Genomic DNA, 144,179 nt, shown 5'->3' with positions numbered 1-144,179 from the left:
CAAGTTTCGATTCCCGGGTTAATTCAAGTCTCAGGTCAAGTCCCAAGTCTTAATCTTCGAGTGCTAAACAAGTCAGTACACATTCTTCAGCACATTTAATGCTATTTCAACACTGAGCACCAAAAATGCTGGTAACATTAATATGTTCATTTTAATAATAGCTCATTAATAGTGTATAGTGGTGTATTAATCAACAATGTTTTGTTTTCAAATTTATTAATTATGCTTACAAATAAATTACTAAAACCATGATACACGGATAACCATGACATAATTACACACAGCATATACACTGACTGGCCACTTCATTAAAAACCTCCTTGTTTCTACACTCATTGTCCATTTTATCAGCTCCACTTACTATATAGGTGCACTTTGTAGTTCTACAGTTACAGACTGTAGTCCATCTGTTTCTCTGATACTTTGTTAGCCCCCTTTTACCCTGTTCTTCAGTGGTCAGGACCCCCATGGACCCTCACAAAGCAGGTACTATTTGGGTGTTGGATCGTTCTCAGCACTGCAGTAACACTGACGTGGTGGTGAAGTGTTAGTCTGTGTTGTGCTGGTCTGAGTGGATCAGACACAGCAGCGCTGCTGGAGTTTTTAAACACTGTGTCCACTCACTGTCCACTTTTTTAGACACACTTACCTTGTTGCTCCACCTTGTAGATGTAAAGTCAGAGACCATAGCTCATCCTCTAGTCCAGGCAAGTCAAACTGGGGACATTCTGATAAAGTGGATGGCAAAGTGGTCCATATTAATTATTATTATTAAATATTACGAAATTGAACCAAGTGGAGATTTAAGTGCAAATGATCAGCTTCAATGAATGAAATCAAGTTATTGGCTACCAGCATCTCATTACACATCATTTGTATGAAACACACCTTAATTCATGCAGATGTTTCAGTAGGGAGACAATAAAACAACAACGTTCAGCAGCTCTAGAGCCAACGTTTGCACTCATAGGTGGAGTTTGAGGTCAAGCAGCGAGTACATTGCTCCCCCTACTGGCCAAACTTTATAGTGTTAAAATCATGACTACTAGAAAGAATAAAACATAAAATAAACAGAATGTCTTCATTATTAAGACGGTAGAATGATGTGATTGTGTAGTGTCATGTTTTCCTAAAATTTCCTTGGTGTTATAAGGTTATATCTGGGGTCCAATCACTACATAATTAATGTAAGAAGATCCAAATCAAAATATGTTTTTCAGCATGTCTCCAAGCTCAGCTTTTAGACTCTTAAAACAATTGAAGTACAAATGATGGTGGTAAAAGCTCAGTTACTGTTGACTGACAGCGTAATTTAAAATTTGGGCTGCCTTTCGAGTTAAAACTAGTCACGTAGTTAGTGATACTCAATGCTAATGTTGGCTAAAATGAATCGGCCTGGTAGCCAGCCAGCTAAATAATCATCTCTACAAAACATTGAAGGTTTAGAAACACAGTTCACTGATCAGATAATAGAATATTATAATAACAATCTTTAAACGTTTGTCTGCTAGAGTTTAAAACAGAAAAGTGAGCTAACTTGCTTATCTAGATGATGTTAGCCAATGAGATCCAACTTAATTAGCTAACCTTAATTAGCTGGCTAAGTAAAAAAAAGTCAGTCCACAACTGGAATAATCAGTATGTTGTCAGTCCTCCTCTATTCCCCTTTTCCTTGTGAGGAGAAAGTGGAAGAAAAGAGCTGCAGATTTAGTCGACTCTGAACTTTATATTTAAAGTAAACGTTTAGACCAGGGGTTCTTAACCTGACCGATGTTGTTCCATTGGGGTTCCAAGAGTGAGGCAGAGCGGTGAGGTGGTGGTCAGTGACTGTCAGTTTGAATGAGTGCTAAATTGAAACACTTTTTTCAGTGCAAGACTAAATGTTTGTGGTTTGTGGAGAAGTGCATGCTTAGGAATGCAGTCCCAGTCATCACAATAAGAAACGAGACCTGCTATTTGATTATACTGCAGTAATTTCTGTAATGTACATTATATTGCCAAAAGTATTCGCTCGTCTGCCTTCACACGCATACGAATTGAGTGACATCCCATTATTAATCCATAGGGTTTAATATGATGTCGGCCCACCCTTTGCAGCTATAACAGCTTCAACTCTTCTGGGAAGGCTTTCCACAAGGTTTAGGAGTGTTTATGGGAATTTCTGACCATTCTTCCAGAAGCGCATTTGTGAGGTCAGACACTGGTGTTGGACGAGAAGGCCTGGTTTGCAGTCTCCGCTCTAATTCATCCCAAAGGTGTTCTATCGGGTTGAGGTCAGGACCAGTCAAGTGCTTCCACACCAAACTCGCTCATCCATGTCTTTATGGACCTTGTTTTGTGCACTGGTGCTCAGTCATGTTGGAACAGGAAGGGGCCGTCCCCAAACTGTTCCCACAAAGTTGGGAGCATGAAATTGTCCAAAATCTCTTGGTGCTGAAGCTTTAAGAGTTCCTTTCACTGGAACTAAGGGGCCGAGCCCAACTCCTGAAAAACAGCCCCACACCATAATCCCCCCTCCACCAAACTTTACACTTGACACAATGCAGTCAGACAAGCACCGTTCTCCTGGCAACCACCAAACCCAGACTCGTCCATCGGATTGCCAGACAGAGAAGCGTGATTGGTCACTCTAGAGAACACGTCTCCACTGCTCCAGAGTCCAGTGGCGGCGCTTTACACCACTGCATTCGACGCTTTGCATTGCGCTTGGTGATGTAAGGCTTGGATGCAGCTGCTCGGCCATGGAAACCCATTCCATGAAGCTCTCTACGCTGTTCTTGAGCTGATCTGAAGGCCACATGAAGTTTGGAGGTCTGTAGCGATTGACTCTGCAGAAAGTTGGCAACCTCTGCGCACTATGCGCCTCAGCATCTGCTGACCCCGCTCTGTCATTTTACGTGTCCGACCACTTCGTGGCTGAGTTGCTGTTGTTCTCAATCACTTCCACTTTGTTATAACACCACTAACAGCTGACTGTGGAATATTTAGTAGTGAGGAAATTTCATGACTGGACTGGACTGTTGCACAGGTGGCCTCCGATCACAGTACCATGCTGGAACTCACTGAGCTCCTGAGAGCGACCCATTCTTTCACTAATGTCTGTAGAAGCAGTCTGCAGGCCTAGGTGCTTGGTTTTATACATGTGTGGCCATGGAAGTGATTGGAACACCTGAATTCAATGATTTGGATGGCTGAGTGAATACTTTTGGCAATATAGTGTATATACTCATTTGTGGGGGCAGAGGGCAAGAGAGGGGTTTGCAAAATGTTTTGAACCCTAAAAAAGAGGTACAGTGTGAAAGTAGTTAAGAACCCCTGGTTTAAACTAAACATTTGAAGTGTTTCGTGAAAAATTCAAGACAATGAATCTGATTTCAAGCCTCTTTATTTCGTGTCAGGTGTTTTAAATTAACAGAAACAATTTTCAATTAAGAGACACAGCTGTCATTACAGATGCAGTAATGTGAACTTACACAAAAGCAGTTGGTCAGTCAGGCATTATGATTACTAAAACATCTGTAATGTGCATAAGAGGAAAGGAACCGATTTTTTAAAGCTATGCTCACCAACTAGATTTGCAAAAAGCAACCCTAAACTAGAGAAGAGCACTGACAAAACAGGCAAATTTGGTGTTACACAAAGATGCCCCAATCCAGTCTGAAAGTTCAGTATCAGAGCCAATCAAAGCATTTTAGAAGGGGGTTGTAATGAACTTGAAGTGTGCAGCTGCTTTAGCAATGAAAAAAGCAATTCTAAATCAGACTCGTCGACAGATACTCTGTATTAAATGAATCAGGATTATTGGACAAACAAACTTAACTGGAACAAGCTTAATGTTAGAGCAGAGCAAAACTCAGAAATGGGAGGTGCAGAGTGTCCCTGGGACTAAAAACCAGTCTGTACTCTGAAAAAAGTGATGCACTGAATTAGGGACGAGTCAGAATTTTCAAATAGTCTTGAAGTAGTTTATAGTCATAGTTTAAATAATTGAATAATAAATCTGAATTTTTGTTAAGCAGTTTAGCTTCTCTCCAATGTTAGACTTTCTAATGTTTAAGAAACACGAGCTGTCTGAATTCTATGCTCCACCAGAGGGCAGTGAAGAGCCTCTGTCTCAGTATTGGTCAGAGGTTCTAACCTTGCAGGGCTACAGCACTGTGGCCTCAGCGTTCTGCAAGGCCTTTGTGAATTGAATTGAAGGAAAACGCTAATCTCTACAAAGCTGTGGTCCAGAAAGAACCCAGTTCGAGATGACTGTTCTGATCTGTTTAGTCCAGAGAAGGAAGCATTAAAATACGACTGCAGCTGTATAAAATTTGAAATATTTTTCAAACAATGTTTTACAAATTTGAATATCAAAATGGTCCGAAATGGCCATCCCTACTAATATATACTAAGATGTCACTGTTGTCAGGACAAAACCTCGTATCTCCATTTTTCAGTTTATGACATAATTTGTGTCTATTTACCTGTATATTGTGTATAAATTTCACGATGAATGGACCAAAAGAAATGACCAAAAATGACTTGGTAAAAATTCTGGTTCCATTGACTTACATTAAAAATAATGAAGGTTTTTTCCTTCTCCTGTAAAGTTACCATTTTGGTGATACAAGGTTTTGCTCCGACAACAGCAATATACTACTACTACTACTACTACTACTACTACTACTACTACTACTAATAATAATAATAATAATAATAATATATACTAATATGCATGACTCATATCTGTAAATCCTTTTCCCCATGAATAAAACGTAGTGCATCAGCAAAACGAGGGGCAAAATTAAGTAAACTAAAAAAAAACATGATTTAATTTCAGTGCATTACTTTTTTCAGTGTAGTCTTTTGGTTTTTACTTGTTTTTGCAGATGGCCTCTTGGTTACAGCCCAGTATCTGCTGATATTGTTTTTTAACATTCTCAAACAGAGGTGAGAGGTCATTGAGGCCCGGCACTTGCACTGGTTTCTCATTCACTCGCAACTGCAGCCTAAAGTCATTAGAGCACTTCCACAGCACTGCCATCAGGTTACCGAGGAAAGGCATGATCTTCCCGCCGCGGAAAGCTCGGTTGTTCTGAGAGAGGTAGTTGTCGGCGGTAAGAGGGATGTTGTCCTTAAAGAGGCCCAGCAGGGTCATAAGAGGCAGCAGTGTTTCGGCATGACCGATCTGCACTGTGGCCACCTCAGATACAGGCTGGCCAGGCCTGAGAGAGAGAGAGAGAGAGAGAGAGAGAGAGAGAGAGAGAGAGAGAGAGAGAGAGAGAGAGAGAGAGAGAGAGAGAGAGAGAGAGAGAGAATGTAAGGCAAAACAAACAATTTACAAGAACACTCAACTGGGGCAAACTGTGTTGGTTTGGTCAAAATAAAATGTCTTATTATTTTATGCAAAGGTCAATGTTTGTTTACCAGTTTATTGCAGTCATAGTTTGACTCCATATTGTCCAACTATCCATCCTTGCGTGTACATAACAGTTAACAAATCATCCGTCTGCCATCATGGCCCCGCTATAGTACTAAAATGCATTTTATTCAAAGACTTCAAGGGGTGGGTTTACATCCCACTGCCTTATTTAAGGAATATTCATGGCTAAAGTAGCCAAACTGGCTGATCAGCCACCTTGACTACTAACACTATTTGCACTGTTGAGTCAGTACACTCAGAGAAATGCCTACACACACACACACACACACACACACACACACACACACACACACACACACACACACACACAATCTTCTAAGCCACTGCTCCTTCTGGGCAGACACACAGACATATACATTCAATCAAATCAAATAATGTTTATTGTCACATCACATTTACAGAGGTGGTGAGTGAGTGAAAATTCTAAGTGCGTAGCCTCCTTATAGAATTTAAGTGCTAATATATATATATATATATATATATATATATATATATATAGGGGCAATTTAGCGTGTCGAATTGGCCTGACTGCGTTGGCCCCACAGTCCATGTACTTTGGACTATGGGAGGAACCCCACAGACACAGGGAGAGCATGTAAACTCCACACAGAGAGGCCTCTGGTCACCCGGCCAGGGAATCGAACCCAGGCCCTTCTTGCTGTGAGGCAACACACACTCATTTTGCCAACAGACATGCTAAAAACTTTAAAAGCAGCTACACAGCTAACCAATAAAGTAACCCGTTAGCTGTAACTACTTCTAATGTTTTTAACATGCTGGCAAAGTGTTTTTTGATAGAGCACCAAGTCAGAAGTTACTTTTTTTCCTCATAAGCCCCATGACGTCTCAATGAATGCATTTACTGCTTTCTCTTATTTACATTTATTTGCCTTGACCCAACAAACCCAATCTGCCATTTTTTCGTGGCAGCTTAATATGACTGACTGTGAAAACGTCTGCTGTCAGACTAAATAACTGCGATCATCTAAAGTAATTGCGAATAGGCGATTATGTAAAAAAACTGTGGAAAGCCTGACAACAAAAGTAAGCATCAACTGTTTCGTAGCTCTTACCTGAACTCGTTGGCTGCTTTCTCAAGGCGTTTGAACAGGTCCTGGAAGAGAACGCAGCTGGCCTGGCTGTTGATTTCATGGCCATAACCTCTCTTATAATACAGCTTAAGGTCGGAAGCATATTCTACAATCTGATACACACATTAGACTTAGAATACCTTAAAAACGAACAGCACACAAAACTGATTTACTTTCCATCTTTTAGATTTACAGTTTAAATATGACAATGATATATTACGTGTGTATTAACTGTTGTGTGTGTGTATTCATCACGGTTCTCGTAGTAAGACTGTCTGTGAAACTGAATTCATGGAACAAAGTTTGGCAAAAAAAAAAAAAAACTATGTTCTGACACAAAGCCTTAACCCTTGTGTGGTGTTCAGGTCTGTGGGACCCGTTTTCAATGTTTACCAAAGAAAAAATGATGTGATTTATTATTATTTCAACCTCAGATTCTTGTCTTTTGCTCATTTTCTGTGAAGAACATATAAAATAACCCATTATCAGTGTCTTCACTCTGTTCACCCCCCACACATTTATATTACACATGTGGTGTTGGGCTGAACCCACGGGGAGTAAAAGTGTGGAGGTGCTGTGTCCTTCACTCTGTTCTCCTCCTACATGGCCTGCTGTAAGAGTATATATATATATATATATATATGTGTGCTTGTATATATGTGTGTGTGTGTGTGTGTGTGTGTGTGTGTGTGTGTGTGTGTGTGTGTGGACAACATGTAGCCAGTCAGCAGCCTGTCCAGCTGCTAACGGAGAACCCTACGCTGGACGCTTGTGATATTTTAAACATCTGGTATTTTTACACAAATTGTTATGGCTGTATTGATTTATAATGTGGTGGGTCCACCAGACCACTACCAAACACATCAGCACCACACAAGGGTTAACTTTGTCTATGTATATACATTTTAGTGTGTGATTAGTCCATTAGCTCACCACGGTTTGAGGAGAGTATACTGAATTACATTACAGTTTCAAAAAGGTTAATTGGAATATATATTTTCATGACTTGTCAGCCACATTAACCTCATATATCCAGTGCATATTCTGTTAATACTCTGTAATTACTTTGTGAACTAATCGTTTTATCATGTGTATGTTAGACCGTGGCGATAGAGCGATGTAACTGGATGACCATCAGTCTGAATTCATTAAGATGTAAAATTCAGAAACTGACCACACATCAACGTTCTTAGTCTGACAAAAATCCATACAGCGATCCACTGTTTCTACATGACACACAAAGGACGTTATTAGCACCATACCTCTGCATTTGGTCTAACAAATAGCTGGCACCAGGGGGAGATCAGTCCATGGATGGTGAACTCATAGGCACACAGGTAGAATCCTGCATCCACTAAGTCTGTAGAGGAAGGAAACACCAGTAAGGTTTAATACAGTTTTTTTGCTGTATCTCTCTAAAGGCCGGGTCTTGGGTGAGAATACAGTTGTTGATTTGGTAGTTTTGAGTTCCTCTACAAAACCATCCAATAAATATAATCACAAATTAGGCCATTTCTAAATTTCTCCATCCATTTCTGCATCAGTTGTGTCACATTTAGGGCAACCTACATGTAGGGAACATGAGAATAATACACTGACCTGGGGTAATTTTGGTTTTAGGGATCTGTAGCAGGTCGGCCAATTCCCTCTGAACCCTCTTCATCTTCAGGCCGTTTTGGAAGAGATCGACCTCTTTCATAGCTTCTGGGCTGTTCCACACCGTTTTCAGGTGTTCACATGTGTCAAAAAAGCGCATCAGAACGTCGTTCTTTGTGTACTCCAATTCCTTACCTTGGAAAAATCAAGACAATAAAGATAAAGATTACACTTTTGCATAAGAAGCATTCTGTTATCATCTGGTAACATCAGTATTCACCCCTAATTACTAAGTAAATACCAAATACTATGAAAATATTCCATGCTGCAAATATATTGTTGCATGTTCTGCCTTATGATATACTTAAACCATGTTGGTGAACTATTAATTTAACATGGTTAGAGAATTATTTTGTCAAATTATTTGTATTTGTTGGATGATGCGAATACTGTTTCATCAAAACATCATAGAAACTAATTTGGGATGAGTGAACTGGTCAGAATAAACAACACATCCTAAAAACACTTCAAGGCTACATTTTCGTGCTCTTCAAAAGTCTTTACGATATCACTTTTGGCCATTACTTCTTAGAAGACTGTAGCCAGAATGCTGAGTCTGCAAGTTAATCCTTAAGAAAATTGTCCCAAAAGGCTGTTGCTATTGTAACTGAACTAGCTGTTTTAAAAGAATACAATGAGTATCTTAGTTCTTGAGAAGAAACTAAACAGTAAAAGAAGATACACACACACACACACACATATATATATATATATATATATATATATATATATATAGAGAGAGAGAGAGAGAGAGAGAGAGAGAGAGACACGTTCTCAACGTTCACTGAAGCCACTGAGTTAATGTTTAAACTGTTTTATAAAGCCTTGCTAGGCCTTTGTTACTTTATTCAAACACTTCAAACTGTCTTACATTGTTTTATTAAGTCTTACTGATATTAACGTTGGTTTATTTAAAATGTTCAAACTGTCCACCACTCTATCTTACAAAGAGTCGTAGCGGTTGAGCAGTTTTATCTTATAGGTCACACAAAGGTATCAGTGACTGAAGGCTCAAGCATGAGTCTTATTGAAGTTCAGGTTGATTTATTCAAACTGTCCACCACTCTATCTTACAAAGAGTCGTAGCGGTTCAGCAGTTTTATCTTATAGGTCACACAAAGTTGACTGTGACTGAAGGCTCAAGACATGAGTTCACTTTACTAAAAAGGTACAGAACTTTAAGAAAAGTACAGAAAAAAAGGATTTACCTTAGGAGCCCCAGGCTCCCAAGTTGTTTGGGGTCTTTATTTGGCCTTTTCCCCCTCTTTTTTCCCTTTTATTCCACAGCTTGAAAGAAAACAGTTACAATTGTAACAGTGTCAATTCCACAATATCTTAAACCATCTAGCCCCCTTCCACCTTCTGAATCCCTAAATCCCCCCAATCCCCTAACCCACCCTACTCACCCTTCCCACCTAACCCTGAATACCCCCCCACACCCCACAGTCTCTGCCTGCCTCCCCCAACTTAAGATAAAAGAATAAAATAAAATAAATTGAAAACGGTAAAATAAAAAAAACAAACGGAAAAACAAAGATGGACAAATTAGGGAGGAAAAAAAGGGGCAAATAAAAAGGATGAGGACGTCCTCTAATCTGTATTTACGTTAGATAGGCGATTAAAATAGGAGATGAATGGTTGCCAGATCCGGTCAAATAAGTCTGCAGTACCTCTCAGGCTAAACTGAATCTTTTCCAAGTCCAAGAAAAACATGACATCAGTTAGCCATAGAGCGTGTGAGGGTGGGGTGGTGGATTTCCACGGCAAAAGGATCCTTTTCTTAGCCAAGAGGAGGGCAAAGACAACTGAATCAGCTAAAAAAAAGTTTTATGGATTTTGAATTGTCGTTCTCAAAATCACCCTCAAACACAATATGATTCATAATTGACCTGTAACTCATAATTGATACATAATTGATAGTTTACCCATGTTTATTACATTTAAACAGTGCAGTTTGAAATATCTAGTAGGCAGCAAATGTGTTTAACAACATACACCAGTGACGCCACAAATTAGCTGAAATCGGGAGAGATAAGTATCACTACACTTACATATTTGAGATGATTCATCCAAGCTGTTTTGCCTCCATGGTATACAAATCTCTCAAATTTTGCGGTGGGTATTTTTCTTATCATTCCACAATTTGAAGTGCTCCCACGAACGTAGCTTCTTAGGCATCTTTGCTCTTTTAGCTTGGCGACGTAGAAAGCAGTGAAGTTTATTTATTTTCCTATTTTTTGACTATATTAACAGTCCCTGTCTTATCGAAAGGTCTTTGATGGAATGTGTTGTGGGCTAAGATGTCTGTGGCTTGTAAAAAAACAAACAAACAAATAAACAACAAAAAATACTAAATAAACAGGGAAACAAATACCATGGTAGCGAATGAATGCTTGAGGATTTAAAGTATTTTGGCCACACCTCTAAGCCACTTATCCTTCTGGGTCGCGCGGGGAGCTGGAGCCTATGCCAGCAGTCATTGGGTGGAAGGCAGGATACACCCTGGACAGGTCACCAGTCCATCGCAGGGCAGACAAACAGACACACTCACACATTTACGCAATTTAGCATGTCCAATCAGCCTGACTGCATGTATTATATGTACATTATATTGCCAAAAGTATTCGCTCGTCTGCCTTCACACGCATATGAAGTTGAGTGACATCCCATTCTTAATCCACAGGGTTTAATATGATGTCGGCCCACCCTTTGCAGCTATAACAGCTTCAACTCTTCTGGGAAGGCTTTCCACAAGGCTTAGGAGTGTTTATGGGAATTTCTGACCATTCTTCCAGAAGCGCTTTTGTGAGGTCAGACACTGATGTTGGATGAGAAGGCCTGGCTCACAGTCTCCGCTCTAATTCATCCCAAAGGTGCTCTATCGGGTTGAGGTCAGGACAAGAAGGAGCCGTCCCCAAACTGTTCCCACAAAGTTGGGAGCATGAAGTTGTCCGAAATCTCTTGGTGCTGAAGCATTAAGAGTTCCTTTCACTGGAACTAAGGGGCCGAGCCCAACTCCTGAAAAACACCCCCACACCATGATCCCCCCTCCACCAAACTTTACACTCGGCACAATGCAGTCAGACAAGTACCGTCTCCTGGCAACCGCCAAACCCAGACTCGTCCATCTGATTGCCAGACGGATAAGCATGTTTGGTCACTCCAGAGAACACGTCTCCACTGCTCCAGAGTCCAGTGGCGGCGCTTTACACCACTGCATTCGACGCTTTGCATTGCGCTTGGTGATGTAAGGCTTGGATGCAGCTGCTCAGCCATGGAAACCCATTCCATGAAGCTCTCTACGCTGTTCTTGAGCTAATCTGAAGCCCACATGAAGTTTGGAGGTCTGTAGCGATCGACTCTGCAGAAAGTTGGTGACCTCTGCGCACTATGCGCCTCAGCATCCGCTGACCCCGCTCTGTCATTTTACGTGGCCGACCACTTCGTGGCTGAGTTGCTGACGTTTATCATTAATGAAGAACTTGTCTCCATGCACCGAACCCGATTCATCAACTCCAGTCAAATCTCAGCTTGTTTTGGATGATCGTTTCACAAATCAGACATGGAGCAGTTCATACGATGTTGTGCACACTCTGATTTCTTTAATGAATTAGGACCATTATCACTTGTCGCCCACAATTCGGAAGAAAAAAGTACCTGACCTAACAAGCCAACATCAGCTGTTTGCCCTTCTTTTGAGCGATCCCTCCATTTCAGTACTGTTTAACAGGGAACCAGTGATGCTGCCAAATAGTCTTAAACGTCCAGCCCTCTAGACTAATCGGCCAGCCTGTTTCATCTCTGAACCAACAATGCCTTATTCCTACATCTCTCATTGTTCCTTGGTGCTGTTTTGGGTTTGTGGGGTCATGGGGTGTGGGCGCACCCCTTCCTTCACCTACCACCAGTCCCTAGTTTAGCGCTGCTACTTCGGTACGTAGCAGTGTTTCCTGAGACATATGTGTTTACTCTAAGTTAGTCAGTATGCCAGCGTGTCGTTGAAAGGTGTGTAGAACGTTAAGCAAGGGGTCACCTGCAGCCCAAGGGGAGGAGGGAGGGGACAACGTGGAACGGAATTTTCCAGTAGTAATGAACTTGCCCTTGGCTACGTTCTGTTAGCTTGAGTTAGTTGACTATTTACTATTTAGTCCTGCACATTTGGTCTTTCAAGTTTAGTTTTTCAAATTGTTCAGCATTTTTGAATTTAGCTTTTTCGTGTCGTCTCTTACTGTAGAGCATTTTGCTTAATTAAGCACTTTGTCAAATGGCTGCATTTAAACCTGTTACGAGGCGGCAGGGAGGCGGACCCAAGTGCAAAGATGAAAACCCGTGAAAAAGGGTGGTAAATAAATTCATTGAGGTAATGGGATGTGAATTTGGCACGTTGGGATTGAGGTGACAGAGCCAGGCTTGAACCGTCCGTGGTCCTTGGAGTTACCGTTGCGCCACTGGGAAGCACAGGCGACAACGGGTAAAACGCCTTAAGGAACGGGAAATAAAAAGGTGGGAAAAAGGCAAACAGAGGAAACGCTGAAAGCAGCTCAAAGAAAGGCTGAACTAGAAACGTGAAATAAAAGATAATGAGAACACAAGAGACTCTTCCCCTGTAATTATGAAGGGAAGGCAGACTTTATGTTGCACTTGTTTGCTCTTAGAGCCTAAACACCTTTTGTATGGCTTGGAGCCGTTTGTAGCTCAAGCCTTCTTGTGTCTTTTTTTTTTTTGAGTTTTTTTTATGGCGATTTCTCTCTTTTGTTTTTTCCAGCCCTCTTTTCTTTTCTTTTTTTTTTTTCTTTTCTTTTTGTTTAAATACCCACCTGGGCTGCGTACTGTACCGGTCACCTCTCTACAAAGGTGTGACAAAGGGCTGCTGTTTGCCACATCCTTAAGTAGAGGAGTCCACAGGTGGGTCAGGTTGGGCCTAATCAGCCCGAGGGCTTCTGGGAATTGGAGTTCCCTGGAGTTATGGCACTTCACCGCCACCGGCCGCCAGCAGAGGGCGATGGCGATGAAGTGCTATAACTACAGGCAGGCTGGACGCTTACAAAACCCAAAGGAAGGAATCTGATAAATAAGTTGCACACTTTATACTGTTTTTCAGATGCCAGCAAGGATAAGTCAGCCTGCTAGCTAGATGAACACATAGTAATCGCAGCAAATAACTTAAAGTAACCATCGCAGGTTTACAGAAAGTGAGTGCCAAGTCATATTTTATGGAGCGTTTGAAGTAATTTTATGAATATGTTATAGGTTAGCTAGCTAGCTGGCTACCTTAGCTGATGCTTCAAAACACAGAAAAAAATTCAGCCAACTTGAAACCTTTGTCACTTTTTATCAGAAGTAAATAAACTACTAGATGGCATCATCCACATATATCTGTTCTTTACTGCATTGCACGGCCAAACTTGCATGTCTCTCTGACTGACGGTAGGAAACTTATCAGCTTATCAACAATGAAACATCATGGATTCAGTTGTGGCGCAGTGGGTAGCGCTGTCGCCTCACAGCAAGAATGGCCTGGGTTCGATTCCCGGCCGGGTGACCAGGGTCATTTCTGTGTGGAGTTTGCCTGTTCTCCCTGTGTCTGCGTGGGTTTCCTCCCACAGTCCAAAAACATGCAGTCAGCCTGATTGGACATGCTGAAATTGCCCCTAGGTGTGAGTGTGTTTGTCTGTCTGTCTGCCCTGTGATGGACTGGCGACCTGTCCAGGGTGTATCCTGCCTTCCGCCCAGTGACAGCTGGGATAGGCTCCAGCACCCCACTGCGACCCAGAAGGATAAGCGGTTTAGATGATGGATGGATGGATGGATTCAGTTGTAACTATTTATGTGAGAAGTGTAAGATTTTAAATCACTGCCAGACCTGTTAACATTGCTTAAATAGAACCTGTCTGGCAACGTGAAGCAGCTAGAAGGTCTCAAAAAGCAGCACATGTTGCCACGTTCTAAAGGGATTCAAATACAGATGCGAAACAAAATCATTGAAATTGACCAGTTTAGAAAGGATGACAAAGCAATTGCTGAGGCTCTGGGACTCCAGCAAAACACAGTGAGAGCCATTATGAAACATAAGAAAAATTGGAACAGCGGTGAACCTTCCCAGGGGTGGCCAGCCTACCAAAATTTCACCAAGAGTGCATCGACGACTCATACAGGGGGGTCACAAAAGAACCCAGACGGACATCTAAAGTACTAAAACACAAAAAAGTTAATTGACTAATTGAAAGTTATTTAATTGCAGAAAATGTGTTTCAGTTGCGCAGTAATTTTTAACATTCCACACTGATTTCCGTCTTTGGGACACAAAACAAAGTGATCTAACTGCTCACCGTGTGGCCATGAGGGACAAGGATGCAGTCTCACTTCCTGCTCTGAAATGTAGGGGTGTGGCTGAAATTAGGCTCTATTTGTGTTTCCGTAGTGGTGTGAAAATGTGGTACAAATCTGGGATTTTCTGATTTTTTTTTTTTCAATTTAAAAATGAAGCTGCTCTAAATATTTCAACGTCTCTTCAAAAGAATATCAAAAAGATATTTTAGAAAACAACAAAACAATGCAAAAAAAAAGTAATTAATATTTTCACACATTGAAATTTAGGGCTTAGGGTTTGGGACAGACACCTCCCAAAAGAAAGTACCCTACAGATGATGATTGTTTGTATACAACAAAAAAAGTTTAAATCCTATGTTTAATTGAAAGCGTTACTAAGACAGCATATCAAATGTTGAAATTGTGAATTGTTTATGTAAGCGTCAATGTTTTCTCATTCTCGTTCTCTCATGATGTAGGATTTCAGCTGCTCAACAGTTCAGGGTCTCCTTCATTGTGTTTTTCATTTTATAATGCAGCAAATGTTATCAGTGATGACAGGTCTGGACTGCAGGCAGGTCAGTTTTGCACCCGGACTCTTTTAATATGAACCAATGCTGTTGTAATACATGCAGAATGTGGTTTGACATTGTCTTGCTGAAATAACCGAAGCCTTCCATGAAAAAGACGTCGTCTGGATGGCAGCATATGTTGCCAAAACATGTATATATCATTCAGCATTAATGGTGCCTTCACAGATGTGCACGTGCCATGTGCACTAATGCCCCCTATACCATCATGAATACTGGCTTTTGAACTGTGCACTGATAACAAGCTGAGTGGTCTTTAGCCTGGAGGACACAGTGTCCATGATTTCCAAAAAGACTTTCAAATGTTTATTCGTCGGACCACAGGACACTTTTCCACTTCCCCTCAGTTCATCTTAAATGGGCTCAGGCCCAGAGAAGGTAGCAGCATTTCTGGATCCTGTTTATGTATGGTTTCTTCTTTGCATTTTAGAGTCTTAACTTGCATTTGTGGATGCAGTGATGAACTGTTTTTCAGAAGTGTTTCTGAGCCCATGCAGTGATTTCCACTACAGAATCATGTCTGTTTTTAATGCAGTGCTGCCTGAGGGCCCAAAAATCACGGCCAGCAAATACTGAATACTTTTATTCTTGAATTGTTGCACTATTTGATGGTGCAGTCTTTCACAGAGTGGTGAACCCCTCCTCATCTTTACTTCTGAAAGACTCTCTGAGATGCTCTTTTTATACCGAATCATGTTACTGACCTGTTTCCCATTAACCACTTTTTTTTTAGCATTACACAACTCTACCAGCTTTCTATTGCTGAGGATAGTTACTGTTATGAAGCTGCATCACTGTGAATATTTCTAGTGAGAGGGAGATTAATAGTTGTTAAAATGTTTGTTTAAATATAATTATAGTAATTTGAAGAGTTTAATTTTTGCATATTGAATAACTATTTAATGTCTTTAATTAGCATAAAACACATCATGGGTGAGGTTACATGAGCAGTAAAGCTCAGCTTTTAGACTTTTAAAACAGTTGAGTATGAATGATGGTGGTAAAAGCTCAGTTATAGGTGCTGTAATACTGTTGACTGACAGTATAATTTAAAATATGGACTGCCTCTTAAGTTAGAACCAGTTACTTAGCTGGTGATACTCAATGCTAATGTTAGCTAAAATGAATCAGCCTGGCTGCCAGCTAGATAATAATCATCTCTACAAAACATTGAAGGTTTAGGAACACAGTTCACTGATCAGATAATAGAATATTATAATAATCTTTAGAAGTTAGTCTGCTAGAATTTAAGTGAGCTAACTTGCTTATCTAGATGATGTTAGCCAATGAGGTAATATCCAACTTAATTAGCTAAATTAAATTAGCTGGCTAACTGGAATAATGTGAAATGTTTTGAACCCTAAAAAAGGGGCGCGCTCTGAAAATGGTTAAGAACCCCTGGTTTAAACCAAACATGTGAAGTGTTTTGTGAAAAATTCAAGACAGTGAATCTGATTTCAAGCCTCTTTATTTTGTATCAGGTGTTGTAAAATATTGTATTTATGCAGAAATTGCAGATCATTTTTTGAATAAGAGACACAGCTGTCATTACAGATGCAGTAATGTGAACTTCCACAAAAGCATTTGGTCAGTTATTCACTATGATTACTAAAACATCTGTAATGTGCATAAGAAAAAAAAAGGTCCAGATTTTTCTGAGAAGCTAAGCTCACCAACTAGATTTGCAAAGGCAACCCTAAACTAGAGAAGAGCACTGAGACAACGGACAAATCCGGGTTGTCTTGACATCAAAATTCTAAATACGACTTAGACCAACATAGAACATCAACTCAACGCACTGCTGTCTGCTTCATAGTGGTATTTAGTGCTTCGTAGGTGTTTCCTTACTAACAGGCTTCGGTGATTTGCCCTCAGGTTCTTTGGTCTGTAGCCCTCGGTCAGTATGGTCGGCTTTCCTGCTCTTTGATGTTAGATTTTATGACAGTACCTTCACTTAGTTTAACTATTTAGCTCAGCTCCTGTTATATAGTGATTATTAAGCGATAAAAGTGGTCAGTGGTCAGTTGCTCTCACTGATCCAAGTCTTAGCCCTAGAGATTCAATGCACTGTCCATCTTTATGAATGCCCTGTTGTACCACATCTGATTCAACTTGTGGACCAATTACTAACCATCCAATGGGTTGAACCAGCTGTGTTACACAAAGATGCCCCAATCCAGTCTGAAAGTTCAGTATCAGAGCCAATCAAAGCATTTTAGAATGGGTTTATAATGTACTTGAAGTGTGCAATGAAAAAAACTATTCTAATCAGACTCGTTTATACTCAGTATCAAATGAATCAGGATTATTGGACAAATAAACTTGACTGGGACAAGCTTAATGTTAGAGCAGAGCAACACTCAGAAAGGGGAGGTGCAGAGTGTCCCTGGGACTAAAAACCAGCCTGTACACTGAAAAAAGTGATGCACTGAATTAAGGACGAGTCAGAATTTTCAAATAGTCATGAATGTTTAAATAATTGAATAATAAATCTGAATATTTGTTAAGCAGTTTAGCTTCTCTCCAGTGTTAGACTTTCTAAATTAAGAAACATAAGCTGTCTGAACTCTATGCTCCACCAGAGGGCAGTGAAGAGCCTCTGTCCCAGTTTTGGCCAGAGGTACTAATCCGAATCCAGTCACTACAGCACACAGACTTCAGTGTTCTGCAAGACCTTTGTGGATTGAATTGAAAGAAATGTTAATCTCTGTGGAGCTGTGGGCCTGAAAGAACACGGCTCAGGATGCCTCTCTTAATCTGTTGGTACAAAAAGACCGCAGCTGTCCATATTTTTGGAATATTTTTCAAGTAATTCTTTTCAAATTCGAAACACATCAGCACAACCAGGGGCGAAAAGAATTCATTTCATTACTTTTTTCAGTGTAGTTTTCTGGTTTTTACTTTACATTTTGCAGATGGCTTCTTGGTTACAGCCCAATATCTGATGATATTGTTCTTTAACATCCTTAAACAGAGGAGAGAATTCATTGAGGCCCGGCACTTCCACCGGTTTCTCGTTCACTCTCAACTGCACCCTATAGCCATCAGGGCAACTCCACAGTGCCGCCAGCAGGTTACCGATGTAGGGCGTGATGTGTCCGCCGTTGAAAGCACGGTTGAGCTGAGAGGCGTAGTTGTCGGCGGTAAGAGGGGTCTTGTCCTTAAAGAGGCCCAGCAAGGTCACAAGAGGCAGCAGCGTTTCAGCATGACCGATCTCCACTGTGACCACTTCAGATACAGACTGGCCAGCACTGAGGGAGAGAGAGAGAGAGAGAGAGAGAGAATGTAAGGCAAAGAAAAAAATTACAGGAGACTCAACTAGGGCTAAATGTATTGCTTGTTAAGTAATAGTTTAGTCAAAATAACATATTTCATTATTTTAAGCAAAGGTCAATGTTACATTATGGGTTCACCAGTTTATCACAGTCATGTTATGATTTTTATTCCATCCACATCGTCCAACAATCCATCCTTGTGTGTACATAATAGTTAACAAGTCATCCGTCTGCCATCATGAGCCCCACTACAGTACTGAAATGCATTTTACTCAAAGACCTAAAGGGGTGAGTTTACATGCCACTGCCTTATTGAAGGAGTCAGCTCCACTTACTATATAGGTGCACTTTGTAGTTCTACAGTTACAGACTGTAGTCCATCTGTTTCTCTGATACTTTGTTAGCCCCCTTTTACCCTGTTACTCAGTGGTCAGGACCCCCATGGACCCTCATAGAGCAGGTACTATTTGGGTGGTGGGTCATTCTCAGCACTGCAGTAACACTGATGTGGTGGTGGTGTGTTAGTGTGTGTTGTGCTGGTCTGAGTGGATCAGACACAGCAGTGCTGCTGGAGCTTTTAAACACCTCCGTGTCACTGCTGGACTGAGAATAGTCCACCAACCAAAAATATCCAGCCAACAGCGTCCTGTGGGCAGCGTCCTGTGACCACTGATGAAGGACTAGAGGATGACCAACACAAACTGTGCAGCAGCAGATGAGCTATCGTCTCTGACTTTACATCTACAAGGTGGACTGACGAGGTAGGAGTGTCTAATAGAGTGGACAGTGGGTGGACACAGTGTTTAAAAACTCCAGCAGCACTGCCGTGTCTGATCCACTCGTACCAGCACATTTATTTTAAATAAAATCCACTCTTTTGAACTGTGGTTTCAATCCTGCCTTTATGAGAAGACATGTCCAGTGACTTTCTGAATTTGCTTGTGTTTTATTTTCTATACTGTAACACATTTTGTCTGGAAATACTTGAACTTATATCTGTACTATGTAAAATATTTAAAATGTAATATTTAAAGATAAAATTGTCAGTTGAGGGAAAAAAATAAACCTAGTTTCCAGCAAACTGGAGACGTCACAATATCATTTTTTCTTTCCAATTCCAGTCCTGATACTGAAACGTTGAGCGTCGGCTGATCCCGATCTGATATCGGTTTATTTGAAAATGACTGAATATCCTCGTGTTGCGAGGCCTTCAGTGTCCGGCTTGAAGCGAAGGCATAAAATGTAAAACTTGAAAAACAGCTGTATCAAGTAGCTCCAAGCTGCTGAAGTAGCTGCCAGTGTCTTTCTAATTACTCATCACGAAGACTCCACACTGATATTGTGTTTTCTTTAACCTTAACAGAACTAAGGCTGTCATGATAATGACATTTTAGCGATTAGTTGTTATATGAATCACTGCAATTTAAGATTTAATTGTCTTTTTCTGTTTATTGTTTGCAAATCGCTGCTGTCGGAATAAAACCTCATATCTCCATTTTGTCGTTTTTCAGTTTTTGACATAATTTGAAAATACCTGTTGCCCTTTACATTGCATGTAAATTTCATGATAATTGGACTAAAAGAAACGGCCCAAAATGACATGGAAAAAATTCTGGTTCCATTGACTTACATTAAAAGTAAAGTATGTTTTTTCTTTCTCCTGTAAAGTTACCATTTTGGAGATACGAGGTTTTCTTCTGACAACAGCGAAATGTTAAAATACATGCCTAAAGTAGCCAAACTGACTGATCAGCCACTTTACCTGCTAACAGTGTTTACTTAGTAGCCAACATTATTTGCACTGTTGAGTCAGTACACTCAGAGTAATATCTACAGTTACACTGAATTATGTGTAGATTTAAGCGAAGCTACATGTTTTTTGTTAGAGTAAAAAAAAAATACTCATTTTGCCAGCAGACATGCTAAAAACCTTTGAAGTAGCTACACAGCTAACAAATTTACATTTATTTACCTTAATCAAACACACCCAACTCTATGTGACTGTGAAATCTAATGACTGTGAAAATGATGTGAGACTGAATAACTGCAGTGACTGTTTCGTAGCTCTCACCTGAACTCATTGGCTGCTTTTTCAAGGCGGTCAAACAAGTCGTTGAAGAGAACACAGCTGGCCATGCTGTCAATTTTGTGGCCATAGCCTCTCTTATAGTACAGGCCCAGGTCTGAAGCGTAGTCAACCACCTGATTCACACATTACAATTAGAATACATTAAAAACAGTAAAGAGAACACAAAGGTTATGAAAATGCCTGTTAGTTCTCTCTGCTAAGTACTGTAATACTAGCTGTATTATGTTTATATATATATATATATATATATATATATATAAATATATTTGGGTCATTCTACAGAAACGTCCATTTTTGTGTTCCTAGCATTTACAGATATATTACACTTAAAAAACATGTTAGTGTTACAATTTATTTATATTTTCAAATAAAACAATAAGTTATTTTAACAATTACACCTTCTTCAGCCATCAGTTTAGCAATATTGGTTTTTAAATCAATCATATAGAATTCCAAGCACCACAGAAGAGCTCGTCCACAGTCGTGTGTGAAGGCTGAGGCCATATTTTGAGGTAAAAAACATGTTTTTCTGCAATTTTAGCTACAATAATCTATACATGACTATGAATTTATAAATTAAATGACAAAGAAAACAAATGACGAATCAATATTATAAAATATAGAATGAAAGTTGTTGTCCCCAGGAGTCGTGTCACTGGTGTTACTGCATAACAAAAAATCTCTTATTTTGAAATAAAAGTCACACTGATGACATCACTCGACTTCCTTTTGCCTGTTTTCTGAGGATCTATGAAGAAAAGCACATGGTGAGTCCACTGTGTCTTTCAGTTATCAGAGATTTTCTCATTCAGCTCATGATTTCATATGAAGCTTTTAGCTGAAGTCACTGGTGTGACCGACTTTATTCTCAGGTAGTTGTGAAAAAATAGAATACAAATGGATTAAATTCCATATTTTAGTGGATATTCCATGATTGACAACATGTGGTTTGAAGTTCTGTAGCAGCCATTTTGTAAAATGCATTGTTCATTAAAAATGTCTCTGGTGTTCCTTTATTATGTGTAACACCAATGAGGACCAGTAACACCAGTGACTCCTATGGAGAGATAGAAAAGTGCACGTTTCTGTAGAATGACCCTTATACATAATGTTATGACAGGCCCTTTAAAAGGCTATGGTAAATTCCTCACCTGCTGCTGGGTGTGATTTATGGACTAAAATTTGCAGTATTTTCTGTACAGCTTAATTGTCGCCGTGGTTAACTGAATTATGTAAACGTTGCCATATCAATGGAAAATGCCTGTTTTTTTATGTATAGCACAGGAACCTGGCATTAGAAACCACTTGCAGCCTGAAGTTTCTCCAGCAGGGGCGCAATTAGCACACAAGTTGCCATACATTAAATTATTTAATATATGGATTTATTGAAGATTTTCCTTAAAACAGTTAATGTTAAAAAAAAGCAAGCTTTTGTATGAAACTCCAAGGCTACGATACCGAGGCTCCTAAGACTAATATCAGGAATCTAGGATGAGCTTTATGTGACCCTCTAGCTGAATTCAGTACGATATAAAAAGATATGAAATTCAGAAATACCTCTGCGTCTGATCTATCATACAGCCGGCACCAGGGGGAGTTCAGTCCACGGATGGTGAACTCATAGGCGCACAGGTAGAATCCTGTCTCCGCGAGCTCTGTAGAGGAAAGAAACACCAGTAAACTTTAATACAGGTTTGTTTTTTGCCATAGTTCTCTAAAATGTCAGTCCTGGAATGAAAGTAAAGTTGTTTATGGAAAAAATACTCAGAAAGTTACTGTATGTCGATATTCGCCTTACAGAAAGTAAGTTCAATGCTCAAGGTTTCACTAGATTTCAGTGACCCTTATTAAGTGACCCTTATTAGTCCCACAACGGGGAAATTTCACCTCCGCATTTAACCCACCTGTGCAGTGAAACACCACATACACACTAGTGAAGCTACCAGCCTTGTGACCGGAAGGTTGCCGACTTGAATCCCTGAGCCGATAGTACATGACTGAAGTGCCCTTGAGCAAGGCACCTGACCCCCAACTGCTCCCCAGGTGCTGTGGATAGGGCTGCCCACCGCTCTGGGCAAGTGTGCTCACTGCCCCCTAGTGTGTGTGTTCACTAGTGTGTATGTGGTGTTTCACTGCACAGATGGGTTTATTAATCCCACTGTGGGATTAATAAAGGGTAACTTAATTTAAGGTATCCAGCTAAAAGGTACTGACGATGGAAAAAGCAACAGCTTTAGGTATAATAATATAACAATATGATCAGAAATGAACTAAAGAAGTCGTTTATTATCTTATTGAATTATTTTTAAAAGTATGGTTACAAGGGAATTCAGGGAAACTCTCAAACACCATAAAAGGGGTAGCTGTCCACTTTGCACTTCTGACCACTGCCCTGCATAGTTTTGTAGTTTCCCTGCTCAGAAAGTCACAGCTATGGATTCTTAGAGAAAAAACAGAAGTATTGTCCGGTAAATTAGCAGCAACAATTGAAAAACGTAAATAATTGCAGTTCATATCAATATTACATTACATGTAACAACAACTTCTCTGTATGTTTTAAAGTCTGTCCTACAGTTGCTCAGTGGTTGCTGTGCCCAGTGAATAGCCAGTGATGTCACACATTGCCCAATAATTTAACCCTTTCAGACCTAAATTACAGTAGTGTTTAATGGTTTGGAATTACCTGCCATATTAACATAGAAACTTCATTCTGTACAGCTTTCTCAGTCGTTTTAGAATACTCTACGGCTTTGTTCATCATTCTGGACACACCTAACATATCTTAATTTGTATTTAGAGACTTTTAATGTCCTACTATTTGTGTGAAACCTGAATATACAGGACTAACACATTATGATCACGTTATTCCTCTGCAACCAAACTGGGAATATACAACTCAAATTTAAAATTTAAAATTTATACAACTCGATTTAAAACTTTTGAACTTTTAGTGATGTTCCAGGGACACGTACATGTGTATGTTTTTGTGGTACAACTATATTTTTTTCTATATTTATGCTAAACAGTATAAATAAAACCTGATAATATAATACTAGTGGTAGGTCAGTGAGAAACATTTTCCAAATCAATATTTAAAAAGAAACAAAACTAAAACTGAGCAAACACTTCCACCTAGTGTCGTATTCACACACTGTGTGTGACGTAACACAGTATACTGGAATGACACAGCTGATGAAGTAGAGCACTGGTAGTTTTGAGCTCCTCTACAAAACTTTCCAATAAATATAATCACAAATTAGGCCTTTTCTAAATTTCTCCATCCATTTCTGCATTTAGGGCAATTGCACACTTTCTGGGAATGACAAGCAGAGTATAAACCAATCAGGCGTAACTTTATGACCACCTCCTTGTTTCTACGCTCATTGTCCATTTTATCAGCTCCACTTACTATATATGTGCACTTTGTAGTTCTACAGTTACAGACCCTTTTACCCTGTTCTTCAGTGGTCAGGACCCCCATGGACCCTCACAGAGCAGGTACTATTTGGGTGGTGGATCATTCTCAGCACTGCAGTAACACTGACGTGGTGGTGGTGTGTTAGTGTGTGTTGTGCTGGTCTGAGTGGATCAGACACAACAGTGCTGCTGGAGTTTTTAAACACCTCAGTGTCACTGCTGGACTGAGAATAGTCGACGAACCAAAAATATCCAGCCAACAGCGTCCTGTGGGCAGCGTCCTGTGACCACTGATGAAGGACTAGAGGATGACCAACACAAACTGTGCAGCAGCAGATGAGCTATCGTCTCTGACTTTACATCTACAAGGTGGACCAACAAGGTAGGGGTGTCTAATAGAGTGGACAGTGAGTGGACACAGCGTTTAAAAAATCCTGAGCACACCGGCTTTGCTGGTGAATCATCTCAGTGGAAGCAAAGCTAAAAGTCCTTTAGCTGGAGGACCATGGAATGATTCAAACTTCTCTCTTCAGCTGACTGATTTGACAGTAAGATGTCAACTGAATTATCAAATATTACTCATTTCTCCAAGCTAATTAACAAAAGCCAACAGTTCTCTTCATGGCTTCAGGGTTTTTTGTGAATTCTCAAGCTAAAGTTTAGATTTTTGGATGCATTTTACATGTTTAAGTTCTTTAAGCATGAACTGCTTTGTGTCCATTTTACCAGCAGGTAAAGCTTAGTACTTAAAGCCCAGCTTAAAACATCAGAAATGACCACAATGGAGGTATCCGTTCATTAAAACAATCTATATAAATGGTGGTGCTTTGTCAGCAGGATTTTTGCCAATATTGAAATCCTAAAAACTGTGGAACCATATTAATCACAAAACTGCACATTATTTAGACAATATACAAATTTATATGAAGGGAAAATGAGAATAACTGACCTGCGGTGAACTTGTCGTAAGGGATCTGTAGCAGGTCGGCCACTTTCCTCTGAACTGTCTTCATCTCCGGGCCGTTTTTGAAGAGGGTGGCCTGTATCACAGATTCTGGGTTGTCCAACACCGTCTCCACGAATCGTTCACACGAGGCAAAAAAGCGCATCAGAGTGTCGTTCACTGTGTACGGGAATTCATCACCTTGGAAACATCAAAGAGTTCACACATGTAAACACTTGCATTCTGTTATCATCTCGTAACATCAGTATTCCCTTGTGAGTATTAAGTGAATACCAAATTTGGTGAACTATTAACGTAACATGGTTAATTACATTTGTTGGATGATGCCAATACCAATTAGCTTAACCAGTAGAACCCGAGAGGGAGTGTGTTATCACAAAATAACATCACGGCTGTGATTTGGTCGCCGTAGATCATCACAGCCGTGATGTTATTGGCGATAACACACTCCTCGAGTGTTCTATTGCTTTTATACAACAGTTAAATAAATAAAGTAATAAATTAATAAACTGGGCCGTGAACGCGGCGTTTAATATGTTTTAATGTTCGCAGTTCCTTCACCAAATTATAGTTCCTTAACGAGCAGCTTGTTGCTACGTCAGAGTAACAAGCTCCGCCCACTCGCTGCACAGCCGGCAGTTCGTTCTCCAGCTCCTCACACTAAATTCCCAAACTGTCATCACCACTGAGCAGCTTTTCAGAGCGCAGCTGTGACAGAAGAACAGCTAAACAACCTGGAATCGGCCAGAGATGAACCCAACACCATTCGCCAAACGTGGAGTCTGATCTTCAGAGTCTGACCAAATCAGACTGAGCCATAAAACTGACACAATATCAAGTTCAGCACAGTTTTGTCATTTTTTGCCAGATCAGTATTAATGTTGTTTTGTTCCAGCCAGTCTGTAAAGCATCTTACAGCCTGTTTAGTTTGGCGAATGGTGTTGGGTTCATTTCTGGCTGATTCCAGGTTGTTTAGCTGTTCTTCTGTCACAGCTGCCGACTGAAAAGCTGCTCAGTGGTGATGACAGTTTGGGAATTTAGTGTCGTCTCATCTTCAGAGTCTGACCAAATCGGCTGTCGGTCAAATGTGATCTTAAAAGTGTCCATTTTCTGTTTGTGGCAAAGTAAGAAGTAAAAACGTTCAAATGTCTTGAGCGTCTCCTACAGCTGTCAAAGTGGTTGCTTAGCAATGGCGTCTCATCAGAGTGACAAACCCGTGATGTTATAGTGAAATAACAGCGCAGTTAGAACGCCTCTCAACCAATCGGCTTGCATGGCCGGAACTAACTGTTGTATAACAAATAATATACTCTGCAGCTGTTCCAAATGACTTTAACTACGTTGAGGTATTATCATGTATTGATGTTCTATCTTAGCCGATGCCGTGGTGCCAAAAGGCTATTGCTATTGTAACCACACCAGCTATTCCTGAATACATTACCTTCAAGATGAAACCACTCCTTCAGGCCTAGTTGGAAAGAGAGGGTGCTGTTGATGCATCGAGGTACAGAACTCGTGATGAACTTGACCCGGCCGCCCAGAAGGTTCTCCTTGGTCAGGAGAGTGGGGAACGTCTCGACCATCCTCTGGGCCAGATGAATGTGGTCTTCCCTTCCTGTCTCTGTGAGGCGCCCAGCCATGTCCTCCTTGTACCACATCTTCCATGCCTTGAGTTCTGGCAGATAACTCAAGTCGCCATTCGCCTCAGTCTTGACGAGGTCGTCAAAGGCGCCAATCAATTTGATGTTCTCAGCGGTTGGGAATCTGGTGCCGTGTCTGGCAACGATCGTGAAGTGGACGGGGGTGCAGGTTGGAGCAGGAGGCTTCACCGCGGAGCTGTTTATGGCCAGAATATTTTCCCGCAAGTACGTGTCGACGTCTTGGTAACGGGTTTTGGTGTTGAAGTACTGGGCGTTGGCAGGGATGTCCGCGTCACTGGAAAGCGCAGCACCGTTGCAAAAGGAGAGAAAAGCTAAAAAAACCACAAAGCGGAGAACCGCATTGAACCGCAGGAGTTTCTCAACCATTTTGCCACTTCTAAGCCTCGTCAGGTCCCTGTTTGCTGTGGTGTTCGAGTGGTAGTTGGCCAGGCAGTCCCTCCGTATAAATACTGTTTTAATGCCCTCACTGACCTCAGCTGATTATGGACTTTCACCCCATTATTTCCTGTAATCAGGGTGGAGCAAAAATCAGATAATTATTGATGGTTCTTGTGCGATATGATTTTAGAGGCACACACAGTTTCATTCATTTTATCTTTACCATCAATCAGACACGCATTTCATTGAAGTGCTTGTGAGTTTGAATTTGAATTTAATAGTTTAACAATCTGAAAATGGTTTAGTGTCACATCAGATCATTAAAAATACTCCAAAATAATGGTAATTACACTTATAATTAATAATAAACATGGAAACCATTATATTAAATAGAATAAATAAACTGTATTAACTCATTTTATCTTTGCCATCAATGTGCAATCAGACTTTTATTGAAGTGCTTGTGAGTTTGAATTTGAATGTAATAGTTTAACAATCTGAAAATGGTTTAGTGTCACATCAGATCATTAAAAATATGACCAATACAAATATAAAGTAATGGTAATTACAGTTACAGTCAATAATAAACATGGAAATCATTATAGTAAATAGAATAAATGAACAGTGTTTAAGTTTTTTGTATTGTGAACTTCATAATTTGTAAATGTAAATGTGAAACAGTAACGTGTGGCCTGTTCCTCGGCTGCTTGGCCTGTTTCATTGATGGCAACAGCAGAGTTGCATGCTACATGGTTAAAATAAACTTTCTTTAAATATAAAAAAGTCTAATTTTAGCATTTTTAAGGGTAAAGTATTGTATTCTAGGGACTTATCTAAAATTAAAATTGAGTCTGTTGAGATGCCTCAAGTGTCAACTACAATTTTTTGGGGGAATTATTGTTGATGAGATGAGATGTTTGAGTTGGAGAGAACAAACAGACTGAGTTAGCAGAAAGATCAATAAATCTATTGCTATAATAAGGAGAGTTGGTCATGTAGTTAATACAGATTTACTCCTCACTCTTTATTACAGTCTAATTTACACATATCTTTCATATTGTAATAAAGTTTGGGTGAACACTTTTTCTACTACTCTCCAAACAGAAATTGGTCAGAATGCTTTTGATCAGATTTCAATGTCATCCTCCTTTATTTCAGAAACTTCAGATTCTTAATATTTATGATATTAATATTTTTGATGCATGTGTTTCTATTTATAAGACACTGTCAAGTGAAGGAAATATTCCAGAGCAGTTTAAGAATTATTTCACAGGTCCGTCCATATTCAGCTCGTCAATCTTCAGAACTACATCTTAAATTTCTCAGTTGCAGAGGTCAACTTTCAATATGACTGAATAATAAAGGCATTTTCATTTGGCAAAAACTGTTCTTCTTTAAAATATTACAAAAGTGGTTTAAAAGGCCATTTAACATCTGTATCATAGCTGTTTTCTCTATACATTGTTGTCTATATATCAATGTTATTTTTGTTTCACTTATTGTGACCTACATCATTCGTATTGCTCAGGAGTATGAGAGTATAAACCTACATCACCAACCTATGTAGCTTCCATATATATGTATATATATATATATATATATATATATATATATATATATATATATATATATGTATATATATATATATATATATATATACGCACAAACACCCACATTACACATTCACATGTTTTTGCTTTATGCATTATGCTGATATTTAGGATGTTTGGTGTCTGTTCTATGTCATTATTATGTTTTGTTATTTTGTGTTTTCCATAATCTCGTAAAATTGTAATATTATTTAGGTGGAGACTTTATATATATATACATACATATATATATATATATATATATATATATATATATATATATATATATATATATATATATATATATATAAAATATATATAACAAAATGGTAACTTTATAGGAGAAGGAAAAAACACACTTTACTTATAATGTAAGTCAATGGAACCAGACTTTTTTCCAAGTAATTCTGGGCCGTTTCTTTTGGTCCATTAAACATGAAACACAACGTAAAGGTCAACAGGCATTTTCAAATTATGCCAAAAACCGAAAAACGTCAAAAATGGAGATACGAGGTTTTGTTCCGACAGCAGCGATATATTGCTTCTCCCTGTACTGTATATTGTTATCCTTGTTTTTTGTGTGTATTTTAAATTGTGCAAAATAAACTAAACTAAACCAGAGTTTTACGTTGGAGTGCAACAAATGTATATTTCTATTTACAAGCATGCTGATACGAACAAATGCTGAGCTGTCATTTAATGTTTTAGGACATACTGCACTGTTCTTGTGTTTTGAGTAATGAGTAATACAACCCAAGCATCCACTGCGCAAAGGAACATAATCATACTGCATTCTATCTCTTTAAATAGAAATTAATTATACTGTTCACTCTTTTCTGTTATGTTATTTACACTCTACTGCTTTCCCACAAACACCACCCAGGAAACAACCACTGGCTCTGCTGATTGCTTCTCTTTTATTGGCTCACTTTCACAACATGCTTCATGTAAATTTAGGATTGGCCCAAAGAGCATTTTACAGGCTTTAAATACTCGTTTTGAAACATAAACAAGTATCAAAAACTCTCAAAATCAGTCTTAAAAACAATACTTCTTACTCATGATTAACAATACTTCTAAATATGTTCTTTAAATTTGAACATTGCAGTTTAAACTGGTCTAGCAGGCAGTAAAATGTAGTAATAATACACGCCAGTGAGATCAGCTGTGCTGTGAGACGAACCTACCAAGCAGCACTAAGTATAATAACACATTTGAGAAGATTCCTCAGACTTGTCACACCTCCATGGTATACAAACCTCTTATCGCACATTTCGCACAGAGCATTTTTCCTTATCGTCCGATAATTTAAAGTGCTCTATCAACAAAAAGCATTAGCTCCAAGGGCGTAGCCAGAGGTAGGCAGAGTTCTTCACAGGCTTAGCTAGGGATGCATCAGTACTAATGCTGGAACAAGGTATCAGCCGATACCGGGCTCATTTACTCATCCTCAGCCAAATACAGATGCACTGATACCAACATCCGATACCAGCTGATACAGTGTGATGTAAACTTAGTGTTCGCTGTTGGGCTAATGAGCAAACGACTCAAGCTGGCAGTGAATGAGGGTCTGATCACACAGGGATGCGTTTCTGACTCTGTGGCAGTTGGACACAAAGTCGCTGGTCACTTAAAACAATCCACAGTGTGTGATTTTAGCCTAGACATTTGTGGAACTAAAGTCTGTCTATGCTGACTCTATTCTGTTTTACCGAATAGAATTGTGAGGTATAAATGCTTACATGTCCATTTTTAAAGCTGTCTTTATAATGTAGGCTGTAGAGACCATTTAGCCATATTGTGTGCATCACAACCTGGTTAGGTTTCAATGCACAGTATTAGCAAAGCTGCTGTAACTCAGTGTGTTTGCTCAGTACTCGGGTGGGTAGTTATTTTGAATGAAACAGCTTTATTTATAATTGTTTGTAGACAGATCTGTAGGGGCTGTGTTTTGATGTAGAATAGACACACTGTTTTCGAATAGTGTGAATATATACACCGATGAGGCATAACATTCTGACCACCTCCTTGTTTCTACGCTCATTGTCCATTTTATCAGCTCCACTTACTATATAGGTGCACTTTGTAGTCCTACAGTTACAGACTGTAGTCCATCTGTTTCTCTGATACTTTGTTAGCCCCCTTTTACCCTGTTCTTCAGTGGTCAGGACCCCCATGGACCCTCACAGAGCAGGTACTATTTGGGTGGTGGATCATTCTCAGCACTGCAGTGACACTGATGTGGTGTTATGTGTTAGTGTGTGTTGTGCTGGTCTGGGTGGATCAGACACAGCAGTGCTTCTGGAGTTTTTAAACACTGTGTCCACTCACTGTCCACTCTATTAGACATTCCTACCTTGTCAGTCCACCTTGTAGATGTAAAGTCAGAGACGATAGCTCATCTGCTGCTGCACAGTTTGTGTTGGTCATCCTCTAGGCATCAGTGGTCACAGGACGCTGTTGCCTGGATATTTTTGGTTGGTGGACTATTCTCAGTCCAGCAGTGACACTGAGGTGTTTAAAAACTCCAGCAGCACTGCTGTGTCTGATCCACTCAGACCAGCACAACACACACTAACACACCACCACCACGTCAGTGTTACTGCAGTGCTGAGAATGATCCACCACCCAAATAGTACCTGCTCTGTGAGGGTCCATGGGGGTCCTGACCACTGAAGAACAGGGTAAAAGGGGGCTAACAAAGTATCAGAGAAACAGATGGACTACAGTCTGAAACTGTAGGACTACAAAGTGCACCTATATAGTAAGCGGAGCTGATAAAATGGACAATGAGCGCAGAAACAAGGAGGTGGTCAGAATGTTATGACTGATAGATTTCTAAAATCACACAATGTATGTCTGGCTTTAGAGGACATTCAGCTACAGATCAACCAGCCAAAAAGACCTCATTAAAACAAAGCATGAGCTCCTTGGATCAGCCTTGGATGTGATTCCTGCTATCACTGTGCTGCAGAGACTGAAAGATGAGGAGTGGGGATCAAAAGCTATACAGAAGTGCTTTTCCGACACGGAACAAAAGCCACTCTTCTCCACTGCAGCACGACAAGATTCCAGGTAACTAATGTACTACAGCACTTCATTCAAAATCAATTAGATTTCAATGATGTAACAGTTAAGATACACTAACAACTGCTCAATTTTAAGAAGGTTACTCAGTATGGTATCATAATCTGTATCAGCAATAACAAACATTTACTCATACTTGGTCTGCAAAAATGGTACTGATACATTCCGAGGCCTAACCAGTCAAATAAGGACATTTTTAAGACGAGGAAATTTGATTTGTTTTCTGTGAATGCAGTCGTTGTACTATGGCCTCTCAAATCATTGCGCTCTTCGCCAAGCTCTGCCTTATTTTGTAAGCCCTCCAGTCACTGCCTAGGAACCGTTGCGATTGCCCCAAGCCTTCAGTTTTAGAGGACACGCCAGTGTTTGAATGTGTAGCTTTAATTTGAAGCAGTTAAATGACGAACTTGGGTATGTTTAAAAGTGAAATGTCCAGTAGAATATGTCATTTTTCAGTTCATTCAAAGGCAAAAACAAATTTAAAAATGTTGCTGTTTGTTCTCTGCAAATTTGCTGCTTCCAATGCTGTTTTACTACAAAAGCTGACAACGGTTTTATGGAAAAGTCAAAGCAAACATCTAAAATCACTTTGATGCATCAAGTAACCACAGGTAACAAATAAATGGACAGTGCGCTTTTGCCTATGATGATTGGATTTTGTGTTTATTAAGTTTGCTGTGTTGTTAACATTGAACACTGCAGCTGTCTGATCTTATCTCAGTCATGTCGTAAATTCACTCTGCATTCACAGGCTGACCTCAACACCAACGAGTGTTTCCCTCTCATACTGCGAAGGGACTGGCTGTTTGTTTGTTTTGCTCTTTAAAGAACTTAATTTAAAAACTACGGTTTTATGACTGTTTCAAATTCAGAAGTACTCAACCTTCAAAATGTAGACTTGTCACTAAACTCAGACAGGGAAAAAAAACTCTAGTCAACTCCAAAGACTTCTATGGCTAGTTCTGTATTCCTGGTTGATGCGGCTGCTGGTTTTGTTGTAAATTTGGAGTGGATGGGCTCGTAGATGGGACTGGATCAACCACACACATCGCACCACACATGGTCGTTCTTGGGACCTCAATCTTCGCTCTGTTCGATAAAGTCGTTGCTTCAATTTTTCCTTGTTAAAAAAAGTTAATGACATTGCGTTCCCTCGCAAATGTTTTGCATTAAGATGCAAACGGTTTGCAATCGCTTGCAAAAGCTGTGCTTTGCTTAAGACTAGAAAACCTTGTAGGGGTAACAGGAACAGCTCTTTCCTGGTTCAGGTCCTACCTCACTGATCGGTATCAGTTTGTTAATATAAACAGTGAATCATCTGTTCTCACAAAAGTAAAGTATGGTGTTCCACAAGGCTCTGTTTTAGGACCTGTATTATTCACATTGTATATGCTACCACTGGGCACCATTATCAGTAAACAAGGCATAAACTTCCACTGCTATACTGATGACACTCACTTAGCAAGTGACCCAGATGATAGAATTAACCTTAGCAAGATTGAAGACTGTATACAAGACATAAAGGACTGGATGTCAAATAACTTTCTCCTTCTAAACTCGGATAAAACAGAGGTTCTGCTTCTTGGTCCAAAAGCAGCCAGAAACAAACTGTCTAATTTAACACTTAAACTTAACAATTTCTCAGTTGCATCAAGCTCATCTGTAAAAAGCCTTGGTGTCATTATAGACCCTGTTCTGTCCTTCGACGCACATATAACTAATATTACTAGAACAGCCTTCCTGCATCTCCGCAATATTGCTAAATTGAGGAATGCATTTTCTCTACAGGATGCAGAAAAGTTAGTTCATGCATTTATTACTTCAAGGCTAGATTACTGTAATGCCCTGCTGGCTGGATGTCCCAGCAAAAGCCTTAACAAGCTTCAGTTGGTCCAGAACGCTGCAGCCAGAGTTCTTACAAGAACCAGAAAGTTTGACCATATCAGCCCAGTTTTATCAACCCTACACTGGTTACCAGTTAAATTTCGGATTGATTATAAAATTCTCTTGCTGACTTATAAAGCACTAAACGGACTCGCCCCTCAGTACCTGAGTGAACTTCTCTCTCACTATGAACCATCACGCCTACTTAGATCACAAGGTGCTGCTCACTATTAGTACCTAGAATTAATAAAGTTACGTCAGGGGGGAGAGCCTTCTCATACAAAGCCCCCCAGCTTTGGAATAGTCTCCCTGTTAATGTTCGGGACTCAGACACAGCCTCAGTGTTTAAGTCTAGGCTAAAAACTTACTTGTATAGTCGAGCCTTTGGTAATTAGTTTTACCTTTCAGTTCTATACCTGCCTGAGTCTCTTTGCGATCGGTCACCCATTACAGAACTGACTCTCTGTGTGTTTTCCTCTCTGTGTGTTTTCCTCTCTGTGTGTTTTCCTTTCTTTTCTTCACCGAGTTGAACAGCTGCCCATCCTGTGCGTCTGATGCTGCTGCCTTTTCTGCCTCGATCGGGTGCCACTGCTCGCCAGCCCTCTGGACCGGCTTACCAACATTGAGCCTCCTGCTGTACAACGCCGTACAAACCTCACCCTCACAACCTGACCCCACTGATACTACTGCTGTTGCTACATGAACTAATCAAAATTATTCACCCGAACCAATCAATCATTTAAACTAATTCAAATTAATCAATCACCCATTACAGAACTGGCTCTGTGTGTTTTTCCTTTCTTTCCTTTGCCGAGTTGAACAGCTGCCCATCCTGTGCGTCTGATGCTGCTGCCTGTTCTGCCTTGATCGGGTGCCACTGCTCGCCGTGCAAACCTCACCCCCACAACCTGACCCCACTGATGCTGGTTCTGCATGAACTAAACTGTTCAAATGAATCGTTTGCTCCTCCTTTTACCCTGTTTTTGTACTATAATACTTTATACTAACAATGTTTACTATCCGATGTCGACCAGAGGAGGATGGGTTCCCCTTCTGAGTCTTGGTTCCTCTCAAGGTTTCTTCCTGTTTCCCTAGGAAGTTTTTCCACTGTCACCACTGGCGACGCTCATGGGGGCTCGGACCCGGATTTCTTTTCTTTTTAATGCTGATTTCCTTGTAAAGCTGCTTTGTGACAACACCGGTTGTAAAAAGCGCTATATAAATAAACTTTACTTACTTACTTACTTAAGCTCAGAGATGAAGCAGCTCATTGAATTTTACGTTGATCTTGGATTGAAATATAAAGACATGGTGTCGCTTCTCAAAATCAAACATGATTCTGCTGTTAGTGGCTCAAACTGAAACTGAGGTCGAGTTTCCTCGTACAGTAAAAGCTACATTTACAGACACTGCAGAGAACAACTGCTGAATAAACTCAGCTCAGACTGACGAAACTGGGAAAACAGCTTTTAACGTTAGCTATGCTGAAAACAAAGCTCTAATGTAGGCAATGTCGTTGGGCACCTCTGGTCCTACGTTTGCTTGCTGTCTGACGAGCATATATTTTGCGAGGGAACGCAGTGTCAATAACTTTTATTTCTTTTTAACCACGGCCCCTTAGGGGCTCCATATAAGTTCACCTTCCACTATTAAAAATAGCCAAAACATAACATTTCCCTTTAACATGCCCTCGCTGACCTCACCTCAACACTGCGTAAGCATGTGGCCACACTGGACTTTCACTATCTAAAATCATTTCAATCATATCATATATTACATCTACATTTCTAATAAACGCCTGATATTTGCACCACCTTGAGAAGAAAATAAGTGAGGTTATATAACAAGTATGTTGCATAAGGGGTCATTTGCATAAGAGGAGAAATATCACAAAAATACAATATAATGATAACAACAATAATTGAGCATTTGGACGTCATCAGAATACAACAATGTAGTAATAGCCACAGTGTTAGACTTGCCAACCAAGCAGCACTAAGATAAGTATATTTACAAACTTAAGATTATTTATCAAACTCACGCCTTCATGAAACACAAAGCTCTTATCGCAAATTTTGCACCAAACATTTTTCTTATCATCTGATAATTTTAGTGCTGCCACTCGTGATTTCTCTGGCATCTTTGCCCTTTTAGCTTCAATGGCCACGTGAGAAGGTGCACAGCTCATTTTTACCGTTTTCCATATATTAACAATGTCCATTCTATCTGAAGGTCTTTGTGTTGTAGTTCAGTCTACAAAGCATCAAAATCTTTATTTGTGCCAGCCTTATGTACACCGATCAGGCATAACACTACACTGTTCTTCAGTGGTCAGGACCCCCATGGACCCTCACAGAGCAGGTACTATTTGGGTGGTGGATCATTCTCAGCACTGCAGTAACACTGACGTGGTGGTGGTGTGTTAGTGTGTGTTGCGCTGGTCTGAGTGGATCAGACACAGCAATGCTGCTGGAGTTTTTAAACACTGTGTCCACTCACTGTCCACTCTATTAGACACTCCTACCTTGTCAGTCCACCTTGTGGATGTAAAGTCAGAGACGATAGCTCATCTGCTGCTGCACAGTTTGTGTTGGTCATCCTCTAGTCCTTCATCAGTGGTCACGGGACGCTGTTGCCTGGATATTTTTGGTTGGTGGACTATTCTCAGTCCAGCGGTGACACTGAAGTGTTTAAAAACTCCGGCAGCACTGCTGTGTCTGATCCACTCAGACCAGCACAACACACACTAACACACCACCACCACGTCAGTGTTACTGCAGAGCTGAGAATTATCCACCACCCAAATAGTACCTGCTCTGTGAGGGTCCATGGGGGTCCTGACCACTGAAGAACAGGGTAAAAGGGGGCTAACAAAGTATGCAGAGAAACAGATGGACTACAGTCTGTAACTGTAGAACTACAAAGTGCACCTATATAGTAAGTGGAGCTGATAAAATGGACAATGAGAGGTGGTCATAATGTTATGCCTGATTGGTATAAATTTTGTGTATATGTGGTCGAATTGGGGGATCAAATGGGGTCAGATTGGGACTTGCCGTTTGCAGATATATTCATGAGTAACGTGTGCGCAGGTGCTTGTTTCCATGCACTGAAGCCGATTGATCAAATGCACCGCTTTGATGTCGAATGACGCTTTTGTAAATCGAACATGATGTAATAGCCGGTCTAAGTAGCTCTTATTAGCTGTTGTTTGCCTTTCAGTTGAGTGTTGGCCAAGCAATCCTTCAGTTTCAATGCAATTAAAAGGGAACCAGTCAGTCTGTCAAAATAGTCTTGAACGTCCAGCCCTATAAAACAACAGTTTAGACCTCGAAATAAATGTTTAGAAAAATATGATTTGCCCTGCAGTTTTAGGGGTGTTGTCAACTCTTAAAAAAGGTATCAAGTATGAAAGTAACTCATCACTAAACTCAAACATACTGAAAAAAATAACGGTCCACTCCAACAACTACTATGTCGCAGCAGGTAGTGGTTCATATCGTGTTCTATTTACATCACCGACAGCTAGATGGCAGTGCTGTAATCTATCTTCAGCCATTAGACTCTTCCAATGTAAACAAGTAGCGCAAGGGTGCACAACTACTGTGTCTGAGGTGTGTAAGAAAATATCGATACACTTGAGTATCACAATATGTTTTGCGATACTGTATCAATTCTCAAAAACAGTATCAGTTTTTATTTAACAGTTCACACGCAAAGATTCGCAGCAGGTAGTGGTTCATTTTGTGCTGTGTTTAAACCTCCGACAGCTAGATGGCAGTATTGTAATCTATCTTCAGCCATTAGGCTCTTCCACTTCAATGTAAACAAGTAGTGTAAGCGTGCAAACCTAGCTGACTAGTACCTTGTAGAGAGGAGAATTACACTCTGCAATGTCTTCCGGGTTTCTCTAACGCTAGAGGGCGCTCCCGAGTGAGTAAAAAATGAATGGGGAGCATTCGAGCAAAATCATAGTTTATAAATGCTTCAATATTTTTAATGTAAAAGAATACAATCATTTCCTGAACACAGAGCAGCATAAAACATTTTAACACTGCTGTTTTATTTTTAAGAGCTTTTAAACTCGAGTTATAGGAGTTTAAACGGCGCCGCATGTACGTTCATGACATCAGTGAGCATGAACAGCCAATGAGCTGCTCCGCTCGCCAATCAGTCATCACGCTCTAGCAGTAAAGCCCGCCTCCTGCTGCCCAAAACCCATTTGCTGTACAAAAATGGAATATATATGTGAGATTTCTTTGTTTTTAGTGAAATTCATCCTTCTACTGTCTAAAATTAAAGGAAAGTTCTGGTTCAGTGATTAGAAACTATTTTAACTTTTCATTTTTAGCCGTTGAGCTCCATTCACTCCCATTCATTGAGGACTCACTTGTGGGCGCCCTCTGCTGTTTAGCAGTCCTGTTTTTGATATAATGGAGGGAATAGGAAGTGGCCAGGCTCCTCATAAACCAGCGCTGATGCTACCACTGATGGCTGAATCCGAAAGACTTGGACTAGCCTGCCCATATCACTATTGCATAGTAACTGTTTTTAAAGTTAATTCAGCCTTACTTCAAGTCTACTGTACAGTGTATTGTACTGTCCAGCCTAACGTTACTACTTAGACCCAGATAAGGTGAATTAGGCTCTTAAAATATTCTACCAATTCATTTAATGCTGGTAACATTTTCTGATAAGGAGATTTAGACAAGGCTGAAGTCAGTTTAGCGAGAGGATAATGCACCACTGTCGGCCCACTGATGACCGGCGGTGAACCCTAACCCTAACCCTAACCCTAACCCTAGCGTTTTGCTCTGCATTTTCTGGACGGCCCACTGGTGGTTAAGTAGAGTATTAGACAAAGTTCCACTCATCATCGCTCACTTTCCCTCCTCACAGTCCAATTTACTTATCTTTCCTTCCTTCCTTTATTTAGTTATACTTTGCAAAGTAGTTTAGTGATTCTAATCTAGTCAGCAACAACATACAAACTACAAAATCATTTGATTTTAGACCTAGTCGTTATTTTTTTTCTCTCAGTTGTTTGTGATATTTGTCTAAGTTTCCTAAAATGCATTTCGAATCTGTTTGAGGAGATTAAAAACTAGGTAGAGCTTGTATGCAGGACAATAATCTTGGTGGTCCGAGGGTGAACATTCAGTGGGTTGCCGACCTTATCAAGACAGCGGACCGATATATGCTTGCTATCTGGGTTATATTCACGCACACCAGACGCGCCGCGTCGCTGAGTGCTGCTCTAGAATGCCGGCAGGGAGATCCCAGAGTTCAGCTTCATTTTTACACTCTACTTATATAAACTGAATGAAATAAAAGTGTTCAGCATCACATCACGCTTGGCATCCGTGACTGACTCCATACAGACTGTCTGTTTTCGAGCTGAAAAAGGCTCAGACAGTAACGTTAGCTGAGGTAACTTACCGTGATCATTTGTCTGTTTAACTAAAAGACTGACTGCCTTTCTCAGAAGATATTTCAAGCCTAAATCTGTCCATTGTGTGTCCACCTCCATTAAAAACAATGGTTTTGAATTTGTGGATGCTGGGCGGGGCGTCCGGTATGCGACGGCTGTTGTAATAATAACTGCTGCACCATTTAAGGTGGAATGTGAAAGTTCGAACAAGAAGCTGGCGAATAGGAAGTCCAGCTTTGTGTGATTTAGGCCATCAAAATGTCCCACCTACAGTTCTATGTAGGGTGCTACGTATATTTATGCCCTGCGGTAGGACATTTCAACACAATGTGTCAGAGCAACACTTCTGTAATATGGTGAACACAATGGGGTCTTGTTACACCATACCCTCCCGACAACACTTCACTGACATCATTGTGCCTAAGTTGTACAAGGAGGTAAAAACAAGCTTATATTTTATTTTTTACTGATGTAGACAAATATCAAGTGATTTGCTCAGATTGCACAAAAAGTAATGTTCTGAACATGAGGAGCTATTTTGTCTTTTCAACAAAAATCAAACCTTTTTTATGAGCCACAAAATTTTTTGTCCATTTTATCATCTTGGCTGTAAGTATGTCTCAGTATGTGCTGATGTACTAGAATAGACAAAAAACAGACTTACTTACTTTGCTCTGCTTTAAGCTTTAGCTCTGCCATAGCCACTTTTCTCGCATCTCCAGCAGGAAACTTTTCCGCAAAACTGGAATTGTTTCTTGTAAAATGTTGAAGTCGCTTCTCATTCGCCAGCTTCTTGTTCAAATTTTCCCGTTCCCCCTTAAATGGCATCTGAGGCGCCCGAATGTGTATCAAGTCCTTTGTTCAGATTGCATAAAAAGTAATGCTTTGATGTTGGATGTTACTGTGATAAATGCAAATGCAGATCCGGCTGTTCTGACTGTACAAAAGTAAAGTTTTTTATTTACTCAGATTTTATGCTCGTGGTGGTGTTTTTTTTAATGCTCTGAGTTTTGCTAAAATTACATTTTAAAAATCTCAATTATATGAGATATAACCCACAGTATGTACAGTATCGCCAAGTCCTTGCCAATACACAGCCCTACTATGTCTCGTTCTGTATTTCTGATCTGTAAGTTTGAAGGGGATGGGCTAGCAGATGGGTTTGAACCCACCATGCACATCATATTGAACATGGTCATTTTTGGGAGCTCAGTCTTCTCTCCATTCAATAAAGTCATTGGTTCATTTTTCGTCCAGAAGTGGCTTTGAACGTTCTGCTTTTTCAAAGTTCTGGTTGACGTACCAAAAAACAGCCAAACATGATGTTTCCCTTAAAATGCCCTCGCTGACCTCACCCCAACACTGCATAAAGACATAATCACACCGTCTAAAATCATATCAATCATACTCCATAGCTGGAATGGCTTTGACGGTAAAGATTACGCTTTTATTTCAAAGTTCTAGATTGACGTATCAGCCCTCCGATATTAAGAAATATTTGAACATGACATTTCACTTTAATATGCACTCGTCGACCTCACTCAACACTGCGTAAAGACGTGGTCACACTGGATATTCGCCATCTAAGATTACATTAATCATATATCACATCAATATTGCTAATAATTGCCTGATATTTGCTCCACCCTGATAAAAAAAATAATAATGAGGTTACATAACACGTTATATAAGGGGTCACTTGCAGCACAAGAGGGGAAGGAGGGGACTTCACGGAATGGGGTGTTTTTCAATGGTAATAAACCCTTGGCTAGGCTAGCCTCAGTGAACTCTGCTAATGCAAACTGTGTGAAAGCAGCTCAAGTGTAACATTACATTACATAAGGTTTGTGAATAATTGCGTTAATGCACGCTGCCCTTTTTTAGTCACCTGTTAATGAATTACATGAAACAGATTTGTGATAAAGTAAAAATTTGCAGTATAATCAGAACAGGAGAACCTTGTTATACTGTGTGAAAAACACGACACAAGTTTCCACAGAATGGTGCAAAAACAAAAAACATCCAGTGAGTGGAAGGGGTGGGGGGAAAATCGATTCTTTGATGTATCACGATGCAGATCTGGATGATTCTGAATCGATTCACAATTGTTAAAAATTGATTTTCTAAATATTTAATTTATAACGTAATTTTGACGGAACGCAAAAGGCGGAACTCGGAAGTTGGGAAGTGCAGCGTCCGGACAGTCTGTGGCGGCACATAACAAAAACACAACTGGATGAGTGAGAAATCCGACCGGCTCCCTCTGCATTAAAGCCAGGTTAGGTCAGGAGTCACAACCCAAATGTTAAGAAGAGCCATTTTGTCCTTTCAACAAAAATCAAACCACCTTGGGAGCCGCAACATTTAATGTCCGATGCGTCTCAGTATGTGCTGACTTTGCTCTGCTTTAAGCTTCTGCTCAGCTATAGCTGCTTTTCTCACATCTCTGGCAGGAAACTTTTCTTTAAAAGTAGAACAGTTTCTTGTAAAATGTTTCTCAACATTCGACTTTGTATGAGGCTGAATTCGCTACTCATTCGCCAGCTTCTTGTTTGAATTTTCCCATTCCACCTTAAATGGTGCCTGAGGCGCCAGAATGTAACTGCTGCACCATTTAAGGTGGAAAGGGGAAACTCAGAAGAGAAGCTGGCGAATGAGAAACTGACTTCAGCTTCGCAGCTTTTTAGTGTTTGACAGTTTCTCATTGCAGATTAATCATATCAGGAAACCAGCTGCGGTGCTTTTAAATGCAAATAAGTCTGTTTGTTTCTAAATGTTCATCTTTAATCTTTCTCTTTGCCTTTTCGTGAGACTGTCTGCATTGCTATCTGACCTACAGTCTGCACACCAATCTTCAGCGTTATAGGGTGGTGAATTAGCAGCGTTTAAGGCCATATAGTGTTAAATCTGTGTTGAATGATCAGCAGAGCTTTATTTTACTGTAAAGAAGGATTATTTTATTTTTACCTAAACATCTAATTCTGCTGTGGAGCCGCAACAGGGCAGTAAAAGAGCCGCAGGTTGCCGACCCCTGAGCTAGCGTATGGAAGCACTTTGGCTTCTATGAAGTTGAAGGGGGAAAAGGACCTGGACGGGAGCCACACTACATGCAGGCTGTGTCACACTAAACTAGTTTGGAAATGACAAACATGAGAAACCATAATACATGTTTCCGCCCGGTTGCAGCTGTTGCCAACTAGAGGACCATCGAGCGAGTGACGTCAAACAAAATGTCCACCCAACAAAAAGCAAAGCGAATTACAAACTCTATTGCAACTTTTATTGCGAGTGATTTGCGTCCGTACTCAGCATGAAAGCCCTGGTTCTCAACAACTACGTTGGACACTTTGGAGCCGAGATACATCGTCCCGCCTTTAGGTTATTTTACTGACACAGCAAACCCCCCCACTCTCTACAACGACACCAAAACCACAGTTATGGAATCACTAAAGAATACGGGTAGGATAGCCGTAACGTTATGCTTGGACATTGTGGATTTCATTTTAGTAACCAAGGCGGTAACACTTACTATGAATGTCACCTTTGTAAGCATCTATAAACACATTTATAACATGTTATAATGTATTCATAAGGCATTATAAGCATGGTTATAAACTTTTATAAAAAAGAATGACACTGAATTACACTTTATAGCCATGTTTATTACACATTATGAATTGTTAATATAATGCATTATAAGTACTGTTGATAACATGTTATAATGTCAGTGCCAAAGAAGTCAGTCCCAGCTTGGAGAGCGTAAAGTAAAGACAAATACCAAGCTAACGGTGGTGAACATTACCTTTCCCACATTGGGTAAAACACTGATGGCAGCTCTAGTTTAAACTCTGACATTTGAAGCCTGTAATGTGCTTTACTGTGAATGTTTTAGTGTTTCAGTAAATCCTTCAGTAAATACTTCAACTTGAAGCCTCACTCTGAACACTGGAGGAGGCTTTAGTACAGTACGCTTCACTTTACTTAGAGCAGACAAATACCACTTATGAGCTCTTATAACTTGTTATGATCAGTACTTATAATGTATTATGTTAACAATTCATAATGCATAATAAACATGGCTATAATGTATAATGCATTTTTATAAATATTTATAGCTATGTCTATAATGTCTTATGCATGCATTATAACATGTTATGAATGCGTTTATAGATGCATACAAAGATGACATTTATAGAAAGTGTTACCACCAAGGCTTTACTTCGGTGAGCTGTGCGTGCATGTAACCCATTTAAGCGGATTCTAGTGTAGCTTTGTTTTACTTATATAACCATGACTTATGTATGCTTACAAGAGGTACATAGGAATGTAGTTTATAGTGCTTTTAGCTGTAGAAGTTTAGGGTACTCTAAACATGGTGGACTCTCACTGTTTCTTTACGTGCACAAGCTAGATAGGGGGTCAACTCCTTGCAGCTTCCCAGGCTCTAGGCTTCTGCTGTCAGCCCTGAGGCCTGGCTGAACTGACAAAGGCCTACTGTGATTCATCGTGCAGTGGCCTTGAGTGTGCAGAGAGGAGAGTTTCTAGATGGGGCCAGGTGGGTAAGGTGTTCTGACCATATTAGAGCTTCCTTCCTCTTTATTCATTATGCATATATGTTAACACTGTCACGTTTATGCATCTTGCTATTATTTGTAACCAGTGGATTGTATCTTCTTTGTTCTCTGTTAACCAATGGTAAGAAACAACACCCCATTTGGGGAATATATAACCTTTGTAACTCTGGTCTGTCTTCGGGGGTCTCTGGGGGTTTCCAGGAGCTTCTCCCCGGCCGTGAGCTTCAATAAACATATTACTTTGGAGCATTATTTGTGAGACTTTACTCTTTTCTGGTTTATTTAGATATTATCCACGGCAACATCCATTATCATAGAATCTTATGTCACCGTAACTGCTGTTTGCTTACTCAGTGTATAGTGTGATATTTTGAATGCAACAGCTTTATCTGAAATTGTTCTTAGACAGTGTGATGTGGTAAGGCGAGGCCTACCCCATCACCAGTGAATACCATCCCTTGCACTATAAAATATGTGTGTGTATAGATGTACTTACCTGTGTCTGCCTGTGAAAGGAGAATTGGCAAAAGGGGGACAGCAGGGAGACCTACGCACCTTATCCTTATCGGGAGGATCCACCGATGGGGAGAAAGGGGTCTATTCCTCGTTTAATCTCCTGTGGGAGGAAAAAGAAAATAATGAAGTTGTTATAAGTTAACGGGCCCAGACAATCTATATACTAGTAACGAATTGCTTAACCTAGGTTGTTTGTATAAAGCGCTGTCATTTGTTTCATGTGTAAACCACACTGTTGTAACCTCATGGTGGGGAATGGGATCTCCGAAGGCGGGGCTTTGGACTTAAAGCCTGAGGGTTCCTAAGAGAGAAGGCTACTTATCCCCATGACTCTGTTTGCCACCGAAAAACACTAGCAGCTTGATGTCTGAAGTAATGGTGTGGGGGAAGTTATAAAGGGAGTTGGGACCCAGCCTCGCGGCTGCTTCCCATGCCATGACTAAGCCTGACGCTTAGTATATATTGTAAATACTTTACTTTCTGTTTATTTTCCGTTTTGTACAGTTTTAGTTTCCTGTTTTCACATCGTGTAAATAAACTGCTTGTTCGTGCACTCTGCTTTTAGTCTTGCTCATCCTATTGGTTGGCTCACCCTTGCAGACTTTACCAGTAAGCCACACGTAAAACCCAAAATCCTCTTCACGGGGTTTGACATCTTCACAGACAGAGCTGTGTGTAGAGGCTGTGATTCACCTACCATGAACTGTGTGTGTTTGTGCAGCGTAAGTGTATAAATTCTAGGTTTTGTCCGTTTACAACGGCCTATTCAAACTTACAGGGGGACTCACCAAAGAACAAAAGTTCCAATCACACAGTGGACGTCTGGCTTTAGAGGACATTCAACTACAGATCGACCAACCAATCAAAAGACTTCAGACTCCACAAGTGAACTCCTCGGATGAGCCTTGGATGTGATTCCTGTTACTGTGCTACTGAGACCGATGTTGTAAGAGACAGATGAGGATCAAAACTATGAAATGTGCTTTAATTAAAGCTGTACAGAAGTGCTGTCTAATGTGGAACAAAACCCACTCTTATCCACTGCAACACTACTCAGAAGTAACTAATGTACCATAGCTAATGTACTTCATTCAAAATCAGCCGGATTTTAGTGAGTTAACTGTTAAGGCACTTATTTACACTAACAACTACTTAATTCTAAGTAGGTAATTTGTTATGGTATCTGTGAGTACTAAACAATGTACTTGTACATTTTACCTTGTTCTTCAATGATCAGGACAGGACCACCACAGAGCAGGTATTATTTGTGTCCAACTATGTCCTGTGGGCAGTGTCCTGTGACCACCGATGAAGGACTAGAGGATGACCAACACAAACTGTGCAGCAGATGAGCTATCGTCTCTGGCTTTACATCTACAAGGTGGACTGACAAGGTAGGAGTGTCTAATAGAGTGGACAGTGAGTGGACACAGTGTTTAAAAACTCCAGCAGCACTTCTGTGTCTGATCCACTCGTACCAGCACAACACACACTAACACACCACCACCACGTTAGTGTTACTGCAGTGCTGAGAATGACCCACCACCCAAATAGCACCTGCTCTGTTGATTTAATGTTATGGCTGATGGGTGTATTTCATATCTTATACACACTGCTGGACTTAACAGATCAACAAGATTCTACTGAATTTCTGCCTTACTCCACAAGATGGCGCCATTAAAGTACAATCAAAATACCCCTCATATGAATAAGAGTCCTTGTGCAAGGCTCTTAATGTTACACTCCCTTGCCAAAGTAACTTGCTCTGGATTAAAGAACCTCGTTTGAATGTTATTTGTCTATTTTACAGATCAAAGCGTCTGCTAAATATGTGAATATAAGGACTGAGATTTATCTCAATGCAGATTTGCCTGATTTGTCTGCCTCGCAATAATTAATAAAAAACTGAAGTGAAATGAAGGGTAACCTTTAAATAACCTTTATTAGATAGAAGAAAGTTTTCTTTTGGATTAATAATTTGCAGTCAATAGTAATACATTGCAATACAGTGCAAAATGCCGTATTAGAACAAATATCTAAAATGACAAATCTCTAAAAATGTGGAATAAAATCATTTCGTGCTTCAAGTATAATGATAATATAATATCATGGGGCCTGTAGCAATAGTGCACAGTGCTTATGCTCACATTATGTTCAGTGAAAAACTCATTTTAGTAAAGGTGTGATTTTTGCAGCCACCTCAGTCTTTTTAGCAAAATCTAACAAATACAGCAAAGACAGTGTGAGATGAAGAAACAAAGGCACACTTGATAAAACCGCTTCCATTACATCTACAAAGTGGACCAACAAGGTAGGAGTCTCTAATAGAGTGGACAAAGAGTGGACAGAGTGTTTAAAAAGGCAGCACAGCTGTGTCTGATCCACTTAACCCAGCACATCACACACTAACAGGCCACTACTGTGTCAGTGTCACTGCAGTGCTGAGAATGATTGACCACCCATATAATACCTGCTCTGTGGGGGTCCTGACCATTAATGAACAGGGCAAAGGGAGGCTAACAAGTTACACAGCGAAACAGATGGACTACAATTTGAGTAGAAATGTGGCTAACATGATTAAAATTCACTTCAGTTACTGTCACCCACCTGAATAAGGCACACAGTTCATTCTTTAGCACTTTAAATGTAACGTTACCGACGTTAACGTTATTTAATGTCTTTCATGTCTGTGGCCACGTTAAGCATCCCCGACAGCGAGCATATATCGGTCCGCTGGCTAGATAAGGTCGGCACCCCACTGAGTATTCGCCACTGCTGGTCCCCCCTCGGACCACCCAGATTACTGTCCTGCATAAAAGCTCTAACTAGTTTTTAATCTCCTCGAACTGATTTGAAATGCAGAGAGACTTTTATTTTAGAAAATAAACTTAGACAAATGTTATAAACAACTGAGAGATAAAAGAAATAATAACTAGGCCTGATGCAAAATGATTTTATAGAAAATGTCTTTTCTTTTTGTTTAATACTCTGCTTAAACACCAGTGGACCACCCAGAAAACACTGAGCAAAACACCAGTGGACCGCCAGCTTTGCCATGGGTGGGCCACCAGTGGACCACTATCCTCTTGCTATCAGGGATCAACACCTGTTTAAATGCAATTTTAAAATAAAAATGTTTAAATAAGCTTTCTAAGGTAATATCAGTGATGTTGATAGCAAGCTAAGATAGCTAACAGGATAGCTAAAGCGAGAGAATGAGTGACCCTTTGATAAATGTTAGCCAGCTAGCTAGCTTGTTGGACAAAATGGACCAAGTTAGATTCTCTGGTTTTTGGCAAACCGTGTTTGCTAAAGCTACACAAATGCGCTGTTTGCGTTTGTTACCAGAGTTATCAACAAAGCAGTTGTGGACAAATTATCCAAGCTAGCCTAGCTAGCTAGCATTAGCTAAAGTACCACAGAACCAATGCTGTAGAGACGTCCTAAATACACAAAAACAAAACACGAGACTTAATTAATTATCGAACAGCAAATATGGGCTGAAATACAGGGTGTCCCAAAAAATTGACATCATTTGCGATGTGAGTATCTGAGTAACTGCAGTCCTGGCAAACGAAATTAAATAGGCTTCATGTTGAACAGCACAAAATTTATTTATCAAAATTCGAACAAGAAATTCAGAGGGATGTAGATTTTATAACCAATTTCACAGCTTCACAAATGTTCAATATGCGCACCGCCTGTGACGCGACACACGTCTAGTCGGTAATCCAGACCAGCAAGTCTTGCGTAACCGTCTCCAGCGCAGCTCCAGTTGGTGCATTTTTGTTGAATTTTCTGAAAAATGCACGCTGCACTCTTGTTTGACTGTGTTCAAGCTGATTCTAACACACAAAATGCCATTTCATTTCCAGTGAACGCCGTTCTTCAACCTGAAAAACAACATTAAAAATTAAACTTGGTTAGTTTTTACACATTTTGTTATAATTTGAGATCATTTGAGGGAGAATTGGCTTTATTAGACCACGAAATGATGTTGATTTTTTTGGGACACGCTTTAAAACAAAAGTACTAACTTACTGACCAAAAATGACTGAAAACCGTGGACAGACGAGCGACAGTTACGACGGTCAAACTGAAAAAAAAAATCTACTTTTGTGGCGACTAAGCGCAGTCGAATCAGATTCCAAGTGAAGTGAATCGATGGAGTCGATTCTACACAATAATCTTGATAACAAAAACAACAGAAGGATATCTGGCAAAAATAAGGAGTGAAATGTTGAATATAATTGACTTTAGCAAGAAAATTTGGAGAGCTCACACTAACTACATGGCTGCTAACACTCAGTTCAACCTACGTTCCCACAGAGACCTCTCCAGACTCTCCGGGCTCCCCAGCACTGGGGGTAGGGGGGTGGGCACAAAGTGGCATTAGAGTATGCCCAGTTCTGTTTAATTCTAAACGAAGGGTTTCCCTCACGTTAGTGTTGGGTTATAGTTCCTAGCATTTACTGGGCTCTGTCTTGGGAGCTGGCTTGGTTTTAAAATAAGTGGAGTCGAGGAGTCGACTTCCAGACACAGGAGTTACGAGTCGAGCCCAGAAACTCCTTTAGGTGGATAACATGTTTTGGCACTGGCAGTATTGCTTGACTGTAAGCTAGTTTACAGTGAGTGTGTTTACATGCACTCAATAATCCGATAACTGCAGAAAATCAGTTTTTGTCAGTAATCCGATCAATGCACTTGATTAATCAGATAATGGGGAAACTCTGGGTCTACATGAGTCAGACAGTAATCGGATTTCTGCTTTACAACCAGCCAGTAAACTCACAGAAGAAGACGTGACGTAAACATAATGTAAGACTTTTTTTTAAATATTGCGCCTGAAAATATGAACATACATCATCTATAAGATGAAGAATATTTAAATCCTTTATTTCGTGTTTGGTTTCAGCACCGCTCCGAAAGTGTTTTGCTGCGTCTCGCGACATCCACCGTCTGATCTCGCTCATGCACAGACTGAGAAATCCGAAAGAAATCAGAGTAAGAGTTTACATGCTGTGAGAAATCTGATCACTGAGCTAAAATCCAGCTTCTAGATCGGAGTATGGTGTTTACATGACCATTTGAATAATTGAATAACTGCAGAAATCCGATTATGATTGGATTATTGAGTGCATGTAAACACATTCGCTGTTTTCCACTTTGTCTAATGTGAAGTGCAGTTGGAGTTGTGGAAGAATGTATTTGCCAGACAGGCTGTGTAAAGAGAGCAGCATATCTCACAACCTGTTAGTGATGTGTCGTTCACAAATATGATTTTTTGTCAATTTTGACCAAAAATGGAGAGGTCTTATGATGCTGTAGAAAAAAAAAAGACATTGCCCACCATTTGGATCTCATTGGAAAATTCTGTCTCCACTCCTTCATTATCTCCAGTCCTTGTGTCACTTGGGCTGTGTTCAAAATAGACTACTACATTCTGCTGGTGTCCTGATTGTGCCCGAAGATGGCGGCGCAGTAGCCTCATCAGCAGCCTCTCCGGGTCCGACAAATTTTGTGTTATTGGTTTTAAATTGTTTTCTGTGAACCTCCAAGTGTTTTTTTTCAGCATTACACAACTTTACCAGCCTTTTGTTCCCCCTGTCCCAACTTTTTTGGAACATGTTGTTGGCATCAAACTCAAAATGGGTATATATTTTTCAAAAAACAATCAAATTTCTCAGTTTCAACATTTGATATGTTGCCTTTATACTATTTTCAATCAAATATAGGGTTTAAATGATTTGGTCATAATCGCATTTTGTTTTTAATTATCATTTTGCACAGCGTCCCAACTTTTTTGGAAATGGGGTTGTAGATGGAAACCACCATGACTCATGTTTACCCTCCCCAGGCCGTAACACTGTAGTGTCCTGTTGCACTGTATTGTTTTGCACCTGTGTTCCTGTGTTGGAATGTTGTTTTGTTTCACTGTGTACTTGTATCTTGCACTTGACCTTGAACTTGAAAAGGACAAACTGCTCCTGCCAATTATTCTAGTACACAAAGAGAGATAGCTTCGTGATATACTGCATCCGACAGTGCAGCACACTCCAGTCAGGGTATGATCTTTGGCCATACTGCGCTTTTTTGCCAAATGATATTTTGAAACAGGGCACCCCCTAATAGCATAATAGGCCTACAATAAAACTATTATAACATATTAAACTAATAACTAGAGTCTTTGAACATCTAAATGAGACAGATAGACAGACGGGCAGATAAATAAAGCTGGATGTTATGATGGTTGATATCAAAATAAATATTCATGTCTAAGATACTGATTTTATGACCATTTGAGAGTTAAATGTGGCTTTATTAACAACATCTTCCATAACCAGGATGCCGTAAAACAGTGTAAATGAAAAGGTTTATGGGTGAAACTGTAGTGGAGTTTGTACTGTATCAAGTCAAACTGCCCCCTCATTTCAGAAAGTATGAATAAATTTGGCTATTATTGTATGAAAGTTGATGATTAGCTAAAATTGTGTGCTTGTTTTCTCACATGAGCCATCTAAGAGGGGCCATTTCTGCCTGTAAGTTCTATAAACAGCGGCTTAGTGCTCCCTAACCACCAGGGGGCGCCCTGTTTCAAAATATCATTTGGCAAGAAAAGCACAGTATGGCCAAAGATCATACACTGACTGGCCACTTTATTAAGTACACCTGCTTGTATCTACACTCTTTGTCCATTTTATTAGTGCCACTTACCACTCTGTAGCTCTACCATTACTGACTGTAGTTCATCTGTTTCTCTGCATACTGTCCCCTGTTTTTCAATGGTCAGCACCCACACAGAGCTGGTTTTGCTGCTCAGTTTGTGTTGGTCATCCTCTAGTCCTTCATCAGTGGTCACAGGACGCTGTTGGCTGGATATTTTTGGTTGGTGGACGATTCTCAGTCCAGCAGCGACACTGAGGTGTTTAAACTGAGACATTCTTTAAGGTTGCACAGACCATTCTGTGTGGTTTAGGACAGGTGTTCTCAGCCTTTTCCACCACAAGGCCCATCTGTTTATAACTACAAAGCACAGCAGCCCACAGGAAGACTAAAATCAACTATTTTCCTTTTCTTTTCTTAAATGCTAACACTGAAAACCTGAGAAATAGGGCCTGAAAATGATCAGATTGTCCATTCTGGTTGTCACCAGACTTGCAAAATTTGTGGTGCTGTTCAAAAAAGGGGGAAAAAGAAAAGAAAAAACAGAAAAGAAATGTACAAGGTACAACACCATTTCCAAAAAAGTTGGGACGCTGTGCAAAATGTTAATTAAAAACAAAATGCAATGATGTGCAAATCATTTAAACCCTATATTTCATAAAAAATTGTACAAAGACAACATATCAGATCAGAAATTTTATAGTTTTTTGAAAAATATTTGCCCATTTTGAATTTGATGCCAACAACACGTTCCAAAAAAGTCGGGACGTGGGAAACAAAAGGCTGGTTGTGTATTGCTAAAAAAAACACCTGGTGGTTGATTGGCAACAGGTCAGTAACATGATTGGGTATAAAAGATCATCTCAGAGAGGCGGAGTCTTTCAGAAGTAAAGATGAGGAGGGGTTCACCACTCTGTGAAAGACTGCACCATCAAATAGTGCAACAATTCAAGAATAACGTTTCTCAACATAAAATAACTTATGCTTTTCATCATCTACGGTACAAAATATCATTAAAAGATTCAGAGAATCTGGAGAAATCTCTGTATGTAAGGGACAAGGCCAAAAACCAGTATTTGCTGGCCGTGATCTTTGGGCCCTCAGACTGCACTGCATTAAAAACAGACATGATTCTGTAGTGGAAATCACTACATGGGCTCAGAAACACTTCTGAAAAACACTGTCTGTGAAACAAATGCTAATTAAAACTCTAAAACGCAAAGAAGAAACCAAATATAAATAGGATCCAGAAATGCTGCCACCTTCTCTGGGCCTGACCTCATTTAAAATGGACTGAGAGGAAGTGGAAAAGTGTCCTGTGGTTCGATGGAAATCATGGACACTTTGTCCTCCGGGCTAAAGACCACTCAGCTTGTTATCAGTGCACAGTTCAGAAGCCAGTATTCATGATGGTATGGGGGGCATTAGTGCACATGGTATGGGTGATGTGCACATCTGTGAAGGCATCATTAATGCTGAATGATATATACATGTTTTGGCAACATATGCTGCCATCCAGACGACGTCTTTTTCAGGGAAGGCCTTGATTATTTCAGTAAGACAATGTCAAACCACATCCTGCACGTATTAAAAGAGTCCGGGTGCTAAACTGACCTGCCTGCAGTCCAGACCTGTAACCACTGAAAACATTTGGCACATTATGAAATGAAAAATATGACAAAGGAGACCCTGAACTGTTGAGCAGCTGAAGTCCTGTATCAAACAAGAACAGGAAAACATTTCACTTTCAAAACTACAGCAGTGTCTCCTCAGTTCCCAAACACTTACAGAGTGTTGTTAAAAGAAGAGGTGATGAAACACAGTGGTAAACATGACCCTGTTCCGGCTTTTTTGGAACGTGTTGTTGGCATCAAATTCAAAATGGGCAAATATTTAAAAAAAACAATAAAATTTCTCAGTTTTAACAATTGATGTGTTATCTTTGTAGTATTTTCCTTTAAAAATATGATTTAAATTGCATTCTATTTTTATTTACGTTCTCAGAAATGGGGTTGTAGTTGTAGACTATGATCAGCAACTGCAGTTCATCGTATTTTCACTGAAAAAACTTCACTGGCCTTCCCCAAAAGAGAAATCGTTGGTCTCTTTAGTTCTGAGGGTTTTAGTGTCACATCTATGGTCAAGCCACACTAACCACGCTCCACTTAACTGGGCTTCTGAATTAGTGCTGTTGCAATTTACAATAATAATCAATCCTACTTGATTCCTGCTTCTTTGTCTTTGGTTTATCAGGTTGAGTTTAACCATTCAGGTCGCTGACGCTCGGCCAAAAATGCACGATCGATGACGTTAAAACAGGCAGATTATGCGGACGGTGCAGTGCCGACGTGCTGCTAGAAGAAGAGGAAAGCCAGCTCTGTATGAATTCACAGACCCACCAGCAGTGAACTGAACCAGGGATTGTGACCCGGGTTTTTGCCGCAACACAGTTCAGCTGTCCGCTGCAGACCCATTGTGGGTGGTGTTCGCACTTGGAGCAAACTAAAGAAAAAAGGGTGTGATAAGTCCACACCAAACAATGAAGGTGTGAAAGCACCCTTAGAAACTTCTCTATCTCACTAGCTGTCTGCATCACATGCTCGCGGCTGTGTTTTCTCTCAAACTGATGATATCTCACCAGCCTGCTTTTGTTTGTTCATCTTTATTAATACTTATAGTAGTTATAATTTCATTTTGAATTAATAGGTTACTACAAACTGCTGCCTCCCCCTGAGCACAGGCCTGAGGACCACTGGTGTGTTCTGCTGCCCACAGGTTGAGAAAGCCTGGTTTAAGACACAGAATTACTGATTTCAAACTATTAAATCAAATAAAACTGTAGCTGAATGCACCTGAGACGAGTGTTGTGCCGCACATCATGCAGGCAGACACTAGATTACGTTCACAGTTTCTGTTGTTTCTATGTATGAATAATTTTCAGTAACACTTTCTATGAATGTCATGTTTGTAAGCATCTATAAACACATTTATAACATGTTATAATGTATTTATATGGCATTATAAACATGATTATAAACATCTATAAAAATGAATGACACTTTATAGCCATGTTTATTATACATTATGAATTGTTAATATAATGCATTATAAGTAGTGTTGATAACATGTTATACTGTCAGTGTCAAAAAAGTCCCAGCTTGGAGAGCGTAAAGACAAATACCAAGCTAACGGTGGTGAACATTACCTTTCCCACATTGGGTAAAACACTGATGCAGCTCTAGTTTAAACTCTGACATTTGAAGCCTGTAATGTGCTTTACTGTGAATGTTTTAGTGTTTCAGTAAATCCTTCAGTAAATACTTCAACTTGAAGCCTCACTCTGAACACTGGAGGAGGCTTTAGTACAGTACGCTTCACTTTACTTAGAGCAGACAAATACAACTTATGAGCTCTTATAATTTGTTATGATCAGTACTTATAATGTATTATGTTAACAATTCATAATGCATAATAAACATGGCTATAATGTATAATGCATTTTTATAAATATTTATAGCCATGTTTATAATGCCTTATGAATGCACTATAACATGTTATGAATGCTTTTATAGATGCTTACAAAGGTGACATTCATAGAAAGTGTTACCAAATTGTCTAACTGAATTTATAGTTTACAGTAAGTCATATTATGCACTGAAACGTGGACGGTAACACTTTTTATGAATGTCACGTTTGTAAGCATCTATAAACACATTCATAACATGGTGTAGAATGTTCTGTTCTACAGAAACGAATCGGAATTGTTAACAGTGGTGGTGATGGGAACCAGACGTCTGTAGAGTTTCAAGTCCTTCAGATGTAGAGTCTTTCAAAGTGATTGGATGTGAAGTGATTCATTTGCAGACTTCAAACTTACAGACTCAGATTTCTTTACAGTGGTGGTGATAGGAACCAGGGGTCATGATGTCTAGAACACAAATATAGCCTTTTTATTTACTATCCAAAACCACCATCAAAACCTTGTATCTCCAAAATGGTAACTTTACAGGAGAAGGAAAAAACATACTCTACTTTTAATGTAAGTCAATGGAACCAGACTTTTTTCCAAGTCATTTTGGGTCATTTCTGTTGGTCCATTCATCACGAAATTTACATTTGATGTAAAGGACAGCGAATATATTCAAATTCTGTCAAAAACTGAAAAACGGTTTGTTCCAACAGCAGCGATATGTAATGTTGATGATGGTAAAACAGGCATAAATCTGAAAAAATAAGTTCCCTTATGGAGCTATATTTCCCTGCTTGTACCCGTCTGTCATGAACGAATCAAAATAAATGGATTAAAATATATTTTAAGCCAAACAAAAAATCATTACATCTAGCCACCTCATATAAGAGGCAGTTAAAGTCTTCGGGCGTCTGGTTCCCATTACCACCACTGTGAACAACTCTGACTCGACAGCTTATTGAAAATACCCGTTGTCCTTTACATCGAGTGTAAATTTCATGATGAATGGACCAACAGAAATGACCCAAAATGACTTGGAAAAAAGTCTGGTTCCATTGACTTACATTAAAAGTAGAGTGTGTTTTTTCCCTCTCCTCTAAATCATTTCAACCCGAATCACTCTGAGTGACGTAGTTCACATTCGTTTAATTATAGAAATTTTAGAAAGTTTGGAAAATCAGTGGAGTTGCCCTTTAAATGTAGTCGTCGGGTGTGAAATGGTTAAATAAGGCGCGCCAGTAAAGCGGCTCTGAGAAACGGATCAGAATCTAGACTTCTGATTGGACAGCGGGAGCGAGAGGCGGGATTGGTTTTGCGTAACAGACCGCGGGGTGTTGTGGGAAAAGACGGGATCCCCCTCCTTCTCCTCCTCCGTCTCTGCGAAGCGTTCAGCCTTCAGAGTGGAGCAGAAAACGTCAGTACACAGCGGCTCCGATTTAAAGTAGCACTGAAATTAAGGTGGCACAAAATTTAAGGTGGAACTTCATTTAAGTTGGCACAGAATTTAAGGTGGAACTCTCTTTAAGGTAGCACTAAAATTTTATGTATTTTCACTGAAAAAACTTCACTGGCTTTCCCCAAAAGAGAAATCGTTGGTCTCTTTAGTTCTGAGGGTTTTAGTGTCACATCTATGGTCAAGCCACACTAACCACGCTCCACTTAACTGGGCTTCTGAATTAGTGCTGTTGCAATTTACAATAATAATCAATCCTACTTGATTCCTGCTTCTTTGTCTTTGGTTTATCAGGTTGAGTTTAACCATTCAGGTCGCTGACGCTCGGCCAAAAATGCACGATCGATGACGTTAAAACAGGCAGATTATGTGGACGGTGCAGTGCCGACGTGCTGCTAGAAGAAGAGGAAAGCCAGCTCTGTATGAATTCACAGACCCACCAGCAGTGAACTGAACCAGGGATTGTGACCCGGGTTTTTGCCGCAACACAGTTCAGCTGTCCGCTGCAGACCCATTGTGGGTGGTGTTCGCACTTGGAGCAAACTAAAGAAAAAAGGGTGTGATAAGTCCACACCAAACAATGAAGGTGTGAAAGCACCCTTAGAAACTTCTCTATCTCACTAGCTGTCTGCATCACATGCTCGCGGCTGTGTTTTCTCTCAAACTGATGATATCTCACCAGCCTGCTTTTGTTTGTTCATCTTTATTAATACTTATAGTGGTTATAATTTCATTTTTAATTAATAGGTTACTACAAACTGCTGCCTCCCCCTGAGCACAGGCCTGAGGACCACTGGTGTGTTCTGCTGCCCACAGGTTGAGAAAGCCTGCACTGTAAACCCGAATAAGTTCAATTAACTCAAATTTTTTGAGGAAACTGATTACCTCAAAATATTTGAGTGGACAAACTCTATTCTTTAAAGTGAACAAAACTTAAATCTTTTATGTATAACAAATTTAATAAACCTGATTACACTATACTTAAAATTTAAATGTTCTCTTAACTATATTGATTTAATTTCATTTGGCGTTAAAAAATTGTATACAGTGTACTTAATCTTTTAATGTTTTCGTAGCTACATTCATTAAATTTAACATAACTCAAAACATTGCGAACTTTTAAGTCTGATATACTCAATTTAAAATATTGGGTATACATTAAAAAAAAATGTGTCTTAATTAACTTAATATTTTTTTTTTAAATATTTTGACCAGCAAGTACTAAAATAAGTCTAATACCTTACCTAAAACATTTAAGGAAACTAATTACCTCAAAGTAATTAAGTAAACATAACTCAAACATATACCATCACAAAACTTAAAAAAATCACAAAGACACAGAAATCTGTCAAAATTAGCATTTTATTGTAACCATTCTAGAACATGTCCATAATTCTCTAACAGGATACAAGCTTGTAAAACCGTGTACATTTACTGTACCCATTAAACAAAAATGTATTTTCAAGAAGCATTTTCAATGTAAATGTATTTTCAAACAAGCTTTCAATGAGGCGCAGTAAAACCTTTCACTGAAGTTAAAATACATCAACAGAAAGCACACATTTTAGTGTTTTAAACACAAGAAAGAAAAGTGCAAAACCTGCAAAAAGAGGGGGAAAACCTCTTTACACAAGCACAGAAAAGGTGCTTTGGTGCTCAAGTATAATTCTGTGTACATGTTTCTGTACCAGTTTAACAATAACAAAACACTTTGAATAGCTTAGATTTTACACATTTATCAGAAAATTATATGCAACTTGTATTATTTATTTGAAATGTACTGTGCATTTAAAAATAGTACTATAATCTACAAAAACTGCACATCTCAAAAACAAGTTTAATGAGCAGTAGAACATTGTAATACGTAAAGTCAACAAAATAGGCAGGAGCTGGTTGTGAGGGGAAGTATAATACTTTTTACAGAACCATACCTTTTTCTTTTGAAGTTTATTTAACAAATTTAAATTACTTATGATTTTATGATTTGATTAACTGAATATTTACTTCCACCGATCCATACTTTAGGGAGCTGAAGTTGCCTGAATGTAACTGCTACAAAAAGTTAACTTAAGTATTGTTACTTTGAATTTATCATTTCTAATGTCATCATATAGATTCACTGAATAAAAGAGAATGAACTCTGACAGATGAAAATAATCAAATTCCCCATTGTTAGAATCAGGATCATGGCACAGTACCTACCCACAATCCATTCACATTAATACTTTAGGCAACTAACTTCCCATAAATGCAAAAACCAAACATTAGCTGAGTAAACATTGGAGGGGTAGGAATGGGAGAGGAAAAAATAAAAATGCAACCAGTCCCATCTAGAAGCAGCATATTGCTTGCCAGTTTACACCTTCACCAGCAGATCATTTTTTAGATTCAGTAACCTGGGTGATAGTGGTTTGAAGTCATCTAAGCCCATGAGGACTTTCTGGATGAAGTTGAATGTGTGGGTCAGTTCTTTTGGATAGTCAAGGTGTAGTGCATACATTAAACCAAACATCATGAGGAAAGCATCAGCCAAATTAGGCCCCTCATTCAGAACAATGTCACCTTCCAGCACAATGGCAATCCTGACAGGACTGAACTGAACAAGGGAACTTGGGTCTTCATTTACCACGCTTAAAAGAGCTACTGCCAGGTCTGCAATGTCCGGCTCATCCTCTTGTTCTGTCTGAAAAAATTGCATACACATATACACTATAAACATCCTGTGCAGTATTTCTTTCCATCATTCTGTCACTTTTCGCTCTCTTTCCAACAAACAACTAGTACAAGTATCCCAGACACTGTGGCACTGGTGAAGTTACTGGTGAAACTATTTAGGATGCAATTTGATTCTTTTTAATTGTGAAACATGAAGTTGATTTTTTTTTAATGCTGTTTGGACAGGAAAGGGCACAAAGTGACTCGACACCAAAACTTTGTAATTATTGTTTTAAGAAACATTTCTCTTACATTCCAAGTCCTGAAAAACCTAGAGTCATCTTCACGTAGATACACTGGGAGGGCTCGAAGTGCAGCAGTACGTCGGTGGTTAACATCACATTGCTCCTGTAATGAGTCACAAGCAAAATCAGATAAGGGACAGAAAGGAATAGAAAGAAGCAGATACACAAGAATAAGCACCTACAGCAGAAGCAGAGAAGCAGCAGCAGAAGAAACATAATCGAACAGCAGCAGATAAGGAGAGGTAGAAACAGAAAAAGCAGCAGCAGAAGCAAAAGAAAAACAAAGGAAATGAAGGAAATTAGCTAGGCAATATTTTTGTTAAAATACAAAAAGGTGATCTCTCATACCAGTACATCAAAGGCAGTAAAGATGCTCCTCATAGCCTCAGCCGTCTTGCCAGTACGTGCAGCCTTCTGTCGTGGTGAATGCTTGTCTAGCTCTGCATAGAACTTGCTTTGCAAGTTCATATTTGTGATCCTGTGGAATTCTGCACAAATCTAGACATACAAAAACAGAGATTTTCAATTTAGATTACCTTTAACTTAAAAGTTTTTACAGTGATAACATTACTTTTTAAAAATGACACAGTGAAAACAATGGGAGCACATGGGAGAAGGTTAAGAAAGAATTCACCTGTGACTCCAGTCGAAGGGCACTATTATCACTAGGGTACGCCTCGAAAGTGTGCATAGTTTTGGCCATATTTTCCAAGATGTCGTGCTTTTGTGCTCTTGTTAATTTCAAAGTCTTGCCAGTATTCTGATATGCTGTATTGCCAGCTTCAAGGACGTACTCAACATCATAGGAAAAGAGAGGTAGAGGAAATACATCAGGCCAGGTCTGCACACGTGCCAGGGCATGGGGCAGTAATTCTGTGTCTGAAGTTCCAGTTGAGCTAGTATCACTCTCTGATCTGAAAACCTTCGCTACAGCCTTTTGTGGCAGTTCTGTAATGTCTGAAAGAACGCAGAGCTGTCCTCCAAAGTCAGGGTCTTCATATTGTAAGTTGAAGTCAAAATCAAGATGAGGTTTAAATTTCTCCCGCATTATGGTGATTAGCTCTTGCACTGATGTGGGGCGTGTTGGAAGCAACATCTTGTGAGCAATATCTGTGGCTATGAAGACTCTTAATAACAATCTGTCAGACTCCGCCATCTAATGAAAACAAAGAAAATTAAATATTTTACTATGACTATCTACTTTAGCTAATGTACATATTCCACACATTCTAAAATATTTAATGAATTGAATATTACCTTGTTCTTGTGTGAATGATTGCTCTTCTCATAAAACAAATAAAAAAGGTTCAGTTTCAAGTTCAAGTAGAGGAAGACATACCTTCTCAATGTATCAGTAGAAATCTCTTTGGGGTCAACAGTAACTGGCCTCCTATGCTATAAGCAGAAAGAGGACATATGTCATTCAAGTTTGACACAGTGCAAACAGTCAGTTCACCTGGAATCAGGTTATACGCCCTTAGATGTTCCACATAATTAGACTTGTGCTGTCTGCAGAGAAAGGCCACATTATTATTTTCAAGTAGGATATCTTCAATCTTACTGAACTGAGGCAATCCCGCTTCTACACCTGCAGAAACAAACATCCCAGCACAAACATCAGTACCATCAATGGTAACTTGTGATGTCCTGTATATTGAATTGCTCTCTGTCTTTTGTTGAATGTAATGCTTTGCCACTTCAGGTAATGTCGAAACCAATACAGAAGTCACAACTGATGCTTGCTGATGTGGTCTAAAAAATGCTGGTGCGCTAAGATGGTAAGCCATCATATACTGGTGTCTGACAGCTAGTGTCTTGAGCACATTTTTGAAGTTTTGAGTGTCATGTACAACCCGCTTAAAAAATGGTCCTTTCCCCAAATCGCATGGTCCATAAGTGAACCAGAGGACCAAAACATCTGATCAATTCTGGGTAATGTTCGATGTAATGATGTTTTGGCCTGAGCCTAAACTGGGGGAAAACTTCAAGAAGCATCTGTCTGTGGTCCCTAATTTTAGTCTGTAAATACTGAATTGTTTCTTCAGTAAATGTTGGGGACAACACTAGCTCCACAATGTCTTTTAATTCCATTAACACTGCCCAGGCACCATCACCCTCTGGAATTACACTGCCTAGTATTAAGGGAAGTAGCCTCAGTAATGCTGCATTTTCATGCCCGTTGCCTCCTATTGTCATTTTCGAAGCATACGTTTTCACAATTGACTTTGGTTTATTAACTTTGTCTGTATGTTGATATGGAAATGACACAATTCTTTGATTCAAATAGTCAAGAGTGAAATGCTTAAGACGAATCATTTCCTGAATACATAAAGCCAACTCTACTGGCACAATCCCCTCTAGTAGGTCATGAAGAATATCAGGAGGGAAACCAGTGATGGGATGAAAATGCTTCAACCTTTGTCTTAACAAACAGACTCCAGACACGCCAAATCGATTGTCACCTTCACCCTGTGTGACGTTTTGGACATTCAGTTCATGACTTGCTTTGGTTCTTAAAACAAAATTACCTTCAGAAACTTCCTGACTGAAACAAGTCTCGACTAGCCAGGCAGAACCTGCATACATATTCTGATCTGAAAGACTGGACAAAGCCTGCTAATCCATGAGCTGCTAGATTATCTGCAGCAACACAAAGGACAGTGCCTTGGACAGACTGACCAAGAGACTCAATAAACACACCCTCCTGTTCCAGTGTTCTAATGTCTTGCACCAAAGGACCAAGGACTCTTTCATAACCAAAACTCTGAAGATCGGGTACTCTACACAACACTGCCAGCTGTATTACATGCAAAGCAGACCGATATTTGCTTGGCAAGTCAGCAAGAACCCAGTACACTGACAGAAGTTTGTGTATTTTCCTTGAAGTACCTAAAGGATTTGCTACTTCTATCTCGCCGATATATAAAATCAACGGCATTTTGACAGCAACTCATTTTCTCGAAAGTACAAACCATCTCGATGACTTGTGTAGTGGTCGGGCTGAGAACAGTATTATAGAATCAGTTTGCCTGAACAGCTCCTGAATCATTGGAAGTATAGGGACATACACTGCAGTGTGTCCAGGCTCTATGATATACTGAAAAGGCATGACCACAGGATAGTTTCTTTCTGTAAATGATTTTCTTCTCTTATTGGAGGATAATTCTCCACCTGCAGTTGTTGCACTGACAAAAATATTACAGTTTAGGACAACACTAACAATCTCATCAAGAACTGCATCACTTACAGTAGTGCAATGTTTCTGTAACACCTCACTTATATTCTGTTTCAGAAGAGGTCTAGACAACAGAAAGATTTGTCTCAAACGCTCCACTATCTCCTGTGCTGCTAGATCAGAAACATGAAGAATAGCCTGCATCTTTAAAAAAAGAGAAGCTAAATTGTGACGTAAATGCACAGTTAATTGGTTGGTGTCACATTGCCCACTGTCAACATCTGAGTTTTCATTCTCAGGTTGACTCAAACCCTCACACAGGTCTACATTCTCATCGAAAGATTCAGCAGCATTTAGGCCTAGAGTGTCTTCATCAGCATAGACATCATTAAAGAATTCTGCACCAGCACAGGCACCATGTATTCTGCTTTTGTGAGCATTAAAGGATGAGTACACATTAGTACTATAAGCACAATTCTTATATGGACATGCTACCATTTCATGGGTTCGTAAATGCCCTCCTAAATGTGCAAAAAGTATCTTCTCAGAAAAAGGTTGCTTGAACCCACACAAACAACATTTATACACCACCTGCACTCTTTGTCTCCCTTGATTTGCCCCTACTTTTTCTGTCTCTTTGTGAAACCTTGACACATGAATTTTAAGTGCATTGAATGATCGAAATGTGCAAATACATGTTTCATAAAGACACGGCAAAGGACTGACTTTTAAAAAATGGCTATGTTGCAAACGATAATGCCCAAGTAACTGTGCACGAGTATCAGAGGAGCATTACTGCACAACCTGCATTTCCAATCCATTAGTCAATCAATATGTACAAGTACAAGCCAACTTTTAAAAATGTATGGCAGGTATGGGATATTTATGACAAAATTAAGCATTTCCAAAAGACCTTCAGTTACTAAACATAGCCTTAACAACACTGTCTAAAGTTGTCTTCAGAAAGGAGTGAAGGGAATTTTTTTCTAATTGGAAAAGGGCATTTACATAAATCAAGGCAGTGCTCTTTTAGGAACTGACCATATGTTCTGTCTTCAGTGTAGCATTCTATTCATGCACACAAAAATACAAATTAATCACTTTTTGACAATGCAAATATGATCTATGATGATAATCACACAACACGCACTGCCTGAGCATCACAATATTGTTTGCAATTAATAAAAAATAAAAATGCATCTATGAACTGTATTCACATCATCTGTGCTCTTATCACCAATAACTTAAGCCTGCAAGATAATAATAATAATAATAAAAAATTACTGTTACATAAAATACATGCTGTAATTCAAGTTTAAGTTCAACACAATGCACCAAAGGTTTAAAGTTTGGATTCCATTACACCTCCCTCGCGCCAGTGTTTTTAGACAGTAAATTAGCTACCTTTTCTAAACATCTTGTTCTACTTTGCCGACATTCACTATTATTGCAGAGTGGAAATTCACATTTAAGCACAGCCAAAGCTTTACTTAATACTCTCAAATCCCTCTAATTTAGGAAACTGTTTTACACCCCTAACGTGCTCACGTTCAGTAAAGTTAAGAAAAAGTTCAAATTACCGTGAAGTTGCTCTTTATAGGCTGTAAATGAACGTGTGGATAAAATAAACTCTGCCCTCCTCTTGAAAAGGTTAGCAGCTAGCACCAACACCACTTAACTGCACTCAGGCTAAAAACTACAGCAGCATTGTATTTGCTTTGAAAATGAACTGAAACCAAACTTACCTTCTGCATCTCCTCCGTCTCTCACAGGTCTGACTGTTAATTACGCGCGCTGACAGCAGTTCAAAAAAGCGCGCGCAATTCAAAACGGTTCCTTAGAAACACAACCGTGTCCCTTATTGTAATCTACGTAGATCTTTTAAAAAAACAGAATGAATTTATGAAGAATGAAGGTTTAGAGAGGGTTAGGGTTAGAGTGCAGCGTTATATTAAACTATTAAGATTTTTTCCTGCGCCTGCAGTAGCATCCGCCATGTTTGCTGAAAATTCACAGTATGCAAATTACATGGCATTAGCCAATCGCAAAAGAGGAGCGTCATACGTCAGACGCTTCGTAAAAATAAAATGAATAAAATTGCGTTTAGTGGCTGGTTTTACTTGAAAAATGTGAGCCTACTGAAATTAAAACTGGCGAATTTGTTGTATGGACTTGAATATTTTAAGCTGATTGAAATATTTTGCAGTTTTGATTACAGATAGATTCATTTTAATGAGTCTACAATACTATCAGGGAATACAGTGTGGTTTAAGACACAGAATTACTGATTTCAAACTATTAAATCGAATAAAACTGTAGCTGAATGCACCTGAGACGAGTGCTGTGCCGCACATCATGCAGGCAGACACTAGATTACGTTCACAGTTTCTGTTGTTTCTATGTATGAATAATTTTCAGTAACACGTTCTATGAATGTCATGTTTGTAAGCATCTATAAACACATTTATAACATGTTATAATGTATTCATATGGCATTATAAACATGATTATAAACATCTATAAAAATGAATGACACTTTATAGCCATGTTTATTATACATTATGAATTGTTAATATAACGCATTATAAGTAGTGTTGATAACATGCTATACTGTCAGTGTCAAAAAAGTCCCAGCTTGGAGAGCGTAAAGACGAATACCAAGCTAACGGTGGTGAACATTACCTTTCCCACATTGGGTAAAACACTGATGGCAGCACTAGTTTAAACTCTGACATTTGAAGCCTGTAATGAGCTTTACTGTGAATGTTTTAGTGTTTCAGTAAATCCTTCAGTAAATACTTCAACTTGAAGCCTCACTCTGAACACTGGAGGAGGCTTTAGTACAGTACGCTTCACTTTACTTAGAGCGGACTAATACAACTTATGAGCTCTTATAATTTGTTATGATCAGTTCTTATAATGTATTATGTTAACAATTCATAATGCATAATAAACATGGCTATAACGTATAATGCATTTTTATAAATATTTATAGCCATGTTTATAATGCCTTATGAATGCACTATAACATGTTATGAATGCTTTTATAGATGCTTACAAAGGTGACATTCATAGAAAGTGTTACCAAATTGTCTAACTGAATTGATAGTTTACAGTAAGTCATATTATGCACTGAAACGTGGACGGTAACACTTTCTATGAATGTCACGTTTGTAAGCATCTATAAACACATTCATAACATGGTGTGGAATGTTCTGTTCTACAGAAACGAATCGGAATTGTTAACAGTGGTGGTGATGGGAACCAGACGTCTGTAGAGTTTCAAGCCTCTGAAGGCTCCCTCATAGGAAGCTATTACACCAAATGGCCAGTGTCCACAGGCATATTTGCCTTATCGTATTAATAAAGGGGAATTACACCATTTTTTTTTCAAACTTTATGAATAATTCGGTCCTTCAGATGTAGAGTCTTTCAAAGTGATTGGATGTGAAGTGATTCATTTGCAGACTTCAAACTTACAGACTCAGATTTCTTTACAGTGGTGGTGATAGGAACCAGGGGTCATGATGTCTAGAACACAAATATAGCCTTTTTATTTACTATCCAAAACCACCAACAAAACCTTGTATCTCCAAAATGGTAACTTTACAGGAGAAGGAAAAAACATACTCTACTTTTAATGTAAGTCAATGGAACCAGACTTTTTTCCAAGTCATTTTGGGTCATTTCTGTTGGTCCATTCATCATGAAATTTACATTTGATGTAAAGGACAGTGAATATATTCAAATTCTGTCAAAAACTGAAAAACGGTTTGTTCCAACAGCAGCGATATGTAATGTTGATGATGGTAAAACAGGCATAAATCTGAAAAAATAAGTTCCCTTATGGAGCTATATTTCCCTGCATGTACCCGTCTGTCATGAACGAATCAAAATAAATGGATTAAAATACATTTTAAGCCAAACCTTTATCACAAAAAAATCATTACATCTAGCCACCTCATATAAGAGGCAGTTAAAGTCTTCGGGCGTCTGGTTCCCATTACCACCACTGTGAACAACTCTGACTGGACAGCTTGTTGAAAATACCCGTTGTCCTTTACATTGTGTGTAAATTTCATGATGAATGGACCAACAGAAATGACCCAAAATGACTTGGAAAAAAGTCTGGTTCCATTGACTTACATTAAAAGTAGAGTGTGTTTTTTCCCTCTCCTGTAAATCATTTCAAACCGAATCACTCTGAGTGACGTAGTTCACATTCATTTAATTATAGATCTAAAATCTAGATTTTAGAAAGTTTGGAAAATCAGTGGAGTTGCCCTTTAAATGTAGTCGTCGGGTGTGAAATAGTTAAATAAGGCGCGCCAGTAAAGCGGCTCTGAGAAACGGGTCAGAATCTAGACTTCTGATTGGACAGCGGGAGCGAGAGGCGGGATTGGTTTTGCGTAACAGACCGCGGGGTGTTGTGGGAAAAGACGGGATCCCCCTCCTTCTCCTCCTCCGTCTCTGCGAAGAGTTCAGCCTTCAGAGTGGAGCAGAAAACGTCAGTACACAGCGGCTCCGATTTAAAGTAGCACTGAAATTAAGGTGGCACAGAATTTAAGGTAGAACCTTATTTAAGGTGGTACAGAATTTAAGGTGGAACTCTCTTTAAGGTAGCACTAAAATTAAGGTGGCACAAAATTTAAGGTGGAACTTCATTTAAGTTGGCACAGAATTTAAGGTGGAACTCTCTTTAAGGTAGCACTAAAATTAAGGTGGCACACAACATAAGGCGGAACTTTATTTAAGGTGGCACAGAATTTAAGGTGGCACAGGATTTAAGGTGGAACCTTATTTAAGGTGGCACAGAATTTAAGGTAGAACCTTATTTAAGGTGGTACAGGATTTAAGGTGGAACTTTATTTAAGGTGGCACAGAATTTAAGGTGGAACTTTATTTAAGGTGGCACAGAATTTAAGGTGGCACTCTCTTTAAGGTAGCACTAAAATTAAGGTGGCACAAAATTTAAGGTGGAACTTCATTTAAGTTGGCACAGAATTTAAGGTGGAACTCTCTTTAAGGTAGCACTAAAATTAAGGTGGCACAGAATTTAAGGTGGAACTCTCTTTAAGGTAGCACTGAAATTAAGGTGGCACAGAATATAAGGTGGCACAGAATTTAAGGTGGCACTCTCTTTCAGGTAGCACTAAAATTAAGGTGGCACAGAATATAAGGTGGAACTTCTTTTAAGGTGGCACAGAATTTAAGGTGTGAAATGGTTAAATAGGGACAACGCGCCAGTAAAGCGGCTCCGAGTAACGGATCCGAATCCAGCCTTCTGATTGGACAGCGGGAGCGAGAGGCGGGATTGGTTTTGCGTAACAGACCGCGGGGTGTTGTGGGAAAAGACGGGATCCCCCTCCTTCTCCTCCTCCGTCTCTGCGAAGCGTTCAGCCTTCAGAGTGGAGCAGAAAACGTCAGTACACAGCGGCTCCGTCTGTCCGAGCGGCCTGTCCGCACCAGGACGGGCTCAATTTACATAAAGAAAGACAGACAGTTTGTTGTGGTCGCAGCAGAATCGAGCTCAGAGGAAAAATCCGTAGCTACGTTTGTGTTTTTCCCTCAGAGTTACGCGACCAGCGCGGCGCGGTTTGAGGTCCAGTTTATACGCCACATCTCTCACTCCTCTCCAGTGAGACGAGCTACAAGTCGCCGCTGAGGAAAAACAGAAAACACGGTGAGTGAAACATCACGAACTGCCCTTTTCTCGCCTGAAGATTTCTGTGTGACAACATCTGGGTGTATTATTTCTAGTTACGCGGTTTTTGTGTGGACCCGTGTCGTTATTCTGCTCTGAGGTAATGTTTACCTCAGTTTAACCCAGCTAGCCCGCTGCTGCTAGCTTAACGTTACCGTAACCATTTTACGAAGAGCGCCTTATTCGCCAGCTTCTCTTTCCAATTTTCCCGTCCCACCTTAAATAGTGCAGCGATTAACGTTACATGCAGGCGCCTTTTAAGGTGGAACGGGAAAATTCGAAGAAAAGAAGCCAACTTCAGCCCGTTTTCGACCAGAAATATGGGAAGACTGCGCTGCTGTGTTGGGAAGCTGCTCTCAAGACATGTTGACCCGACCGCTGACAGGCTTATCCGTCTTATCTGTTGGCTTTTCAGAAAAACACGCTTCCTTCAGGGCTGAAAAATAGGTCAGTACATCATTAGTTTCCTCCATGTGTTGCCACGTCAGGCTGCTGTGTTTATGGCCGAGTACACTTTGACACTTGTCGTGTTGGCTGGCAGGTGATTTAAGTCCTGTTTAAGCGTTTAACTCGTCTTCTTGCGCTGTTTTCACCGCCTTGCTGGAACATTTCACACTCAAACTAACGTTATTGTTGCTTGTCTGCCTTATTTGCCTTAATGGGGCAGCGTAAACCACATGTGGTTTCTGGTGGTCCTCATGTGTTTGTGCGTGGTTATTATTTACATACAGTGAAGGAAGGGTCGCTCGATTACGGCCGGAATCATAATCACGATTATTTTGGTCGGTATTGAAGTCATGATTATTTAACACGATAACCTCATTTAGCATGCATGTATTTAACTTCTAATTTCCTTGAACTTTAAATATAAAGCACCTGAAAACAAACTTAAAACTGTCAAAAAAGTATTATGTAAATAATATATTTAGTATACCTATATTAAAAATGCATAATATACATAATTATAGCACAAAAATAAATCAGATCAAATGATATAAAGTCAACTCTGTTGTAGTGCACTTCAACAGCCTACTGAAAACTACTAAAATGTATACCAATAGCAAATCAAAATAAATGAGTCAAAGTTAATTCATATCAAATGTGATATAATTTAATTTGGACTAGTTTGATTTTATTATTTCTATGTATTTTTACTGCCACAACCTACTGAAAACTATACAAAAATATACACCGATCAGGCATAACATTATGACCTTGTTTCTACGCTTATTGTCCATGTTATCAGCTCCACTTACTATATAGGTGCACTTTGTAGTTCTACAGTTACAGACTGTAGTCCATCTGTTTCTCTGATACTTTGTTAGCCCCCTTTTACCCTGTTCTTCAGTGGTCAGGACCCCCATGGACCCTCACAGAGCAGGTACTATTTGGGTGGTCGATCGTTCTCAGCACTGCAGTAACACTGATGTGGTGGCGGTGTGTTAGTGTGTGTTGCGCTGGTATGAGTGGATCAGACACCAACCAAAAATATCCAGCCAACAGCGTCCTGTGACCACTGATGAAGGACTAGAGGATGACCAACACAAACTGTGCAGCAGCAGATGAGCTATCGTCTCTCGTCGGCTGACTTTACATCCACAAGGTGGACTGACAAGATAGGAGTGTCTAATAGAGTGGACAGTGAGTGGACACTCGTACTCTGATGTCTGATCCACTCATACCAGCGCAACACACACTAACACACCACCACCACGTGTAACTGTAGAACTACAAAGTGCACCTATATAGTAAGTGGAGCTGATAAAATGGACAATGAGCGCAGAAACGAGGATGTTATGTTATGCCTGATCGGTGTATATTCAGCATTAATATACTGTTCAGGGAAGTTTGAGGCTGGCCCGGCTTAGTATTGAAATTCAGTACTTTTCCACTTCAGTACTACGAATTCTGTCATTTGGTACCAAAAAGGGAAAAGGTGCACTGCATTTATAACACAAGGCAAAGCGAGAGAGTATCATGGCGAAATGTAATACAGCACAATAAGCCTTTATGTTTTCATAATCATTTGAAGCCACAATCATAACTGAAAATGAAACTTAACTAATCGTCCAAATGAGACGGTCTGTGTTGTTGCATAGTTGTACATACAAGAACAGGTGAACTTAAATAGGTTAGTCTTGATCAGGGTGTGGGTTAGGCAAGTTAGACAACTTACCACCGGCTCACTTTCACTTTTCTTTCAGGCACATGGTGGAGTTGGTCTAGAATGTGGACTGTGTGAGTTCAGAGGTTGCCCAACTTTCATTTTTGTATGTGAAATCATATGAGAGAGGCTCTTAAAGGCATATTACACTTATTTTTCACGACGCATTTATGCATAATTATATGGTTAAGACACATACGTTACAGGAAACCTTGGAGAGTCAGAATCGTTCACAGTGGTGATGATAGGAACCAGACGTCTGAAGAGTCTGAAAGCGACCTCACTGAAAGTACAGGGTGATTCAAAAAGATTCATCCGATTTCAAAATGGTTTATTTCACGTGTAAATCGTTACAGATCAATGCAGTGAACTGTAAATGGTTTAAATGAGCTTAAAGTTTATTATGTAATTGTACAAGGTCTCAGTATGAACCTCCTCCAGCTGTACGGACAACATCAACGCCACAGTCAGATTCATCCCATACTGGATTGAGCATGTCGGGTGTCGCTGCACTCACGGCTCTTTCAGTGCGATTTCGGAGATCATCCAGTGTTGTGGAACCAACGACGAACGCTCTGAGCTGTTGGAGCTTCACTGCCCACGAAAATCACTCTGCACAGTTATGACGGATTCACTCTTATTGAAGTGGAGAACGCAGAACGCTTTCTGCTCAGGGGTCTCATCTCCTCTCAGACTGAAGGGAGCCATCTTCCACTGACAGTCAGAAACTCTATGACTCCCTCTTACAATTGGATTGTGATTGGTTCCTAGGTGCCTCACAGCTACCCTAATATGCTGTCTCATGCCTGAGACATTGTTTTTCCATAGTTTTAGATATCTGTGTTCTAGGTACTGTGACCCCTGGTTCTAATCACCTCCGTTTTCACCAAATCTGATTTGTTGAGTTACTCAGAAGCGGAGCTTTTCACTCCAAATCACGCTGAATTACTTTGTTTACATCTGAACAATGAAAATCGGTGAAAGTGACTCTCAGTGGAGTTTTCCATGTCCTTTAAACCGGGGGTTTGTGTGATTCAGCCGCTGATTAACAGGAAAGTGTAATAGTTATCCGACTGCTATTGGAACTGCAGCTAGTAACTGATTCCTTGCACTGACACACGTTTAGTCACGAGTGGTGGGCATGTGTGAACTTCACACTCAGTGATATTAATCAGTGATCCATTGTTTAACCTGTTTTCAGCTCACTGCGCTTCACAAATGGATTACAGTGTTAGTGTTAGTGTTAGTATTGATTATGTGTCAGAATAAGCCATAGTAAACTGTTAATTATTGTTCATCAGCCCAGATCTTTGCTTTAACCAGTTATTCTCCAGGGTATATTTCAGTTTTTCCATCTGAATTTACATCCCCAAATCCTGAGGCAAGTTATTTAGTAACTGCAAGAAATAAATGTAAAGTGTTGGTGTTTTTTTGTAAAAGCTCCCCTTAAATTAACAGAAAGTGTGTTTTATGATCATAAACATATCATAAGTCATATGCATACAATTTACTGCTGAAAGCCAAAAAAGTAAAAATGTTTTACAGTGTATTTCACTGAGAAGTACGATGGCGTTTTAGGGCCACAGTTAATAAAAATAAAAATAGTAGACTTTGAGAATAAAGTCTAATATTTCTAATACTTTGAGGAAAAAAAAATCATAATATTTAGAGAAAAAATGTGTATAATTACAACATTAAAGTGGCATTAATACCAGGAAAGGTCGCAATATTGTGGCCAATAGCTTTGCGAAGTGAAGCAGCACCTCCTCGTGTTAAATGAGGGGCGGTGAGTTGGTGGAGTTCTACTTTCATATCGATTCACCCATAAAGAAACACTCAGTCTCCCTGTCTCTCCTGCTCATCAGCACCAGCCTGTTATAGTATAAGAACCGGCTGAAACGGCTGAGCAGGAAACTGTGTTTATCTAGAATAAAGAGCCAGACGGACTCGGAGGAAACTGTCTGTCTGTGTTGTTGAAGGAGAATCTCAGGCAGGGTCGTCTACACGGCTATCGGGGGCTCCATCTCCCCCCATTCAAAGAGGGCATGAAGTTTCACAGACAGTGAGAATGATGATCAAAATGATCCACAGAGAGACAGGAGTGAGTGGAGCTCCGGCGCCAGTACAGCAACCGAGACCCCAACGTGTTATGGCAGCCCCCCAACAGTACAGCAGCCCACTTTATCCTCCAAATATCACAACTTTCTTCTCGAAATATTGCGTCTTTTTTCCTTGAAGTTTACTGTTTTTATTTTTAACAGTGGCCCTAAAACGCCGTCGTAGAAGAGACACCATCTGAGATCCGAGTAGCTTATGAAATATGAAAGTTATGAAGTAAAGAATATGACAAAGTGCGTTTTGGAACCACGGAGGTTAATGGAAGTTCAAATGGAAAATTTCTAGCCAATTTCTGATCCCAAGCTCAGACACAGCTGAAAGGAATTCAGCGGAACCGAATGCAGTCCCTCAGGTTTGTCACCCATCGCCTGTTTTCAGGCTCAGTCATGTTCAGTCGTGCCATAACGTCTCCGTTGGTCGAGATGCAGAGAGACGGACGCGGTGCCGTGTTTGTCGGGTCAGACTCGGGCCTCAGGAGAGAGGCACACTGCAAAACTGGGCCACGTTAGACGCCTAGAGACTGGAAGTTCACGTGTTTGCAGTTAGGAGAGGGGAGGAAGAAGAGGGAGTGTCTTTTTCTCTCCCTCTCATTCTCTCTCTCTCTCTCTCAAACTCGACAGGAAGTGCATCTGGATCAGATCACAAACAGCAGTTGTCGGGTGTGAAGGCCTGTGGTGGAGGCCTTGGCTTATTTTTTGGCCCTAGCTGAGCTGGTTGTGCTCGCTCTGTGGTTTGATATGCTTATCTCTGTTGACAGCGATGGGACAAAAACTGGTTTTCACAACATTTGGCGGTTAGAGATGGACGACAGGGCGGAATCATTTTATTTATTCATTATTATTTGGTTAAATATGCTCCATGTCTGTCTTTTTTTTTTGAAGCTGGAACATTGAACAGGCTCTGTGTTATTAGGTTAAACCTTCCACCCCAATGCAACCTATTAAAACAACAGTGGCTGTGTTTACATGCAAAGATGTTGGCCGATCCCATTGATTACATTCCGATTTCGGATTAAGACCGAGGTGTTTATATTCCCACTCTGCTCAACAATCTGATGGAAAATCTATGTTTACATGCTCACTGCAAGTAATCCGATCCTAAATGACGTGCATGCGTAGAGAACCACTTAGTGTAGACGTTACCATGACAACGAACATCACACGAGTCCAGTCAGAGTGAGATAGATACGGTTGAGACGTATAAACAAAAAACCCTGCAGTTGCAGATCGAGACGTCCTCAGTTTGAGACGCCTGTTGAGTTCACTGCTGGTGGGACGCATTTTATGATGATGCATCAGTAGAGCCAGCTTTCCTCTTCCTCTTCCTCTTCCTCTTCCTCTTCTACCAGCAGGTCAGCGCTGTACCATCAGTATGATCTGCCTGTTTTAATGCCTTATTGCTCTCATGTCGTTGAGTTTTTCTGTGGGCCGCTGCTTTATAGCAGAGGTCACTGATGTGCGGACCGTGGTCTGAGTCCGGACCCAGACATTGTCCTGTTTGACCTGGACCTATAACCGATAAACTATGGAGAATTTTTTAATTCCGAGATTACGTGACGCTACTCAGCCAATCAGATCTGTGCATTACGATGAGCTCTGAGACTCGAGTGAGTGATGCCCACGCGAGCCGAGAAACAGCAGTCAGAGAAGAAAGTGAGTCAGAGGGAAGTTATTTCAGATGACGTGATCTAAAAATAGAAAACTGACCATAAATATTGTTGAAATATGACTGAACTGTACTTTATTTGATTTGATATTCAGTTGTTGACTGTATAAGATGTTGATAAACCTACTAGGCTCCTTCAGTAAACAGTATATGGCGCTGAATCATGATGTAAGTTGGACATTATGATGTTCTGGACTTTTGCTTGAGGAAGTTTTCTCCCCTGCTTTATAGTTATAAACAGGGGGGCCTCGGGGTGAAAAAGGTTGAACCCCTGGTTCACAGCTTGCTGACTTCTTATGGCAAACGATTGATGGGCTGATGGAAAATTACAGTACGATCTGTGACGTGATAAATGACAACGTGTCTTGTTTGTCCGGTTTTTCTTCGTGTGCGCTGGCTCGTCTTTGAGGCTGTTACATTCCTCTTCTTTCCCTGAGGCTCTGCCAGTGTCTCTCTCTCTCTCTCTCTCTCTCTCTCTCTCTCTCTCTCTCTCTCTCTCTCTCTCTCCTCATACATGCACATCCTCCTCCCCGATTTTTCTTATTTCTATTTTTCTTGCTTTTCTGTTGAGGGTTCTCTTTTTGATTCATTCATTCGCTGACTCACACACATACGCACACGTTTGTGCCTCTTTTTTTCCGTCTCTAAATTTTGTCCTAGTTAAAGGGACGTGTCATGTGACTCTAAATATAGCCAGAGCGTACAGTTTTATCATTAATCTGTGGGCCAAATCAATACTGCTACAACCACAAGAAGAGGATACTGTGATAGTCAGTCTCTCTCTCTCTCTCTCTCTCTCTCTCTCTCTCTCTCCCCCTTCTCTGTCTTTTTCTCTCGCTCTCTCTCTCTCCCACACTGCCACCTTCTCTGGGCCTGACCTCATTTAAAATGGACTGAGGTGAAGTGGAAAAGTGTCCTGTGTTCCAACGAATCAACATTTGAATTTCTCTTTGGAAATCATAAACACTGTGTCCTCCAGTCTAAAGACCACTCAGCCTGTTATCAGTGCACAGTTTAAAAGCCAGTATTCATGATGGTATAGGGGGCATTAGTGCACATGGTATGGCTGACGTGCACATCTGTGAAGGCACCATTAAAGCTGAACGATATATACATGTTTTGGCAACATATGCTGCCATCCAGACGACGTCTTTTCAGGGAAGGCCTTGTTTATTTCAGCAAGACGATGTCAAACCACATCCTGCATGTATTACAACAGCATGGCTCTGTATTAAAAGAGTCCGGATGCCAAACTGACCTGCCTGCAGTCCAGACCTGTCACCACTGAAACCATTTGGCGCATTATGGCATGAAAAACATAACAAAAGAGATCCCGAACTATTGAGCAGCTGAAATGTTTAAGTTGACTGTGAATGTAAAAATGTTGTTAGATGGCTGGGGGCTTCGAGGAGAGTTTGGGAACCAAACTTGTTCTTCTGACCAGCCCAGAATACATCAGCTATTAGTTTATTTATTAATTTATTTATGTATTTTTATTTTAACTTTTTAAAACTTTTACTACGTACATTTCTTTTTGCTTTTATTATAACGTAATCTGGTGTTTTTACGAGCAGAGACACTTACTTAGGTTCCTAAGACTTTTGCACAGCACTATATGTGCCTGTTCATAACATACGATGTGAAACGCATAGAGGAGCTTTGTTGTTGGTGCGTTGGACGTGAAGGAGAAGGTTGTTTTTAAATATTATCATTCCACAGGTGCTTTAGGTCAGGCCTGTTACAGCACAGTCTCCTAATGCCCTCATCACACAGATACTGCTGAATACACATTTATAGTGTATAATACTTTTTCATACGAACACTAAAGCTGGTGACACCTTTAAATATTACCGAGACCCTTTCTGCTGTGTTCACAGTGCAGTAGTGGAAAACTGTCTAACGTGATTAGAAAATGTAGCACATCTTCAGTCGGCCTGCAGAACCACATCTATATTTACGCTATTTTATATATAATTATAAGGAAGTGGTTGTTGCCAGAGTAGCCTGGCTTTGATTGCAGAAATGAGAGCAGAAGAAGGGCACAGTCTGGAGTAAATGGAGCATAAAATGCAACAAGGAAGAAGGTATTGGGTGGCAAGAAGTGGGAGTATTTAGGCTGGGTGAACTGTATAGTTAAATATATAACATTGTGATGTAGAAAATATATTTAAGATATACTGAGATTTGTAAACAGCTTGAAATGGATAAAACGCACCAACAAAACAATGAAGCCACATGTTAGGAAAGGCTTTAGACATATTTACAGCTTGTCCTTCCTGCTAAATATTTAAATCTGACAGGTAGATTCACCGACCAGACGCCCACCTGTGACTTTGTACCTAACATAAGCTGTTTGTGTACCCAAACACAGCTCAACCACAAACCTGTCACAACATTAATACTGCGCGGTAAGCAGTGACTGTCATTTAGCTATGGGTAACCTGGCCATTGTTCAACTTTTGACCGATACTTGGTTAAATTCATTCATTCATTCAAGATTAAGTGGTAGATAACAGTAGATTAAAAAATAAAGGAATTATTCTGCCAACACTTAATAAGTTCAGTCAGGTTCAGCAGAAACGGCAAAGCTTTCACAATAAGAGTCCCATGAAATTTCACTGTTTTCTGTCAGATGTTTTTATTGGTTTTTGTCTAGGAAAGTAAACAAAAATAAGGCGCAGTCGTGATTTTTGATTGTAATTTATACAGATAAATGGCATCAAAATGGTCAAACACCAAAAAAGCGGATCAATTAATAGTAGTGATGATGATAATAATAATAATAATAATAATAACAATAATAATTATAATAGTAATCACCATTTTCACTATTATTATTGTTATTGTTAGTAGTGGCAGTAGTACTTATGATTTGGGGGGCAAATTAATTGCTAATAAACATTACTCATTGAATATATGCTTAAGTGACTGTACGTGTTGTGTAGTTAAAAAATTATGCTTTGGGGGTGGGGGTGGGGGTGGGGGTGGGTGGGGTGGGTGGGGTGAGGTGAAACACATTGTCCGTTATTTGTTTTGAACCACAATTGGAGAAGGCCACCTGGCTAGTGGCCCCAGGTAATTTGAGTTTGCTCCAAATAAAACGAATATGACACTGTATATTATTTAAGAAGGAGAAAAAGCAAACAATTGGTAAAATTAAAGTGTACGGTTAACCGAAGCTTAAGAAAAACGCTGTTAGAGGACAAAGACTCGCATATGGAAGCACAGAGTCAAATGACAGAAATATAAAAATAGGCTTGTTCTGTGGTGCTTTGAGCTGTACCCCGCTGGGCTGTCCTAATGCTAGTGTAGTTAGCTGGCTACAGGCAAAACCCACCGCAGCACAGGCTCAGTTTCAGTGAACGATGTTCAAATAACACCCGTTTAGAGGATAACGAATCTCGGAGTACGTCGAGAGACTGGAGCTGGGGTGACCGACAGAATCAGGTGTGTTTTCTGGTGGGTGGTGTGTGTGTATCTATTACCCTGTTAGCTGTTAGCCACAGGTTTTCTTCAGTATTTCCTGGTTCTGATTTAGCGGCACAACAGACTGAAAAAGACACCGTAACTGGTCTCACCAGTCCGCACAGTACGGCCCTGAGAGCCATGTGGTTCGCCAGTGGAAAAGAGGCCAACGGTGTTGTTAACAGCCTCTCAATAATTGGCTTTTTTATGGTACAAGGAGTTCATAATAAACATACCAATACTGAAAAATACCCATGTTTTACTCAGAAAATAGTCAAGTCAAAGTTTATTTATTTAGCGCTTTTTACAACAGGTGTTGTCGCAAAGCAGCGTTACAGAAAAATATCTACCTTTCTGTCTGTCTTACTAATCATGCCCCGATGCTGGTAGCTCCTCAATGTTCCAGTATAATCCATCAGGGTCAAGCGATTAGGACGGTCATCAGCTCATAGAGAAGATAGAAGGAGAGAGAGAGCAAAAAAGAGGCAAACCATTTGTAAGTTAAGTCAGTTTATGGAGAGATATTAGTGAGTAATAATGCAAACCGAAAAGTTTTGAGTCTAGTTTTAAATTTTTACCCGATTTTTCTCCCCAATTTAGTCGTCTCCAATTCCACCCGCTAGTTAGGACTCCCCCAATCACACGATGCTATCAACGCTAGGAGGGTGAAGGCTAACACAGGCTTCCTCCGAGACCTGTGAAGCCAACCACCGCTTCTTTTCGAACTGCCGCTCACGCAACGTCACTGGACAGCCCAACACGCTCGGAGGAAAGCGCCAACCGCCAGATCTGCTACGTCAGCTAACAGACGCCTGCGCTGACTAGCATCGCGCTGAGTGATGGGGGGAGAAGGAGGGGCCATCCTACCCACCCAGAGAGAGCGAGGCCAATTGTGCTCTCTCGGACTCCCGGCTACGGACGGCTGCAGCATCACCAGGGATCGAACTCGCGATCTCCTGATGAGGGCCAACGCTTAGACGGTTGCGCCACTCGGGAGCCGAGTCTAGTTTTAAGTGTAGAGAGCGTGTCTGAGTCCCGAACAGAGGTCAGGAGATGATTTTGGGGCTACGTGGGAAAATGCTGGACCACCTGCTGTGGTTTTTCTGATTCCGGAACCGTCAGCAGGCCGGTATTTAGTGAGCGGAGCGTACGTCTGGGTTCATATGACTGAATTAATTCACCAAGATACTGCGGGGCCATTTAACGATTTATACGTTAAGAGAAGGATCTTATACTCTACACTGAATTTAACAGGTAGCCAGTGTAATGACCACAGGATTGGGGATACATGGTCAAATTTAGCAGCTGCAGAAAATAGTATCATGACAATTTATTATGATAACCGTATCGTCGTAATGCCCACCTTGAAGAAGCCAAATGTGACCGCCTGCTGGAGAAGATGGGGAAAGACGTTTTGCTCCCACCCTCAGACTGTATTGAGGGTTATTAATAAAACATATGAGGCAGTAAAAGTGCTGGGCTCAGAGTTTGTTCCCACTCTGTACTGGATCTTTGCCCCTGAAGGTGTGTCTCTTCAATGAGCTGCAATAAAAGATAATGGCAGACAAAGCCTTGTAAGATTAGTTCTCAAATAATTAGCAGCCGCTACAGTGACTGGATGGAGGCATGTACGTAAACATTACTCTAAAGTCATGGTTATAACCAGTAATAACGAAAGCGACTTGTACTTTTATATTTTTTCACTTGTAGCTGATGGAAACAAGCAGAGAAATTCTGCAAAAAGTGCTGATGCTGAACTTTCAGTCCACACCACTTTTGTAAGAGGAGATATTTTATTTAATTTAATTTAATTTTTTTTTTTTTCCATGTTAATTTCTTGGTCACTCCTAATAACTCATAATAGGAATTTTAAATATTAAACATGATCATTAAAAATAAACATATGTTTAATACAATGATCATTTCTGATGTTTGTGTTAATGGTGTTGATTAATTGTGCCACCTTCAATTCGGATCACTAGTTACTGTGTTTATCTAATACTATGAGTTGAGTGCTCAGTGTATCAAGCAGGACTTAGTACTTCAGGCTTAGCAAACACCTCAGATTTATGGTTACAGGTTAAATAATAGTTTTCCTCACAAACACTAAAGCTGGTGACACCTTTAAATATTACCGAGACCCTTTCTGCTGTGTTCACAGTGCAGTAGTGGAAAACTGTCTAACGTGATTAGAAAATGTAGCACATCTTCTTCAGTCGGCCTGCAGAACCACATCTATATTTACGCTATTTTATATATAATTATAAGGAAGTGGTTGTTGCCAGAGTAGCCTGGCTTTGATTGCAGAAATGAGAGCAGAAGAAGGGCACAGTCTGGAGTAAACGGAGCATAAAATGCAACAAGGAAGAAGGTATTGGGTGGCAAGAAGTGGGAGTATTTAGGCTGGGTGAACTGTATAGTTAAATATATAACATTGTGATGTAGAAAATATATTTAAGATATACTGAGATTTGTAAACAGCTTGAAATGGATAAAACGCACCAACAAAACAATGAAGCCACATGTTAGGAAAGGCTTTAGACATATTTACAGCTTGTCCTTCCTGCTAAATATTTAAATATTTAAAAACTTTTATATTTGTAGTATTTTTAGTATTTAAAAACTTTTAAATATTTAAAAACAGGTAGATTCATTGACCAGACGCCCACCTGTGACTGTGTACCCAACATAAGCTGTTTGTGTACCCAAACAATTCAACCACAAACCTGTCACAACATGAAACGATGTGTCACTGTAAAACATAGCGAATGTATAAATGTGTTTATTTATAAAATCTTAATGTTGAAAGTGAATTTGAGCTGTCATTTTGGGTGGGTCGATGCCCACTGGGCCCATTATAGTGGAACCACTGAGCTCAACTGTTATTGAGCTTTTCATATGTTTTTTTTGCCATGTTTTGGTCATTTCTTTACACTGAAACAAAGTAGTGGTGGGCAAAGTGATGATGTTGTTATCGTGAGTAAAAATAGATCAGAATTCGTTTCTCTGAGTGAACCATGGGTGTCAAATGTAAACATGTACCTGCACAGAACCTTTGTTTCTAGCAGTGTAGGGTGTTCCAGGGTGTTGTAAGGCAAAATGTATGTGTGTATATATACATATTTTGCCGTCAAACCAGTCTGAATGACTTTCAGTTCCGTGCTACATTTTCTCTGCAAGGCTAGATTTCCACAAGTCGTTCATTGCCAGAGTTACATAAGAGCAGTTGAATCATATTTTACCGCAAACTTGCTAACGTTAGGCTTTTTCACCCCCTTGTCTGTTCATCAGTCTTTACATGTGCACTGAGAGCCATGAGGCCATCGGAAGCAGAGGGAGATAAAAAGTTAAGCAATGCCAGAGACTCCAGATTAAAGGTATGCGTGTTTGTGTTCATATGCGCAGGTGTGTGATAAGGAATTCTCAGAAGTAACCCGGAAGCCGTGGAGGTCTGTCAGTGAGTCATCAAGGACTTCCTGAAGAACAAGAGCTGAGGGTATAGAAAGAAATCTAACATAGATACCGCATAGATGCTGTAACCTCAGCAGATCAGTAGTACATCCAGCAGCGGGACCAGGGTTGCTGTTTTGGGTGGGTACGACAAATTTAAGGGGCAGCCAGATTCGAATTTCACTTTCGTGGGCAGAGGGACAAAAAAACGAAACGTAACTGAGGTGTCACGTTTTCTAAGCATTGATCAAACAGTACAGGAGGAACAAGAGCACATAAAACTACTAATGACATCATAGACATTAAAAATATTACACTTAAAAATTTAAATATTAAACTTGGGTCTGTTGCTTTGTGCAGAGAAGCAATCATAACCAACGTGTGTTGGTAATCTTGATATCTGTACTTTCAGTGTTAATAGTTACTGTTTTTATCTATGTTAAGAACTCAGTGTATCAAGCAGGACTCAGTACTCGTAAGGTAGTGTTCGTGGCGCAGAAGGGAGTGAGGCTTAGCACACAACCCACAGTTATGTCAGTGGTTATACTGGGATTTTGATTTGTCATTGTCAGAAACGTAACCTGTAGCCGGCTAACTACACTAGCATTACCGTAACCTGTGTTCCAATCACTTCCATGGCTACAGGTGTATAAAACCGAGCACCTGGGCCTGCAGACTGCTTCTACAGACATTAGTGAAAGAATGGGTCGCTCTCAGGAGCTCAGTGAGTTCCAGCGTGGTACCGTGATCGGATGCCACCTGTGCAAGTCGTGAAATTTCCTCACTACTAAATATTCCACAGTCAACTGTTAGTGGTGTTATAACAAAGTGGAAGCGATTGGGAACGACAGCAACTCAACCAGGAAGTGGTCGGCCACGTAAAATGACAGAGCGGGTTTAGCGGATGCTGAGGCGCATAGTGCGCAGAGGTCACCAACTTTCTGCAGAGTCAATCGCTACAGACCTCCAAACTTCATGTGGCCTTCAGATCAGCTCAAGAACAGCGTAGAGAGCTTCATGGAATGGGTCTCCATGGCCGAGCAGCTGCATCCAAGCCTTACATCACCAAACGCAATGCAAAGCGTGGAATGCAGTGGTGTAAAGCGCCGCCACTGGACTCTGGAGCAGTGGAGACGTGTTCTCTGGAGTGACCAATCACGCTTCTCCGTCTGGCAATCCGATGGACAAGTCTGGGTTTGGCGGTTGCCAGGAGACGGTACTTGTCTGACTGCATTGTGCCGAGTGTAAAGTTTGGTGGAGGGGGGATTATGGTGTGGGGGTGTTTTTCAGGAGTTGGGCTCGGCCCCTTAGTTCCAGTGAAAGGAACTCTTAATGCTTCAGCACCAAGAGATTTTGGACAATTTCATGCTCCCAACTTTGTGGGAACAGTTTGGGGAGTTTGGCCCCTTCCTGTTCCAGCATGACTGCGCACCAGTGCACAAAACAAGGTCCATAAAGACACAGATGAGCGAGTTTGGTGTGGAAGCACTTGACTGGTCCTGACCTCAACCTGATAGAACACCTTTGGGATGAATTAGAGTGGAGACTGCAAACCAGGCCTTCTCGTCCAACATCAGCGTCTGACCTCACAAATGCGCTTCTGGAAGAATGGTCAGAAATTCCCATAAACACTCCTAAACCTTGTGGAAAGCCTTCCCAGAAGAGTTGAAGCTGTTATAGCTGCAAAGGGTGGGCCGACATCATATTAAACCCTGTGGACTAAGAATGGGACGTCACTCGAGTTCATATGCGTGTGAAGGCAGACGAGTGAATACTTTTGGCAGTGTAGTGTACATTTCATGTATGTTTTTTTTAAGCAACAGTTTGTTGGAACCAAGTCCTTATTGGTGGGAGCCATCGTACACTCGCATTAGCTTAGCCTGTCAGGCTACAGCTTGACACACTACAGAACAGGTTCGATTTCGGCTTTCTGTCACTCCAACGCCAGTCAGTCCACTTTGCTCTTGCTGAAATAAGTTTTTGTTGTCTATATTTACGATAGCAGAGCACCTGGTTAGTCGAATCAAAACTGGGGTGTTTGGATCTCTTTAACTAGCCTAAGTTAGCTCGGAGAGAGGCGCCAGCCAGCATTAGCTTAGCTTGGATGCTACAGGTCAAATGCTCTGGCCTTTCATACATACGGCGTTGGTGCTGCATAAGTTATACAGGCGTTCCTGTCTCTAGATGGATAAATGGTCACATCGGTCAACAAAAATTTAATTACATAGCTTATTTGTTTGTCTTTGACAGCATTCTGACTTGTTGATTAAGCAAAAGTTCCAAGCCTGGTAGACCAACCGGGAAATCTGTCTGCAGTACGGAATGTTTAACTGGTATTTCGTCAAGTTAAATTAACTGGAAAAATGAGTTCAAGTTTGTATTTTCCACAGATTTTCATGGCTTATTTGAATGTATTTTGCTGCATAACAAGCGCGGATAAAGTTATCGTGGGCGTCGAAATGAAAAGCATGACTCTCTGCGTCGCTCACGGGCCTTGATATCAGCTTGGCTTCCCTCCAGCACCAGCCACTCGATTCTGTTTCTTCAGATTTGACTCATTTATCATCTAAACTCAAACCTGTTCTGTGGTGAGCAGGGCTGGCAGCATGCAAGCTAAGCTAATGCGAATCAGCTACTCTCTCCTGGTTATCAGCACCGTTTACCAGTTAAGAAATTGGAATTAGATTGATTTGCTGTGACGTGGATTTAAAATCGTGAGCTGCTTTTATTCATTTGGCGTCCGTGCGAGCGAACCGAGCTCATTCGATTGTTTTCGGGTTTGAAATAACAAGGCAGGATGCTGTGGCAGGATAAATGTAGATCCACTCAGCGAATAGCGATGTCGTTATGTCATCCCACGGAACCGTTACCCTCCGTGCTCAGAACCGTTCGGCCCTGCAGTGGAAATGAGGCCGGAGTATGTAGAGAACCGTACTTGTAGAGCTACAAAGTGGACCTAATTAAATGGGCAAAGTAGTGTAGATCTGATGAAAATAGCTACTAGAATTTATGTTTATTTTCTTTATTTTACACTTAGTCTATTTTTTGGTACGTTTTTGTCTGTTTGCTCGAAGGAAAGGTGAGTTAGATCTGTGTTTACACAACAAAAAGGGAATGTTGCTGCACATTCAGACCATTTTATTCAGAATTTACCCTTCTCGGATCGACGGTTTGATGTCTGACGGATCGTATTGTAGGTCTGTATTGTGCGGTTTCTAGATTTATATTGTTTATTGTGAAAAATGTCTCGTATTGTTGTATATTTTTTCCCACTCCAGCTGGAAACTTCAGTACACGTCCTTAACACAGACAACGAGCTCAGAGGCTTCGATCCGGCACAAGCACATGAACAGACTCTTGCTATTCATCTTGTTCCTCAGAGGCTGTTGCATGTCCTGTGGGTGTTTATTCTCCTGTCAGGAAGCTACACAACGTGAACCTCTCTCTCTCTCTCTCTCTCTCTCTCTCTCTCTCTCTCTCTCTCTCTCTCTCTCTGTGTATAAAAGCTAAAAAACCACAGTAGCGCTCTTGTGTCACAGAAAACGTTTGTTGTCTCACGTCCCACCCAGAGGGTTTCTTACAAGCTGGCTGCTCTGTTTTGTTGTTTTCCTTCTCGTCTTGTTCTTTATCTCCAAATGCAGAACGACACGTACAGCGAAGAAGCACAGCTGACCTTCATTCAGTCCAGCCTCATTCAAGAACTGTAACTTTCAGCTTGTACTCTTACTCCATGAACGCTGACATGGGAATATTTTAGTATTCCAGGCCACTAATTTCTGTTTGAGCTGTCTTGGTCGTGTTGGGAGTATTCAGGTCTGGCTGTATTAGCTAACTTCAGGCTTGTGATACATTTAGAAACTTTGACTTTAACTCTTTCAACACCTTCAGATCTTCCTCCACAGTATCCGAATGAGTGTGCGTGTCTATTTTAAGCATAGTATAAAGTGAAGTTGGAGTTTTCTGTGTGCTGCCATGTTTTCTATCACTGCATAAGAGAAGCTCCATGCTGTCTGTATTGTTGGATTTGACCGATATGTGAGGTGTTCAAATGAATTTGCTCAAAATATTACTTTATGACAACAGAAAAATGTGCACATCATGTTCTTTAAGCAATAGAACACTCGAGTTGGTGGGTTATCACGAAATAACATCGCGGCTGTGATTTGGTCGCCGTAGATCATCACAGCCGTGATGTTATTGGCGATAACACACTCCTCGAGTGTTCTACTGCTTTAATACAACAGTTAAATAAATAAAGTAATAAATTAATAAACTGGGCCGTGAACGCGGCGTTTAATACGTTTTAATGTTCGCAGTTCCTTCACCAAATTATAGTTCCTTAACAAGCAGCTTGTTGCTCCGTCAGAGTAACGAGCTCCGCCCACTCGCTGCACAGCCGGCAGTTCGTTCTTCAGCTCCTCACACTAAATTCCCAAACTGTCATCACCACTGAGCAGCTTTTCAGTCGGCAGCTGTGACAGAAGAACAGCTGAACAACCTGGAATCAGCCAGAAATGAACCCAACACCATTCGCCAAACGTGTAGTCTGATCTTCAGTCTGACCAAATCAGACTGAGCCATAAAACTGCCGCAATATCAAGTTCAGCTCAGTTTTGTCAGTTTTTGCCAGATCAGTATTAATGTTGTTTTGTTCCAGCCAGTCTGTAAAGCATCTTACAGCCTGTTTAGTTTGGCGAATGGTGTTGGGTTCATTTCTGGCTGATTCCAGGTTGTTTAGCTGTTCTTCTGTCACAGCTGCCGACTGAAAAGCTGCTCAGTGGTGATGACAGTTTGGGAATTTAGTGTCGTCTCATCTTCAGAGTCTGACCAAATCGGCTGTCGGTCAAATGTGATCTTAAAAGTGTCCATTTTCTGTTTTTGGGCAAAGTAAGAAGTAAAATTGTTCAAATGTCTTGAGCGTCTCCTACAGCTGTCAAAGTCGTTGCTTAGCAACGGCGTCTCAGCGGAGTGATACAGTGTTTGTGAAAACCTGTGATGTTATGGTGAAATAACAGCGCGGTTAGAACGCTTCTCAACCAATCAGCTCGCGTGGGCGGAACTAAGTGTTGTATAATCTCCAGTGTTTTTGTTCAGTGTGTTCTTGAGGAAAGTCTACATCAGATTCATGACGTGTTCTTAAACCTCAGAATTGTTTACATTGCGCTCTTGAGCTCTTAAATAGATTCTTACCTAAGAACAAAATCCCACATTAGACGTCAGAATCTTTGTGAAAACCACGTGAAAATTTTCCACTGCATGAGGCCCTTTTTCCGTAAATATGCAGTTAAGACAAAGATACTTTCTTAAGACACTTTTGTGGTTCCAGCCACTGAAATGTTAAACAGGGATTAGTCTAAATTTCTGATATTTGAATGGAAAATTACTATTCATATGCAAATTAGCCTCTTTCTGTCACACAGTCTCATATTTAAGAACTATGAGATGCCTGAACTCTACAGAAAGAAGCGAAGAGCCAAATTCTTACATTTTGGTTTTGTTTCATATCTGTTTAGTCCAAAGAAGGAAGCGTAGACAGACTACTGCAGCCGCCTAAAGGCAAGGAAGGAAGCATCTCGGAAAAGCGCAGATAAGTTCAAGGTAATTCTGCACTCTACTCACACAAATTAAAGAAATAACATGTTTCTATATCATTTAATGAATTCATCAGCTGAATAACTTTTCATAAACTCACTGTTTTCCTCCTGAGAGGTGTGTCTAGGCTCGTAACGTTAGCAGAGGAGAAAACAGACGATTAGTATTTGTCTGTTTATTTTAAGCATCTTAGACTGACCCCTTTATTGGTGTCAGTTTCAAACCACGTGTTATCTAAAATAGATTTGTGGTCTGGTTTTAGCGTAATGCGGAAAGAAGGTGAGTGGCGTCACTGTCCTATACGGGGCCTGGTTTGTGGTTAGCCTGTAACCTTAATTTAACTGTGCACTGGGTGAGTTATTGCTGAATAAAGTAACAGCACTTATAAATTTGGCAAGTGATTCTTGACGTTTTTTATGGTAGTTTATTAAAAAATGCAGTCAACTACAGCTTTGAGAAATCAGTATTATTAACCTTTTTAACTCCTTGGAACCACCGGTGGTTCCCAAACGCACTTCGTCATATTCTTTACTGCATAACTCTTATTTTATAAGCTATGTTCTAAAGGTGGGGGTCGTATGAGAGCTGTAACTGTCTTCTCTCCAGTCAAATAGATGGGTGATGTAATTTTTAAATTTTTATAATAAATGAAGCTGAACTCTGTACTGAAAGTTGGGAAGTGCGTACAAATAGACACTGTACAAAACCTCGTTTTGATGTTGAAATTAGTTTCCTGTCGTCAAATTTTTCTAAACTTTGTTTATTTGAGAGGAGCTTTTACCAGAAAAAAAATTGTTTATTTCATGCAGTTACTGAATAATTTGCCTTATGATTTGTGCAGGTAGATTCAAGTGGAAAGACCAAAATATACCCTGGAAAATAAGGGGTTTTAAAGAAGAAGAGTGGATTTAAAGGCTGTTGTAATTACTTTTTGCCTCAGCATATAAAAGTAACACTATCAGCAGGCAGTTTGAACTGATACTGTTATTGCAACAGAGATGATGATGCATTTCAGTTTGTAGTCACAGCCTGATCTGTGGGGCGGCCTGTGATTCATCAGCCAGGCTCAGCGGGGACACGCTGTGCTGGACGCTGGACGGGAAATTCCCGATATTTGCTCAGTAAGAAAATAAGAAAGATTCCCACTGGAAAAAGTGGATTAATTGCAACCTTTTTCAAACAGTCCATCTCCAGAGCTGAAATCAATTAATATTTGTATATGTCTGTTTTTCCATCTGAATTTAAATGCCCAAATCGTAAGGCATTTTTTTGTAAAAGCTCCCCTCAAATTAACAGAAGATGTGTTTTATGTTCATAAACATAATGGCATGCTTACAATTTACTGCTGAAAGCCAAAAATCTTCGCATTTTTTTATAACAATAATTTTTACAGAGCAGATCACTGAAAAGACGCCATCTGAGATCCAGTATGTAGCTCAGATTTGTGGAAAAATTGGTCGACTTTCAGTAGAAAAAAAAAATTATGAGTTCAGCTTCTTTTATTATAAGAGTTTAAAATTACATCACCCATCTATTTGACCGGAGAGAAGACTCTTACAGCTCTCATACGACCCCCACCTTTTAACATAGCTTATAAAATATGAGTTATGAAGTAAAGAATATGATGAAGTGCGTTTTGGAACCACCGGTGGTTCCAAAGAGGTTAAAAAGGTTAAGGTTTAGAAATATTTGACGCCGTACGCCCGGAGAAATGATACAGAAAGACACACATATTCCCCGGCTCTATTTGCTGAGTCCAAAGAGATGCCAGCATGGACCATAAAGTCAGAATAAAGCACAAAATCAATATTTGAACACTAATATTTACAGATTATTAAAAGAAAAACAAGCATAATCCGAGGGCTTGGGTAGTGCAGAGCCGTGTTCTGGACATTCAGGTTCATTCAGGTTCATTATCTTGTTCTGACTCCAGATAAGAAAACAATGAGTGTGTTTATATGCACTTAATAATAATCTGATAATGGCAGAAAATCAGATTTTGTCAGTAATTAGATCAGCGCGTTTACATGCACTTGATTAATCAGATAATGGAGAAACTCCGCGTCTACATGAGTCAGACAGTGATCAGATTTCTGCTTTGCAACCAGCCAATAAGCTCGCAGAAGAAAACAATGAGTGTGTTTATATGCACTTAATAATAATCTGATAATGGTAGAAAATCAGATTTTGTCAGTAATTAGATCAGCGCGTTTACATGCACTTGAATAATCAGATAATGGAGAAACTCCGCGTCCACATGAGTCAGACAGTGATCAGATTTCTGCTTTGCAACCAGCCGATAAGCTCACAGAAGAAGACGCGACGTAAACATCACGTAAAACTCAAACTTCATGCTGCAGCTGTTTTTTAAACATTGCGCCACTTAACCTGAAAATATGAACAAACATCATTTAGAAGATGAAGAATATTCAAATTCTTCATCTCGTCAAGCATGTAGTCGGTTTTAGTGACGCTCCAAAAGTGTTTTGCTGCGTCTCGCGGCAACGCTGCTCGCTTATTTCCAGTACTGCCGTCTGTTTTTGCACAAGCTCAGACGGAGAAATCTGAAAGAAATCTGAGAAACCTGACTACTGAGCTGAAATCCAGCTCCCTTTATCAGATTTCAAAGAGATGCCAGCATGGACCATAAAGTCAGAATAAAGCACAAAAACAATATTTGAACACTAATATTTACAGAATATTAAAAGAAAAGCAAGCATAAGCCGAGGGCTTGGGTAGTGCAGAGGCATGTTCTGGACATTCAGGTTCAATCAGGTTCAATCAGGTTCAATCAGATTCATTCAGATTCATTCAGGTTCATTCAGGTTCATTCAGGTTCAATCAGGTTCATTCAGGTTCATTCAGGTTCATTCAGGTTCAATCAGATTCATTCAGATTCATTCAGGTTCATTCAGGTTCATTCAGGTTCAATCTTCTGTGATCTGAAAGAGCCACTTATCCTCCTGAGACTCTGCGTCCTCATATGAGGACGTCGCATCAGCTTCCCTGCGTTGTGGACTTTATTGTATCAGCTTTGAACTGACGTTCTCAAATGGGGACAGATTGTGCTGGTCTGTCTGGTGCTATCAGTGGTACAACATCTGCAACTGTGTTTAGAGAAGATGCCGCGCTTCCTGCTAAACTCATCTTTTAGGGAAGTGTTTACAAAACATCATGCTTTGATGTTGAAATTAGTTTCCTGTCATCAAAGTTTGTTGTTTTGCCTGATGCAGTAATTTGATGCTGTTGAGTGATATTTATGAGCCAGCATGGCATTAAACATGAAGTCCTCATACGAGGACAGCGGGACAGCGTTCCTGTAGAGTTGATGCTTAATAACAGCCTAGTGAATCAGTAGTAGCTGGGCTGGGAGTCATCAGCAACTTAATGATTTGATCATTAGGACAGTAGCATGACAGAATAGCGGTTTCTAAGTTCATTATCTTATTTTGACTCCAGATAAGAAAACAATGAGTTTGTTTACATGCACTTAATAAGAATCTGATAACTGCAGAAAAGCAGATTTTCAGCGTGTTTACATGCACTTGAATAATCAGATAGTGGAGAAACTCTGGGTCTACAGGAGTCGGGCAGAAATCAGATTTCTGCTTTGCAACCAGCCAATAAACTCGCAGAAGACGCGACGTAAACGTGACGTAAAACTCAGACTTCATGCTGCGGCTGAAAATATGGACGTACATCATCTGAAAGATGAAGAATGTTTAAATCCTTCATTTCGTCAAGCATGTATTTGGTTTCAGCATCGCTCCAAAAGTGTTTTGCTGCGTCTCGCTGCAACGCTGCTCGCTTATTTCCGGTACCGCGGTCTGTTTTTGCACATGCTCAGACTGAGAAATCTGAAAGAAATCAGAGTAAGAGTTTACAGCACTGAGAAATCTGATAACTGAGCTAAAATCCAGCTCTTTTATCAGGTTTCTTTATCAGATTTCTAGACCTTTCTCTGATCTGAGGAATCGGCGTGCTGTTTACATGACCATTTGAATAATCAGATAACTGCAGAAATCCGATTAGTGCATGTAAACACACTCATTGTTACAGAAGCATCTAATTACTGTCCTAACTTCTCTACGATTTTCTCTGTTAGCTGTCCTATCGAAAAAAATGTTACTGTTTTAAGGCAATGATTAACTAAAAAAAGTTAATTGTACATACAGTTGTACGCAAAATTTGGATGCCTCAGTCAAATTACGTGTTTTTTCTTCATTTTCTAAAAAATATGCTAGCTCCCTCTACAGAGAACACGTTTTAATGCACAATTAACTGTATTTGCTGAAGTTAAAATATTGGCACATTGATCACAAGGCTTCAGCTTCCACAGTGCAACCAGCAGAAGTAAACTATTCACGAACACCTGCCACAGATAAATATATCAAATATAGCAAATATCACAGTAACTTCGCCCGTTTAGTTTTCAGCAGCGCTACAACACGAAGCAGCTGTACTAACAGGTATCGAACATGCCAATGGCTCAGTGAAACTGACTCAAGCACGTAGAAAATGATGGTAAAATATAGCTTAACAGTTATTATACAATAGTTAGTTCCGCCCACACGAGCTGATTGGTTGAGAAGCGTTCTAACTGTGCTGTTATTTCACCATAACATCACAGGTTTTTCACAAACACTGTATCACTCCGCTGAGACACTGTTGCTAAGCAACGAATTTGACAGCTGTAGGAGACGCTCAAGCCATTTGAACGTTTTTACTTCTTACTTTGCCACAAACAGAAAATGGACACTTTTAAGATCACATTTGACCGACAGCCGATTTGGTCAGACTCTGAAGACGAGACGACACTAAATTCCCAAACTGTCATCACCACTGAGCAGCTTTTCAGTCGGCAGCTGTGACAGAAGAACAGCTAAACAACCTGGAATCAGCCAGAAATGAACCCAACACCATTCGCCAAACTAAATGGGCTGTAAGATGCTTTACAGACTGGCTGGAACAAAACAACATTAATACTGATCTGGCAAAAACTGACAAAACTGAGCTGAACTTGATATTGTGACAGTTTTATGGCTCAGTCTGATTTGGTCAGACTCTGAAGATCAGACTACACGTTTGGCGAATGGTATTGGGTTCATTTCTGGCTGATTCCAGGTTGTTTAGCTGTTCTTCTGTCTCAGCTGCCGACTGAAAAGCTGCTCAGTAGTGATGACAGTTTGGGAATTTAGTGTGTGGAGCTGGAGAACGAACTGCCGGCTGTGCAGCGAGTGGGCGGAGCTCGTTACTCTGACGTAGCAACAAGCTGCTCGTTAAGGAACTATAATTTGGTGAAGGAACTGCGAACATTAAAACATATTAAACGCCGCGTTCACAGCCCAGTTTATTAATTTATTATTTTATTTATTTAACTGTTGTATAAAAGCAATAGAACACTCGAGGAGTGTGTTATCGCCAATAACATCACAGCTGTGATGATCTACGGCGACCAAATCACAGCCGTGATGTTATTTCGTGATAACACACTCCCTCTCGGGTTCTATTCCTTAAATAAAAGATCATTCATGCACACATCAGCACACAGTAAACTAATGAATAAACTTCACTCTGAACCCGGTTTCTCCTAAACATGTGACACAGAAGTGACCGGAGTCTCTCCGATGCAGTGTTTTGTGCAAATAGTAAATAAAAAGTGTGTTCAGTGCTGCAAAATCTCACACTCACAGACTTGAATACAGTGCTGGATTCACTTGTGCACACAAGCTGTGCATAAAAATACATTCATACATATTGAAGCAGCCATCACTGTACTGATGTGTTGTCACGAGCGATGTTTTGAACAGTTTTACTGCTGTTCTGCATGTGTTGATTCACTTATCACGTTCACCATTCAGCCTGTGTGTGGTGTGTAGGTGTTAAGCAGACACTTTTAGACCAACTGTAGAACGGTGACTGTACTGTTAAGTTATTTTGAATATATCTGTATTTTATAGGTTTACTGAGTTCTGAACGATGCATGCAAATTCATTTGAATTTGGAAGAAATACAGATATGAATACAGTCATATGCAAACGTTTGCGTTTCCTTTTCAAATCAGATCTGAGCCTGTTTAACGTTTGGTCCTATACTGGGCACACATACGATTCGAGGACATGAGACCTGAATGGGAACCGATCAGAATTTACAGTTTTGTTTTTTGTTTTTCTTTTCCCCTCCACTGCCCATGTGCCGTCATTTGGTGTTAACCTGGCAGCAGCGCTCAAACTGAGGTTACTGCCAGCAAATGGTGCCAAAGCAATGCAGCTGTCCTGGAAATCTACCACCCTGCAGAATGTAGCTCCACCCCTCATCTAACAAACATGATCCAGGAGATGAAAGCCTTCAACTTCTGAACATTACAGACAAGCGTGTTGGGTCTGAGCTCTCCAGGGTGGTAGATCTCCGGGACCAGGACTGAGCACCCCTACTCAATTTTGTGCAAATTTTTGCACACAGTTTCTGTTTAACAAATTGGGGGAAAAAGTAAAAATATAAAATGAGCATTAACTTTTGCACAGGCTGCATTTTATTTTATTTTATCCAGCATGTGCAGACAAGCAACAAAATGCCATTTGACTAGGGGTACCCAAACTTTTGCCTAGGTGATACACATTTTTCTATCTGCAAGAAACAGCTTGCATATTTTTTGCACCCATGCCAGCTACAAGTTTTTCTATAATCAAGTCATTTTAAAATGTCACAAGAAAATAAACACGTTGTCCTCGTATGAGGACACAGTTCTTCCTGGTCCAGGATGTTCCTTTTACCCAGTAAGCAGGTACTATCAGTTAGAAACAAGTTAGGTGACCCTTATTAGTCCCACAACGGGGAAATTGCACCTCCACATTTAACCCATCTGTGCAGTGAAACACCACATACACACTAGTGAACGCCCCACTGGTCCCTCGTGTGTCAGCCCGGTCCACGGCGCCCGGGGAGCAGTTGAGGGTTAGGTGTCTTGCTCAAGGGCACGTCAGTCACGTGCTGTCGGCTCGGGATCAAACCGGCGACCTTCCGGTCACACGGCCGCCCCAAATTGCATGGAGAAATAAAAAAACGCTGCTGTCGGAAGAAAAACCTCGTATCTCCAACATGGTAACTTTACAGGAGAAGGAAAAAACCTGCTTTACTTTTAATGTCAGTCAATGGAACTTTTGGTCCATTCATCATGAAATTTACACACAATGTAAAGGGCAACATGCCTTTCTGAATTATGTCACAAACTGAAAAAAGACAAAAATGGAGATACGAGGTTTTGTTCCGGTTTGGCGAAATGCGCTAAACAACATGAACTGGTGAATGCACCGGTGAAACAGTAGTGCCATGTTTAACAATGACTGAAAAGCTGTGAGCCAGTTATGAGGACTCATCACGTGTTGGCTCACAACTTGACTCAGCCTCGCCCTTCTTTGGCTCACATTTCAAGTCAGACTCTTAACTAGAGATTAAAGCAAGCACAAAGATGAAGACGCAGCAATAAAACCTTTCCTCTCTGGCCGCCCACACCTTCGCCTGTGAGTTCTGTCTGTGATGCACAGTCATTTACTGCGATTGCAGTCTCTTGCAGCTCGCAGTGAGTCAACCGGGTGTTTCTTCTTCTGTATAACTCTGGTTAGACGAACCTTGAGTCTCATGGACATGACTGAAGTGAAAAAGTGTCGTTAAAAGGAACTGGCAGAACTTACATCTTGTGAGATGATAGTTTTTAGTAAACTAGAGTTAATATCTGAACAGTAATGAGTTCAAATAATTCTGCCATGTAAAAAATGACTGAATTTGGAAGCAAAAGTGAAAGGAACAGTGCAATTTGAGACACAACTGATTTCCAAGCCTTAAAGCTCGAGACTCACGTCTCCAGAGATTCAGCTCAGTGATAATGGTATCATGTTAAGTATGTTGGGTAAACTATCATGAAAAGCATGTTAGCAGTAACACACAGGCTTTGACTACGACAGCTGATTTTCCACAAGTTATAGGCCCAATCGCATTTCACCCCTCGCCCCTGCCTCTCAGCCCTTAGCCCTCCGCTTTGCACGTTCACGTCTAGGGGTAGGGTGTCCAAATTCTTGTTGAGATAGAGGGGTAGGGCGAAGTGTTGGGGCTACATGACCCTCCAAACGGAGGTTTTTCAGAGACTCCAAACAGAGAGTTATGAGAAAAAAAGAAAAACCGGCAAGATGGAGAACAAGAGACCAAAGAAACCCACAAATGTGAGAATTTTCTGTTAAAAATGACGATAATCACTGTTTTATCTTAGTTTAATGTCGTTTCAGTGTATTATGGTCGTTTTCTTCATAACAAGCATAAAAAATCGCTAATAGCATGCTAATGTCTCGGTAGCTAGCTAGCTAACTTTCCCGTTCCACCTTAAATAGTCCAGCAGTTCTGACGCCTGAAGCGCCAGAATGTAACTGCTGCTCCATTTAAGGTGGAACGGGAAAATTCGAACAAGAAGCTGGTGAATATCTGACTTCAGCTTCATATCACTGAAGAATTAGGGGTGATAATAAATAATTGCCCCCCTCTTTGAAGATCATATGATGCCCTAAATGTAACTAAAGCCCAGCAGTGAGGAGCTGAACTTTACCCTCCTCTGCTGTCACTGCAGACTGGCCGGGTCGCCTACAGAGCGGCGCTAGTAGCTGTTTTTTTTTTTTTAATTTGAGGGTCCCATTTCGTAGGGAAGATTTCAACCACTACCGCTTGTAACTCAGTTCTAAGGAGTTAGGATGACTCTCGAAAACAAGGGGTAGGGGTAAAAAGAAGAAACGGGACTGGGCCACAGAGTCTCCATGATTATATTTACACCAAACTCAAACTATGCAAAGTTTCTATATGAACCTCCCTTCGACAAACCATCATTGCATCTCTTTGTCTTGCTGTGTGGTTGTGTGCATGTGAATATATACGTTCCTGCATGTGTTAAGTAAATATTTGCTGGCCTCTTTGAACCGAATGGAAACTGCTCCAGGTGTTTCAGACTGCTCTGTTTGTTTAAGCCTTCAGAAAAGGAGACTGGCTAGCCAGAGGGACCAAACACAAAAGTAAACAGTTACACAAAGTGTTCTGTTTTTAAGTGATTGGACTATTCAGGACAGTTTCACAAAGGAAAAATACACAGTTCTAAAGCAGCCGAGACACTGTAACTAATGATGATTTACAATATTAAGATTTAAACATGTCAAAACTTTGTTTTCCCTTGTGTGAAGGAAGTTAAGAGGAAGAGCAACTAAACTTTTTCCAACCTTTGTGCCTCAAACTCAACTGATAGTTTGGCCAAAAAACACATTTTATACTCAGTCAGTCCTGACATGTTGTCTGACATTTGCTTTTCTATATTTTTTCTAGTTGTTTTGGAGCTAAAAGGCTGTTCCAGCTATGAAATAATAAGTTTGCATTGTGTGATTTGCAAGCTTACACATTACTCTTTACCCCAGATCATGTTGTGTTGTCAAGTAATCTCAAATAGACCTACTTATAGGGCTTTTCTGGCTGTACTGCTTACTGTTATATATAGTAATGAACAGAAATATGTAGTTAAAACAGTAGCAGCTATCTTAAAGACTGAATTTCTATATGTACTTTTGTCCATTTTTGGAAATTTTTATAGTCAAACAGCTTTAGAAACTACTAAGATGTGCCAGCATTCTGTAATTTGGTGTACTGTGATATTAACCTCTTATTCCACGGGGGATATTTTGGTTTTTACATCTGAATTTACATGACCAAATCATGAGGCGAATTATTCAACTTAAAATAAATGTAAATTATAATTTTATTTATTTATCAATTTTGTAAAAGCTCCCCTCAAATTAACAGAACATGTATTTTATGATCACACATATTACTATATGCTCACAATTTACTGCTGAAAGCCAAAAATCTTAGACGCTCTTTGTATTATTTTATAAGAATAATTTATACAGAGCAGATCACTGAAGAGACGCCATCTGTTTATAGTTTATAGCCCAGATTTGTGGAAAAATCAGCTTCTTTTATTATAAGGGTTTAAAATTACATCACCCATCTACTTGACTGGAAAGAAGACAGTTACAGCTCTCATACGACACCCACCTTTTGAGTGCAGCTTATGAAATATGAAAGTTATGAAGAATATGACGAAGTGCGTTTTGGAACCACCCGATGGTCTCAAGGAGTTGAAGAGGTTAAACATGGACTGTAATGTTATCGTTTATGCTATCGCTGCATTTTAATCAGATAAGTAGCAGTTTTACCAGAGTTTTTTTTTTTTTTAAGACCTTTTGCAAGCTTCATATGTATCACATGATGCATTTCCTGCTCTGAGCTTGTAAACATTCACGATTGCCACAGCGCAGCAGAAAGAGGAGCAGGCGTTTTTGCTTGTATTAGCTGTGGCAGTAGGTGCCTTTAACATGCTGCTGGAAATTCCTGACTTTGTTAGAAAAGTGGCAGCAGAAGAGGCCTGATTAAAGAGAGGATGAGCGTGTTTTGAAAAGAGAACGAGTCTGAGAGAGACGAAAGGGTAATAATGGATGTTCTCTTTAATCTGTGCAGGTGAAGAGTGAAGGCTGCATGTTGAGGCGTACACAGATGAACGCTTGAGCTGCTCCGAAACTGGAGGAGTGTTTGTTTTTGGTTTGTGTGCTTGTGTCGTTTAAATAGTGGTAGTGTACCTTGTTCACTCCCAAACCACCATCTCTCACAGTTACTCAGTTAAACTTGCTTTAATAAATAAATAAGTAGATAGACAGATAGATAGATAGATAGACAGATAGATAGATAGATAGATAGATAGATAGATAGATAAAAATTATATTAACGTCAGTGAACCAGCAATAATTAGTTGGCAGTTTGTATGGTGACACTGCATGTTTCCTACTGATCTCTCTTAAAGTAAGAAACATTTTGTTTATTTAATTTCTAGTAAAATCAGCCATTAAGTACAAGTAGAGCTGGGCGATATGGCCAAAATGTTATCACGATAAACAAAATTCATATCGTTCGATATCGATATCTGTTCGTGAGAGGAAATCTCTGCAGAGGGTGGTGCGGACAGCACAGTCCATCACCGGGGTTCAGCTCCCTAACCTATTGGATTTATACACCAGTCGCTGCCTGAGGAAATCCAGAAGGATTATGAAGGACCCCTCCCATCCTAGTCACTGTCTGTTCTCTCAGCTGCCGAGTGGTAGGAGGCTCAGAAGCTTAAAAGCCAGAACCAGTCGGCTCAAAGACAGCTTCTTCCCCCATGCAACCAGGCTATTGAACAGCCAGTAATCACTGCTCTGCCCAGCCCAACCCTTCCCATTACACGTACGTGCACCCACTGTACTCCCGCACTTTACTTGCATAGCTGGACTTTGAATACCTATCCAAAGACAATACTCTCCCCCTGCGCTTCCACTTAACTTCCTGTACCTTGCACTTTACTAAATACTCTGCCACCTACTGTACCATCTTCTACCTCCACACCTAGTGTGATTATTTGCACATCTACATAGCATTGTAATATCCATTACTATATATAGTATATAGTTGATTACACCCACCCTACATTCCCAGTGCAATATTATACGTCTCGGTGCAATATTATTATTTTTAAGTTATTGTGTAAGATTATATGTATATATTTTAGTTAAATTGGTTTTATCTATTCTTCTATCCTATCTATAGTTTTGTTTATCTATGTGTAAATACTGTTCTCTGCATAATTCGTGGAACTCGCACTCAAGTTTTTCACTCACCTGTGTCCCTGTACTCTTGTGATGTGACAATAAATCTGATTTGATTTGATTTGATTTGATAAACTATCCTTTATGTTCAGAACATGACGAACACTCGCCAAACAGTGGAACATTTCACAGATCTGTCATGGGAGAGTGGGAGAAAGTGTCCGCTGAGCTGTTTTTACCAGCTGGAAAAGCACAGCTATTTTCTAATAGTCATAATTTAATAAAGAAAACAGATTATTTTAGCTGGTGCCGAGCGCTCGGCTACCCCGCTACACATGACATCACAGTATTCAGGCACCAGCTAGACGACTGGATTTCTCTATACTATCGTAGTAGTTTAAGGGGTGAACCGCAAAATATCAACACCAGACAAACAGAGTCCGACTTTCAGGTACGTTTAAACTGAAAGCGGTGCTTTTGTGTCGTGTTTGATCTACAGTATCATCAGTTCTCCGTGTTGTGTGAGTGACAGAGCTGCTTCAAGTTAGCCAGCTGCTAAAAACAGCTAGCCTGGAAAGATAGCGCTCTCCCGCTCTCCAACACCTCACAGCTTCCTCAGTTTACTTTCGTTTAAATCAGGGCTGTAATTTACATGAACCACTTCTTTCTTTCACTTTCGTTGCTTGGGAATGCACTAATACTGAAATATGACTGTCCGAGCGCTGCAACAGCGCTGTAGTTATGAGGATTGTGAATGTATAACTCCAAGTTTCAGCCGTTGCTAAAGACTCATCTTACTCGTGGCCCCCTCCCTCTCTAATCATGTCGAAAAACTCGGAAGTGCGCCCTCTCCTGGCGACAGCAGAGTAGTGTCGCTTTCCTTGCAGTAGAAAACGGGACGAAGGCTTTCGCTGAACGTGGAAATGTGAGAATGGTGTATTATATCGAACCTGTCGTATCGCTCTATCGAGGAAAAGTTATATCGCGATACTTATCGTTATCGTTTTATCGCCCAGCCCTAAGTACAAGTTATAAACATATTCGACAGAAAATTACACAACTTTCCAACACTAAGTGTATTTAATTTGTCCATGTGCATCTAAAATGACTATAAAACATATTTCTGGGGAGGTTTATATACAAGACAATCCACTTGCATAAGGCAGGAGAAGCCCCCTTTACCCTGTTCTTCAGAGGTCAGGACCCCCATGGACCCTCACAGAGCAGGTGGTGTGTTAGTGTGTGTTGCGCTGGTCTGAGTGGATCAGACACAGCAGTGCTGCTGGAGTTTTTAAACACCTCAGTGTCGCTGCTGGACTGAGAATAGTCCACCAACCAAAAATATCCGGTCCTGTGGGCAGCGTCCTGTGAGCACTGATGAAGGACTAGAGGATGACCAACACAAACTGTGCAGCAGCAGATGAGCTGTCGTCTCTGACTTTACATCTACAAGGTGGACTGACAAGGTAGGAGCGTCTAATAGAGTGGACAGTGAGTGGACACAGTGTGTAAAACTTCAGCAGCACTGCTGTGTCTGATCCACTCGTACCAGCACAACACACACCAACACACCACCACCATGTCAGTGTTACTGCAGTGCTGAGAATGATCCACCACCCAAATAGTACCTGCTCTGTGAGGGTCCATGGGGGTCCTGACCACTGAAGAACAGGGTAAAAGGGGGCTAACAAAGTATCAGAGAAACAGATGGACTACAGTCTCATTTTCGAGGCTATGTCCCCTTTTATATCCCTGATTTTTATTTTTCTGTCACTTGTACACGTCAGCTGTACTTTGCTGTACTCTCTTACATTTTAAGTACCTTCTTTGACCTTCTTTGACCTTCTGTATTGGAGGTACAAGCTTTTGTTTGAACAGTGACGATATGTTGGTGTTTGCGAGACAGAGACAGACAGAGAACAAGGGAGAGAGAGATGAGGAAACCAGATTGGTTTCCTTTATTCAAAGGTTGATCAAGTCAGCTTGGCTTCCTCTGTTCTCTAGAAGCCCTTGTGAGGGTGTGGTTTTGGGGCTGTATAGGTAGCGACAGCATTTTAAGTGCAGCTTTAAATCGCATTAGAGTTTCCAAGGGGGAGTTTGTCGACAACAGTTGTCGGTTCATATTGAAAGTCCTAGTCTGGCTACAAGGGTAAACCTGAAATAGGTGGAGCTTTAGGTGTGGCCTCAGCACAATGACTGCAGAAACCAAAACAGGCTCTCGGGTGACCTTACAGGACCCCTCAGGGTTTAGACTGAGCTATAAAAAGCACTATGTAAATAAAATAGATTTGAATTCAGTTCAGTTGAATCGTGAAGAGGAACAGTTCACTCCCATTTGTCACTTTCTAGTGTCTTACTGGAATCCGCTTCCGTTTGAATTGAAGGGTGAGTGATATTCAGTTCAAATTTATGTGCACAGCTCTGTTTACAGCAGCCGTTTTCATTAAGCAGATTTACAGAAGTTGTGGTTCAAGCCCCTGGTGGGCGTTCCAGGTGTTAGCTATATTTCTACTTGTATAACATTTAGATGTTTCCATCAACTTTCTGTGTAAATTGCAAGAGTTATATTGAAAATGGGTGATAAAAAAAATAAAATTAGTGATAATAATGCTTTATGTAATGCTATCTAATTTCATGTATGTTGCAACTTGTTTATCTTTGGCTTCCCAACCTTTCCTATAACCCACTGATAATGAAATTGGGTTCATTTTATTTTCAATAATTATTTTTTTTTAAATCTGACTGTTGCGTGAGAGTGGCGCAGTGGGTAGCGCTGTCGCCTCACAGCAAGAATGGCCTGGGTTCAATTCCCGGCCGGGTGACCAGGGTCATTTCTGTGTGGAGTTTGCCTGTTCTCCCCGTGTCTGTGTGGGTTTCCTCCGGGTACTCCGGTTTCCTCCCACAGTCCAAAAACATGCAGTCAGGCTGATTGGACGTGCTAGATTGCCCCTAGGTCTGAGTGTGTTTGTCTGTCTGTCTGCCCTGTGATGGACTGGCGACCTGTCCAGGGTGTATCCTGCCTTCCGCCCAATGACAGCTGGGATAGGCTCCAGCACCCCACCGCGACCCAGAAGGATAAGCGGTTTAGATGATGGATGGATGGATGTTGCGTGAGAGACCGCATTCGTCTGCCGTTCAGAGCTGTTTAGCACTTCTTATGTAGAAAGGCTGTAAACCTCTCTGGGCGTCTCTCTCTGTAAGCGCTGAAAAGCTAAAAACGCTCTTGTCCACCATGCTGTTTGTTGTAAGAGGCACTTTATTTAGTCCACCTCCTTGTAACTACACTCTTTGTCAATTTTATCAGCTCCACTGACCACATAGGAGCACTCAGTTACAGACTGTAGTCCATCTGTTTCTCTGCATACTTTGTTACCCTGTTCTTCAGTGGTCAGGACCCCCATGGACCCTCACAGCGCATGTATTATCTGGGTGGTGGATCATTCTCAGCGGTGAAACTGACATGGTGGTGGAGTTTTTAAACACTGTGTCCACTCACTGTCCACTCTATTAGACACTCCTACCTTGTCGGTCCACCTTGTAGATGTAAAGTCAGAGACGATAGCTCATCTGCTGCTGCACAGTTTGTGTTGGTCATCCTCTAGTCCTTCATCAGTGGTCACAGGACGCTGTCGGCTGGATATTTTTGGCTGGTGGACTATTCTCGGCAGCACTGCTGTGTCTGATCCACTCAGACCACCACCACGTCCGTGTTACTGCAGTGCTGAGAATGATCCACCACCCAAATAGTACCTGCTCTGTGAGGGTCCATGAGGGTCCTGACCACTGAAGAACAGGGTAAAAGGGGGCTAACAAAGTATCAGAGAAACAGATGGACTACAGTCTGTAACTGTAGAACTACAAAGTGCACCTATATAGTAAGTGGAGCTGATAAAATGGACGATGAGCGCAGAAACAAGGAGGTCATAATGTTATTCCTGATCGGTATGTGGTCATGAAAAATATCAGATAATGGCCTCGACCTACGATTCCCATATCGGTGCATCCCTGACTTACAGGCTCTTTATAATTGGTGTAAATCTGTCTTGTTTATGATCCATGCAGTTTTCCAGTGTTCTAGCACCTGATTATTCACATGATGTACTCAGAAAAGCCTATTGTGACAGAACCACAATGAAGATAAGATGATATTGCCCACCCTTGTTCTGTACTAACTTCTCTGAATTGGCACTATAAACTCCCCTCTCTCTCTCTCTCTCTCTCTCTCTCTCTCTCTCTCTCTCTCGTTGCTTCATAATCCGATTTAATGGCTAAAGGTCCTCCAAACTTTGCTGACATGGCAACTGTTAATCTCCCTTCTCGCTATTTGTTCCTTTTTTTCCCCCCGTTGTCGTTTTTCTTTACTTTCTATTTGACCTTTTGCTTCATTTTTTTTCTTTCCTCTTCTCCTATGCTCTCTTTTTCTTCCCTTCGTTTGCGGGGTTGCCTTTAGGTCAGTGATAGGAGTCATCATGTTCGGAAAGGCACTGTGGTTGCGACAGGCGCACTATAGACCCACTGCGTTGTGTGGAGGATGTTTACACTAATCTGCACCGTGTAATCCTGAGGTTCTTGTTTGAATCCAACAGGGAGCTGCGCATGAATAAATATGAGAAGACGCACTCATGTGCTCATCCATGCAATGCATGTATCATTTATTACTTGAACCTGAAAACTGAGATTTAAGCTGTGCATGAAAACATGAATACATTTAGTTTTTTTGTTTTTAAGTGGCTGTTGCTAAAAAGGGGATAAAATTAGGGATTCAGACAAATATTTATATTAAAAAAAGTGAAAATGTTCTTCCACCTGACATTGACAGATAACACACAGTACACTGCACTGCTGCTAAGACAGCCGGTGTTAGATCAGTTACTGATCTAATACAGTTTTCTTAAGGTATCCTCAAAAACTAACTTGTTGCTGTGACGGGGGGTCTTAATATTGCTGACCCTTCAAGGGGATTTCTACTGACTTTTCAGACCATCTGAACAATTCAATAGGTGAGATGTAAACAAAGTTCAGCCCCCATTTCCAAAAAATACTTCCTTAAAAATAGCACAAAGACAACATATCAGATGTTGAAACTGAGAAATTTTATTGTTTTTTTTAAATATTTGCCCATTTTGAATTTGATGCCAAGAACACGTTCCAAAAAAGTTGGGGCGTGGCCTGTTTACCACTGTGTTTCATCACCTCTTCTTTAACAACACCCTGTAAGCGTTTGGGAACTGAGGAGACACTGCTGTAGTTTTGTGAAGTGAAATGTTTCCCATTCTTGTTTGATATAGAATTTCAGCTGCTCAACAGTTCAGAGTCTCATTTGTCATATTTTTCATTCATAATGTGCCGAATGTTTTCAGTGGTGACAGGTCTGGACTGCAGGCAGGTCAGTTTAGCACCCGGACTCTTTTAATACGGAGCAATGCTGCTGTAATACATGCAGAATGTGGTTTGACATTGTCTTGCTGAAATAATCAAGGCCTTCCCTGAAAAAGACGTCGTCTGGATGGCAGCATCTGTTGCCAAAACATGTATATATCGTTCAGCATTAATGGTGCCTTCCTACCCATGCTGTGTGCACTAATGCCCCCCTATACCATCATGAATACTGGCTTTTGAACTGTGCACTGATAACAGGACACTTTTCCACTTCCCCTCAGTCCATTTTAAATGAGCTCGGGCCCAGAGAAGGCGGCAGCGTTTCTGGATCCTGTTAATGTACAGTTTCTTCTTTGCGTTTTAGAGTTTTAACTTGCATTTGTGAATGCAGTGACAGTGACCAGGTGTTTTACTTCTATTTAGTTTGAATGACTTTGTTTACATCTAAACAAGTGAATTATGCAGACATTTAGAAAAATCAACACAGTTCATCTTTAAAGGCTCGAGTCAGTAGATCACTTGATTGCCAACATAATGACAGAACCATTTAATGTAGTAACTTCCTGTGAGAAATTTTTGTAGGCTTTCAGCTCTTCAGCCGTCTGGTTCCTATCACCACCACTGTGAACACTGTGTCTCTGTAAATTTCTCTATAACGGAGCTTTTCTCACCAAACCGCTCCGAACGACTCTGTTTGCATTAAAGCGAGTTAATAGTACAGAACATTGGAGGAATCAGTGAAAGTCCCCTTGTGTTAAAGTGGTAAGTTGTGAGGATCAGCATAATTGGTCATGGGCTGCATTAGTGTGTGTGACAGCTGTGTGGTTGGTCTGTGGTTTGCTTTGTTAGATGGCCTTGACTTTTGTCTCCTGTCACAGCTTTAGTACAAGCCAGTCAACAAATGCAATGCCACACAAACAGCTATGCACTCTGTGTGTGCATTGCATTTGTTGCACAAGAATAGAGAGTTCATAGTCAGCCATAGGGCTGTCACAATTAATCAATTAAAGTCACAGAAAAAATAAATAAAATTGTCTTTATAGTGAATCTGCAGTGATTACTTGGTAATGAGTGTGTGGTCATAGTGCATGGTTTAAGTTCTCCTACAGGTCTCTCTTACAATAAGAAGCAGAGACCAGTATACCTATTTGCCGTCGTTGTCGTTACAGAAGAAGATAAAAACACTCTTATCTTTCAATGTAAGTCAATGTAAAGAGATTTTCCTCCAGGTGACTTTAGAGCATTTCTATTGGTCCATTCATTATGAAGCAGCTGGTGTGTTGAAATGATGTAGAAAACTAAAAATCGACGAAAATGGAGATGTAGGTTTTCATTGGACAGCGACGTTATACACCTTTTTGCCACAAAGTGTGTGCCATATTTGTGGTTGGTTTGTTCGTTTCAATTTAATTAATTTTTTAAAGGCTTTCTAGCATATTTTTACTCCAGTGATGTACATCCCCATTTCCAAAAAAGTTGGGACGCTGTGGAGAATGTAAATAAAAATAGGATACAATGATCTGCAAATCTTTTAAATCATATTTTTAAAGGACAGTGTTACAAAGACGACATATCAGATGTTGAAACTGAGAAATTTTATTGTTTTTTTGAAAAATATTTGCCCATTTTGAATTTGATGCCAACAACGCGTTCCAAAAAAGTTGGGACGGGGGCCTGTTTACCACTGTGTTTCAACACCTCTTCTTTTAACAACACTCTGTAAGTGTTCTTGTTTGATACAGGATTTCAGCTGCTCATCAGTTCAGAGTCTCATTTATCATATTTTTCATTTCATAATGCGCCAGATGTTTTCAGTGGTGACAGATCGTTTCCTTCTTTGCGTTTTAGAGTTTTAATTAGCATTTGTGGATGCAGTGATGAGCTGTTTTCACAGACAGTGTTTTTCAGAAGTGTTTCTGAGCTCATGCAGTGATTTCCACTACAGAATCATGTCTGTTTTTAACGCAGTGCCACCTGAGGGCCCAAAGATCACGGCCAGCAAATACTGGTTTTTGGCCTTGTCCCTTACATACAGAGATTTCTCCAGATTCTCTGAATCTTTTAATGATATTTTGTACCGTAGATGATGAAAAAAGAAGTTCTTTGCTGTTTTATGTTGAGAAACTTTATGCTTGAATTGTTGCACTATTTGATCGTGCAGTCTTTCACAGAGTGGTGAACCCCTCCTCATCTTTACTTCTGAAAGACTCCGCCTCTCTGAGATGCTCTTTTAGACCCAGTCATGTTACTGACCTGTTGTCAATCAACCACCAGGTGTTTTAGCATTAGACAACTTTACCAGCCTTTTGTTGCCCCGTCCCAATTTTTTTGGAATGTGTTTATGGCATCAAATTCAAAATGGGCAAATATTTTTCAAAAAACAATAAAATTTCTCAGTTTCAACATTTGAAATGTTGCCTTTGTACTATTTTCTATTAAATATAGAGTTTAAATGATTTGCACATCATTGCATTTTGTTTTTATTTACATTTTGCACAGTGTCCCAACTTTTTTGGAAATGGGGTTGTGTTTTGCAGTATTTGTCAAGCTATTGGGCCTGGGTTTTGTTCAGTTAACTCCAGTTACACTGTGTATTTTTCTTAAAGGGGAATTCTGCCACATTTTTGTGTGATTAAATGCTTAAGATATAAAGTCATTGATAGTGTTTCGATGGGAAACGGTTCATTCTAGAGCAACATACTGACTCAGTTGTTTACACTGGTGGTGATAGAAACCAGATGTCCAAAGTGTGTGTGTGTGTGTGTGTGTGTGTGATTCTAATTCTAAGTCTTTATATATAATGTATTTATTGATGATCTCCTGTATCTCTCAATCCGGCGCCTTGGAACGACCAGCTTGTCTGAGTTCCTTGTTTGGCGGCCTGTAATCGTCTGAGGGGAGGTAGCGCGTCTCTGAAGTCCGGCTTGTACAGATTTTTTGGCAGGCACAACTGTTTGCATCTCTAAATAAGAGAGCTGAAGAATCCCAAATGCATCTGGACACATTTTGTACCTCTGGCAGAGGATAGTTATGTGTTCCAACACACAGCCTATATAAAAGGATACCAGTTCCTCATTAAGAGCCCCCAAGTTTCCCTTAATTAATTTGCCATCATCAACATTAGACATAAAACTTAGACACGAAGGTTCACTGGTCGTTTTGGATAGTAAATAAAATGGGTGCGTTTGCATTGCCGACATTGAGACCCCAGCTTCCTATCAGCAAGTCCTTTTTTACATCTATTTAGTTTGAATGACTTTGTTTACATCTAAACAAGTGAACTATGCAGACATTTAAAAAAAAAAATCAACACAGTTCACCATTAAAGACTCGAGTCAGTAGATCACTTGATTACTAGTGTAATGACTGCACTGGTTACCACTGGAAAAATCGACCTCTCGTCATTCTTCACGACCGTATTTTCATGAACATGAATTTATAATCTATGACAGTTGTTTTGAGATTAAACACATATTACTATAATCCTAAACTCTATAAACTATAAATATAAACTATAATTTACTTCCCCCACCAAGACAGTATTGTCATAATGCTGATACAAGCTCTAGATGTGTTAACCACACAGGATATATTGGTGAAGATTCACACTTCGTCACTGTTTTCTCATGTAGCACTAAGACGTTTTCTTGACACGTTAACTGCACGGTGGTAGTGGTGTGTGTTAAGCAATGGGCCGTATGTTAAAAATTGAATACCGTGATATTTTTAAACGAAACTTTTATGAAACGGTTAAGATTTAAACAAAGCAAAGTGGTGTGTTTTACAAGCTCCCTCACAGAAGCCTATTACATCAGATGTTCACCAATACATTGCCTGATGCCTGAGACGTCGTTTGACAGTAATTTTGATCAGGTTTTGGCCTAAAATGTATTTTTAAATATGTTTATGATGGAAAATTTGACACGGTGTGAATGGTAGTTGACCATTTTTAAGCGAGATAAGGTTTTCTGATTTTGGATAGTAAATAAAATGACTATATTTGTGTAGTAAACATTGAGACACTGGTTCCCATCACCACCACTGTAAAGAAATCCAAGATTGCAAGTTTCTGTACTGCGCATTTTGCATCAAATTACTCTGAATGACTTTGTTTACATTTCGTTATATATCAAATGCTATAAGTTTTATTACAATGGTTTTTTAATTCAGTGTTTCATGTACTATGCTAGACAGTTCTCAGTTCATACCTGCAGACCCTGGACACCACTAGGGAGCCCATGATGTACTCAGAGAAGTTTATCGTGAAGTGATTTCATAGTCCTGTCATTTTCATTGTCCACCCCAAGTATATGTATGTAACTAAACTGTCTTCGTATGTTTTTGCAGTGTTGGGTCCCCCCTGTTGAAGGAATTCCCAGAGGAATCAGGCTGCAAGTCCTTACAAAGATCTCTGATCACTTCTAATTTTGAACGGGGTGGGGGGGGTAAGAAAACGAATGCCCCAGCACTGCACTTCCAGTGTCCCAGGGGCAACATGACTATTCTCTGGGGACTAGACTGCTGAGCGTGTACTGTAAAGTCACCCCCAACCTGCCCCTCATCCTGCTCTGACTTGACCCTCTTCAGCCATGAAGGAGGTGGGACTCTGGTCAGCGGCGGAGGTGTCCGAATGGCTGGCCGAGGAGGGCATGCCGGAATATTCCGAGGCCCTCCGGAATGTGGACGGTCATGCTCTCCTACAGCTCTCCGAATCGGACTTCAGGAATCCTCCGCTGTCGCTGGTTACAGCAGACAACGGACATCAGCTGCTGGAGCGCGTAGAGACACTACGCATTGCTAACCACATGGAGGTGCATAAGAATGGTAACCATGGCATCAGCCACCATACTAACGGACACGTGGGAACCTCCCTCAGCAACGGGACCGTTAGCAACGGCAAGGTCCTCAACGGGGGGCCGAAAAACGGATTCCATTCCGAGCCTGTCCGTATACAAATCCCATTACCTCCCGAGCACGAGCGCTCTCCGTTTCCGACTGAATGGTCTAAAACGGCCGTGGCCTTCATATACGCCTTGTGCTGCTTCGTCACAACGTCAGTAGTGATTTCGGTGGTGCACGAGCGAGTCCCATCCAAAGAGGAGTCTCCACCTCTGCCGGATAAGTTCTTTGACCTGTTTGACCGAGTGCAGTGGGCCTTCTCCATCTGCGAAATCAACGGCATGCTGCTGGTGGGAGTGTGGATCGTACAGTGGCTCCTGCTCAAACATAGGTAGGTCTCGAACCTTTTCAGACACAGAACTCATTTTTATACATGCGTGTCCTGTTTCCTGTACAGTAAGAATATAAAATCATATATCATAACAGAAATAATAATAACAAAAATAATAAGAACAATAATAATGGCTTAACCTCTTTCTGTAGGCCACCTAGTGGCCATTTTGTCAGCGGAATAGAAATGTGCTTTGATATTTCTGATTAATATTATCAAATAAAATAATTTCCCCATAACTCTGTTTCAGATTAACTAGGACACTCTTGACTCTGTATGTGTGAAATGTTGTGACTCAGTATAACAGAGTTTACTCAAACACAGGACAGTCTATAACAGAGTCTGCTTAAACATACACAAACACAGGCCGGTCTGTAACGGCGTCTGTTCAGACGCAGGGCGGTCTGTAATGGCGTCTGTTCAGACGGAGGACGGTCTGTAACAGTGTCTCTTCAGACACAGGACAGTCTGTAACGGTGTCTCTTCAGATGCAGGACGGTCTGTAACGGCGTCCATTCAGATGCAGGATGGTCTGTAACGGTGTCTGTTCAGACGCAGGACAGTCTGTAACGGCGTCCGCTCAGACGCAGGACGGTCTGTAATGGCGTCCGCTCAGACGCAGGATGGTCTGTAACGGCGTCTCTTCAGACGCAGGACGGTCTGTAACGGCGTCTCTTCAGACGCAGGACGCTCTGAAACGGTGTCCATTCAGACGCAGGACGGTCTGTAACGGCGTCTCTTCAGACGCAGGACGGTCTGTAACGGCGTCTCTTCAGACGCAGGACGGTCTGTAACACAGGCCGAGTCTTCTCACAGACCAATCCCTAACAGTCTCTTAAAACACAGGCCACCCCATCACAGAGTTTGCTCAAACATGAGTTAGTCTGCTTAAACACAGACCACTGTATTACAGTCTGTCCAGCACCTTTTATCTTTTTATCTTTTTAGTTCTTTTTAAAACAGCAGGCTGACAAAATCAGTGGCATATCAGTAGAATCTGAGGTTAACCTCAGTCTGGCTTTTATATGCACTGTGTTTAATGAGAAAAAGAATCAGAGATAAGTGTGAATAAATGGCTTTATTTTATGTTCGTTTTTTGTTTTTTTTTATGCTGTTGGCCCAGAACGCTAATTGTGAGGCGTGAGGCGTGAGGCGTGAGGCGTGAGGCGAGGCCCAGAAGTCCTCGCAGCAGGTAGCTACTGCAGTAGCTTAGCATGGAACAGGTTTATTTATACACCACAGAACAGGTTGATTCCGGCTCACTGAAGCCTCACTGACGCACGTTTTGAGAATAAAGGCTGATCTGAGCGGATAAACCTGCGTTTTTGTATGTGGAGCTGTTAGCTTAAGCTAGTTTTAGCTAGCCTTATCTACTTGCCAGACTACTTGCAGTTCCAGCTCTCTGACTCTGCACTGAGGCAAGTTTAGAGGATAAAGACTCTAATCTGAGCGACTGAAATTGAATGAATTGTACTTGGGTGACAGAAAGACAATCTTTCTGATTATTAAAGTTGAAGTGGAAGCTTATTTTGTGCTTTTGCAATTTGCATAATTCGTGGATTTTTGCTTTCATGCATTATTATTATTATTATTATTATTATTATTATTATTATTAATTAATTAATTAATTGATTTATTTTTTTACACAAATTATTTTTCTGCGTCTTTGTGACTTTAGGGGCGTTTTAAAATGTGTGCAAAACACTTCCTGTTTTTCTGTGTACTTTAGGTCCATAGTTGGCCGCCGTTTCTTCTTCATCGTGGGAACACTGTACCTCTACAGGTGTGTGACCATGTATGTCACCACCTTACCTGTTCCAGGCATGCACTTCAAATGCTCACCAAAGGTAAAGCTCTCAGCAGCACACCAGTCGTTCCAAACCACTCGTAAACCCCAGCCGCACACCGTGGCCTACGACTACTCTGACAGACGTTCATGCGTTTGTTTAGTTTTCAGACTGACTTTTGAGAAATGTGTGAGTTTCAGGTTGGATGGTATGATGATATATTCAGTATTGCTGCTTTGTCTGTTTTAACCCTCAGAGACACTCTGGTGCAAAATTGAGTGTTTAAAGCTCTTTATTTTTGCCTACGTCTGATTACGTGTCCATAAGACCACATACCCCTACAGGACACATTCTGAAGTCAATCAAAGCATCATTTGTGATTAAAAGTTTTTAATATTTTGAATTTCACACCATGCAAAAATCAAACAACATATCTGTCTTCTATTGACATTTTTGCATTTTGTTTTTTTGTTTACTTTGCAGTGATGTTTTCCATTATTCCAAACATGTTTGGTGATAAAAATCACTACAGATGTACATTTTGTGAATATTGATGAAGATGCTAATATCAGATTGAATTCAACCCAAAATCACAATAAGAAATTTATATAATTTTTAAAACCCACAGTTGCAGTTTTGCAGCATGTCCTCAAAATATGCCCCAGTGCAAAATATCCAAAAACATAACACTTTGATATGTTAAGTGGCTTTTAAAAAACATTTTAATAGGAAAAAGTGAAAACATCAGCTAAATCTGTGAGGACTACATATCCAAATAAATGATATTATACATATTTGAAATTCAGGCTCCTCTAACAATCCACATTCAGTAGGTTGGCCACATGGTCATGATACCCAGTCTGGGTCAAGCACAGAGTGAAGCCTTTCTTTGAAAGAGTGTTTTTCGAGTCACTTTATCTCTTCTCTTAGTGCTTTTTGCAGGGGTTCTGATGGTGGTGGGTTGTATCTGAGTCTGACTCACCGATGACTCCTCTGCAATGTTGAACATGTGAACTCTGCCATTCTGACTTGCTTTGTTATCTGAGTATCTATAAAACTTAAGGTGTGGATATTTTATCAATCCCAAGGAAGTAGCAGTGGAGGATATAACCGTTTATCCAGTGTATTGATTAAGTTCTTTTTAAAGGTGTGACACCAATAAATGCTGATAACTCGGCGTACGGATATTGTAAAACACATTAATTCCATCACTTCCTGTGTGGCGAGTTGCGCTCTGAACTAAGTTAGTCCAGTTTGTTGTCAAAGGAACGAACATCAGAATGTAATGAGTTAAAGGGGGAAAAGAAAGTGTAAGGAAAAGCCGGTCTCTTGGGGTTAGCTGTTAGCCATTAGTCTAGCATGGAGTCTGCGGGGACCCTTGTTCGGCCCGTCGCAGTTTCGGGCTACAAGCCGAAAGGCTCCGCGGCTTCCCAGCATGAATGGCTTATGATATTTACCAAATGCCAGCAGTGCCTGACGGTCGTCGGTAAAACCTGAAGTGTAAGAGGCGCATGTGTGATACTAATGACTTTTAAATAAATAATAATAAACATTTTTTGACCATTTTCCCCCTTTTTAGTTCATTTTTTTCCCCTGAAAGTAACCATATATCATTAACTCTTAACATTCAAATGTCAGTTAGTCAGGATGTCCATCTCTAACTCACATTTCTGAAATCTTTGAGCAACGATCTGGACAAATACGTCTTATTTAATACCAGATTATAAGACTTGTACCAGACAAGACATGATTTTAAATGAAGAGTTGCCCTGCTAGTGTAGTTGAGCCTAAGGCAAGGCTTAATCTTCTATCCCACACCAATCCCTGATCATTTTGAGCAGATCAGTTTCAGTTTTTAGTCTGGTTTTGACTCTTTTTGAAAAATAGTGCTGATACTAATGACTTCTGAGTGTAAAGCAGCAACATTTTTCCCAGCTTAGAGAAGCCGCTCCACGATGAAAACCAACCGATATCCCTAGGCTATTTTTAAACATTTAAATATTGTTTAGAAATGTTCTTGACTGTTTTTCCCCTTTTTAGTTAATTCTTTTCCCCTGGAAGTGACCATATATCATAAACTCATACATATATGACCATATATCATAAACTCTTTACATTCTAATCTCAGTTAGTCAGAATGTCCATCTCTAACTCACATTTCTGAAATCTTTGAGCAACGATCTGGACAAATACGTCTTTTGCAAATTGTAAGACTTGTACCAGTGTAAGTGAGACGCATGTATGATACTAATGACTTCTGAGCGTAAAACAGCAGCATTTTTCCCAGCTTAGAGAACTTTCCTCTGTCTCGTTAGGGTTAAAAAGCAATATCGACATTTGTCTACATACTGTCCATTTCTGTTTTTATTCTTTGGCCCAATAAAAATATTTTAGATTTATTTCAGTTGCTGGATGTGGTTCTTATTAAATGTGAAGAATATGACACTGTTAATCTATAAAATACATTTACTTAAGCATCCAAAATGCTTCTATTTGAAGAAAACACATAAATACACTATATAATATATATATATATATATATATATATATATATATATATATATATATATATATATATATATATATATATATATATATAAATCTCCAATAATCTAAATTGTGCCATGATATATTTTTTTGGCCATACCATTTACTACTGCAAGAACGGGAAACAACCCAAAAAAATGGTAGATATTTGTTTTTACGTGATAAAAGTTTAGCTAATGTCAGCTAGATTATTTGCGTAGTTAGCAGCACTACCTCAATCACACCACTCACTCCTTTAACAACCCGTCCTGAGGCTGACAACTCAAAGACGTGAGTTTTTATGATTTAACAGGACTGTAACCAGGTGACTTATTATACTTTGCTACGTGACTGAGAAGGCAGAGATCACATGGCCAGTACTCTGGTGTGCCTTTGTCGCTAACTACTTCTGTTGAAGTCCAGAAACAATAAATAAATGTTTTTCTGACATGTCGGCACATTGTCCACAGAGGAGAAAAGGCCTTGTGTAGAAGATCACGAGTCCTCATTCGTGTCCAACCTTGTGCTGGTTCGTGTTAGTGTTTGCTCATTAGGTCATGAAGGAGCAGCTTCTGGTCATCCAAGATGAAAACCAACCGATATCTTTAGGCTTTGTTTTTAATGTTTATGTATTGTTTTATAAACGTTTTAAATAAATAAATAATAATAAACATTTTTTGACCATTTTCCCCCTTTTTAGTTCATTTTTTCCCCTGTAAGTAACCATATATCATAAACTCTCAACATTCAAATGTCAGTTAGTCAGAATGTCCATCTCTAACTCAAATTTCTGAAACCTTTGAGCAACGATCTGGACAAATACGTCTTATTTAATACCAGATTGTAAGACTTGTACCAGACAAGACATGATTTTAAATGAAGAGTTGCCCTGCTAGTGTAGTTGAGCCTAAGGCTAGGCTTAATCTTCTATCCCACACCAATCCCTGATCATTTTGAGCAGATCAGTTTCAGTTTTTAGTCTGGTTTTGACTCTTTTTGAAAAACGATGATGCGTCATTGAAAGGAGGAAACCTTAAGCTTAGCGAATTTTGTTTCCTAAAGTTATTTAAAACTTGAGTTTCCTTAAACAAGCTTACAGGAAACTATGGGCGTGGGAGACAAAGACAAAGAGACACAAGCACACATCACACGGGATCTCTCTCTCTCTGTGTCACACAGTCCCTCATCACTCTGACATGGGCAGAAGGTCAGTGGGTTTGGTTTCCTGTCCTGGTACAGTGATGCCACATTTCAACATGTGCACATGCCCTATTCTGAGAGACTGAAATAAACGCTACGTGTCCAGATGTTTGACAGCGATTGCAGTGTTGGCTACTGACAAGGAAGCCTAATGCATTTTTTGCAGCGTTCCAGTTGTGTACAAAGCCCTCGTACTGCAAGGTATATATTGTACAGATGTTCTCAAGTACTCAGTTAACCGTTCCTGACATCTGAGTACTGAAATCGTTATTTGGGTGTTCGTTATGTTGCGTCTTGGAAAGTCAGGGTGGAAAACGTACAGGTCTGCAACTGACCTTCTGCCGAAGTCTGAGAAAGTCCTGCCTTCTTTGATTGTTGTTGTTACGTCTGTCTAACTTTCAACCCAGGCTGCCTGTTGGCATCCATAACAGTTGTATTAACCAACTAAAAGGTAAATGTTTACAAGATGTTCGGTATGTAGACATAAAAGTTTGAGAACTGACACAATGTTGACGTTTTAAAGAGAGCAGAAAAAGGATTCTGGAAATGTTGACATTAATCAGACCAGAGAAATCGTTTAGTCACTCGAGCTGCTCAGCCGACAGACTCGGGAGATCCTCTGTCCCTGGAGCCATTAGGCTGTTCAGCTCTTCCCAGTGGGGCCAGAAGAGAAGAGAGATGAGGACTGAATCTCTTATGCTGAATCATAGGTTTATTTAATCTACCTGCACATTCGGACACCCACCCACCCAACTACCCACCCCACCCAACTTCCCATCCCTCCCACCCACCCACCCAAATACCCACCCAAATACCCACCCGACCCACCCAAATACCCACCCCAATACCCACCCCAATACCCACAACCCAACTTCCCACCCACCCACCCAACTTCCCACCCAACTTCCCACCCAACTTCCCACCATCCCAACCACCCACCCAACTACCCATACACCCACCCACCCAACTACCTATACACCCACCCACCCAACTACCCACCCAACTTATCAGCCAACTACCCACCCAACTACCCAGCCAACTACCCACCCACCCACCCAACTAACCACCCAACTAACCACCCAACTAACCACCCAACTAACCACCTAACTACCCACCCAACTACCCATCCACCCACCCAACTAACCAGCCAACTACCCAGCCAACTAAACACCCACCCACCCAACTAACCAGCCAACTACCCACCCAACTACCCACCCAACTAACCACCCACCCACCCAACTACCCACCCAACTACCCACCCAACTACCCACCCAACTACCTACCCAAAAGTACATAAAAAACTCTAAATTTAGATGTTAAATTTAAACAGTGCGGTCTGTGCTCTGTGCATTCTGCTGTCTGTCTGCACTCGGCTGAAACTAAATTCTACAGTCACGTCTTTTTTGACTCAGAGGAAAGTCGGCGTCTCTCCGTGCTCCAGTGAGAGTCTCGCTCTCCTCTGAGAGCAGCTGTTCCTCACAGCAGAGCAGATGTGCTCTGATGGAGCGGATGGGAAAGTGGCGAATGATTGTGGCAAACTTCTCTATGAACAGTTAAACTTGAGCGACTTTGTGTAAACATTTCATTTCAACGGTGACCCTTCATCCAGCTGCCCTGTGTGTCCGCTGAGAACTACCTCCTGAAACTGTTAGCGAGTGGAGCCAAACGTTCACGGGGAACAGAAAACAGTTTTCAGACGCTCTCCTGTGTTCTTCGTCCAGTGAGCCGACAAGTTTCCTCTTCAGATGCTCCAGCATGGAGGATGCGCTCCAGTGCCAGCTGAGGTTGGCTTTACAAACAGCACAACTGACGAGTTTAGCTCCTCACTTTTGAGGATTGTGTTCTTGAGGCAGCCACATCAAAATGTTCCTAGTGAGCGCGAGAAAGACGTGTAAAGGTAGCACCAACTAATCGACTACTAAATTAGTTGCCAACTAATTTGGTCATCAATTTTCAAATAATCAAAATGATCAGTCAAATATTTGTTGCACCCCTAATTTGAGCAAAACAACAAACAGTGTATTACTTTATACACCGATCAGCCATAACATTATGACCACCTCCTTTTTTCTGCGCTCATTGTCCATTTTATCAGCTCCACTTACTATATAGGTGCACTTTGTAGTTCTACAGTTACAGACTGTAGTCCATCTGTTTCTCTGATACTTTGTTAGCCCCCTTTTACCCTGTTCTTCAGTGGTCAGGACCCCCATGGACCCTCACAGAGCAGGTACTATTTGGGTGGTGGGTCATTCTCAGCACTGCAGTAACACTGATGTGGTGGTGGTGTGTTAGTGTGTGTTGCGCTGGTCTGAGTGGATCAGACACAGCAATGCTGCTGGAGTTTTTAAACACTGTGTCCACTCACTGTCCACTCTATTAGACACTCCTACCTTGTCAGTCCACCTTGTGGATGTAAAGTCAGAGACGATAGCTCATCTGCTGCTGCACAGTTTGCGTTGGTCATCCTCTAGTCCTTCATCAGTGGTCACAGGACGCTGTTGGCTGGATAGTTTTGGTTGGTGGACTATTCTCAGTCCAGTAGTGACACTGAGGTGTTTAAAAACTCCAGCAGCACTGCTGTGCCTGATCCACTCGCACCAGCGCAACACACACTAACACACCACCACCACATCAGTGTTACTGCAGTGCTGAGAATGATCCACCACCCAAATAGTACCTGCTCTGTGAGGGTCCATGGGGGTCCTGACCACTGAAGAACAGGGTAAAAGGGGGCTAACAAAGTATCAGAGAAACAGATGGACTACAGTCTGTAACTGTAGAACTACAAAGTGCACCTATATAGTAAGTGGAGCTGATAAAATGGACAATGAGCGCAGAAACAAGGAGGTGGTCATAATGTTATCCCGTTCTGCTTCATAGTACATTGTTGGGCTGATTTGTGTGTTTATTTGTGTTTTGCAGCTGTTTGGGGACTACGAAGCTCAGCTGAGGCGCATTATGAAGATGATCTCTGGGGGTGGTCTGTCAATCACCGGATCCCACTCCATGTGTGGGGATTATCTTTACAGCGGACACACCGTGATGCTGACGTTAACATACCTCTTTATTAAAGAGTGTGAGTGCACGCATACATGAACACTGCGCTTAATGATGAAGTAGCTTTCTTTCACATTTATTTTTGAAAATGAATCTGTTGTGGATCGGTGGATGAAGACCATTAGACTGTTATTCTGAAGCTACAACAGAAGAAGCCCCAAAATAATCTGTTCCTGACTGTCCCTTTAAGACTGGGCTCAGTAATGACTGTGCGTTTACTAGGTTGGATCATATTATGCGCAACAGTGGCATCTAGTGGCGATGCTTGTCTTCACATCTGCCACATCAGTTGCTGTGGTTTCTTTATGCTTGTGTTATTTCCAGAATAGCATGAAATGAAGAAATGAATCGTGTACTGTGTGCAGATTCTCCACGGAGGTTTTGGTGGTATCACTGGATATGTCTGGGTTTGAGCTCTGTTGGGATTTTCTGTATCCTGCTGGCTCACGACCACTACACGGTGGATGTGGTAGTTGCATACTTCATCACTACACGCCTCTTCTGGTGGTATCACACAATGGCCAATCAGCAGGTGAGTGGGGCTTATTGTGAACACACTAGGGCTCTACCCAAACCATGGCTTTTCTTAGTCGGCCAACAGGCCTGATTTTTTACTAAAAGGCAATTAATCATCACTACACTCCAAAAAAAGCAAGTAAATAAATTTGGGTTTTGTTCCAAAATATCAATCCTATATTATCATTGAGACCATCTTTGCTAGAGAAATTAAAAATATGTTTTTCTTTATACATCAGCTGTTATTTTTTTCCAAAAAAACATTTCCCAGATTGTTACAATAGAATTTAGTGTTTGGAATGAAAATCTTCATATAATAATTTGAAAATGTAGGACTGTAGAACTTAAAGCTAATTTGCACCTTAACTGGAAACTTTACATTTTTGTTGATTTAATTTCCAGGCTAAGCAGCCATTAAGTAGAAGGTATTTATCTTGCGGTGTAAAAGTAAAACATTATAAATTTAACAGAAAATTACACAAAAGTCTCCAACTCTCAGTATATTATCATCTCACTATGTTAACAAGCAAAGAGCTACAGCTGAGTCCTCTCAACAGAAGCTGTTCTTAGATGAGCCACTGAGTGTGTTTACATGCACTCAATCATCTGATAACTGCAGAAAATCAGATTTTGTCAGTAATTCGATCAACACGTTTACATGCACTTGAGTAATCCGATGATGGGGAAACTCCAGGTCTACGTAAGTCAGGCAGTAATCAGATTTCTGCTTTGCAACCAGCCAATAAACTCACAGAGGACGCAACGTAAACGTAATGTAAAACTCAAACATCATACTGAGGAAAAATGTGAACACACATCATCTAGAAGATGAAGAATATTTAAATCCTTTATTTCATGTTTGGTTTCAGCGCCTCATGGTTTTCAGCGTCTCATGACATCCACCGTCTGATCTCGCGCATGCGCAGACTGAGAAATACGAAATAAAGCAGAGTAAGAGTTCACATGCACTGAGAAATCTGATTACTGAGCTAAAATCCAGCCTCTTTATCGGATTTCTTACTCTGATTTCTAGATTGGATTATGGTGTTTACATGACCATTTGAATAATCGAATAACTGCAGAAATCCGATTATGATCGGATTGTTAAGTGCATGTAAACACACTCACTGACATTATGTTCGCTTTTGGAGAGACACTAACATTCACACAAGCAGATACCAAACTCACCTCAGTTGCCTCAAAAATTTTTCTCATGTGCTTCTAAAATGGCAAAAGGATGTACTTCTGCGTGTTCACGTCTAGGGGTAGGTTGTCCCAATGTTTGTTGAGATAGAGGGGGAGGGCGAAGTGTTGGGGCTACATGACCCTCCAAACGGAGGTTTTTCAGAGACTCCAATCAGAGAGTTATGAGAAAAAAAGAAAAACCGGCAAGATGGAGAACAAGAGACCAAAGAAACCCACAAATGTGAGAATTTTCTCTCTTAAAAAATTACAATAACCACTGTATTATCTTAGTTTAATGTTGTTTCAGTGTATTTTGGTCGTTTTCTTCATAACAAGCATAATAAATCGCTAATAGCATGCTAATGTCTCGGTAGCTATCTAGCTAACTTTCCCGTTCCACCTGAAGCGCCAGAATGCAACTGCTGCACCGTTTAAGGTGGAACGGGAAAATTCGACCAAGAAGCTGGTGAATATCTGACTTCAGCTTCATATCACTGAAGAATTAGGGGTGGGTGATAATAAATAATTGCCCCCCTCTTTGAAGATCATATGATGCCCTAAATGTAACTAAAGCCCAGCAGTGAGGAGCTGAACTTTACCCTCCTCTGCTGTCACTGAAGACGGGCCGGGTCGCCTACAGAGCAGCGCTGGTAGCTGTTAATGAATGTTTTTTTTTTTAAATTTGAGGGTCCCATTTCGTAGGGAAGATTTCAACCACTACCGCTTGTAACTCAGTTTTAAGAGCTAGGGTGACTCTCGAAAGAAGAAATTGGACTGGGCCTTAGGGTTAAAGCGTTGCCCATAGCCTTCTTTGATGAATGTGCTTAGAGTCAGACTGGAAAACACCGAAGTGTAAATTTAACGCTCGCTCTGAATCTGTAATCAGATCGTGTACTTTGAATTTAGCTGTTTTGCAGTGTTGCCCTTGTTCCATCGATTTAAGTGACATTCCCATGTTCTGTGTTTTGCAGTTTCTTAAGCAGACGTCCCAGGGGAACCCATTCTCTCGAGTCTGGTGGTTCTGCCTCTTCCGATACTTTGAGCAGAACGTTCACGGCATCGTGCCTCGCAATTATCAGCTGCCGGTGCCGATGCCTTTGCCGTGGCGCTCGTTGCCGGGGAGCCGGGTGCTGTATAGCAGGCTGGAGTCCCGCTGACCTGACCACGGCGCCTGATGGGCTGGAGCTCTGTGAGACTCTGAGAAAGGGAGCGAGACTACGTATCCCATCAACCCCTATACGACTGGCTGAGCACTGTGACGCGTATATTCCTTTTGAACTTTATTTTGAAGCATTTCAACATCCCTCAAAGACGATGTACGTAGAGCACAGCCTCTCACAACTGGATATGTTTTGCTGCTCTCTACTGTAGCGCCAAGATACCAGCTTCTGCCAAGAGTGTGTTAAGCTTGGTATTCAGGAATCTGAATATTCAAGACCAAGTTCATGTAATTTAAGGGTTAATTAACCGCCAAACTATGTCAAACAGCCTGAACCTTTAGTCTGACTTTTTCTTTTAAGTATTTTTTGTAAGAATCGTACAAATCGTGGTGAAAGCGCGAGAGATTTTTCTAAACAATTTCGCAGATTTATTTTCCAAAAACAAAAAAAAACAGACGTCCAAATATAGTATGTTTTTTAGATTTGTATTTTTCTGAATGCTGGAGCGTCTAACGTCCGTTTTAGAGCTTTTCCAGTGCCTTTGTTCCTGACAGATTGTACCACGCGTCCCCATACCTGGTTTAGAACGACTGATATATGCATTACACACAAATACAAACTGAATAACTCAACATATTCAATATTATCTCCGCACATGCTTCGTGTCTGTCCGAATGTCTAGAGAAACTTGTCTTGCAGAGAAACAGTTTGACCTCTTAGAATGTATGTGAACAGTCAGCTCCACCTTACTTGATCTGTCTGAAGCCAAAACATTTAGCCACAGTGGGAGGTTTCACATTAGTAGCATTTACAGTTAATAATTTTAGCGTCTCATGACTTCTTGATCCCCTCGTTATAGATGTCCTGTTATTTGTCTCAGGTGGGGACTGAAGAGAATCTCGCAGAGCCAGACGTGATCTCATGGTAATGAGAACAACTGGGGACAGCCATGAGAAATTTTGGGCTAAATGTGGGAAACTGAACATGAAATTTCGAAATCAGTCCGATGTCTCAGGAAGGCGGAGCTCAAAGTAGGGGGGGTTGCGGGGCTCGTCAGCGCTGTCAGATTGTTGTTAGCCCATGGATGTGATCTAATGTAAGCCACCTTTTGTAATTTCTGCAGGGTAGCTTGTTTTGCTTGACTGTACTCTGGACATTAAAGCATCATGGACTAGAGGAATCTGTAGGCGTGTTTTGGAGGGTGCGTCGTACCCTAGTTAGTGGGAGATTTCACTGTCGTCCAGCAAAGTTTTAGCTGTCCCCAGACATGTGTCCTCGTTACCAGACCACATCTAGCCTTGCAAGACTAAGCTGAAGGGAGTTACTGGGGGAGAGGCAGAAAGAAAGGAGGATGAGGAACAAAGAACAAGGTTATACAAAGAAATATTTCTGTTGGAACACTTTCAGATGTTTGAGTGGGTGACTTTTGTCCTCCTATTTTTGACCATCCTACCCGCGAAGAGGCCGGTTATGCTCTTGGACTCCCGTGCACGGATGGCTGGGGCCTCACCAAGTCCCGATAGATCCAACTCTTAGATGACTGGCCACTCGGGAGCTCAGCTCTGTTATTGTCCAAGTACAAGTCAGAATGCTAGTATCTAGTAAGCTATTCGTTTCTCAAAATGAGCCCTGAAATGCCAAGTCAAAGACAAAAAGAACCTATTCAAAGCTCTGAATAATACAGGGAGATTCACTCGAAAGAGGCCCCGAATATTCTGCTGTAACTCCCGTTAGGATGAAGCAATCTGAACCAAAAGAATACACTACATACCTTGTCGTATGTAATCGATTGCATTACATGCGATGCTGGAAGTGATCTCTGTTTTCTGCCAGGCACATGAAGGGGTACGGGGGTCTGCACCGGGGAGTTGCAAACAGAGGTTAAACGTTGCGACGGCTGTCTGGTGCCTACCTCATCGGGGCATCCCGGCTTGTTCGAAGCTCCATATACTGAGGAGCACATTGCCCGTTGCTTCATTCAGATTGCTTCATCCCAGCGAGAGTTATTCCAGAATATTCGGGGCCTCTTTCGAGTGAATCTCCCTGTATGTCTGTATGTTTGTACCCAGAATCATAACCCCACATTTGGGGGCACGGTGGGGTGGAATGGCTGCATTTGGGGAAAACCAGCCATTTGAAAGGCCCAAACATTCAGAACCAGTAGGAATGTGTTATAAGTTTGCTGTAAACAGATTTGTGACAGAGGCTTAAAAACAGTGACGATGTAGTCTCAAAGCACAAACATGCCAAGGGTTTGTTTTTGTTATGAAAATTCACGAGGCTTGCGAAGGCCGTTACTCTCTCAGTTCAGTTGATATATGCTTCAAAATGAGCACCGTCTTGCCAGAATAAATGGACACCGGTGGTCTTTCCACATGAGCATTTGTAGCCAAAAGTGGAGTTTGAGGAAACTCTAATCTCATCAGAAGTTCCTAGTTTTATTGATTTTTTTATTTTTTTTTATTTATTTATTCATTTTTTTTACCAAAACTACTGCAACCATGACACAATAATACGACTGTTTCTCCTAAGAAATGAAGCCTAAAACATGCAAAAAAGTTACTAGTAGAGAAAGAACAAGCTTACGAAATTTGCTTCCAGCTCTATTTTCAAAGAGTGAGTCAGTCTTCATTCTGTCATTGATTGTAATCCTGAAATTACAAATTGAAGAACGGGGCTGCACGATATGAGCAAAGTACTAGTATGGTGTTTATGTTGTTCCACTTTGCAGTATGTTAAAGAAGCGTTGGTGAATCAGTGAAGTGACACGTTAAAGACTGGGCCATTTTGATTTTATTTAAAAATTTTTTTACCAATATAAACGACTTTTGCTGGTAGAAGCTGTAACGAAAACACCCACAGACACTCAGATGCTCACAGCACATTGAGACTGGCTAAAGATCACATTTGCGTCTTGTAGCGTTCTGCAAAATCAGTATTGCGACGGCTAACAAACAGTATAATGTTTAGTATTGTGTAGTTTGTTCCACTCAGCAGCCCAGGATTCGGAGAACTCGAACGCTGCGTTCACGTTTACATTGAAAAAACGGTCGATGCCCACCGTATGTGACCAAAGGAGTGACAAGGCCAGGCAAACGTTGGCATGATGACAACATTAGTGGCGACAAAGGATGATTGATGACATTCAAACGTTTTTACTTCTTACTTACGACCGACAGCCGATTTGGTCAGACTCTGAAGATGAGACTAAATTCCCAAACGGTCAGTTGGTCTGTGTGGAGCTGGAGAACGAACTGCCGGCTGTGCAGCGAGTGGGCGGAGCTCGTTACTCTGACGTAGCAACAAGCTGCTCGTTAAGGAACTATAATTTGGTGAAGGAACTGCGAACATTAAAACATATTAAACGCCACGTTCACGGCCCAGTTTATTAATTTATTACTTTATTTATTTAACTGTTGTATTAAAGCAGTAGAACACTCGAGGAGTGTGTTATTGCCAATAACATCACGGCTGTGATGATCTACGGCGACCAAATCACAGCCGTGATGTTATTTCGCGATGACACACTCCCTCTCGGGTTCTACTGCTTAAATAATCATCCTTTGTGGATTGTTTTGGAAAATAAGGCAGGAACTGTTGTGTAATACTGGGTTTGTCTAGAATTCAACAATGGCTCTGACGTTTGGCTTTCCTGCCAAAAAAAATCAGCGTCCGGTTTATTTCACCGCTGTAGCCGACAGCAAAAGTTGGGCAAACTGAATTCTTGATGGAAGGTCCAGCCTATCGCTATGATCTGCGGGATGTTTCCTCTGGTCGGCAGCAAAACTATAGAGTCTCTGGTTTGCTGCAGTCTGTCTACTGCCAACATGTAAACGCAGCATGAGGCTATACCAATAAGAGTCCTTGGACTAGACTCCTAACTCTGGATTCACCTTCTGCTGTCATGTGATTCAGAGCGTCTGCTGAATAACCTAAAGGTAATATTGTGCAGCCCTATTTTATGTTGACTTGTCAAGTGGTTTTTCAGAGCTGGCTCACTATGTATGTTCTACTCTGTTAGTAGCTATAATTCCAGCGTTTGAGGCGGCCGTGGTTCAGTAATTCCACTTTGGGAATGTGTTCATGATAAGGTGACAAGGTTCATCGAGAAGCACTTTAAAAAGTTAGCTGGTAGTCGTGTTTGAAATTGTTGAAATCGTTCCAAAAATGACCATTTAATAGTATTGGACTGCAGTATTTTCTCCCAGGTCGTCACTGTGGTAAGACAGCCTTCTATCTCCAAAGTCGTCATTTTACAGAAGTTATAATCAGCTGTTTTTGGACCATGTCTGTTGGTCATATAATGACCACATGATCTAAAGGATAGCAACCACTTCCAGATTAAGTCCCGAAGTTTTAAAAAATATACACTGGTCAGGCACAACATTATGACCACCTCCTTGTTTCTATGCTCATTGTCCATTTTATCAGCTCCACTTACTATATAGGTGCACTTTGTAGTTCTACAGTTACAGACTGTAGTCCATCTGTTTCTCTGATACTTTGTTAGCCCCCTTTTACCCTGTTCTTCAGTGGTCAGGACCCCCATGGACCCTCACAGAGCAGGTACTATTTGGGTGGTGGATCATTCTCAGCACTGCAGTAACACTGATGTGATGGTGGTGTGTTAGTGTATGTTGTGCTGGTCTGAGTGGATCAGACACAGCAGTGCTGCTGGAGTTTTTAAACACCTCAGTGTCGCTGCTGGACTGAGAATAGTCCACCAACCAAAAATATCCAGCCAACAGCGTCCTGTGGGCAGCGTTCTGTGACCACTGATGAAGGACTAGAGGATGACCAACGCAAACTGTGCAGCAGCAGATGAGCTATTGTCTCTGACTCTACAAGGTGGACCGACAAGGTAGGAGTGTCTAATAGAGTGGACAGTGAGTGGACACTGTTTTAAGAACTCCAGCAGCACTGCTGTAATTGTAACTGTAGAACTACAAAGTGCACCTATATAGTAAGTGGAGCTGATAAAATGGACAGTGAGCGTAGAAACAAGGAGGTGGTCATTATGTTATGCCTGGTCGGTGTAGATCTATAGCAAGAAACCTGATTCAAAGCCTCAGCGCTTGAATGATTTTTGACCCTTTAGTAATGCATTCGTTCATGACTCGGTTTATGATGGTATGGGATTGTGAAATCGGTCCCAGATGATCTAGCGCTGACCTTGGCACGCGCAAGAGGTCATGGAGTCTGAATGTGACATACAAGCCGACAGTTAACAAACTGCATTCCAGACGTTTTCGGAGATTCTGCCAATACACCAGAAACCAGCTGTAGATTAAGTACCTTCCTGCTTCGTCTTGATTTCTTTAAATGTTTTTCTTTACTTAGTTAACCTTCGGTTCGAATACAAAGTCTCCGGGGTTTGAAAAGAACAATGTTGGGTCTTGTGTGAACAAACAGCATCTGATTATGTGTCCACCGTCCATGTTTCTAGCAAAGAAGGCTGCTCTATGCTGTCAATCAAGCTTAATGAGAAGAACACTATTTTCTTTAAAATGAAGTAATGAAGCAAATGTACGCATGTATTATTATTATTATTATTATTATTATTATTATTATTACGGTTTCATTTTTACGTGAATCAACAATCCACTTGAGTCTAATTATTTTTGTTCATTGTCTTTGTATACCAGTTTGTCTCTGTATACCAGTTTATGTTTGTGCTAAACAATCTAAATATAAAAGGAAGAAAGGGGCGGAGTTTGAATTAAACCTTTTATTCTGTATTTGCCTTGTGTTTTTGGTCTTCTAACTCATGTAATTGTAACGTTTCCGAATCCTTTCAGTGTTCTTTCAAAGTAAGGCCCAAAGATGAGGATTATACAGTCATATGCAAAAGTGCACTTGGTTAATTTTCTGACTATAAATAAATAAATAGATTTACATAAAATACCATATTTAACATATTGGGAAAAAAAATAAAGCATTAAATGTGGCCTGTGCAAAAGTTGGGCACAGCTAAAATGTTGTTTTATTTTTTTTTTCCCAAATATGTTAAACTAAGCAAATAAATAGAAGTTGTGCACTGAAATTTGTCGACACACACCATGTTTAATTGTGTTCTCCATAAAGCAGAGGTCACTAATAGGTGGCCGTGGTCCGAGTCCGGACCCAGACGCTGTCCTGTGCGGACCTGGACCTTTAAGCGATGAACCATGGAGAATTATTTAATTTCGACAGGGTGGTCCTGTTTTCATCGGCGTAACTTTTCTAGCCTTTACGGTAGCTTTAGCGCCCGGGAGACTCACAGACCAATCACATGTGTTGTCAGTATCACATGTGATGCTACTCAGCCAATCAGGTCTGTGCACTGAGACTCGAGTGAGTGAGGCACACACAGGGGAGGGACGAGGAGAGAAACAGCAGTCGGAGAAGAAAGTGAGTCAGAGGGAAGTTATTTCACATGCCGTGATCTAAAAAGAGAAAACTGATGATAAATATTGTTGAAATATGACTGAACTGTACTTTATTTGATTTGATATTCAGTTGTTGACTGTATAAGATGTTGATATACCTACTAGGCTACTTCAGTAAACAGTATATGACACTGAATCATGATGTAAGTTAGACATTATGATGTTCTGGACCTTTGAGGAAATTTTCCCAAACTGGTCCTAATTGAATTGTAACTAAATACCGCTGATATAGAGGATGAACTTAGATTCACCGAGAAAATCAACAAAACTTATTTTAAACTTGGGCACACGACTACTAACACGTAGAAATATGTATTACGTTTTGGCCTCTTTTTAGTTGGTTGGCCATGGAATTCTTCGTTTACCAGCTGTTACCTTACAGTGAAATGAGGGGAAACAACTAAGAATTACCCAGTTTGCTCAAACTAAATGATCTGGGCCTGCTTTGATGCTGTTCAGCTCAGCTCTGTGGAGGCTTACAGAATGTGGACAAACGGCTTTAAATGAGAATTTAAATGAAAAATATCTGCACAGTTCAACTCTTGAGATGTAAACAGAGTCACTCAGAGTGGTTTGATGTGAAATGGTTCATTGCAGAGAAACTTACAGACTCAGATTTCTTTACAGTGGTGCTGATAGGAACCAGGGGGATATTTCTCAGTAAGCTGGATAACTTAAACCAGGGCCCACCGGCGAGCGCACCACACACCACACACCACACACCACACACCACACACTTCCACCATAACCTAAGAACAGTGGAGCTGCACACTTGAGCCAAAAACCCAAAAAGATGGTCTTTAAGGGTTCTTTAGCAAAGAAAATGTTTCCCTATAGAACTATGAACTCGAAGAAGAACGCTTTGCATAATTAAATGGTTCTGTCCACTGTAAAAGTGTTCTTCAGATTGATGGAGAACCTTTTTCAAAAGAGTTCTACATAGCGCCAAAAAGGGGTTCTTCTGTCGTTACAAGTTTGACATCGTTTGGGTGCTACATAAAACCCTCATCAAAAAGGTTCCAAACAGAACCACATACAACACAACCAACTCCATCAATCTGAAAAACCATTAAAGATGCAAAGAGCCATTTTCTTTTCTAAAGAACCCTCCAGGAACCATTTTAAGGGTGTAGTTTGCAGTGTAGTCCGTGTAGTTACTGAATAATAAGCTGTACTATGAAATAAAACTGGGATTTTAAGGGGTTAGCTGGAAAGTTGAGTATCATCCTTTAGTAATTGTTCTTAGCTCTTCTCTTATTGGACAGACTTGTTTTGGCCTGAATGGTCAGGCTAACCGAGAAGTCTGGTTTTTGTGGTTTTGCCTGCAACACATTTTATTGACCATCCAAATTGACCAGTGTACTTACACGTCTTCTGAGTTTTTCTGTGTAATGTTGATGTTAGTAAAACTACCATAATCTTAAATATATATATGAATGAAATAATATGTATATATTTAATTATTATTATTGTTATTATTATTATTTCATTCTTTCTCTTTACGTCTTCTGTTTTGTCTCTCAGTTATTTCTGTTTTTACTTTCACTCAGCGTGGGGTGGGAGGGCATGTGGGTCGGGGGGGTTACGTGGTTGTGGTACCACATCACGCTATATTTGTATGATCATTAATAAACGATGAGTTGTGACATTAATAGTGAAATGAAAAAATTATGTCCCCTGAAAAAGGCGGGTGGTGGTGGTGGTGGTCTTGCCAACGAATACTGGCCCAGGAATTTAATAAAAAAAAAAACATAATTAAAAAAAAAAGTCTATATTTTAGGCCAAAACCTTCTCAAAACTATCATAAAACAGTGCCTCAGGTCTCAGGTCAACCTTTTCTTGTGATAACTTTGTGTGAGGGAGCTTTTAGAGATGCTTCAGATGATTCAGATCAACACCACTGTGTACAATTCAGCCTACAGTGCACCATTTCACACCAAAACACTCCGAATGAGTTCCTTAACAGTTTAATGATGCAGACGTCTGTGATGCTTTGCCCAGTAGGAAGGTTCCTCGTCTCTTCTACTGGGCAGCACTTGACTTTGAGCTTAATTTAGCTGGCTAACCGAGCAACCCTGCTTTGTGATGTACACCCCAGTGAAACGGCCATATCTCTGTTCATGCCAAAACATGATGTGGCCACTAGGTGGTGCCACTCCCTTTTCTCTTACGTGGCTTGAGCTTGAACTGTTAAATGTTTAATTGCTTTATTTATAACTGGACAAGACCTTCAATATGAGTCCCTGGTGTAGAGATTGTAATTCTATAGTAGCTGTAGAGTTGAAGAGTAGTTCGTTATTCCTAAGCCTCCTCCTCTGTGGTCAGTGTCAGCAGCAAAACACCACTCATGTCCTTGTTTGGGAATGAGGCAGCAAAGTGAACCGCCTTAGAGTCACAGCTGAATCTCTTCCTCGTCCACATTTTAACGCTGTGCTCTTTGTTATCTGATACAAGAACAGTGACTAACGCGACGAGTATTTTAAAACGTCCTACACGTTCTCCCCTCTGCCCAAACGCAGTCGCTCAGCCAGGACGTGTTTGGGGTCTCACGTTCTCTTCTTCAGTTTGCACTGAAGCTAAAAGGCTAGCCGAGAAAACAGAATCCAGTCCTTAAACTGGAAAATCTCACTCTAGAGGCGACGCTGTAGGACGAAAACAGGCGTGTTTACAGCAGATAAGCAGTGGGTACGTTTTTAATTGGTTGCAAAGAACCTTTTAAGCATGAAATGGTTCTATATAGAACTCATAGTTCTAAATAAAACCATTCCTTTACTAAAATACTCTTGAGGAACCTTTTTTAAGAGTGATAGAACAAAATTGCCAGAAAACAGCACTTTAATCATTGGTACACAGTCAGAAATTAAGGTTCTTTAAGGGTTCTTTAGTAAAGAAGATGGTTCTATATAGAACCATGAACTTAAAAAGAACCCTTTCTATGATCGAAGGAATCTTGAGAGTGATAAGAATGTGCTGTAGATGGTTCCATGTAGAACCTTTTTGCCGAGGGTTCTAGATAGCACCCAAAAAGTGTTCTGCTGTTGTTACAATGTCAAGTTTGAAACAATAGAAAAACCATTTGTTGTGCAACATAGAACCATATACAACATAATCTCCATCAATCTGTAGAACTATTTCCCCATGCAAAGAACCATTTAATCATGAAATGGTTCTACATATAACAAACAGTTCTAAATAAAACTATTCCTTTTACTAAAGTACTCTTGAGGAACCATTTTTAAGAGTGATAGAACAAAATTGCCAGCAAATAGCACTTTAATCATTGGTACACAGTTACAAATCAAGGTTCTTTAAGGGTTCTTTAGTAAAGAAAATGGTTCTATATAAAACCATGAGCATTCAAAGAACCCTTTCCATGACTGAAAGATTCTTGAGAGTGATAAGAATGTGCTGTAGATGGTTCTATATAGAACCTTTTTGAAAAGGGTTCTAGATAGCACCAAAAAGTGTTGTTCTAATGCTACGATGTCAGGCTTGTTACAATCGACGAACCCTTTTCAGAAAAAATTCAAGCAAACAATTTAATTACTTTAATTGTAATTATATTTTCTTTGTCCAGACGTTTCTTAGATGTTTGACAGGGCTACTAAATTGACATAAAAAGGTTTCGGCTTTGTCTAGCGCCATCTAGTGACAAATACTTAAACCTACCCAGAAGCTTATTGATGTCATGTTGGTCAAATGCGTTATTATTTAGTGTTATGGGCATTTTTTCCACACATTTTGATGGGTTTTGGCTCATTTTTGGCTGGAAACTATAGACGCGGTCTGGCAACCCTGGCTGGTGGGTCACAAAAAAATAAAAATAAGTAAAGAGGCCTGTTCTGGGCCAATCAGAAGACTAATAGGATTCATAATCAGCAGTTTAACCTGCAGCACGAGGTTAAAACTGATAGGAAGTCTCCAAACATCATTTATAATTAGTGAATTCAGCTACTCTGTGTGCCTATTGTTGACATTCAGTTGTGCCCTCACAGCCTGTGTGACCTCCATATAAAGCTTGACAGCAGGTCACTCTGGAGCTGAAGGTCACCATGCCCACAGCCAAGCGTCGGCTAGAGGGGTATAAAGGCAGCCAGCATGGAGCCCCAACCTTTGGAATGAGTTAATGGTCCAGCACCAGGACCTGACTTTACTAATGCAATCAAATCCTCACAGCAATGTTCCTAAAGCCTTCCCAGAAGAGTAGAAGCTGTTACTCCTATCAACACCCTGGACGTACAGTGTAACTGGGTTCAGATTTAAGAATCTGTTGACATATTTCTCATATTTGTCGAGTAGTTTCAGCGCATCTCCACACTCCCTGCTCTGCAGCCACTACACAGATACTCAGCGCTGATGCATGGTTTTGTTTGACAGATGACGGCCTGTTGGGATGAGCCTCAGCTTGCCAGTGGGTTTAGACACACATAAGCAGTGCTTTGAGAACAGGGCGCCCGGCTAACGACACTGTCGGTCTGAGTTTATATGCTCTCTGACGTTCAAAATGGGACTGAGGGTCGGAATCCAAAAATAAATGTTTGTGTATATGACAACCGCAGAAAATCTGAGTTGGGCTATTAGTTCAGTGTGTTTACAGTTTAAAGTTAGACTCTGGGCAAAATGAAAAAGTTAACCTCTGCGACATCTGTTGTAGACGTGCCTGATACCCGCCTGATACTTGGATCTCTAGAGGAGATTTTCCAGTTTAAAGACTAGGAAAACCCTTTTTTGGTGATGTGTCAGAATCTCAGTGATCACTTCATTTAATGCATTTACCAGATGCGCTTAACCAGAGCGACTTACAGTCTGATCATTTTACACAGGTAGGGGGAGGTAGTGTTAGGAGTCTTGCCCAAGGACTCTTCGGCTACGTTCACGTTACCAGGTTGAGGCGGCACAAATCCGATTTTTTGCCCTAATGTGACTCAGATCTGATGTTTTCAGAGCTGTGTGGACACAAATCTGATCTTTTCAAATCCAAACTAAGTCACTTTCATATGTGGTCCTAGATCGGATACGTATCCGGTTCGTGGCCGTGCGACCTTAATGTGACGCTCAGATCGGAATTCACGTGCTTTTTTTCCACTGCGCGTGCGCCATCATTCAGTGTTACCATGGCAGCAGCGCCGAACAGAAGTCAAAGCCTGTAAACGGTGGAAAAGCAGCTCATCTCACCTTTTTCTCCTTCGTCTCGCTCTAATAATGAAGCTGAGAGCTGATCAGAGTTAATTATCTTCTCAGCGAAGCTCGTTCTGCTCGTTAGTTTGTGCTGATGATGCAGTGATTCATTAATGACAGATTTGAAACGCTTACCTAAATGAGTGTGAACCATCGTGTCAGAGATCGGATTTGAGCAAAAAAATTGGATTTGAACAACAAGGCTTGTGATGTGAAGGTTGCTTTATTGGTATAGTATACAGTGCTTACCTAGGCGGGGATTCAACCCCAGCCTACAGCGTTGAAGGTAGAAGCGTTACCCACTACACTCTACTCTATAAGTCCTACACGTGGCTTTTCCGGTTTATGCATGGCGAGTTGTATTATTGTACTGTAATTGATTTCCATTCATGTCAGTGAAGCTAAGTATTTCAAACTGATTGCGTTTATGGCAGATTAACAATATGACATTGTTACACTGCATTCCATTATCTGGCTTGCAGGACTGTGATAAAAGTTTGAGTCTACACAACTATGCAAATGCATTACTGGCTAAAATGTGGGGTAACTACAAGGGGGCAATCCTGAACCCCTTCAGTTCTGAGAAATACCTAGATAAGTGCACCATTTGGGAAAACAAGTGATTCAAAAAGATTCATCCGAATTTCAAAGCACCATATTTTTTACAGCTGTGAGGCACCTAGGAACCAATCACAATCCAATTGACAGAGGGAGTCATAGAGTTTCTGACTGTCAGTGGAAGATGGCTCCCTTCAGTCTGAGAGGAGATGAGACCCCTGAGCAGAAAGCGTTCTGCGTTCTCCACTCCAATAAGAGTGAATCAGTCATAACTGTGCAGAGTGATTTTCATCAGCAGTGAAGCTCCAACAGCTCAGAGCGTTCGTCGTTGGTTCCACAACACTGGATGATCTCCGAAATCGCACTGAAAGAGCCGTGAGTGCAGCGACACCCGACATGCTCAATCCAGTATGGGATGAGTTTGACTATGGCGTTGATGTTGTCTGTACAGCTGGAGGAGGTTCATACTGAGACCTTGTACAGTTACATAATAAACTTTATGCTCATTTAAACCATTTACAGTTCACTGCATTGATCTGTAACGATTTACAAGAGAAATAAATCATTTTGAAATCGGATGAATCTTTTTGAATCACCCTGTATTCCGAACTGATCTGGTTTCTGGCAGATTAACAAAATGACTTTGTTACACTGCATTACATTATCAAGTTTGAGTCTACGCAACTATGCAGATGCATTACTTGCTAAAATGTGGGGTAACTACAAGGGGGCAATCCTGAACCCCTTTAGTTCTGAGAAATACCTAGATAAGTGCACCATTTAGGAAAACAAATGACCTTTAACCCCTAACGGCAGCCAGAAGACAAAGGAAAACATCTGTTCCACCAGGTTGTGGCTCAATTAGTGAATACCAACACAAATGGCTTCCGATCGGCGACGCATCATCTGTCTCCAGCATGCAGAACATGCTCTCTTCTCTGAGCGAGCCGTTAGTTTCAATGCAGAATCACTGCACTGAGGCCTAGAAGGCCATTTCAGTAGATGCACTGAACACTGATTCGAATCTTTCTGGAAACATTTGGAATTAAAGACAAAAGACAAACTCCAGAGTCCAGAACAAGCAAACAAATAGAAGATGAACAGACCTCTATTTCCTGTGAGAAAATTTGGAGATCAAAGCCCCCCCGCTCCTTCTCTTCTCCATTAAAAACGTTCACAGATTTCACGTACATCCCACAGACCGCTGGTAACTCATCAAAATGTGGATGACAAACTGAAGTCTACCTTGCACCTCCAATGGTGCCGTAGTTGAATCTACAGTGAGATTTTTCACTTTAAATTCTAGGAAACCCCCTTCTGATGATGTACTGACAGAGATTTTGAATAAATATTCCCTTAATCAGTAATCAAATAGACTGGATATTGTAATCAATGACCAAATCGGTCGTATTGGCTAACAGAGATTATTAATTCTCTCACAAAGCGTCGGCCTTAGTCTGTCTGCATAGGGACACTGGGAAGCCCCTGGGTTCAAAGACAGGCCTGTGTGTACCTACTGACCCACCTTGAAAGGTAGAGCAGACTGGTAAAAACCAGTTGAAACCAGTTTTTAGGAGTGAGCGTAACATGTGATGGCCAAATTGATGGATGAAGAGATGCATCTATTAGAGAATGAGCTAATATCTAAATTTGAGAAGTAAGGTCCCCCACTACCCCCACTAAGGTCCCCCACTACCCCAGATAAATGGTATAAACTGTGGTTTGGGACACTGTTTGCCCAGTGGGGTCTCTCTCTCTCTCTCTGCCACCTGATGCTGAAGTAAAGAAGAAGCCTTTTTCCCTCTTCTACAAACTCAGCATCTGAAGACTCTTTCCTTCTTGACATCTTTTGAGAACTTAGACTTAGAACAGTTATTAAGTGTTTAGCTGGTATTAAAATATTTCTTTTTTATTCATAATACAGGGTGTCCCCAAAAAATTGACATCATTTGAGATGTGAATATCTGAGTAACTACATGTCCTGGCAAACGAAATTAAATAGGCTTCATGTTGGGCAATACAATATTTACTTATCAAAATTCAAACAAGAAATTCAGAGGGATGTAGGTTTAATAACCGATTTCACAGCTTCACAATGTAATATCTTTCGATACTGGTGGTCGTCCAGATCCCTTCGCCCTGCACAGACAGCCTTCCTCTTTGAATTTTTGTGCCATGTCCAAATCTGCTTTCCAGTTGGTGCATTTTTATTGAATTTTCTCGAAAATACATGCTTGTTTGACTGTGTTTGAGCAGATTCTAACACACAAAGTGCCTTTTCGTTTCTAGTGAACGCCGTTCTTCAACCTGAAACAAAGTTTTTACACATTTTGTTAAAATTTGAGCTCATTTGAGGGAGAATTGGCTGTTATTAGACTACAAAATGATGTCAATTTTTCTGGGACACCCTGTATTATGTTGGACGCCTGGGGTTGAAGGGGACAGCCCTTGGTCCCAACAGGACCTTGAAGGTGGGAGGAACTACAAATGAAAAACTGAAAAACTACAACTGCTTTGGGGTGGATTTTTGGGGGAACGCTTTAGCTAAAAGTTAACTTTGAGTTACTTTTAAGTTACTTGTTTAACTTTTAACCTTTTTTTTTTTTAACTTGTTTTAACTTTTAAGTTAAGTTAACTTTAACACTGCTGTCTAGATTGCTTAAGTTTTTCTTCTTTTGCCTGTAAAAATCTGTCTCTGCCATCCATTTTGAGCCGAATGAAGGCAGCATTCAGAGTTGAGTTACACTAGTTTGGTCCTATTTGTTAGCCTATAGAACAGTGGCTTCTGGCAGTGAAGACTGGTTGACACCACAGGGATTCCCAATGTTTGTATGATGTATTTGCGCGTTGCCTGGCAGCCAGAAGTCATATAGCGCTTTTTACAACAGGTGGTGTCACAAAGCAGCTTAAGGAGGACGAAAGGAAATTGATATGTTTATGAAAAAGGCTTCTGAAACATCTGTTCTACTGGGTTGCAGCTTCATTAGTCAATACCAACACAAATGGTATCCAATCAGCGACGCATCATCTGTCTCCAGCATGTAGAGCATCTCCCCTGTGAGGGAGTCATTTGATTCAATGCAGAATCTCTGCACTGAGGGCTAGAAGACAATGTAAAAAGATGCATTGGATATTTAGAGGGAACACAGTTTCAGATCTTTGTGAAAATATCTGGAATTAAGGATAAAAGACAAAACCAAGCGAATGAATAGAAGATGAGTGAGATTTTCCACTTTCAATTCTAAGAAAACCCCCTTCTGATGATGTTTCTAAAGGTGGGAGGAACTTTTCAAAAACTTCAACTGCTTTAGGGTGAAATTTTGGGGGTAAGCTTTGGCTAAAGGTTAAAGTGGCTACTTTGATGTGTAGACACTTTGCTTCAGTTTTGATTCTTTTCTCTAAAAAAGAGAGATTTTACACTTTAAATTCTACGAAAAACCGCCTTCTGATTATGTATTTTGAAAGTTAAAGTTTTTCAAAACTTTAACTGCTTTAGCGTGAAATTTTTGGAGGTAAGCTTTGGCTAAAAGTTAAGGTTAGCATGGTAGCTACATTGCTGTCTGGATAATTTGCTTCAGTTTTTTGTCTTTTCTCTAAAAACGTGTGACATTTTACACTTTAAATTCTATTAAAAAAACCCTTTTGATGATGTATTTTGAAGGTCGGAGGACCTTTTGAAAAACTTTAACTGTTTTAGGGTGAATTTTTGGGGGGTAAGCTGTTGCTACCCAGTTAGCAAAATTTGTCTGGCTCACTTGTGGACCACATCCTTGGTTTGTTCTGGCCCAGTATATGCCCGCACACTGTAAAGTGAGTAGAACTAAAGGATATGGCCCAAATCCAGTCCCAATCTGGCCCAACTACACTGTTGGTCCACAATATTCACACCAGAATTGTCCCACAAATGTAGAAACAAGGAAAATGGTATGAAGCTGTCCAAGATCTGGCACTGGTCTGGCCGGCATGCGTAACAACTGACCTGTAATCAACCAAAACTGTCTGCTATCTGGGTAAAAGTTAATGTTAGCAAGGTGTCTACTTTGCTGTCTAGACACTTTGCTTCAGTTTTCTTTTCTCTAGAAAAGAGTGAAATTTTACTCTTTAAATTCTAAGAAAACCCCCTTCTGATGTATTTTGAAGGTTGGAGGAGCTTTTGAAAAACTTGAACTGCTTCAGAGTGAATTTTTGGGGGTAAGCTTTAGCTAAAAGTTAAAATCAGCACGGTATCTACGTTACTATCTAGATACTTTGCTTCAGTTTTGATTCTTTTCTCTAGAAAAGTGTGAGATTTTACACTTTCAATTCTAAGAAACCCCCTCTGATGATACATTTTGAAGGTGGGAGGAACTTTTGAAAAACATCAGCTGCTTTAGGGTGACCAACACAAATGGGTTCCAGTCAGCGATGCATCATCTGCCTCCAGCCAGCACAACATCTCCACTGTGGGTGAGCAGTTTCAATACAGCATCACTGCACTGAGACCTAGAAGGCAATTTTAAAACGTACATTAAAAAAAAATTTAAATAAAAGACAAAACCAGGTACGAGCCGGGTTTTCCACTTTAATGAATAGTAAACCCCCTGATGATGATGATGATGATGTATCTTGAAGGTGGGAGTTTTGGGGTGAACGCTAGCTAAAAGTTAACATTAGCAGTGTAGCTTATTTGCTTATTTGCAGTTTCAGTTCTACACAACTGCAGTTTTCTTTACAATTTTGTTTGATGATCGAGTTAAGAGTTACACTAAGGCCCAATCCCATTTCTTCTTTTTACCCCTATCCCTTGTTTTCGAGTGTCACCCTAACCCCGTCAGAACTGCTGGACTATTTAAGGTGGAACGGGAAAGTTAGCTAGCTAGCTACCGAGACATTAGCATACTATTAGCAATTTTTTATGCTTGTTATAAAGAAAACGACCATAATACACTGAAACGACATTAAACTAAGATAAAACAGTGATTATTGTAATTTTTTAACAGAGAAAATTCTCACATTTGTGGGTTTCTTTGGTCTCTTGTTCTCCATCTCGCCGGTTTTTCTTTTTTTCTCATAACTCTCTGTTTGGAGTCTCTGAAAAACCTCTGTTTGGAGGGTCATGTAGCCCCAACACTTCGCCCTCCCCCTCTATCTCAACTAAAATTGTGACACCCTACCCCTAGACGTGAACACGCAAAACAGAGGGCGTAGAGGCAGGGGCAAGGGGTGAAATGGGATTGGGCTTAATTCTAGTTTGGTTATATTTATTATTCTGTCAAACATGAGGCTGTTGGATTTAATGCTTTACTACAGGATACTGTATAACACAGCAAACAACAACAAGTTTTAGGCCAGAATAACCCTTCAAATGAGCTGGGTTGACGCTATTTGCATTTCTACTGAATATTCAACAGTAAATCGACATTAAAATTTGTTTTGACAGAAATTGTAAATGGCTGCTTGAATAGCAGGTGTACTTTTCCCCATGGAGTTCATTATTCAGCCAATGCAAGATAAACAACAACTGCATACAAATGCTAGTTTTACGAAACCCGATTCCAAAAGACCTGAAGGAAAGAAATCTCATCGCATAGCCAAACATGCTGATAAGAAAACAAACAAGCAGCCAAATTCTGTTGAGGCCAGTGGTTTAAAACAAACAGCCATCCAAACCGCCTTCAGGTGGTTTCCAATGAGTGCTGGATCATGATCTGAAGCCCTGCACTATGACAGATAATCTGAATTATGGTCTTGGTGGACGTTGTCATCTTACATTATTAGTGTTTTCTGGTACATGGTGACATATGCTTGTCATTAAAGGAGAATTCTAGTAACTGTTATAAATTCTGCATAATTAAATGGTTAAGATGTAAACCAAGTCATTCAGAGTGGTTTGATATGAAATGCTCCATTGTAGAGAAATTTACTGAGTCAGAGTTGTTCACAGTGGTGGTGATAGGAACCAGATGTCCGACCAGTTCAATGTCTCTAAAGGATGCCTGAGACACCGTTTTATGATAGTTTTGAGAAGGTTTTGGCCTAAATATATCATTAAAGTCGATTTTTAGTGGAGAGGTGCATGCAGGCCTGGATCATCCTATACGTTTTCTGGCCATGCTTTGCATACTGGGGCGCACCCAGGAACGATTAGGACACACGTTTTGCAGCAGGCCTAAATCCTTTTCAACGATTGAAATAAGAATCATGTCGCTGCTGTCAAATCAAAACCCAGTATCTCCAAAACGATAACATTGCAGGAGAAGGAAAAAAACATACGTTACTTTTAACATAAGTCAGTGGAACCAGACTATTTTGCATTTTCAGGTCGTTTGTTTTGGTCCATTCATCATGACATATACAGACAATGGAAAGGGCAACAGGCATTTCAAATTATGTAAAAACCTAAAAAATGGGAAAAAATGATGAGAAAATGAGATATGAGGTTTTGTTTAAACAGCAGTGATATATTTTATAATAAAAGAGTCCCCTGCAAGCATCTCGACTCTTAGAGTCATTGGCCAAGAGTTGGCCAATGACTCTAATATTGTGTTGTTCACACATTGTGTGTGAATTTCATGATGAATGGACCAAAAGAAACGGCCCAAATTTACTTTACTAAAATTCTGGTTCCATTGACTTACATTAGGAGTAAAGTATGTTTTTCCTTCTCCTGTAAAGTTACTGTTTTGGAGACACAATGTTTTGTTCCGACAGCAGTGATATGTTGTGTTTTGGTTGCTGGTATGTTGGTCAACCAGCATGACTCATGATACAGCACCAGACCAGCACTAGACCAGTATTAACCAGCACAAATGCATGCTGGTCTGTGCTGTTCATTGCAATGTTAATATCCATTACAAGCTTTTCATAGGGTGCTAGCGTAAATTAGCATGATCAAACAACTGTTTTTGCATTGTTTTTGACATTAATGGCCCAAACTGAAGATCTAGCTCTGACAGTCATGGCTTGCCACAGCATACAGTATGCTTTTGGTATATTTTGGTATAATCTACTTCACTGCTTACTGAATCTCTATCCCTAAATAGGCTATGCTGACATTAACAGCTGTTTACTTACCAGTCTAGAAGAAAAGTTGCGAGTTCAGCATCAAACTTCATCCCTTTACTCGCCAAGAGCTGCTCTAATATATGTCACTTTTTTTCTTTGCTGCCAAACATGGTTTCTTATTCTTCTGTTAATTACTAGGTATAGTGGGTGTGTTCGAGTAGAGGAACCACCAAACTGTGCCGGACACCAGCCCTCTAGGACCAGAGTTGTGCACCAGTGGAATAAACTAGCATTAATTGAATTGTAATCAATTTCAAACTGTGTGATTCATCACTCCGGCGAGGCAGTTTGGACCAATGTAGTGAGTGATGTAACAGAAGATAGGCCACTTCAGCAACTGGCAGCCCCACTCTGTGAGTTTGTGTTTTCTACAGCTTTGTAGCTGAGCTGTTTTTACTCCGAGATGCTTCCATTTCACAATAATAGCACTTACAGTTGTCTGGGGCAGATCTAGCAGGACAGAAACGTCACAGACTGACTTTTGGGAAAGGTGGCATCCTATGACTGCACCAGAATTCAGTAATTAGGAGGAGTGTCCACATACTTTTGGCCATCGAATGTTTTATGAAGACCACTGAATTAGGCCAATCGCAAATGATGACAGCTGTCTCTCTTCCACTTGAGGGCCATGAGCCCTGCACAGCAAAAACTCATCTGGTTCGGCCTGACAGGAAACTGCTGTTGAGAGAGCGATAGCAGTGACGATCCGTGTCTGTAGGGGAGAATTATGAAAGATGTAGCCTGATTATGAAGGAGAAAGGGAGCTAGTGGAAAAACAGAGTGATAAGAAAAGAAAGGGAGGGTGATGGAGGGAATAAGAAAAGAAAGAGTGAGATAATGACAATGGAAAAAGAAAAGGAACTGGAGGCGGAATAAACGTATAAACAGGGTCGAGTATGAAAAGATGATGGGAAAGAGGCGGATGTCCTGCGTTCAACCTTGACCTCGGCCTCAACTTGTTCTCAGAAGAATGGAGAAACACATGGACCACGGAATGGGGGGCCACTGTGGGCCTGGCTTGACCTGTTCTTTTGTAACGAGGTCCAAAGAACTTTTACATCTGTGACCATTTGAACTGCTATGTAGCACTTATAGACAGAAAAACTCTTAGGGGCTTCTAAGCCTTCAGACAACTGTGGACTAAACTGTCTGTAAACTTTTATATGATAGAATCATTAGACTTCTTGTACAAGTACAGTAGTAATATTCTTATTTGACTGAGTGTGTTTATATGCACTTAATAATCTGCTTTGCATGCACTTGAGTAATCAGATAATGGAGAAACTCTGGGTCTACATGAGTCAGACAGTGATCAGATTTCTGCTTTACAACCAGCCAATAAACTCACAGAAGAAGACGTGACGTAAACGTAACATAAAACTCAAACTTCATACCGCTGCTTTTTTTTTTTTAAACATCGAGTCACTTTACCTGAAAATATGAACAAACATCATCTAGAAAATGAAGAATATTTAAATTCTTTATTTCACTGCTTACTGAATCTCTATCCCTAAATAGGCTATGTTGGCATTAACAGCTGTTTACTTACCAGTCTAGAAGAAACGTTGCGAGTTCAGCATCAAACTTCATCCCTTTACTCGCCAAGAGCTGATCTCCAGTAGTGGAAAGCAACGGCAGGATATGTCACTTCTTTTCTTTGCTGCCAAACATGGTTTCTTGCTTCTTACTTGACGCTACAGTGACTTACTATCGCCTCTTGAGGTACAAAGTGGTACTACAAGAAAGGACAGGCCAGGGCCTAGCTGGTTAGCATGTAGATATTTCTGCAACAAATTTTAAAATACAAATGCATAACTTGTAGGCCTGCTGGGCTCAGCTGCATCACAATAAACACAATAGAAAAGACTTCTGCTTCTTTTAAGCAATAGAACACTCGAGGTTGTGTGTTATCGCGAAATAACCGTAGATCATCACAGCCATGATGTTATTGGCGATAACACACTCCTCGAGTGTTCTATTGCTTTTATACAACAGTTAAATAAATAAAGTAATAAATTAATAAACTGGGCCGTGAACGCGGCGTTTAATATGTTTTAATGTTCGCAGTTCCTTGACCAAATTATAGTTCCTTAACGAGCAGCTTGTTTGTAAAGCATCTTACAGCCCATTTAGTTTGGCGAATGGTGTTGGGTTCATTTCTGGCTGATTCCAGGTCGTTTAGCTGTTCTTCTGTCACAGCTGCCGACTGAAAAGCTGCTCAGTGGTGATGACAGTTTGGGAATTTAGTGTCGTCTCATCTTCAGAGTCTGACCAAATCGGCTGTCGGTCAAATATGATCTTAAGAGTGTCCATTTTCTGTTTGCAGCAAAGTAAGAAGTAAAACGTTCAAATGGCTTGAGCGTCTCCTACAGCTGTCAAAGTCGTTGCTTAGCAACCGTGTCTCAGCGGAGTGATACAGTGTTTGTGAAAAAACTGTGCTGTTATGTTGAAACGGTTAGAACGCTTCTCAACCAATCAGCTTGCAGGGCCGGAACCAACTGTTGTATAATATGATTGATTGATTGCATTGTGTTAATTTGTATTGTCTTAATAGCGACACTACAGTGAATGAACCACAAAGTGGACAAGAATAAAGTGCTGACCCATCATGCTGAAGTGAGGGACGTGTCATGTTTGACACTCAAGCCATTGACCCTAATAGTTGGTGGGGGCTGTTCATGCCTGGCCTGGCCAATCAGAAAAACACTGCAGTCCATGTGTGTACGGATATGTCCAGAGCAAAGACCTTATTAAGACTGCCAGCTTGCTATGTGCTCCAAAAATAGCCACGCTGGTCAACATCAGGACTTCTTGTAATGGGTCCCTTAAGATCCTAGTTATGCTACTGTTTCCGGATGGTCTGAGGCTGAGAAAGCAGATCTTGGTGGTCGTCAGGAGATGGCTAGAACTGGTTCTACAGTCAAAGCCGATGCTATTCATAGAACTGTTGGATTCATCCGTGATTATAAAGCACATGCAGACATTCATCCACGTCTGACCAGCTGGCTTGAAAGAGCTCGGTTCTCTGAGGTTTCATTCAGTACTCCCTGAAGATCCACACACAGCTGTGATTTATGGCTAGATGTGTTACCAGGAAGGAAGCTGGAGATTCTCTGTATCCGTGATGAATTCTATCTCTATTTGACTGGCTTGAATTTCCTGTACTCTAGCATTAGAGCGTTTTCCACTCTTCAGCCCACCTCAAACCTTTGGATAATGCAGTCAGTTCATAGTCAGTGTTGATTTCTAAATAAGCAGTATTTTGCAATACTCATTTTTTTTTTGGACCCATTAGGGCAGCAGAACGAAAGCATTTCCTCATTGCATCAAGCACTGTAGGTTAGGAACTTGCACTCTTTAAAAAAACCTTCTTCAAGGGTTCTTTAGTAAAGGTAATGGCTCTATATAGAACCACTTGAATGCAGAGATGGTCCTTTGCGTGATCATAGCTCAGGTTTCTCTTCATTCACGCACAAATCTTTCACCTTTTACCAAAGATTTCCGTGGAGGGGAACATTGACGAGTTCTTCTTATTTTTGAAGGTTCTGCCTTGGCTGAGCTAAATCTGTTTGAGGGCAGTCGTGGGCTGGAGGTTAGGGAACCAGCCCTGTGACCGGAACGTTGCTGTTTGATCCCTTGAGCCGATAGTATGTGACCGAAGTGCCCTTGATCAGGGCGTCTAACCCCCAACTGCTCCCCGGGAGCTGTGGATAGGGCTCCCCACCGCTCCAGGCAAGTGTGCTCACTGCCCCCTAGTGTGTGTTCACTATTGTGTATGTGGTATTTTACTGCACGGATGGGTTAAATGCGGAGGTGAAATTTCCGCATTGCGGGACTAATAAGGGTCATCTAATCTAATTTTTTTTCCTCAATGCTGAAAAGTTTGTGTATGGTTATTAAAGAAGAAATACGTAAGATGATGCAACCTGTTGAATTCATACTCCACACTCCAAAAAAACAGGGGCAGCAGATCACCAGAAAGTTGTGGTGTCCATGCCTGTGGTAAGAAATAAAGAAATGCACTGTCCCTCCTGCTCACTGTTCACTCCTCCCTAAATTGCTATCACCAAATAGCCTTTGTTAATATTAACAGCTGCTTACTTACCAGTCTAGAAGAAACGTTGCGAGTTCAGCATCAAACTTCATCCCTTTTCTCGCCAAGAGCTGCTCTCCAGTAGTGCAAAGCAACGTCAAGGTTAACTCTTGATTTGCTTCTATTTATGGCAATTTTTTTCTTTGCTGCCGAATGTGGTTTCTTGACAGGAGGGGGTGGTGGTGGTGATTATTTCAGCCATTGTTGTGCTTATTCAACACTGCAGTGACTTACTATCGCCTCTTGAGGCCACAAAGTGGTATTAAGAGAGAGGATGGGCTGGGGCTAGCTGGTTAGCATGTCGATATCTCTGCATCATGATACATAGATGTCTTTGACATAACGTCAAACTATCATTTCTTCACATTCTGTTGATAATTTAATTTTTGGAGTGTTTTCAACTAAAAATCTTACAAATAGCACCTTTGAGGAACCTTTAAGGAAAATGCTTCTTTATAACACCAAAAACGGTTCCACTATTGTTAGTGCAAAGAACTGAAAGAATCCATTTTCAGTACTATATAGAACCCAGTTCTAAGAGTGTGGGGCCAAACGTGGGTGTATTATGCTGATCAGATATTAATTATGAAGTAGTGCCTGTATTCATTTGTACGGAGGTTCTTAGTAGATAGTCTGCTACATGGAGAAGGGTCTGTAAGCAGATCTCATTCCTGAGGCTTACCTCTCCTGTGGTACCTATCTGAGGCCCCAGAGAGGAGGTGGCGATGTTGCCATCTAGTGTCGTGGGGTGGTACTGCAAATAGAGCCTGAGATTTTGCAGTTTTTTTTAATAAAAAACGAAATACTTGCTTAATTATATTTTTCCCTGTTGTTTGTTGTGTGGTTAAGTAAACCATTTTTTAAAATAAGCGTTTTTTTAGTGTTGTTATTAAAACACTTAAGCCAGCATGTTATTAGTAAATACAGTAAGAAAATAAACACGTGATTTTATTGACAAAAGAGATGACTTAAAAGTAAACGACTGAGAAAATATAATGCAAAGTTGCTAGCAATCAAAACAGCTAGCAGGTTTTCTTAGTCACTGAATTTTTATAATGAACATAAACATTGCCTAAACTCCAGTCAGGCCTGATGGAGGTTCTAAGAATAGCCTCGGTAATATTAGCTGGGCAGCCAGTTCACTAATCAACCATATTAATATTAAAATTCCACAAATATATATTTGTGCCCTAAGTTTGGTGTACGTCTAAATATACTACAGAATTGTGTCAAAAATACAAAAAAGAAAGTTGTTTTGCAAAAATATTAAGAGTTTATTTACAGCTATTTTCACTTGCTGTACAGTTTCGTACACTGGCAGTCTGCCATGTTGAATTTAATTTTTAATCATGTGACTT

At 40.5% G+C, this 144,179-nt stretch overlaps 4 protein-coding genes and 1 non-coding gene across 6 annotated transcripts; 2 read left to right on the top strand and 3 right to left on the bottom strand.

Moving 5' to 3' along the window:
* Positions 1-4,759: 4,759 nt before the first annotated feature.
* LOC118823836 (multiple inositol polyphosphate phosphatase 1-like) lies at positions 4,760-10,104 on the bottom strand. Its single transcript, XM_036593678.1, has 5 exons — positions 10,101-10,104; positions 8,119-8,310; positions 7,782-7,879; positions 6,502-6,632; positions 4,760-5,210 (listed from the first exon to the last, which is right to left on the bottom strand). Exons 1-5 carry the CDS (start codon positions 10,102-10,104, stop codon positions 4,859-4,861), a joined length of 777 nt encoding a protein of 258 aa, XP_036449571.1. The 3' UTR covers positions 4,760-4,858.
* A 6,420-nt stretch (positions 10,105-16,524) lies between these two features.
* On the bottom strand, positions 16,525-26,900 carry LOC118823991 (multiple inositol polyphosphate phosphatase 1-like). Its single transcript, XM_036593872.1, has 5 exons — positions 26,261-26,900; positions 24,805-24,999; positions 21,996-22,093; positions 20,421-20,551; positions 16,525-18,325 (listed from the first exon to the last, which is right to left on the bottom strand). The coding sequence occupies exons 1-5, from the start codon at positions 26,844-26,846 to the stop codon at positions 17,977-17,979; spliced, it is 1,359 nt and encodes a 452-aa protein (XP_036449765.1). The 5' UTR covers positions 26,847-26,900; the 3' UTR covers positions 16,525-17,976.
* Positions 26,901-57,880: 30,980 nt separating this feature from the next.
* On the bottom strand, positions 57,881-59,898 carry LOC118823835. The gene is made up of 4 exons (XM_036593677.1): positions 59,824-59,898; positions 59,119-59,640; positions 58,833-58,982; positions 57,881-58,207 (listed from the first exon to the last, which is right to left on the bottom strand). Exons 2-4 carry the CDS (start codon positions 59,638-59,640, stop codon positions 57,881-57,883), a joined length of 999 nt encoding a protein of 332 aa, XP_036449570.1. The 5' UTR covers positions 59,824-59,898.
* Positions 59,899-67,013: 7,115 nt separating this feature from the next.
* zgc:91976 (uncharacterized protein LOC492359 homolog) lies at positions 67,014-119,986 on the top strand. Of its 2 annotated transcripts, XM_036592590.1 has the most exons (7): positions 67,014-67,342; positions 85,739-85,823; positions 107,204-108,086; positions 109,816-109,933; positions 116,525-116,678; positions 117,025-117,191; positions 119,332-119,986. In XM_036592590.1, exons 3-7 carry the CDS (start codon positions 107,446-107,448, stop codon positions 119,515-119,517), a joined length of 1,266 nt encoding a protein of 421 aa, XP_036448483.1. In that variant the 5' UTR covers positions 67,014-67,342; positions 85,739-85,823; positions 107,204-107,445; the 3' UTR covers positions 119,518-119,986. The 2 variants fall into 2 exon arrangements, with proteins under 2 accessions (XP_036448483.1, XP_036448484.1); XM_036592591.1 differs by lacking the exon at positions 85,739-85,823.
* A 22,188-nt stretch (positions 119,987-142,174) lies between these two features.
* LOC118824242 lies at positions 142,175-142,289 on the top strand. The gene has a single exon (XR_005008593.1). It is a non-coding gene; the product is annotated as a U5 spliceosomal RNA (small nuclear RNA).
* Positions 142,290-144,179: the final 1,890 nt, after the last annotated feature.

The sequence above is a fragment of the Colossoma macropomum genome, unplaced genomic scaffold (assembly GCF_904425465.1).
Source record: "Colossoma macropomum unplaced genomic scaffold, Colossoma_macropomum, whole genome shotgun sequence".
Classification (NCBI taxonomy): domain Eukaryota; kingdom Metazoa; phylum Chordata; class Actinopteri; order Characiformes; family Serrasalmidae; genus Colossoma; species Colossoma macropomum.
The sequence above is the reverse complement of the archived record's forward strand: the minus strand, read 5'-3'. Positions and strand labels throughout refer to the sequence as shown.

Bases quoted from the DNA above. Each gene is read 5' to 3' on its own strand.
- LOC118823836 (XM_036593678.1), bottom strand. The intron at 6,633-7,781 runs GTATGGTGCTAA...TGTGTGTATCAG, and splicing joins TTGTTAGACCAAATGCAGAG to ATTGTAGAATATGCTTCCGA. The intron at 5,211-6,501 runs GTAAGAGCTACG...TCTCTCTCTCAG, and splicing joins AAAGCAGCCAACGAGTTCAG to GCCTGGCCAGCCTGTATCTG.
- LOC118823991 (XM_036593872.1), bottom strand. From the start codon at position 26,846: ATGGTTGAGAAACTCCTGCGGTTCAATGCGGTTCTCCGCTTTGTGGTT. The intron at 22,094-24,804 runs GTCAGTTATTCT...TTTCCTCTACAG, and splicing joins TTACGACAAGTTCACCGCAG to AGCTCGCGGAGACAGGATTC. The intron at 20,552-21,995 runs GTATTTCTGAAT...TGTGTGAATCAG, and splicing joins ATGATAGATCAGACGCAGAG to GTGGTTGACTACGCTTCAGA.
- LOC118823835 (XM_036593677.1), bottom strand. From the start codon at position 59,640: ATGGCGGAGTCTGACAGATTGTTATTAAGAGTCTTCATAGCCACAGAT. The intron at 58,983-59,118 runs GTGAATTCTTTC...TTGTATGTCTAG, and splicing joins CCCTTCGACTGGAGTCACAG to ATTTGTGCAGAATTCCACAG. The intron at 58,208-58,832 runs GTATGAGAGATC...CAATTTTTTCAG, and splicing joins TTACTGCCTTTGATGTACTG to ACAGAACAAGAGGATGAGCC.
- zgc:91976 (XM_036592591.1), top strand. From the start codon at position 107,446: ATGAAGGAGGTGGGACTCTGGTCAGCGGCGGAGGTGTCCGAATGGCTG. The intron at 109,934-116,524 runs GTAAAGCTCTCA...TGTGTTTTGCAG, and splicing joins ACTTCAAATGCTCACCAAAG to CTGTTTGGGGACTACGAAGC. The intron at 116,679-117,024 runs GTGAGTGCACGC...TACTGTGTGCAG, and splicing joins ATACCTCTTTATTAAAGAGT to ATTCTCCACGGAGGTTTTGG.